Source organism: Henckelia pumila, chromosome 2 (assembly GCF_033568475.1).
Source record: "Henckelia pumila isolate YLH828 chromosome 2, ASM3356847v2, whole genome shotgun sequence".
Lineage (NCBI taxonomy): Eukaryota > Viridiplantae > Streptophyta > Magnoliopsida > Lamiales > Gesneriaceae > Henckelia > Henckelia pumila.
In genome coordinates, this window is record NC_133121.1 from 139408022 (window position 1) to 139552200 (window position 144179).

Here is a 144179-nt window from a genome sequence, read left to right on the forward strand (position 1 = left end):
CACCACATATTTCGTCGTACAACTTGGTTCTAGAATCATATATCTATCAATTCCTCGGTTTAATACATGTCGCCCGCAGGGCACTACCAATTCCTCTTTTTTGCGATTGATATTTTTTATTTTAAATAAATTAGATACATATTTCAACTCTTTTCCTTTTAAAAAAATAAAATTATTGAAATCGAATTTTGTCACTTAAAAGTAGTCAAAACACAACACCCAAGAAACTCAAAATTCATCTTTTCAAATAAAATAAAAAAAACAGGTAACTCGATTTAAATATAGATCTAATGATACATCCTTTGTAAATATCTGTAACGACCAACATCCGACGTGGTCAAATATGACTCATGTTTGACTTGCCAAATGGCATCGTTGGGACTCCCAACACAAAACCAAGTCCAACCGGATAATGAGATCCTATTATATGGGTAACTCTCAAATATTCAAGGGTCAACATCTCAACACATATGTATAATTAATATTATAAGATTGATATCGCATATCATGAGTTGTTAAATCTCTTATTAAAATAATACTCTTAAAATAAGTTGAACTAAACCAACCAACCGATTCTATGGTGTCCAACAAGGAAATGAGAGACCTTAACTACATGTGTTCGGAGCACGAAAATCGAAGGGATTTACACTTGAAAATAATCCCTCCATCTCAAATACATAATCTTATTTTTTTTCACACAAATTAAGAAAAAATTATTGAAAAAATAAATTTTATACAAACTTCATATTTTATTTCTATTTAATATATTAAAAAATGATTGCACAATTTTCAATATGTAGTTAATAGGGGTATATTAGTAAAGGAGTGTAAAAAAATATTACTAAATATGATATATAACTATGTATTTGGAACAAAAAAAAACGTGAACTATATAATTAAGACGGAGTGAGTATTAAAACGTTTTAATGTACGAAACATTTTTATATTTAAACAATTCTATAATTATTTTTCATATTTTACAAAACTTCATTCATTCTAATATTAAAATCTTTGTTTTCTTCTATCGGCAAACAATGTAGCTCATATTTCATCCTTCCATTCTTCTTTTATTTGGGAATGACGAGTTTTTTTTTTGTAGTTGGTTGAATTGTATCTAACAATATTACTCCAAGTTTACCTTCAAAAAAATAAAACTTACTTTCCCAATTTTTGGAAACTTTATTCTTAATTTCTTTTCATAAACTTTTTTGTTCATTTCTTAAAAAACAAAACCTAATAAAAATATTTTTTATATTAAATTTTTTTTATCGATCATCGAATATGAATATTCATATAAATGTTATTAATAAAAAATTAAAAATAAGCAATACAAAAATATTATTATTTTTAATGTCAAATTACATTCCAAATTACTTTCTAAAACTTTGACAAAACACCCAGATGAAATCCCGATTTGATAGATAAAAACAAGTCCAATTCCAAATCCAATTTCAAATCCCAAATTTTTCTGATAATAAGAATTAAAGAAGGGGACGACGAAACACTGATTATTATTATTTTTTAAAGAAATGAATGCTACAGCCAACAACAGATGCACCACTTAAGATCGACAAATTCATGCTCCACCCACACTCATAAAGATCGCATATTTATTATCAGTTTCATGTTCGACTGATAAATCACAACTTTCGTCTATAGAAAGTTGCAGGGGCGAATGGCGATATATCTCAAATCAAGAACCGTGAACTCGGGTTGATAAAAGTAAACAGAAGCATGTGAAGTTAGCCATTTTAAATTCCAAGCATTAGAGCATATGAACCACGATAAACAAGCCAGTCAATGAACTCTTGTCTCAAAGAGCTCCTCTTTTCTTGGCTCATACGCACACAGTTAGCCTAAGCCTCCTATGTCAAGTTTTAAATGAATTCTGTTTTGTCAATTGTCATTGATTTTCAGAGTCTTGTGTAACAAATAATCATGGGAATATTCATAATGAACCTAAGATCATGCATAAGACCGCGGCCAGGGGAAAATAACACAATTTGTAAACTACAGAGAAAATAAAATAGTTTCCAACAAGATCAACGCCTTGGTGAGAAAGAAAAAGATCAGCATAGCATTTAGAGCAGATTCCAATCAATATGATCAAATTCAGTTCGAGCCAAAGATGACCAAGCTACCGTTGAATATGAGTACTTGATAATGAGCTAGATTCAGCATCTTTAACTTATGCCCAAGTTCTCACCGAGCCACTAACAGGAAACTCTTAGAAAAAGTAAATTTTACTAAATCTAAATTTATCCACATTTTTCGTATCATATACATATTTTGACATTTAACTAATAACTAAATAACTAATATCATATGCCGGAAAGAAAATTCCGGCGTTTCATTATCCAACATTAGCATAATTCACAGTGCACTACCAATCTAGTTAGAGCAGAAATTTCATTTTCAAGTGGCACTAGTGTAGGGGTTACAGGTTACTCGACAATCGACTCAGCTAAATTGCATCACAAATTGCACCAAATCAGCCTTCAAGATTAATCAATCGAACATAATCAACTAAACATCGATTGTAGTTTATCCAATCAGTACCATAGACATTTCACAAGTTCAAGATAACCATATATTGTTTTTTATATACCATGGGATGCATAAAATTAACAAAAAGAAAACCAGCATTTCGAGAAAACATTACCATTCTTCAAACTTCATGGTTTATCTAAAGGTACTCCAAATGGTACATGTCCGCACAAAGTTTCCGACCCAAAAAGAAATTTTTTTTTGATATCTTAACCAAAACACAATGACAACCAGAAAAAAACAATACTGGGAACTAATATTCATACTTAACCTCCAATTCAATCTCAGTCCTGTGGAATTTCCACATCTCCATCGGAAATCTCCTGCTGCAAATCCTTAGGATCCTTTCCGTCGACAGTACAACCAACAGAAACGCAAGTGCCGAGAATCTCCTTGACGGTGCCAGCCAAATCCTTAGCCATGGAGCGGGACCTCATCACCTTCGCGATCTCGATAACGTCGTCCAGCGAGATATTCCCGTTGTGTTTGATGTTTTTCGTCTTCTTCCTGTCACGCTCCGGCTCCTTCAATGCCTTGATGACCAAGGCCGCGGCGGACGGGACGACGGTGACTTTAGCCTGTCGGTTTTGTACGGTGAGCTTGACGGTGACGCGGAGACCTTTCCAATCCTTGGCCGTTTCCTTGGCTATGTCTTCACCGATTTTCTTCGGAGAAAGCCCCAGCGGACCGATTTTAGGAGCAAGGGAACTAGCGGCGCCGACTTCTCCGCCGGTGACGCGGACAAATACGTCGACAACCTGCGACGGATCAAACTTCGGAGGCATTGTTCGACGAAATGAAGCGTAGGGTTTGAGTGGAAACGGAGGCACGTCGATGCCACCAAGCTGGTTATATGCTAGGGTTTAGGTAGAGTTTCCCTTCTAAGCAAAATTGGGCTCATTTCAAATGGCCCATTAATATTTTGTTCGTTTGGGTTTTGGAACAATCATCCACTGGACCTCAACTGGGCTGGGTTTACATGATCACTTGAAATTGGTGATGATTCCATCTCTTCGTGGTTCGTATCGTTGGACTCAACTTGTCAAGCTAGTGACTTACCAATTTAATGGTATTGCTTAGCAAACCCCTTACCTTTTTTAGTTATCCCAAAACATATTTTTGGTGACCAAGAGTCCATGTAATAAGGGTCTCGATGAACTAAACTACCCGTTTCTTTGTCGAAATTTGACTCGAGCTAGATTCGAGTTTTGGGATCCGTTTAGATGTTTATATATAAAATATTTTTATAAAAGAGTTTTTTATTAAAAAAATTTATGAAATGTTTTCAAAAATGTTTTAAGAATAAATATGTGTTTGAACAACTATTTTATAAAAATATTTTGAGATTTCAAAAGAAATATTGTTCATATTTGACTTTCATAATCCATTCTAAAGACATCTAAAAATAACTCAAGTGTTTTTTAAAAATTATACTTGGTCCTCGGAGAACACTTTTTAAAAAATATTTTTCAAAAATATTTTGCAAAAATTTTATCCAAACACGTGCTTTAAGTTTTTTTCACAAATAAAACACTAATTTTTTTTTAAAAAGTATATGTCCAAACGGAACATGGGTTTTAATTGTTTTTTCTAAAATATTTATATATGATAATAATATTATTTAGAGGGTATATCATTGAAAGATATTATCGTTTTTTTTAGTACATGCCGCCTGCGGTTGATGTGTAACTCCGCCCACTAATTTTGATCAATCATGAGCTGCCACATCACCGGCAGTGCACTATCCTGCGGGTAGCATCTACTCAACTGTATTTAAAATTCATTTCATTTTTATCTATTCAAATCAATAAGTCAGAGATTTGAAATCCAGCGGTTTAAAACACTGCCTCAAATCAATCAATGGTTCATCCTGGAAGTTGTATAAAAAGCAGTCGTTCATTGAATACAATTTACTTTCGGAATTCAAAAACTGTTTTTGACGGTGGAATTCGTAATGTCACGAAAACTTTTATAACACACGCTTTGATGATGCAAAACAACAGTTTTCTCATGTAGGAAGATTAATTATGAAATTAAATATTTTGACGTTCTCAAAAATAGTTTTTATAATTAGACCATCATTTATATAATAAAATAGATATACTCCAAGTTATATCAAACGGTCTAAATTTCTTCTATAATTTTTTTTTTCAAAAAAAATTTACGACCTTTTGAGCCATTATATTGTTGGAGCACTCCATTGAAGAAGCTTTGGAACCAATACACCAAACGGAATCAGAAGGCGTTGAAATTTGAAATGAGCCTAAAACGTTAAAAACAAAATGTCAATTCTTAAAAAAAAATAATAAAAAAAGGTAATAACGCAATTGAAGAAGCTTTCGCAAAGCCGCGACTTGTTAGCCACGACTCCACTGCATATTTTTGTTATCTGGAGCCAAATAAGTCAAAATTGTCACTAACTTGGAAGTCATTCTCCCGAAAAAGATGAATGAGACTTGAATTTGGACAATACCACCAACAATTAATTCCAACAATGGTCCCAATCCCAATTTTTTTCAATGGCATCTTATGGCAAGAAAATGAAAGCCTTCAAGTAGAAGTAGAGAGAGCCATCCTCCAATCCCACGGTTCAATCAAAATAAAGTGAGAATCATTTGACTATATTTTTTTATCATATTCTAATAGCAAATTTAGCCCTCTAAATTTTTGTGCTTACGTTTTTTGTCTTCTATAACTTGTTAAAATTATGTTTTATTACTGTAATTTTATGTTTTATTGTTTTAGTCATATTTCAATGTACCGTTGATATAATACGGAAAACTATTTATTTCACCTTGAAAATATTGGCATAACCTCGAGAAATTGATTATGTGTCAATAATCATGTCAGCACTCGAACGAAAATAGGATTTGAAACCAACAAAAAGTAAAGTCATAAGATTAAAACACAACTTTAAATCAGAGAACAAAGAAAGAAAACATGAGTCACATGACAACTTATATCAATAAATTGGCTACTTTTCTCAAAAATAGGTTTATTGTGAGACAGTGTCACAAATCTGTGAGACGGATCAAACATATTCATATTTATAATAAATAGTAATACTTTTAACATCAAAATTAGTATTTTATCATGGACGATCAAATTAAAAGACATGTCTCTCAAAATTTACATTTGAAACCGTCTCACCGTAGATTTTGTGTTTTTCGAAATGTTTTTGGCAAAAATATAATCGACTGATTTCATATATTTGAAATTTTAGATTTTTTTGTTGCTTTTTTAAAAAATAAGAGAGATATGATAGCTATAATTTAACCTATGACACTGATTTTTTCATATCTTTCAAATGTGAAATTGCTATTTGATTAATGTGGGGTTTGAGATTTAAGTAATTTGAAAATGTTGTAATTAAAGTTTTGTCTCTATATATTTACCGGAAAAAATAATTTTAAAATATTGACCGTCCATTTAGTATTTCTGTATTCGTGTCACAAATGTCGTTAGGAGCAGTGATATTTTTATTTTCGGAAAAGGAGAAATATGAGAAAGAAAAATAATCGAAATTGGGTTCTAGTGAAAGAAACAAAATTGGTTGCTTAATTAAAGAAGAGGCTTCGAAAATGATAGATTATGAAATGGAAAGATTATAACGTTTGCCCATTTGGGTTCTCGATTTTCTTTTCCTTGAATTTTAAATTGTATATTAAAACAAAAAATTTTACGATGCAAACAATTTGAGATTCTTTTTCAACAAAAAGCCATGATCAGATTATATTGATAATGTAATATGTAAAATAACACAGAAAACGGTGGATATATATATATATATATATATATATATATATATATATATTTCACATTTAGATCGATAACAAAAAATCAGATTTATCTTTGTATACATTTTAAGCAACACATGTATTAACAAGAATAAATTTCTTAAAACACCTCTCTTCCTTTAGTTAATATTAATATTCTTACCGTTTTTACTTTGAGTTTCTCACTTCATTAATATTGTTTTATTGTTTTTCAATTCCGGTCACGTATGGGAATTAAAGTGTTTGTGCTAAACTAGAAAGCTATATAAGTGAATTATTTTTGTGAATGTGGAAGGGGCGGCTCATTTGCTCTCAACATGAGCTTGAAATAATCGTTAAATTTGTGAATTAATGATTATTTTTTGTTCGTTAACTTGAGTTCGTAAATTTGTCCAGTGAAACAGACGAGGAATCTACGTACAAGGTGTAGGCCGACATATATATATATATACCTACACGAAGATCAAGCCATCGAGGGGCATAAGAGTTACGTGAGTTTGTTTAAAACAAATGCTCGTGGGGGGCAAAAAAAAGAATCACTAATTTACTATTATTGTATGTGCATGCACTGCGAATAAGGTACCATTTAAGTGAGTGGTGGTCATTCTCCTTCCTGGATCTTTATTTAATAATAATAATAATAATAATAATAATAATAATAAATTTTATGCAAACTTTTATATAATATATATCTTTTTTTTAAAAATAATATAATATATATCTTATATCTCTATATATATATTACCCCTTCGCCTAAAATCCCGGACTTCTTCATTGATGAAATGCATTCAAGACGTGTCCAAAAGCAAAGCAATGCCAAGTTGTCTGTTCAGATAACAACAGATACATATTATATATATATAATCATAAAATATACTGTAATACATTATAATATATTATATTATATTTATATTTATATATATAATAAATATATATGTTACGATATATTTTATAATATCTATACCTATATATTAAGCGAGAAGGCCTTATAGTCTTTTAGTATGTCAATAAATTGAAAATAAAAAAAATTGTTCCCTCCACTATCTCATTTTTTCCCTTCATTTTGATTCATTTATTTTTTTAATTTAACTATTTTTTTTCTTTTCACTTCAATTTTTATATTTAATATATAATACCATCATTTTAACTGACGAAATTAATTAAAATATAATTTTATTATACAAATAAAATATTTAGCACGCATTAAATTGCTAGAAAATATTTATACCTCTTACATTTAAATAAATTTATTAATGATCACTTGTAGCTATATATATATTAACTTTTATATTATAGTTAAATAGAGCAAAAAAATATTAAATTTTATATTTATTTATTTATTTATTTTCAATTAAAAATAACTAAAATATTAATTTATCTTTGGATATAACATAAATTATTTAAGCGCATGAATTTATGAGTTCATAAATTACTAAATGATATTTTAGAAATATTTGTGAGATATGTTGACCTAGCAAATTGTTACCCACAATGAAAATAATATCTTTAACATAAAAATTTTTTTTTTTCATTATTGTGTTGGATCAAATATACATCTATCTTACAAAATTGGTAAGTGAAATATCTCATAGAAGTGTCTAGAATAAAGCATTTCTTTTAGCTTTATAGTAGGTACTTATATTATGCAGAGAGAGATCAAGTGGAAGCTTTGCTTTTTATACATAAACTTCACCTTTTTCTCCAATTCGTATACAAAAAGAAGAATCATCTTCCCTATTGAGCATTTTAAAAGTTAATAGGACCATATTAATTGATACACACAATTACATCATGTAGATTAATATCCAAATACTATATTAAAGAATCAAGAATGTATCGCTAACATATTATTATGTTAAAAATACCATATTATCATTCGCTAAACACGTTAGAATAAATTATATTTCCTTTCCTTAAAATGCTCGAGCCACTCACTCTATTGTAATACATCGCTTTATTTGCCATTATATCAACCAATCGCGTTTCTCAATTCTTTTTTTCCCCCAAAAATGTTGATATAATTATAAAGTATTTACTAATATTATAACATATTGTTGATACTCATAATTAATATATATATATATATATAGTTTTTTTCAGCAGCCCACCTACCATGTCCATCAATAATGTGGTCGACACTATTCTATTGGATGTGATAAAGATGTGATAAATTATAGGTCCAATAGAATAGTGCCACAACATTGGTGGACAGATGAAAGAAACTATATATATATATATATATATATTCATAATTCGATGCATTATCCATATTATTATGCTATAAAATAGTGATCGAACAGTACTCCAAATAATATTAACAAGACGAGTTTGGATCTTATTTGGTATTTTATTGTAATATTCCATCGTCGCATAAAAAAGCATATCCCATTGTAACCCAATTATGACCCCCAATAAAAAAAAAAATGAATCCTCTGTTAATCGTATTTTATTTGTGGATAAAGATTGCTGTTGATAACGAAGCATGCATTATTAAGTTGCCATAATATAAAATTTACAAGTGGAACATCGTCATTTGTCTACTTAATCTGGTGACAGTCCTTTTAAGTTTTAATTAATAATAATTTTTCAGACTTCACACGCAATGGTTTAATACTTTAATATATAATTTCAAATCCAAAGTGATATTTGAATTACCATTAAGGAAATAAGGACGTGTGGTGGAAAACGCATTTTAATCCCATTTTCCGTGATTGGGGTATCCACGTAAGAATTAACGAGAGGATAATCGTTCATGCAGAATACGTATTACCAGATTCACTAGCTAATTAATACATAATTTTATTTCCCAAACTCAAAATTCGTGCTTTATTTGTCTTAATTACGTACTTATGTGGCCTTGAAAACTTTATTCTTGTAGAATATATTATATAATCTCGTCATGAAGAGTTGACTCTAGTTCCTGTGTTTTGAAATCGTCTGATTTGTTTGTTTTTTTCTTTGGTATTAAAAATAATGTCTCCAAATGCCCAAATCATTAAAAGATTTAGATCGAATTTATTTGTTTTAAAAGGATTTAAAATAATTTTAATTTGTTATTAGAGCTAGGGTCGGATCCAACCCGTACATAGGAAGAAGGAACAAATCATTAATGTCCTCAAAATTTGTATTTGGTGCACACATAATTGTTCAGAAACGGACAAAAAAAGGAGATGATAAGCTGACACGTGACTGACCATTTGTCACCATTGATGGGTACCCAGACCAGCTGGCTCATGCTGCATGCGCCTCCCTACATCAAAATGCCCACTCATTGCAATTCTTGCTCTCCCTTTCTTTAATTTTCACCACCATTTTAATATACGAGTATATATTTACCACCACCAAATTCATCGCTACAGATACTAACCTACACCTATATATTAATCAATATAATAATGTATAATATATTAATATAGCTAGACTACTGTAGAATGTTCGTGACAACCCAAGGTATCCTATTGAAAATTATGGTACGAAAAAATATTATACAAATATTATATTGAACTTGTTTGGTATAACAAAATTTTGATATATATAAATAGCAATTAATTATATCGAAGTTTTATGATATGTCGAAATTTTGGTGGTATATGTATGTATATATCGTTTTATATCGAAAAAAACTGTAAATATTTTTATTTATAAATTTATTGTTTAAAAATATTTTATTAATATTTAGATATTCAAATATATCGAAATTTTCAAATTTCATAACTTTATTTTACCGAAAAATTCGATATCGTTATCGTTTTATACAGAGAATTTTTGATATACCAAAATTTAAATAAAATCGATATTTTATCAATATTGTAATCTCAATATACTAAAAGTTTGATATTTTTTTCTCGCTTTTGATCTTCAGTTGAATGTTATTTGTAGGATAGTGCTAATTGCATGCACACCCTTGTGAAAAGTTTAAAAGACATAAAACCCTTTAAGAAATATTAATATGGTAATGCATCCCTCAGTTTTTTAAAATGTAGCACATTTCACCCCTATGTTATACAAACTCGGGCACATTTATACCCTCTCATAGGGGTTTTCATGCTAATTTTTTTAAAACATAGGGTCTAACATGCTATTAATTTTATACTAGGGGTTTATTCCTTTTAGATTTTTCACAGAGGATGTAGATGCAATTAGACTGGTAGGATATTACGTTGCATATAACGACGACAAATTTGACGTTGCCACAATATGTTGTGTCAATTAATTTTCGGAAAATGTAAAATTCACCGGCACATTTTTTTTTTTTGACGTCCTCTATATATACATACGAAATAAACACAAAAAACAAACGTACGTATATACGCAGTCATGGGGCCCACTTCACGTGCGATCACGCATCCTACAAGCGCTGCGCCACGTGGCTTATTCCAAGAAGGGATGGACACGTGTTGGAATTTCTTGGAAGCCTCAACTTGGAGAGCGGAACCCAGGTGAAGTGCATCTCCCCTAAAGCGACAAATTTCCCAGTCTCTCTTTAAAGAGACATGCGTGTGATTTTACCGGTATGCCCCCTTGTTTTGGACGCACTCGAAATTTTATTTTAAACGGGGACACGTATATCGGAGGGGTAGGAATATTATATTGGGAGCGTTAACTGCGTACAATTATTGTTATCTCCACGATTACAGTTGAACTGTTTTTTTAAAAATATATTGCTTCTATATTGTTCAATACTCACAATAGCATTTAGTACTTTGCGGATGATCTTTCAGTACCTTTTTTTTTTTTTTTTTTTATAAAAAAAATTCCGGAATAGAGAAAACTTTGTTTATTAATTCAATGAGATATTATAATATGGTACCATCGAAAATCATGATTTAAAATTGTACATTATGTGTTTTGATCTACTAAATTTTCCATTTTGAATTTGTCCTGCAAGTTATATTATTTTACGTTTTTGTTTTTAGTTCTTTTGTTCTGTTGAATATAAATACAATGCCAAATACGTCAGCGTCTTCGGACGTTACTTAAAAAAAATATTAAAAACTAAAACATAATCTAACTTACATGATCAAAACACAAAATAAACAACTTTACAATACTATTTTGATCATTTCTCTCAATTTCGAAATATTCTTTTTCATAGGGATAGTTAGCTAACAGATCAATTTGTAATCGTTTTTTGATTAAAATCAGACGTCCATAATAAATTAATTGATTGGCTTGAAATTATATTTGATACCATTTTAATCCAGTCCCGATCCAATAATAAATTAATTTTTTGATAATTTTTTTTGAGAAGATAATTTTTGATAATTTTACTTGCTAATAACTTATTTGTGTACACAATCATTGAAAAAATAATAAAGTATTGATGCAATTCCGTTTCAATTTTGAATTGGGTCCAAAACCAGCCCGCTGAACATCCCTCCCATATCACACACATATATGATATATATAATAATTATAAAAAAAAAGATTATAAAAAGGGAAATGACGTGACCATCTTGAAAGTTTTTGGGGGGCCAAATTCGTAACTTCAACGCCTTGCAGTTGCGATGAAAATAAATTTTACGAAGCCAAAAAATAAAATAAAATTACAGTTTTAGAGAGAGAATGAAGCTTATCCATTTCAAACCCCTTTATAAAAGCACGTCAAAGCCCACACTTCTCACCACGCCCTTCTTCTCCCTACAAATCTCCCAACTTCCCATACGAAAACTCTCGCCGGAGTTTCTTTCTTCTTACATGTCGGCGCCGAAAACCTGCCTCCCGAGAGCCACTAACTACGGATTCCTCCCCACCGATCACTCCCACGCCGCCGATTCCATGATCTTCGAGCTCGACGAGTCCGACATCTGGAACACGGCGACTCGCTCGGCTTCTCCGGAGTACCTCAAGCAGAGCGCCAGAGTTTCCAGGAAGCCTTCGGTCGCCGGTACGAGGAGAGTAGCCGGATCGCCGGCGTCGCTGCCGGTGAACGTCCCGGATTGGTCGAAGATACTCAAGGACGAGTACAGAGAGAATCGAAGCTGCAGAGACAGCGATGATGATTACGACGGGAACGACGGCGGGGAGACGGAGGATTGGGTTCCGCCGCACGAGTTTTTGGCCAGGCAATTGGCGAGGACTAGGATCGGGTCGTTCTCGGTGCACGAAGGGATTGGGAGGACTCTGAAAGGGAGAGATCTCCGTAGGGTTCGGAATGCGATTTGGCAGAAAACAGGGTTCCAGGATTAATTAATTAATTGTCGATTGAGGTTACTAATTACTAATGACTACTTCGTTTGGGGAATTAATGCGATTCTAACATTTTGTTGATCCGTGGAGAAATCTGTATTATTTTTAAATCAGAAATCTGTAAGTTTTTGTTGAAATGGATAAATTAGTTGAATATCAATGCATTTTGGTTTACTTCAAATTAAATGGGTAAATACTCGGAAATGTATGCTTTTTTTTTTGGGGTGTGTAATGATAATTTATCAGTATAATGATATCGTAAAAAAAGTGTGCACAGATATTGTTGCCATTTTAAAGTATTTGAAAGAGATTAAAGGCAATGCACCCCTCGTATTAAAAACAATTTTGTTGAGTGAAAGTTTCTTCAAAGCGTTCCATTATAAAAAGTTACACTAAATCAGGAAGGCATAATGGCAATTTTTTTAAATATTTGAAATCCATCCTTTAATGCAAGTAGCGTATTGGGGACACAACAACACATGCTCTTCTATAATTTCTTATTTGGGCCAAATTATTTATTTTTGAAATATTTTAAATCGATCATTTGAGTGGTATACAGGAGACAAAGGCTCTCTTTCAATCTACAGGTAGTGATTGGGACAAGAAAAGCATAGATCCATTTCTCAATCCAGTTTCTGCTCCTGGGTTATATGGGTAGTTAATTCTTGTTTTTTATGATATTGGATATATATTGGATAAATTGTGATGTACTGTTTCTTCATTTCCTGTTCTTTTTGGAGGAAAATTTTCATCCTACACATGTATGTGATCATGTGCAGGCTGCAGCCGACGCCTACAAGAGTGTTTTTACAACGTAACATAACTTAATCCATCAATTTTGATCACACTTTTATGGTAAATAATGAAATAATAGATTAAATACTAAATCTACATTTTAATTTTGTATAGTATATTATAAAGTAAGCTGAATATTAAATGACTGAGTAACTAATCTTGAAACTCGTTTTGGGTGTTCGAATAAACTTATTAAAAAGAGCTTATAAATTCTTAGATCTTAAAAGATGTTTTACGAGCTTATAAGACATTAGAACTTATTTTAAAAATAAGCTGTTTAAGTGTTTGGATAAATTTATTTTAAATAACTTAAAGATGTTGATGTGTTTGGTATTATAAGATCTTTTTATCGTAGAAATTACCAAAAAATTATAATTATATGAAAATAATGTTTCGAGTTATACATATATAAAAATAGTTTTAGAATAAACATATATTACAAAATAAAATTGTTATAATATTTTATTTTATAAAAATTTATGTGATTTGGATTTTTTTTAAAAAAATAATATTTAATATTTAATGGGTGGAAGATATTATGGAGATTTATTAAAATATTTAAGGATATTTTAGAGAGATATAATGTTAAAATAAGATCTTTTAGAAAAAAGTATATCCCCCTATTTTTTTTAAAACAGCTTATGAGAGCTTTTAAGCTCTAAAACAGCTTAAAAACTGTTTTTAAGAGCCTAAAACTCTTTCAAATACCCTCTAAGAGAGACGATTTAATTCGTTTGAAGTTTATGATTTACTTCTCTAATTAATAAAAAAAATATATTTGAATACATTTGAATTCTATTAGTGCAAAGTACAACCAAAAATAATTAATTCCACAAATCGTCCCCAGTTCATGTGGCCCGTCTGTTTGGTAGCCATGGAACCCTTGCTCCGGAGGCGAGCATGTTGAATATGCACGGGAAGTAATTGGACGCTGGACACACAGCAGATCTGTAGATTGTATGAATGATCTTAATTTGCAGTGTACATCTACAAAATCTGGTCGTATAGATCCATATAATCATATATATTCTCATTCAACATGTATAAGAGTATATCGTATCAGCAAATTGCGTTCAAAAGTTGTCACCAGCATCTAAAAACATAAAATTTAATACATCCACTGGTTTCCTTTTTTTCCTTAATATTTCGAAGTCATCCATTAATTCCGTCTTAAATGGTTTTTTTAACTTTTTTTTGGCTACGATTTTGATCCAAAATATGCTAATCTTCATAAACCTTAAACCAAAGAATATAACGACCTTAAAGCACTTTTATGAAAGTGTAGAAATGGAACTGATATGTTCTGTTTCACTTTCAGTGTTGGGGGGGGGGGGGGGGGGTGTGGCTTGCGAAGGGGACGTTTTAGTTGAAATTTCAATGGAGAATAAAGTTTTTAATCCCTAGCTAATTCATATGGTTCATTTTTTGACCAACTTTAATAATCATGGAACAAATACTTTCAGATTATGACATCTCTAAACTATTCCTTTTTCAAGTATATATATAATATATTACTTATATTTGAACTTAATCTATTCTATATTTTATCATAAAGAGAGAGCACTATAGAGTGATTACTTTGATATGACCACCTCAAATTTGGAATAATAACTCTTATTTTTCGTTTATTTGCGATCATTTTTTTTCCATTCAAATTATTAATTTTTTTTAAAAAATGAAAACTGCTCCGAAAAAATGATTATTTCTTTTTCCAGTTAATCATCCCACAAAGTCAGAAAAAAATTTGGTTTATATATGTGTATATATATATATATATATATTAAAAAAATAACTTTGACATCTTTTTCATATATCTGTTCTAGTGGTATTGTATTATTCATTCCTCAGTGTAGCTTAATTAAATGTATTGGATACTATCTTGAGCCCACTTTAGATCTAAGTAATTTTGCAAAAAATTAAGAGCCTCCGAATAAGCCCAATTAAAATGTTGGTCCATGTTTGCTAATCCATACTCAGCGCTCGCAGCCCAACAGCATTGATGACATACGCCGTCGTTTTGCCCATAGTCCGTCTCGTTCCACCGCCACCGAGGACTGGTAGATACAACCACTAAAGTTCAAATATTTCTGATTTTACTCTAATCGATCGAATCCAATTTTCTTTGCTAAACCCTAAAAATTTCATGAACCCAGAAATCTAGTCCAGTTGAAAAGTTTACTTTTCTGGTGAAATTATTATTAAAAATGGCTTTTGATTCAAATGCTTCATCCCCAAGCTCATCCGCCGAGAGCAATGATCATCAAAACCCTGATTCCAGTTCGGACCAGGATCGGAACCCGGATTCGATTGACCAATCACTCGATGCCTTGGAAAATCAGTTGGCTTCTATCTCAATTTCTTCCAATCCTCCGTCGATGACTCTAGAGGATGATGATGAAGAAGAGGAAGACGAAAAAGTGGAGGAACCCGTTGAGCGCGTCAATGTATGGAATGGGTCGTTGAACGGAGAAATTAGAGGTAACGAGGTGGAAGATGAGATCGAGGAGAAGCAGATTGGAGGTAGGTCGATGGCGGAGACTTCAGGTGCGATTAAAGAAAGCTCTTCGTTAGTGTGGAGGAATATTTCCGAGGGAGAAGAGGCTGAGCTTCCCTTGAGCCCGAGCAGCAGCGGATATGCCGGAGAGAGGGGAAGCACCAGTGGCGGTGATGAAATTAATGATGATGATGACGATGATGGGGATGCGAATGAGAATCATGAGGTTAAAAATGATGGAGTTGTGGGGTCCCAGGGGCAATTTATTTCCGGCAAGCGCCACCCAGATGAGGTCAGTTGGGTACATAGCTCTCAAATTTAAACACCATTTTGGCATTGTATTTCCTGATGGAAAAAGTTTACAATTATTTTCCAAATGTAGCAGTAGGATGAAGTTAGTCTTATTGTGTATTTGCTACTTGCAAAACTGAATTCTATATAGTTAAAGATCGATTGGAATGGTAGCATATGCTTAATTTGTTTATTATTATTTTATAAAGCTAGAATATTGTTTCTTATGATCTTATAAAAAGGAAATATAAAGCAAGGTAGAATTTCTCTATGATCTATGTTATCTTAGATGTCTCATTGTTTAATTGCAGGACGATACTTCAATCTCATGGAGAAAGAGGAAGAAACATTTTTTTATTTTGAGTCACTCGGGCAAACCTATATTTTCAAGGTTTGTGCCCCTGCTCTTTTTGAAGACTCTTGATTATGAAAGTGGCTCATATCTTTTTGTCTGTATTAGTGTGAAGTCGTTATGCTGTTCTGTGACTTCAATTTAGTAATGGACGATTTTTCTCTTTTCTGGTTTTATTACTGTTGACTTCAAAGATATGGGGATGAGCATAAGCTAGCTGGATTCTCAGCTACATTGCAGGCCATAATTTCCTTTGTTGAAAATGGGTATGCACTGTTGCAACAACAGTATTGTTACATATTAATACTTTCAATCGTTTTTAAATTCATAGACTGGATGCCATTTATTTCTTCTTTGATATTCTCAGGGGAGATCGGGTCAAATTGGTGAGAGCTGGAAAACACCAGGTTAGATGTTAGAGTATCAACTGTACTTTCAAATAACATGTTTTACAGGTTTTGTTAACAATCTTCTGCTTGGTCGCAGCTTCTTTATAGAACAATTTTAGGAGCTACGTTATGACATATGAAGTAGGAGCACCAAGACACAGAAATTAATGCCGCTACAACCTTTATTTGCTTGTGTCATTTTCTGTGTTTGTATGACTGAGCAGGACAAATAATTCTGAGCTCATATTTTATTTATCAAAAAAGAAAAAAAATTGCAACGTTAAAATTCAGCTGTTAAAGAATGTTAGCTATGCTGGCTAGGTCTCGATTTACATGAACTTGAGGTTTGCCTCGTTGGTTAGTGAGGAGAGTTTAGAAAATAATTCAGATGGCATAACCATTAATTGAACATTGTAATAATGATTTTTAAAATTTTTTTTTTAAATGAATGAATAATTTTCAGCAATTTATGAGGAAACTATGAAACTTCATCACTATCGGTTACTATTTTCTGAAGGAACCCACAAGTTTTGCTGACTTTAAGAAATTATAAATAAAAATGATTTTTCTGGTAAGGATCATTTCCTATAGTATTTGAACTTATATAATATATTGTTCAATTCATATAATATTATAACCCATTACCCATATAGTATTTGTGTTCATTTCCTTTGCCCCTATTACAATATCAACTGAAGTTCAATCATCCTGTCGACATCACGCTATTATTCTACAACCCTCTGTACACTGTGAATGAGTTCAACCATCACATAAAGTTGTCCATTGGCCTACCGACTGACAATCGTTGGCAACAGGTAAGAAGCCATACAGAAATGAATTTGGTTCAAATATGGAAGGCAATCCTACAAGAAATAGAATCCACCAATTCTTTGATTTAATTTTGTTTGTTATGGGCAAAAATCAAGAGTGCAATCCAATGGTTGAGATAGTCTCGATGGGAAAGTAGCGTTGTTCAATTGAACAAGATCACTTAGCCTGAACTTTGGGATCCTTTTACGATTGCTCTTTTTTCTATTGTTTCTTTTGCTGCTTGTGGAAGAGATACATGAGAAAAAAGCAAAAGCGTTGATCATTTCAATGGTAAAAAAAACATCTATATGTTTCAATAAGGTCGTTAGTCAAACTTCGCACACTCTGCTCTAGCATCATGAAGCATGTATCACCAATTGAGAAAGTTTTAAGAAGGCAAAAATCAAACTGAGCTGTTATTAATAATTGCTCTCTGTTTCTGTCTCATGACTTTTTTACTGTTGGGAAGCGGGAACATCATCTAAACCCTTTTTAATAATGCATCGAATTTGTATATGTATTATTTTAGGATTGTATGATTTAAAAATGGTCGTGTTCAGTAGATATAGAAATATTATCAAAATGTTATGTGCTTGAAGGGCGATTTATAAAGAGCACATGTCAAGGTAAAACTAAAACTCGTCTTGACCAAATGTTGTGAATGATCTATGAAGCAGGGAGTATGACCCTAGGTGTAATTCTAAGTGCAGCATGAATAACTATTTCAAAATTGTGATCGAAAATATAAAATTAGGCAAAAATCTTTTGATTCATCATTGATTTTAACACTTACCTGCTATATTTCCTGTATTTCTGCATGAATCGGAAATGCAAGTTTCTTTGCAATTGTTATTGAGTCATTGTCTTAGTTTAGGTGAAATATGATCTTTTCTAACTTTTTTTTTCCCTTAAAGGTAGTTATGTTGAAAAAGTAACACGCATCATTTCTGGTGTTGTATTTATTGCGTATATCAAAATCTTATAGGAGGTTCATATTTCAGGTAATTTTTCTTGTCAAAGGACCTATTTACTTGGTGTGCATAAGTTGCACAGAAGAGCCTTATGAATCATTGAGGGGACAGCTGGAGCTGCTTTATGGTCAGGTAGCTTTTCTTTTCCTCTAGGTATCAGTTTATATTTATGGCTCTGAACACCCAGCCTGTAGTTTCTGCCTATTCTAGGTTGCTGGATTTTTTTCCCCCGAATTGGATGCCTACCATTGTGTACATTAATTCCTATCTGAATCCAGATTGTACTCATCCTCACAAAATCTGTAAATCGATGTTTCGAGAAGAATCCAAAGTTTGATATGACATCTCTGCTTGGAGGAACTGACGCTGTCTTCTCCTCTCTCATTCATTCTTTCAGTTGGTATGCCTAATGCCCCTTAGCTTGTTGAATTAATTTGGTACAACATCAGCTACCCCATTTCTTTATTTTATTTTATTGATGTCTTGTTTCTCTTCTACAAGATATGTTGTATAAGTGGAAGTACTTTATGTGCGATCTAAAGATGTTTAGAAGCTTAAGCGGTTGCGAATCTATTGGATGGTTGTCCAGGTCGCAGTTCAGCTGTATAATTTATTCCATTCAAAAAGCCAAAGTGTAAGAAGGGAATTAAAGAGCACAAACTTTGATTTCTTCCTTTTACCAACCTCTTGCCCTACGCTTTGACAATATCCTGTTCTTTTTGTCCTCTAGTTTGATATCTTACTGTTCTATGGCATCTCAATGACTTGGTGCTTCAAGTCCCATCCCATGATCACCTTTTTGATTGTCCACCAATATACGATCCACCAGGGTTGACTGTTTTCAACTAAAATGCGTAAATTTATCAATTGAGTCACGAGTCATTATCATAGGATTTCTGGTTACAAGCATTAAGCCTAATATTTAAAGAAAATCCAATTCTGGTTACATGCATTTAAAGAAAAATATTTAAAGAAAATCCAATTCTGCTCCCCTAACATTGTAAACCTAACTCTGGATTCTTCCCAGGCATTTTAAAAATGAGCAGAAATCCATGGGAACAATAATATTTAAAGAAAATTCAGTTCTGCTCCCCAAACATTGTAAAGCCTAACTCTGGATTCCCAGGCACATTAAAAGTGAACAGAAAATGTGTATAAGCAGAGGCTTTTGAAAGTAGTCCGTGTGATACTCCTGTTAACCCCTTGCTATGCCAATTTAATACTAGAAAAAGGAAAGCCCGTCCACTGCTGCTCTATGATGCATGTGTGTGCAACATATTGCTGCCATGTGGTGTCAGATCCTCTTCAGACACAGATGTGCTGCCAAAATATAATTGACACGTGACCAAACGATTGTCAGAAGTGTCTGACTCTGGTCAAATGTGCTGCAAAAAAGAAACATAAAACCGGAAATTTTAACATTAGTTGAATGAAATTAAGAAGTGAACTGCATGATTTCTCATTGGTTCCAATTCAAAGTGTTATTTGGTTAGTCATCTAATCAGGTCAGTTTAGATGATAAATTTTTTTGAAATTTAATTAGTGGTTTATAATTATATTATTCTCGGTTGCAATTGTAGGAATCCTGCCACTTTTCTTCATGCCTACTCTTGTCTTCCACTTTCTTATGCGACACGTCAAGCTGCAGGTGCCATCTTGCAAGACGTAGCTGATTCAGGAGTTCTGTTCGCACTCTTAATGTGTAGACATAAGGTAATTTTCCATTCTTGCCTTTATTTAAAAGTTGCCTGATCACATATTCTTAGTACTATGATGTCAGAGTTATTGATTATTTATTTGTCAAACCATCTTAGAGTGAAACATGATGCAGGTTATCAGTCTTGTTGGCGCACAAAAAGCATCTCTTCATCCCGATGATATACTGTTGCTCTCAAATTTTATTACGTCTTCTGAATCATTTAGGTAAGTCTATATAGCTTCCACATGTTACCATTATCTTTCTCGATTGATCGAATAACAGACAAGCATTCATTCAATTAGCAGTTTTGGGAGTGTTCACACACATGCAAATTTATTTTGGTTGTGGAGTTTGTGCACCACTTTGTTGTTGCTATTAAATGGTTCAAAATACTATACGATTTTTTGCAACAAGGATAAAGTTGTTTATCCTGGGAAATTCTATGAAGAAACATGCTATCTCCTGTTATTTAATGTAAATCAACTAACTATTTAAACCTTTGTAATTGTCCTTCGCCGATCTCCATTTTTGGATGATTATTTTGGATTATCATTATGATCCAGGTGCTTGTTCATGCATAATGGCCGGTTAATGAATTTTTTAGGGATATGATGAAGTTTCTAGATATAGATTTTGTTGCACATAATTATGGCATGTGACAAACTCGTGGAGGACAGTGGAACGTTACTGATTTTTTGTCCTCGCTGTTATGAAGAGGAGGCGGGGTTAGAAAGTAGTGGAGAGCAAACTCCAGCTCCAAACACGAAACGTAGATGCCAAATATTATGAGGTTGAATAGCATCGAAGATGAAAAGTAAATACCTCTTCCAAAAGAATCGTTAATGAAGGGCTCCTAGAGTTCTGTTCTGGTTAATGAATTTCTACTTCTACTATCACGATAACATGTAGAAGGAAGTCAAGATTGGTTATTTTATTTCATCTACTTATGTTCTGCACGACTGCACTTCTGCTCTAAGCTTTCTATGAGTTTCTTCATGGTTCACAGCACACATTCCTAGTATTAAATTGCCTCACTTTTGCCCCAGCCTATTTGATAGATCATCAGTGTCTATGCCGGCGTCGCAGTACAACTTAGTAGCACTGAATGTGTGTCTCTTTTCCCTTCTTCTACAAACACAATACATCTAGTGGGAAACAGATAAAGCATTTGCATTGTCTTTAGCTACTTGTTTATGGTCCTTAAAATTTGTTAATATATGTTCTATGTCAGCTAATGTAGTGACCAGAGGTTAGCTTTTTCTATTAGAAAAGGTAAGGGCACTTATTATTTTACATGACTGTTTTGACACGTGTCTCTTTCATGATTTAATTTCATGCAGGACTTCAGAGTCTTTTTCACCAATTTGCCTGCCTAGATACAATTCCATGGCATTCCTTTATGCTTATGTGCATTATTTTGATGTAAGTCATGCTTATGTTTGGAAAAAAGCAACTCTCACAGGACATTGTTGTAGAATTTGTGTATTTGGTTATTATTTCACCTGTTATTTGTTTAAGTTCATCAATTTTATGTTTGTAAGTTATTGAATTTGGTGACAGATCGATACTTATCTGATATTGCTTACCACAAGTTCAGATGCCTTCTATCATTTAAAAGATTGCAGGTATATTTTTTTATGCTTTCTGCATCAAGAGAACCATAGGTTTTGTGATCTCCAATTTTGTGGGAGATTTTTCGTGGTCTTATAGAGAATCTTGTTGTCAACGAAGTACAGCATAGTTTATGGGCCAGATTGCCCTGGTTTGGTCCAGTCTTTTCTGAAAAGAATATATCTGGCACATCTTGTAGGATTCGAATTGAAAGTGTGCTTTTGAAGTCAAACTTACTAAGTGAAGTTCAAAGATCCCTGGCAGATGGTGGCATGCGTGTTGAGGATTTGTCAATGGAACCCACTTCTCGTGCTGGAGCCACATCTCCTCATTTAGGTCATCCACGATCTGCAACAGATTCCCCGGGTAGAACAACAGAGTCATTAGTTGGCCTTGGTGGTCCAGCTGGATTATGGCATTTCGTATATCGAAGTATTTATCTTGACCAATATGTGTCATCTGAATTTTCATCTCCAATCAACAGTTTGAGGCAGCAAAAAAGGTGACTAGAAAAATCTGATTGACCCTTAAGTATTCTCTATCATAAGCACTTCAATGGAAGCTTCTTGTTTCACAGATTATACAGGGCTTACCAAAGAATTTATGCTTCCATGCATGATAAAGAAGTAGGACCTCACAAAACCCAGTTTAGAAGAGACGAAAATTATGGTATATAATCTTCATTTCTTACCTTTTTGTTCTAGCGGAGATTTGAACTGTTTTTATGTATTGATAGCATGATATCCAGTATGACCAGTTAATTATTCTTTGTTTTGTCCTTCATATATAATTCAAGCGTTTCTTGATGTTAAAGAAATCAGTGGGTTCATAACCAGCCTGTTTTCCTAGATATATTATTAAGATTAAAATAATTTCTTGCACCACATCCAAAATTCTCTGAGTGTTATGCTGCAGAACACAAAGTTATAAGTTTTTTTTTTCCTAGGTCATTTCAAAATGCTATGAAACAACACCAGTAGTTAGAAATGGGGTAAGGAGTCATTTCAAGGTTGCCATCTTTGTAAGGTCCTGCATTGGCATTTGGTTCGCGCTTTCAGTTTAAGTATAGAATAAGTCAATCATGTTCCTACCGAAAAACAGTGGACTAGGTGTAGGTAACAATGATGGTGCAAGTTTTGTTAATTTTGCAGAAATGATCCAATCTGAGCGCCATATAATTGACTGGTTTGAATGTTTAAAGTAAATAAACAATTTGATGCCATGAGCTTTGTTACTATGCTGGTATTTTCGAAATTAATTCTATGGAAGCCATTATTTGTTTAACTTTAATATTATATACCGTGTGAGGGGTTTAGTTTGGAAACAGGAATGATATTGATTTGTGCACATCTTTGTGAATCGAATATCTCCAGCCGCAGTTTTATGAGTGTATTTCTCCATGATTCCGTTCGCTTTTAATTGTGTGCAAACTTTTTTGGATCAGTTGACGACGACATTAATGCTACCATGCAATTTAGGAAATCGATTGTCATTTTTAATGTCCAAGATGTCATATGGGGTTTAACATGTCAAGTACTCATTGACTTCTTGCATTTGGCCATCGTTTGATAACTTCAATTCCTGTTTGATTTGCCTTTTTAACTGGGTTTTTGGTGCTAAAATGCCAGTGTTACTCTGCTGGGTCACATCAGATTTTGAACTGTATGGAGCTTTTGACCCCCTCGCAGACAAGGTTCGTCCATTCAAATCTGTATGTTTAAAAAGAATTGTACTTCTTTCCGAAAAAGCACTGCTGTCATGTTGTGTAAGATAGACTTGACTTGGGCACTTCTATCTGTATTCTGGTTGTTGGAACAAGATTACATGTGTTGAAAAGCAAGCAACCTGCATTTTCTTACGTATGTGAAGTATATTTTGAAAGATTCTAAGTCTTATATGCCTAGAATTACCTCTAGTTTGTGTGGCCTCTGGTCTCAGAGAGAATGGCCATGGAAGACTTAAATCCATGTTGAAAGAAATAATTATTGTTTGTTTTGCAATCTTTACCGAGGATTCCCATTGGATTTTGCAGGCCCTTGCCATAAAAACTTGCAATCGCGTTTGTCAGTGGGTGAAAGATGTAGAGAACGAAGTTTTCTTGCTGGGAGCAAGCCCTTTTTCATGGTGATAATGCTTGCTCCCATGTATCCTAGTCTTCGTTATTTCTTAAGATATTTTGTATTTTCACCCTTTCGTAGGGTTCTCATAGCCTTTTTGTAGCATATTCTTGTACGGTACCATCTTTCTCTAAAGAAATACCAAATGTAATTTTCTACTATACATGACGTTCATAGTTAGCTATGGTGACTGGATTTTCTCCACATGTTCCAACGACAGTCAGTTTAAGTAGTGTCGTGACAAAACTATGAAAATCCAGTCATTATATCGTAAGATATAACGTCAGGTATAGTAGAAATTTTGACATATACTTTATGAATGCTGTATTGTAATCTGGAAAATGAGTAATTGCTGCCGATTTTATTTTTGATACCAAGTATCACGATTTCGTTAATTGTCTTAATTTGAGGATACAAGATTCAAGAGTCCCTACATGTCACAAGGGCTTATCAAGATGAAAGATCGAAAGTTGATGGCCATGGTGACGTTTCTCATCTTCTTTTGCTCATGTCAAACTGAAACTTGCGATCAAGTTCTCAAATAAACACTACAAAAAAAAAAAACTATTTACATCTGAGAAGACCCAACCTTTTCTCGGAGTCCTGAACAGCAGTTTGTGTTAATAAAAAGCAATAACTAAAACCTAGTATTTCGAATAAAGGTTTTAAACCTCCTCCAGCACAAAACATGAGCCAACAAACTTAAGAGGGTTGCATATCCAACACCAGACAAAAATAGTTAGCCCCAATGGAGCACCATGTACACGTAGAAACATAAAATTTGTTACAGCTACAAGTTCCCAGGTTACGAACTTCGCACAGAATCTAGTAGATGTACATATTATGAACACATGGCTGCTTTGATCTATGGAATCAACAAAACTCCAAATAATCTCAATGTGGTTATACTTCATAAAATTGTAAATTTGTTCTTCATCGTGATGCCAATGACCAGAAATTCAACAAAAAAGATGGCAAGGCAGCAAACCAGCTAAGGAAGGCCATGGCCGTGGCAGTTTCAAATTGTGCGCAATGATTCTTTCCACATGCCCCAAGATCATTGCCGATGAGAACAGTGATGCCTGCAGATGCACAGGCTGCAGCAAATGTTAGGGTCGATGTCACCTGCAACAGTCAACGAGAAAAATCAAACTTAACAAAGAAGAACGATTACCGTTCTGCAAAGAGAGATAAGGACCACTATATATTGGTCCTCATTGCATGTCAACAAAATCAACCACATCATTGCACAGACAGATATTCATGGGATTTTTTTGTGCCATGCCAACAAGAATGTTTAAAATGGAACACCATTTATATATGGCTAACTAACTTACCCCATCACCAACAGCAAATAGGCTAACAACTTTAGAATTCTGCAAGCGACGTCCCACAAGAAGTGCATAAGCATCAACAATTGATAGGATAAGGCTCCACATGCACTGCAAACCAGCAGCAGCAACCAGGTAGCTGAAAAGGGAAAAACAACATAAAAGTGAAGTCAATATAAAGCCAAGATACAAAAGACTGATCAAACCAGTGTACTATATCTTCTTACGCCATATATTATTAAAGAGCACTATAGAGATGTTTCCTGTATGACACACAAACATAAAACTCTCGCTCGCAGTAATAATGCATCGAGCACCAAGTATTATATAACATTTTCTGGTGCCCAATATTTGTACTGCAAAAATATCCTACACAACAAGCAGTTGTTGCAAGTTATTTTTACTTTTACATAGTTAAAATTGATCTTATAACAAATAATTAAATGATTCTGTGATTAAAAAAATTGACTTTATAATATATTTGCTGTTCACAATCAAACTAACTTTCTTAATAAATTACAAACTAATTTTACAATCAAGACATATTATTTCTAAAAGTTTAAATTTTTATCACAACCCGCACCCTTTCTTCCCTAGTTATAATTAATGGGAAATGGGCATGGTTTTTTGAACTTTACTTTGGTAACATGCTGACACCTTCTCATTGAAACTAGCCAAATTTGGTCAACAATGTGGTTCAAGAGTGTTTCTGCATTTCCTTTGGAACCACAACTCCAGATAAAGAAGTATAGACAGTGGAACGGGAAACTAATAGAGAACTCTATGCACTTCTTGAATCTTTTTCCAAAGAATTTCGGAAACATCAAATTTGTCCATTGCATTTGGCGTCACAAAATCAGATATAATCTCAAGAAGCACAGAACATCTCAGATACATTGTCACTATGACCATGCAGAAAAACATCCAACCTAATTACCCAATAACAAAGAAAGAACCATCTTTCCCCTAATTCAACACAAAAATTTTCAACAAAAAAGCTGAGACCGATGCAGAGCAACGAGTATAGAGAATTTTAGCTTGCAGATGTTAAAATAAACTCAATTTGTCACTAAATAGAACAATCAATCTCAATTCCGATGTACACAGCTGAATATAAAGAAAAAAGCTTAATCGCACCAGCACATAGAGAGGAGCAGTGACTGTGAAAAAGTAAAACAAAGAGGTTGAATTACCAGAAGGCGGTGACTGAAGGGAAGTCACTCGTGGTCGCCATAACCGTAAGCGCCACAGCTGCGAACAAAAACTGGCAAACTCGCAACACCCAACCGCCCACCGTCCCCGGCATCCCTTGGAGATCCTTCATCCTCACTCGCGGAAGCGGCACATTAGCTGCACCCTCCGTCTGCGGCGGCGGCGCTTCCACTGGATGCACCGCCCCCTGGCTGACATTCATCTCTCCTTGAATCTCAATCTCAATCTAATCTCAATCCCAACCTCAAAGCTCTCTCGTACACACAGAATTACTGGATCATCCACCAACTACAGCCAACACATCCAGCAACTTATGTGTGAGTACATGAATCGGCGGCGGACGATTGTAGGGTCCCGGCGATCGCCTCCGACGGCGCAACTCCGATCCGATACGATTGGAGGATGAGTGGTCGCCTGAAATTGAGAGAGGGGAATCAGAATGGCGGATTTGTGGTTACCGAATTCAGCATTTTTGTAGTTCGATCGATGGGGTCCACCTGAAATTTCCCCCCCACCTTGTTTGGTAGTTATTCATAATTCGTGAAAATAATATTCCCTTTGATCGCTATTTCTTTCTCATTTTCTGCGTCAAACAAACGGAGTGTTAGATAACCTAAGTCGAAAGTTGATAATGGTCCAAATCAATCCGGAACGGAACCACTTCCATATTTGACCAAATTAAAATATATTGAATCTTTCAAAACAAATTTGGAATCATTTTAAAAGTTTGCTGTCCCGTAAATTGAATTTTCACAAAATTGATTTTTCACGAGGTATTGATGCAAGAATTGGTTCAGAGCGCTTTCAAGGAGGTGTTTAAGTTGGTGAAGTAAGTGAATTTTTGGTCATTGGTCATTGGCTATTACGTACCCAGCAAATCATTGCGTACCCAGAGCGTATCGAAAGATAGCAGCTGCAAGTTCCCACGTCACAAAAAAAAAAAAAAAGAATTGGTTCAGAGCTTTAGTAATTTAGAACATCAAGTTTAGAGAATTTATTAGACGCACCATTTTATTTTGATCTTAAAATTTAATAAATTTATAATGTATTTCAATTTTTGGTATTGACATAAAAATAATGGTCGATATGTTTTTATAAATATTATTTTAAATTTATTTATATTATGTATATAATATTTAAATATTAAGATTAATCCATGTCCATCTTATTTTAATTTGAAGAGTGTTAATACATAAATATATTAAGTTCAAATTTGATGAATGATGTTTATTTTAAAATAAAAGACATTTAGAAGACACACCGCTTTTATAAAGATATATTATGATTAATTTCTAAAAATAATTTTTTTAAGTAATAATAATAATTAAAAAATAAGAACACATGGGCTAAATAGGGAAAATTGTCATAAAATCCCCAAAAGTAAATATAAATTTCTTCTCAGTCCCCTTGTCAGTAAACATGCATTTGAGTTCCCTACACATTGTTTCTTTGTTTGAGCTCCCTATATGTGTATATTTACATATTTACCCTCCACAATTATGTTTGTCTTCTTCTCAAAATGGTTTTTAGTTTTTTCTCTCCTATATTATATTGCATGATTGTGCATTTCATCGTAAGATTTTTTTAAGTTTTTTTTGTTACCATTTTAAATATTTTTTTATTACTCCCAAAAATATATATATACATATAATTTCTACTTGTTCTATTTCAATTTTTTTTAAATATTACAATATATTTAAAAAACGATATTTATTTATTCAAAAAATGTGATCATTTTTAGTTTATCTTATTATTTAGTTAATATTGGAAAGTGGAACTCTGAAGAATTATAAATAATTAAAAGTGATAGGCAAATATTTATATTTGGAATTTCTTTTATTTTTGTTGTTTTGGTGGCGTACCCTAGAGAATATGGATGTTTGAACTGATTTCGCACTTCTAAGTTGTTCAAATATCTTTAGAACTTAGAAAATCGGTTGAGTAGATTAACATCCATTCGGTCCTTTGTTTATTTTCAAAAACATTTTAAAAGTGTGTTTTTCCCCCCCCCCCCCCCCCCCTCCTCTACACACACAACAGATCTCCAACAAGTGAACGTGAACAACTCATCATAATCATCATATCACATTTTGATGTGTGTGCAAAAAAAAATAAGACTCTTGCTCCCAATTTCCTATCAGCTTGTGTCGTAAATGTCGGACATTGTTCCACATATGTTTGGTATTATTCCAAATATGAGATAATTCGAACCGAAATTATTTTCACTAGGCAATGGTTATCTTTAGATCCAAACTTCTTTTTTTTTTTTTTTTTTTTTTTTTTATCTTGGTAAGTAAACTAACACATGCTCAATTAAGCCTCATGTGTACTATTGTTGTGGTTGTGTTGTGCCAAACCCAAGTATCACATATGATTTTTTTTAATAATGTAGTTCAGATATATAAATCGTCTTTAAAATTAGTATAATCGATTACTAAATATCATGTTCAAAAATTGTTGCAGTTGTGAGTTAACATTATTTTAGACAGTGAGCAATTAATTATGTCAATACATGTGATCTTATTGGATAATGGGTAATGTGTTCTCTTCTACATTAATCGAAGTAGTGCATATGGTATTACATGACAAACACTAATGTAATTGGTCGACAACTCTTACGACAATGAAAACTGGTCATAATCATCATAATGTGTGTTAAATACCTAAAAATAACATCTCGGTACATGCGCAAAAAATGAGTCTCTCTGTAACACCCGAAAATTTTAATATGTAAATTTGCATGCATAATTAAGGAAAATAATTATTTAAAATTTATATTTGGGTTAAATGACATTTATGTGTTATTATGTGGATTATATGCATGATTTAAATTTATGAGATCATTTAACCCGCAGTTATTGTATTTTTAGATTTTTGAAAATATTTTTGAGTCGATCGCGTAGACGGGACCGTGGACGGACGAGATGCCAAAATATTTAGCCAAAAATATTTTATGAGTTTTATGAGCCTTAAAATAATATTTTAAGATATTTTGTCAAGAAAATTTTAGTATTTAGTTATATATTTATTTAAGGGTTGATTTTCAGCCAAAATAAGTCATTTTAATGACTTTATTTAAAATTTAAAAATTTCTTAATTTATAATTTCGGGATTTATGCTTTTACATCAGATTATTATTATTATAAGAGAGTTTTAATTATATTTTTTTAGGTATATTATCTAGATACATAATATTTTTAATTATTAAACTATTATTAAACTTAAACCTACCCCAAACCCCACCACCATTTTCTTAGCCGACACCATCTCTTCCCACATGTTCATCAGCCTCCTCCACCATTTTTGACAGAAAACTTCAAGCCCCATAGCCGATCAAGCTCTAGTTTTGAAGGTTTTTGGTCCGTTCGTCGTCCCGGAGACCCGTAAACGCATCAACCTTTGTCTATAAATTTAAAAGGCATGTTTAAATCTTTTTTTTGGCAACCATATAAGCTATTATACATGAATAATATTTTTGTTTCAGAATTTATTAGCCATGGTTCGAATTTATTGCAAGTATGAATGAATTGTTGCATGTTTTGGTGCATTCATGATCATAACTCGTTTTTGGCCTTGCATGGTTCAGTCCAGAGGCTAGGGCTCGAATCAGAGGTGGGCTAGGGTCCTAGGAAGCGAGCCATGATCGGATTACAGGGGCTGGAGTCGGCTAGGTTCAGGTCTAGGGTCGAGTTGGTCAAAGAGCTGCAGTTTAGGGTTTATGAGCGGCTTCTTCGCTTGGGCCATGGCTCGGGCTGAGCCATGGTGGGTTAGGACCGCCCAGACGTGGGCTACGTCTGGGCGGCGGCGCTCCGGCCAGGGGCGGCCGGATCTGGCCGGCAGCAGGCCAAGAAGGCCTGCTGCTCGCGGCCAAGAGAGGAAGAGGGGGGGGAATCGGGTTTGGGGTTTGGAGGTTGCTGGGTCGGGTCTGGGTGGTCCGGGTCAGGTCTGTAGGGTAGTGGGTCGGGTCAAGTGAGTCCGGGTTCGGGTTAGGTGGGTCGGGCTCGAGTATTTTAATTTTAAAGTGTTTAATGTTTTAATTGGTTTTTGGACCAATTAATTTGAAATAAAATTATTTAGGCCTCCAAATAATTTTATTTGGGCTTTCAAAATTATTTTTAAGTTAGCCCGATGATTTTTATGGGCTTGTGGGCCCATAGGAATTTTTGGGTCAGTCAGTGATTTTATTGGGCCAGTCCAGGAATTTTTATGAATTAATTAGTTATTGGGCCTAAATATTTTTATTTAAGCCCAATAACATTTAAGTATTTTATTTTAGTAAAAATTATAATTTTTAAAATTATTTATTAATTATGGGCTTTAAGTTAGTTAATGAACTTTAAGTCAGTTAAGGGGTTTAGTAGAGAGACCAGCAGTCTGGACCAACCCATGAAAAATAAATAAGTCCGGAATATATATTTAATTATTTTATGCATAAAGTTTATATTTTAAGTATAAGTATATTTATTATGAAAATAAATTAAATATATATTACGGACATATTTTCAGTGCATGCATTCATGAAATTTCTTATGTATATAATTATGTAAATGATGAGCAATAAAATATTTTGGTGAAAATTGAAGTATGTGTGACATAGGGGTGGTTTTCCACCATATGATTCGGTAGTTTTACTACCATAGGGGTGATTATCCACCATATGATTCGGTAGTTTACTACCATAGGAGGTGATTTATCACCGCCATCGTACGTTGGTTCAGGAGACTGATCAGTCGACACATGAGCGTCACACTTACGGTTAGGACCATCTTCAGGTTTCAAAAGCATTGCTCAATTATGTTATATATGATGAAGAAGTAATATGTTTATGATTATGGTTATGATTCAGTTTATGATTCAGCAGTTTTATTATGTGATGAAAATATTTCCATGCATGCTCATGTACATGTATATGTATTAGTAATTATGTGATGCATTATTTTTAACCTTATTATAAAGGATTAGACATGTTGAGCCCCTAGGCTCACTACGCTTATATGGTGCAGGTGAGCATGATGACGTTTATGTAGCTCCTACCGGTGGTGAGGACTTATGAGCTCACGGAGCAGTGGACCCCGTGACCGTCGCAGCTATTTAGTTTATTATGTTGATAACTCACCATAATAATCGTAATGTGTGTTTAAACACATGAGGATAACATCTCGGTGCATGCATAACGAATGAGTTTTCTATTCTCAATTTTTGTCAAATCGTAAAGAAAATATCCAAGATTGCTCTAAATAAGTTATGGATTATTCCAGATCAAAGAAAATTCGAACCGAAATTATTTTCACTAGGAAAATTTGATCTTCAGTGCTAAAATTTGTATCCTGAAAAATAGAACAACGCATGCCCAATTAGACCGCATGTGTACTGTTATTATGCATGTGTTGTGCCAAATACCGATATAACATATGCTCTTTTAATAGTAGAGTTCAAATATATACGTCGTCTTACAAATTTGTATAATCAATGAATAAATATCATATTCAACAATTGTTACAGTTGAGAGTTAACATTTACTCTATTGTAAACTTTAGGAAATGAATCATATGAACACATGTGATCTCAATGAATAATGAGTAATGTATTCTTATTCTACAATTGTCAAAGTAGTGTATATGACATTACATGACAAACATTAATGTAATTGATTGAAAATTATTACGACAATGAAAACTCACCATAATCATCATAATGTGTGTTAAACACCTGAGGATAACATCTCAGTGCATGCGTAAAGAATGAGTTTCTCGTTCTCAATTTTTCTTAAATCGTGCAAAAAATATCCCAGATTGTTCTAAATAAGTTATGGATTATTCCAAATCAGAGACAATTCGAACCGAAAATTACTTTCACTAGGAAAATTTGATCTTCGGTGCTAAAATTTGTATCCTGGAAAATAGAACAACACATGCCCAATTAGACCACATGTGTACTGTTATTATGCATGTGTTGTGCCAGATACCAGTATCGCATTTGCATTTTTAATAGTGGAGTTCAAATACATTTGTCGTCTTAAAAATTGATATAATCGATGGCTAAATATCTCATTCAAAAATTGTTATAGTTGAGAGTTAACATTAGTTACTCAATTGTAGACATTGAGAAATATATGATATGAACACATGTTATCTCATTGAATAATGCTTAACATTAGTTACTCAATTATAGACATTGAGAAATATATGATATCAACACATGTTATCTCATTGAATAATGCTTAATGTATTCTTCTTCTACATTTTTCACATACATTACAAACACTAATGTAATTGGTCGACAAATCTTATGATAATTAAAACTCATCATAGTTATCACAATGTTCGTTAAACACCTAAGGATAATATCTCGGTGCATATGCAAAGAATGAGTTTCTCGTTCCCGGTTCATGTCAAATTGTGCAAAAAATGTCCAAGATTGTTCTAGATAGGTTATGTATTATTCCAAAGGTTTGATACCTAATTTTTTTTTTTTTCCATAAAAGCCTCAATTGATACTATAATCAAAATGAATTATACCACAAATATTAATCACCCACTTCGGTAATTAGACCAATAATAAAATTGTGTAGTAATAATTATTAAATTATATATATTAAATTTTTATTCTAATTATCCATGGAGCAAATGCGATACGATACGTATACAATGTATTTTTATTTTATTTTAACAAATAAAAGTAAATATATTTTTGGATGTTAATTTAAATTAGGGTTATAAATGTAAATTTTACTTTGTAGTAATTATTTCGAAACAAAATAAGTTTTTTATAAAAAAAACTGAGTCACTGAAGTTTTTTGCAAATCACAAGTATTAATATTGATACGTCAAAATGTATTATATATAGAGTTTGTATTCTTTTTCTTAGTATATTTTTCGTTAACCAAATTAATCATTAAAAAATATTATTCCAAATTTAAAACTTGGAAATATCTTAAATTTTTAAAAATGATTGGTTATCATTTAAAAAATAACAAATAATAGTTGTAATAATTATTTTAAATATTAACAATCAAATTTAGATACTCGATTTTTTTAAAACAAAATTCATAACCAATATATTAATTATTATGTATACTAATGAGCAGAGAAAAAAAAATTAATTCTAAAGCAAGTCTAGAAAAGAAAGAGAAACAATATCATTTAAAACAAAAAAAAATGACATTATTGGGTTTTTATATGTTACAAGGGGTATTATGGTACTTTGGTTAGGTATAGGGAGTTGGAACAAATAAAGATTTGGCAGTAGGGAGTTGTAACACATATAATCTGACATAGGGATTGACAAACAACTTAGGTTTGCTATTAGGGATTTATTGATAATTTTCCGGGCTAAATAATGATAAACAAATTTAATTAAAATTGTTCGAGTAACAATCCTATTTTATGAATTGATACGGCTATTGAACTTACTAAAATTAAAACAATCATTACTGCTTTCATTTTCAATATAAAATTATACAGTATAATATAATTTTTTTGTGTGTCTAAAATCACAATAGTTTTGAAAGAATTTCTAAGAAACATTTCTCGATTTGAATAAACGAACACTTAAAAAGAACAGAAAGCTAAGGATGTCAATATTATAAAAGGAACAATCGATATCACCCATGATCATATTTGTTGCGCCAAATACCAATTGATTTAAACCAGAATCCTTGATTTTCCGGCCAAAAACAATAAAATTACAAACCAAGAATTCATTCACAACGAGCATGCATCTGATAAGAAGAATGAAAGACCCTCAAGCATCTACAAAATTGCTCAACTTCTAATATCTTTAAGACGATATACACGAATTTTCTATCGTATTCCTCAGAGGTCATATCATTAATATGAATAGAAACCCCTTCATAATTTGACTTTCGATGTTCTTCTGGAATTTAGGAAAAGAAAGAGGAGCAGTAACAACAAAAACCCGGAAAGGGCTAATAAAGACGGGAATTTCCAAGAAGGGGGCCCATAAAAATCGGCATATGCACTTGAATTGAAGGTGCTTTCCACCTTCTCCTGCAAATCAATGGCATAAAATGAGGCTTTTGATGAAGAAACCATCTCAAGTCATTCAAAGACTCAGAATAAGTGACAATTGGTAGAAACTAGAAACCACATAATTTATTACACTAAACATCGGATGACTTTGATAGGAATGACTAGTGAGTAACCTCACATAAACTGCAAAAGGAGTTGAGTGCTGAATCAACATTGAATCATCTGCTTCCGCTCAAATATTTGAAGACGTTTCGGCAAATATCTTTCAAATGGCATAGAACTGCAGGATGTGACATGGGTCTCATAGAAGCAACGGTCTGAGACCAGAAGGGGAGGGAAAATTTGACTCAAATGTCACTAGTTCAAATACCACAACCCTTTAAAATCATGGTTAATTCTACAGTTCTGTTTCCAATATTGATTCATATGATAATTAAAAACAAGATAAATTGCACCCTAAACACTTATCCAATATGGTAGGTACACAAAGCAGAGTACAAATGAGAACCCTATTTATCCAACATAAGTGCGTTGAATTTAGACTCAGCAAAAGAGAAGGGAACTCACAGAATAAGCCATGCTTTGCATCATACGTGATTGCTGCTTAGAAAAAATGTCTTGAGCATAGTTGTAGAGTTCTACATCTAAGCTGTTGAGTAATGTAATTTCCTGGATGAGTGCTTCCGGTACCAGAAGACGAGCCTGGAAAATTCAATTATTGGGATACGAGTACAATAATATTGATACTTTAAAGCAGAGTCAATTTATTGTGCGAACAAGATCACAATTTTAAGCCCTTTATACCTCTTTAGTGAGGTTTGCTGGAGCAATCCGCTTCAGAGAATTTACACGTCGCTCTGCTTGGGTGTTTCTTAAGGTTGAAATACAGGATTCATATGATTCCATAAGTTTCCCCACAGTAAGCTGATACAGTGACAGATAAAATTAGCTCTGCATAAAACAAGAAGCAAACCGACAGATTCAATCTCAAACATTAAAAAGCAAGCCAAAAGCCAATTCTATGAGCCCCACATTTTTGTGCCCCACTTCTTCCTGTCTGGTTGAGGAAATATTCTTTAGCATTTGACGAGCATTGTTGCCCTGTTATCAGTAAATTGAAATTGTTGTAACATTTAATTTTCCACATGCTCAGATGAAAAGTAGATTCTTACTTGATTATTAGCATCATGTTGTGCATCGGAAAGTGAGGAGCTCTGTTCTGCATCAAAAAAGAATATGGTTAAAGAAAAGTGATGTGCTTATATACAGAGCGGAAGTGCCTTTATTCTAATACAAAATGATTATAATGCATTGAAACTCATTTCCGCATTCAGAACCACAGGATAGAAGCAAAACACAGGCAATAACGGGAATCAAGCATCAAAATTTGCACCAAAACCAGAGGATGCGTAAATGACGTGAAAATTGTACTTCAAACTTATGTCGCCCAATACCTGAATCCTCATTACTTGCAACATCTGTACTGGAGCCCGACGCTAAGTGTTGAGATATCACTTGTGCACCAACGACATTTGCAAAAATAGTGGCCGATTGTTTATGATTCTCAGTGAGTCCAACATACAGCATATTATCCAACCGCTTCTGCAAGATTTGTAACGATCTACCATGAATAAAACGACTTGAGTAAAGAAATCATATCATCGTGGAAATGGCCAAACTGATATCTTGCACGCTTGTGGAAACCATCTAATTTTTAACACTACCTTTGCCACTTTAAGCACGTAATCGCCCAGGGTCTGATGCTTGAATACACAATGGCGAATATCATGTGCGTCCACAAAATAAGAGTTGTTCGTGAGACCAGCAATCTGGGGATTCAGAAAATAAATCATCCAACCATATGCATTTAAGGTCCAAAGTACACCTTTGCCACATCAAAAATATCGTCAAGACAGCGAATTTGGAACACACTAAAACACCTGGAAAGTGGCCCCATTGTGGATAATCTCCTGAGCAATAGGGTTGTTAATGTACTCATGTAGAGGCATCAAGATGTCTTCCATGTCGTAGGGGTTATTGGTTGCTAAATAAGAATCCCCTTTAAGCTTTCTAGCATCCCTCTGCCATAAGATGTAAAGCACATCGTTAGATAGGATGTTCGATGCGCAAACATAGGGAAGGGTCATACCGATATTTTTCTAGAATGGAAGGGCAAAAGAAGGACAACAATCTGAATTTTTTTTGGTGCAAATAAAGTTTGATTGGTGATGCAGATCGAGCAGAAACGTAGACAAGAATGTTGAAGCAAGTAGAGACACCACTGAAGAAATTTACAAAGGAAAAATCTGCATAGTAAGCTTCACTAAAGAGAAATAGGAAACTTAAAAGCATTACATTGAGAGGTCATACTATGGTGGAATGGTGGTGGTACAAGCTGCAAAAAGCTAGCTGAGGGGCAGGAAATGAAAAACAATCTTCATGTAGGAATATACTATATGTCTTAATTCAGTAGGCTGTGTTCCTTGTCCTTGCTGGAAGGGGGGCAGAAACTATTGAAAGATAATGTTGCTCCAAAATCAAGGGAATCCCATAGCATCATTTATTTTTCAGCCACAAGCTCTTTCCAATTGATCAGGAATGTGAAGAAAAACCTCCCAACCAAAAATTGCCGAAATTTGAATGATAAAAAACATGTCAACACTAGTTTCTGAACTCACCCGAGCAAACAGATCTTCCCTCATCCAAGGAACCAAATATTTCCAAGGCCAGATATCTAGCGTGCTTACTCCAGTTGTCTTGCCACGCACACGTTTAGCCATTCTCGCCACAGATGTTAAGTTAGGATGAATCAAAAACCTAGCAGCCACCTCCACAGAAAATTCATAGGTGCTAAAAATACGGTCAATTGGATTTCTAAGTATTGTCACCACTGAAATTTTCTCCTTGGGAAATTTGGACATCATACTATAGTCATCATGGGTACTTAACAATCCACAGTTAGTTTTCCTGCATAATAAAAGAAACGTGTACATCTTAAACATCTAGAAAAAAATATACATAAATAGGAGAGAGATTTTCACATAAGATAAAGAAATGTTAATATGTTGTGGTACAAATTATATTCTTTTCCCATTTTGTTTGTGTAAAGCAAATTATAGTCACAGAAAACAAACCACCAAGTAATAGTTTCCAGTACAAAGAGGCAACAAGCAAAAATAAAACCATTCAATTAATTGATGGATCAGCTTGCTGGATCTTGAACCAGATAACAAAATGAAGCCATGGCTAGCCCTTCAATAAGTCCTTTTCATTTCCCATTATTCTTTATCAATACTAACAATTTTTGACACGCATGTATATCAAATTCAATATAAAGTATAATTTTTTTTATGAATTTGTCATACCCTGTAATTATATTGGTGTAATTTTCTTTATCTAAATTTTTTGTTTTGAGTTTTTATTTTATTATGCTTTTCTCATAATTATATTATATTATATTATAATATAAATATGTATAATCATTATTTTCTTTTATTACTTTAGAATACTGAAATTAATATGGTATGTTATTGATTAGATGAAGTAACTGGTAAGTATTTTGAAAATTGAGAAATAAATCCAATTATCAAGGGCAATGATCTGTATAGGGGTATTGTACGAAGAATACATGAAAACATACCAAAAGACCAAGGTTGTTATGATGTGGTGTTCTTCCTTTATAATATAGTGATAGATGGTCATAGATAAATTCAATCTAATTTTCCTTTTCATTTCTGGGTTCACAAAGTATATCTTTGGCCATATCATCATCATATAGTCCCACACCATTAAATTAAATAACATAAAAGAAACTAATTCTATCTGAGTAATCAAATTTCAATTCTCTCATGTAACACCTGTTGCAAAAATAGCTTTCAAGCCTGCTCTTCTGCCTCAAAAACACGTATATCAATAATCAAATGTTAATCCACATCACACTATCAAGGTGGGATAAAATCATGATTTGATATTTCAAATTTTGGACAATGACCACTCTTTGTAAGGTCGTGGAGCTTTTCAAGATTGAAAACATCCGGCAAAAACCGAATGTCTGACAGCAGTTCACAAGTATTTGTGGTCTCAGGCCTCATGCCTACCAATGCACCATCTAAAAAGATCTCAAATTGTTTCCAAAGGAGGACATTACGGAAGAACAAATGAGTTGGCTGCTTCATCAGATCAAATACAGCACAACATCATCTCATCGGTATATGACATGCAAATGATTGGATAGACATAAGATGAAAGGAACTGAAATATACCTTGGATTAAACCTCAACTTATCATAAGACCGTGGACATTCCTGGGAGTTGGAGTAAAGCTTCTTCAGGAAACTGTGAACATATATTAGAGAAATGCAGAGAATCAGTACTTTGCAATTCAGAAAATGTTTGATTATTTTTAGTCGGATAATTTGCTGCTTCTCTTATTGTGAGTGGGGTGTCAAGTGTGCCATATTCCAGTATTAATATATAAATAGAAAGTTACCAGTGTAGATAAGTTCGTCCTCCTGTTCGTGGTATATGAAGAAAAAATAGCAGGTCCCGCAATTCATGTTTGTCACCTTTAACATCAGAATCAAGGGAAGATAATGCCCACTTCTTGACAATATGTTCACACTGCTCATAATTATCAGCTATGGCAGATACTGTTTCTTTAATAGAAACTGCAGAAAGGAATTCGAACTTCAATAGTTTGTTACAGAACCTCATTTAATTAAATTACAAATGTTAATAGATCTTCATCTCATTAAACACACACTCAGGCACAAAGTCCCATCATGGTCGTAAATTATCACACCACAATTAAACAAGGATTCTCACGGGGAATCAACCCCCATTATATTAACTTCACTAACAGAAGTATTGCAAAGAATTAAAGTTCAGTCTATGCCCTAAAACAAAAAATCTTCCTCGACCCCCTACAAATGGCTTTAAATAGTTTTACACAACGAGGTTTTCTGGCGCAGAAAGAAGAAACTTCGACACGTTACAACCATTTGCTCACATAGAATATAAAACATCAAATAAACATAAAAAGATGTACTTCGACAAACCAAAATAAACATACCAGATAGAAGAAGCAACATGATTATCCCCAGCTTAATGTAAACCATCACGCACCTTGTTCCCACCTCACAAAAGAACTGCTTAAAAGGGGGGGCAAGGCCTAATCACTGATTTGGGGAAAAAACAAAACGAACAAAAAAAATCCAAGCTTTTTCAATAATGCATCAGCCTGTCAAACAGAAACACAAAGAACAAACCTTTAATACAAAAACGCTACAAAATGACAACTACTACCGCGTTATTCGCGGAAAAATCCCTATATGACAAATATTTTTGAAACTTCGAATATTACACACATCGAAAGACGTAAAAATTCGTGCATACCAACAAGTATAGACTATAGAGTGCCGAAATCTCGTGCTCATAAATTCCAACGCATTGCAGGGTTTCCGGCAGACAAACTTTACGATCAGACCGAGGGGCTCCCACTCTTCGTTGGACCCCCTCCGATTCGTAAAGCTTCTGACTCAAACCCTCGAAACTTTTCCGAATCCGAACAACTCCACCAGAAAATTTCTGAAACCCAAAATTCTCCCTTCGAACGACCGAGCGAGGGACAGACAACGGCTGAGAATGAATAAATAAGCTTGTAACGTGTGTATGTAGTAGCAAAATGGCAAAATCGGATTATAAATTTTTACCCCATTTATATTTCGACAATTGTCACATGGATTGACTTTTTTTTTTTTTTTTAAACCGGATTGACTTTTTAAGTCTATATTATAATTTCTTGTTATATTATAAAAATAAAATATAATTTCACAACATATATACATCTGTTCAATATAATCTATACAATCTATACACATATAATATAATAATGCACTATTAGAATTTTATTAATATTTGTTAATTATGTTTTACCATATCAAGTTATTTGTTTCCAAACATGTATTCAAGTGAAATCACACCAAAACTAGTTAGTTTAGTGGCATAAACTTTTCCCAACCTGGAAGGATTTCGAGTTCAAAACTTAAAACCCTCTCTCCAATGTGTCAAAAAAAACCTTTTTGTTGGAGGAAATCATAAAAGACTAAGAGGGTATATTGTAAGAACACCTTTTATCTGATTTAAACTTGCTTCATATTATATTTCGACAGTTTTTACAGAAAATTTTGCTAAATGGGAGAAAGAGAATAAAAATATTAAAAATATAATTTTTAAAAAAATTTGAACGCCACAATTTCAACGTAAATCCATATAATATGGTTAAAAAGCAAGTGTGCCAAAAAAATATTTCTCAAGGAGATCTTTGCTACTATTAATAATGCGCGAGTCTCATCAAGATTTTTTCAAAAAAAAAATTATGAAGTTGAAGAATGTCAAGGGTTATCTGATAATTGATTTTATGCAAATATATATATATATTTTATTAATTAACAATTCAAAAAGTGGAAAGAAATAGTATTAATTAATATCCGTAGTATTAGTAGGGCTGGGTACGGTACAGTACGGTATACCGTATCAAAATACGATATCGTATACCGTACCATACCGATATGAAAAATTTCATACCGGTACCGTAGGTATACCGAATTTTCGGTATGAAGAATTTTTATACCGAATACCGTACCGGATATAAAAAAAAAATTCGGTATACCGACAAATTTCGATATTACGAAAAAAAACTCAGTATACCGAAACCGAGTTTTTTTTCGGTATACCGTGAAAAATTAAAAAAAAAAATTAATTCGGTATATTCGGTATACCGAAATAAAAAAATTTATATACCGTTACCGATACCGAAAATTTCGGTACGGTCGAAATTTTCGGTATACCGATTTTTCGGTATATTCGGTAAATTTTCGGTAACGGTATTTTTCCACAGCCCTAAGTATTAGTGATTTAGTGATAATAACAAGAAGATTGTTTCCATTTTTGCACTTCCAAAGCAGTTCAATTCCAGTTAGTTACTTTCAAGACAAATTCGATTTTTTTTTAGGTATCAAGTACATATCTTAAAATTCCAAGTATATATTATGTAGTCTCTAGCAAGACATGGAACCTATTATATGTTATTTGCACACGGCATATGGACAACCAGAATATGATAATTCCAGTTGGTGTAATGAAAGAATTATAAGTAGCAAGAACACGGCCATCTGCATTCATTCTTCTGTCAACACTCTTTACAATTTCTTTGCAAATCCACACAGCTTTGGAGCGTACCGGCACTTGCTAATGAATGAACACGAGTTTCAATTGCTTGGGATTATGGTTTCACTAGTACGGATTTAGGGACGTCCAAATGGTTAAGACGACATGTTCCAATGAGATATTCTGGTAGCTCTTCAGGAGTATTAGCCTGTTCCAGAAAATATCATCAGAGTACACTCGTGAACATAGCAAGAGCTCACAGTCACAGATCAAATAATGATTATTTGAAATTTTATTTTGATATGCGACTAATAGCGCACACTATGTGAGAGTTGCAGTTAGTTTACCTGTATTAGAAATGACTTATAGCGCACACTATGTGAGAGTTGCAGTTAATTTACCTGTATTAGAAATGCCATCTCGATTACCAGATTGTTCAGGTAACCGAGAACAAGGCTGACAACACCTCGTGCAACAGTAGACGAGCCAATGTCAATCCCAAGCTGAAATAATTGGACAAAATGATTGCAGTGTTATGTTGTAGACGACATAAACATGTCACGTATAGACACATAGATTGGTGGGGGGGTTGAAAGAGAAGCATAACCATCATTTAAAATATCCTAGTTTTGAATGCAAATATGTCTTGAAATCATCGTACTGGAGACCTAAAAAGCAATGTCTCAACTATTCTTTCTCCAGGACGGCTCACACATTTTCTGTACACCAGTGGGCTTCAGGGTAACAGATGTTGCAGTTGGCAAAAGTTATAGCTCATTCATTAACTACTTTGAAATTGAGAAAAAGGATATTATATATTATGAATTGAGGCATTTACCCAACCAAGATCAATTTATCTGGAGCTCAAAGATGGACTTAGGTAAGATTAAGAGAACTCAATTAGTACGTACACAACCCTTACTTTTGATGTTGAAGAATGGCCATGCAAGAAATGAATCAGGGGAACAAGATGGCAAACAACCCCATGCAATGAAAATGCATAGAAAAATCATCTTATAGTCCCAAACACTATACCTCCAAGTAGTTCTTCCCACGAAAATAATTAATTTCTAATGCTTGACCAATAAGGCATGCCTTTTTTCCGACGCTCTGTTTAACTATCCACGAACCCTGAGAAACAAATATCATGATCAGTGAGATTAGCATCATTCCCAGTCTTTCGTAAATAGGCTACAATCTCTTGTGGTTTCTATATCAAGAATGAAAATAAAAGAACTTGGAGGAGAATTATAAGATGAGAGCACACTAAAACATTCATGAAAAGAGGTCTAAGGAGAAGAACCACTGAACCACTCACTGATAATTGAATTATTTTAACTTTTAAGCATGCTATTGACAATAAATCACAAGTTCCAATGTTCAATAAGTTAGATTGCATCTCTATGAAATCGCCTCCACAATACACAAGTTCTTCAAGATATCACACAACCAACATAACCACCAACCAAAGGGATGAAGTTGCCAGACGGTTAAAAATGGAGTTAAAAAAGCAGTATTTGGAGAACAACGTGCATAGGAAATACAAAAGGAAATCCAAAATAAAGTTAAAAAAACAGTATTTGAAAAATGCATCGTCAGGTCTGAAATACGATGATCTGGAGTCAACTCGTGGAGTTGCTTCAAAGGTAAAGCAGGTAGATCAGAATGCATGAAAAACGAAAAATAAATTACCATTAAGTTAAACGTGAAACACTGTTCCATGCAGCAATAACTCGACTGACCTTGGAGATGTATGGTATGAGCTTGAATCTTGGATTTCTATAAGCATCATCTCCATTGACAAAACTCTCGAGCAAAGGAGCATCTTCTAAAGGAGTGCTCATCATATAGTACAACGCGAGGTTATATGTCGTTGAACCTGGGACCTAGTCCAACCAGATATTTCACAAGTATTACACAAGGATAGCTGGGAACTTGTTTAAATGATAGAAACTTGATTCACCTGTATGTTTATGACTACAAAAAATTCGGGACCCCCCTTACCAGCATATTTCTGCGTGGAAACATAAGGAACCTCTATTTCAGCTTCAGATATTAATATGAAACTTTTATAAGTGAATTATTACAAAATGTTCACTAGAGAATACAAACTGTAGATATATATGGTCTAATAATGTCAGAACCTGAACAATACCCCCAGGACGGCCACCAAGATCATCTTCTCGCTTATCAGATCTCAACCAATCAGCACCTACCATTTCCATCAATGTACCTTTCGCCTTAATCTGGGGTGAGAATCATTATGAAAAATTACCATAAAACCAAGCTCACACATTTTTATTCCTTAATGTATTTCGTTCAGACTACATCAAAGCTAGTACTACATATAACTGATGAAAGCTCTCTTTGAGGATGTCAAACCCAAATACAAAAGAAAATTGAGGAGTTGGTGACAAGTTGAAATATGGCAAATTGTATGCAAATTAGGAATTATGTACATCATTTTCAAAAAATAAGAAACCAAAACGGAACGACTTTGTATTTTAGGTGCATAATGGACCATAAAAATTTCAATTTCAATAGAAAAGGATAACTGCAGTCCATTGTGATCTTGGGGATGCGCATTGATGGTAAAATTAGAACCAAACTCAGAATAAGGCTCCACATGACAAGAAACGTACAGTGATATGTCAATCAATATCAAAATAAAAAAGGGGAATCACCTTCTTTCTGTCATCCAAATATGTCTTTCCACGAATAAGAAATGTTGATGGATCTGTTTCTGCCCAACTACAGAGCAAATTACAGGCCGAATCCTTTGGAAGAGTGGATCCATAGTTGCATGACAGACTGTCTTCCCTTGACATCTCATGCAAATCAGCATAACCCTTCTTTTGAACTATAGCAACAACACCTCAATCTCGTTAAGTCCAGAAACCTAGAGAAAACTATATCGCTCTACTGCGGAGTGGGAAAAGTGATGATTCATATACGCGAGTTTCAAACAAACCTGCAAGATCGTGCAATTTTTTCACAAAGACAGCAGCAGTTGACAGTCTGGGTTGACGTGTATCCTGAAATACTCAACTAGTAAGGAACATATAATTTAAAAGAATAAGAGCAGGCAAGAGGCATAAGGTAGTATTTAGAACAAAGATTGGAAAATCCTTTCTTATATGAACAATAAAGTAGACCAGTGTCTGAAATCTGAATAATTAAGGAAAAAGCCTAGTACTTTTTTCCATTTAGAATTATGTTCCTCATATTCATCCGAGTGAAACAATCCATTCAGGAGTTGTTTCCTTTCACAAATGATATAAAAATTGAACCAAGATTTTTATTTTTAAAAAATTGTGCGATATCCAGCTTCCAGTAATGTCATTTTGTCAATGGGCCGACAGATGTGCACTTGACACAAAACTGGTAGCCTTTGAATTTCACATATTCTGATCCTTAATAAACGCTCCGATAAAACTCCATCCTTTAACAAAACAATATGCAGTAGTGGTAGCAAATCCGTGGTACCTGTGAGTAAGTTTCAGGACCAAAGTCAGAAGGCCAACCATTTTCTGACTGCTCATACTCAAGAGGTTCTGAAACATCAAAAAATTCATCTGCTGCGTCGTGTAATCCCATTAGACTTGAATGTTCAGAAGGTGTCTTAACCATTTCTTCTTCCACATCCTCCTTACTGTACCCATTATCCTGCCTCGTTCGAACTTCAACCTTCAATGCGTTTTTATTCTGCTGTATGATCTTGCTGCTCATTAACTCATCTGATGAGAAATGAGGCGGCGAACAATCTAACTTTGCTCTAAAGAGCTCCCGCAAGGCTAAAAAAGGTAAATTTTTTTATCAATTCCATGAAATGAAAAATAAAAATGCATGAATAGATAACTGGAATGGTCAGTCGCCCACAAATTGACTACATATTCAGATGAAATCTCACTTGAGAACCTGAGACTTTCGGCAAATTTCATTTCAAAAGTTTTATTTTTGTTTTGATTTGATCAGCCTTTTGACTTTTATAATAAGAATGACACCCATATATATATACAGCATCTAAAAAAAACCTAATACTTTAAAGACACGCATGCACATGGAAAAACATGTCTAATCGAACTTCTGAAATTAGAAATTGGAACTGTAGAGACTGAAGAAGAACCATTTACAAACTTTAGACTGCAATACTGTGATGTGCCAATTGAATAAGCAAACAAAGATAAGGAGCACACCAGAAAGTCTCCCCAGCATGCTTATGGTAATAGATCTGGCAGATGATGTCTTTATATATGATTTCCAGTATTTCCAATCAATAGCAAGCATATGCTTCACTACTGAACGTTTTCCTTCATTCACTGGAGATATAACATACCCTCCACCTGTCAGAAATACATAACATCATTCCCAGTCATCAAAGTTTAAACCACAAGCATTTGGATTCAACACAAACTTAAAACAGGAAATCAAAATATAAGGATCACAGATGACAGCGTGACAATACAGTCAGGAAACGATCATAAAGAAAGATGTCAAAATAGTCACGAGGCAGCAGATGTAAACCATCAAATTCCATGGATCATGATATGTCATTCATGCAAATCAGTACCATGGTATGCATTATGTGTTTGAGTGTTTCTGACAAGGAAAAAGAAGAGCAAATATACAGGAAACATTTCTGCACATTCTGAGGCAAACATACCAGTTAATATATCTTGGAATTTAAGTGCTAAAAATCATGATACAAATAACACCAATCCCACATGAAAAGCATACATTACTTTTGAGACAGGCGCGTACATAATCCCTTTGCGATGGACACTTCTGGTGAAAGACTGAATGGTACAGAATGACTGCAGTGAAAAAAAAAACTTATAGAATAATTGAAGTCCAAAGTAATGCTTGTTCCATTTCAGTAAATACTAGCATTACCATAGGTACCATCATCCTCTCTTCGCCAATAACGCCGTAACAAAAGATCTCTTCGTTTCATGCCCCTGCAACAAGCTTGATCACTTTAAACTATTGAAATAAAAAAGAACAGTTTTTGTACAGACAGAGATAAGGATCATGCCATGGAAGCCAATGACGATGTAGAAGCTTGTGAACTATATCGGTGTGACCGTCAACATGTTCAATCACATAACCCTTATCGAAACAGAAATCCCACCTGCACAAAAAAAAAAACATTAACTGTTAAAACAAAGGATATACGTCAACTGGATTCAACTACATGAAATTTATCAAGTTATATATATAACTCAACAAAAGATGACATCATTTCCAACGAGGCTAAGGTTTTTTTTTAAAAAAAAAAACCGTCTGTTGTAACAAGAGCTTTGGCTATCATCCAAAGCAATACTGGTAGGCTTACATCATTACCCTAAAACAAAAGAAATTTTATTCTTAAACGTTTCACTTGGAATGTAACTTGTGTATCTTGGGTACGTGTTTGGTGATCAAACGTTTGGAATTTTTTTAAAAAATTTAGAGAAGGCAATTCCTCAAAAACTCTTTCTCACAGGTTCCCAGTGCTGAATCAACAAGATACCAAATAAATTAATAAAAATGATAGCTCTCTCTCTCTCTCTCTGAGTCTCTATATGTGTGTGTGTGTGTGTGTGTGTGTGTGTGTGTGTGTCTGTGCGTATATAATAAACACACATATACACAGTCACACACACACATGCATGCATGCATGTGTGAGGATGTGGTCCATCAAATATTATCTATACCATGGGCGGACCCAAGGTTCCTTTTAGAGAAGCTACTTTTACATACGAGGATAAAAAATTAATGGGTCAAAATATCATTTATATTATGTTAATATTTTATTCTTTTAATCAATTTTTATATCTTTTAATTTTTATCTTCTATATCAATCTTTCTAATAACGATGCAAAAACATTGAACTTTAATATACCAATATCCTGAATTTATATTAGTAACATTCTCTAAATTCAGTAAAGAATATTAGATTATATTTTAATTGAATTTTGTTTTGAGAAAATAGTTGAGAATTTGACAGGTAAATGAATAATTGCTTTTTTTGGTAAATAGCTTAAAAAGTTTACATTAAATTCCTAATATAGGAATTTAGTATGTATTAATATCACTATAATATAAATTATTAAAAATAAAAGATTGCTCAAATATTTAATTAGAATGTAGCTTATATTTGCCCACTATATCAATTTAAATACCAATCAATCTAGATCTAAGAAAATATTTAATTTACTTGATGACATGGAGTTTCTTAGAAAAATTAAATGGCATTATTCTTATTTACCATAAAACACATAATTGTAAGTTATATGTCCAAATTGATAAATAGATGACCAAATTTATCCACCCCATTTAAAATTTCCATAAATTTAGCAATCCATACTAATCTAAAAAGACCCGAATTGATAAATATATGACCATATACACACTAACCCAAAAAGAATCAACATATATGAGTACGCTCTAAGTGTTGGGACTCGACAGTGCTAAAGCCCAGGGTAGCCCTCACATGGGTCCGCCCATGGTCTATACATTATCTTTAACTTACTCTGATCTTGAAGGACCAAGAGACATAAGGGTTTGGAAAATAGCCTCAGAAGTTGCATCCACTACACCAACAGCCATTATTGCAGGATGATCATCCCACTACAAAAAATTGAAATGGTTGAAAAAAAGACGGTTCTGAAGATTTTAGTGGATTCATAAAACTGACCAACCTGCTCATGAAATTCTTTATCCTTGGCTTCTTTAAATAATCTTAGACCTACATATTTTGGTGTTAGACAAGGCATTTAGCCATATAGCAAGACATCAATGAGCTTAACCCATACCATTCTGGCAACCAAAAATCTTCCAGGGTGAAGGCGCAACCACATCAGATGTCATAGCATCACTGACAGAGGACGAACATATACTCCAGTTTATAGATCGTGAATTCTTATAGGAACAGTTTAGCCTGCACGAGATGGACAATAGATTGAGACTCAATTTTCATGTCAGCAACATCTAAAAAATCTAGAACACCCTGTAAATCTGTTTTCAAAATCATCAGCAACCTAACTTTCTAATAAAGAAAACCAAGCACAATCCTTTATAACCACATTAAGGAGCACATTGAAATGATTCAAGAAAACATATCCTGGTACTTTTCGAAACATGTTTGGGTCCTAGGCATGTCACGTACAGTTTATACCGTGTGGTCTGCACACATTGGTAAAATGTTTGATGGTAGCACCCCTTCTACGGAGGCTTTGTTTAGGAAAATTGAGGTTCTTGTTGGTAAGTTCTTACATTTCTCGTACCCGAATGCTACACATTTTGATATATTAACTTGAGATTGTCATTTGCCCTAGATATTTCCAGTGTACTTGCACTTTACTTTTTATCTATGAAATTTATTTATTCATTAAAAAAAATGACCATAAGCACGAGCAATCAACTCACAGGATCAACATTAAGCATTTTTAACTTAGCTTTATACCTCAATGACTGTGGTTGACTCCCGGAAAATTCAAAATTTCTTTGACTCTGATCAGGCTGCAATAATTGAAATTATCAGTTCAGCATACAAAAATCTTGCAGCTCAATCAAAGGAGCAGATTCGACCTTCAAAGCTGACTCCTGGAAGGATTGGATCCATTTTGCAGCTTCTTCAGGACTGTTTGCCCCTAACTACCAAATTACAAGGTTTTCAAAATATATTGACTTAAAATCAGCAGGACCAAATGGGAAGAGAAATTTGCACACCTTCAGCTGATCGTTGGGATTAGTTGTGTTATAAAGAGTGAAAGCAAATATGACCTGCAAAGAACAAGATAGTAGCAAGAAATTGATAATCAGACAATTAAAAAGGGCATGTCTCTCTTTCTCTTATGGTTGATCCAGAAGGTAAAATAAACTATCAAATGGATCATTTCCATGAGCAATCATGGCTCTGTGAGTCTACCTTTCTTTGAATGTTCTCTCTCCCATTGTCCGTCACCCTTATGCAGGAATCAATAATAGCACTTCTAACAGGATCCTTCAGAAAAGTTACAACATGATTAGTTAGTTAATGCTGTTAGCATAAACAAAAATGATTAAGATGTAACACGCACCAAAAATCTAGCGACTTAATTGACTTGCCTCGGACTTAACTTTAAATGAACCAAACCACACGAACTTCAAGTCTCTCTGTATTATCCTATTCGGCTATTTAGTGTTATTAACTTATTATCACGATTCTTGCTATCCAGCATTCAATAAGATCCTAAACCATCAAACATTGTACCATTCCAGTTCACTCCAACAAACAGAATTTATCAGGCGCAAAACAAACAAACAAAAAATAGCAGGCGATGAGCTCAAATTGCCGCAAGAGCCACAAACAGTTCAAAACTTGAACTCTACTATAATACAGCACTTTAAAAGACGAATCAAGAAACGGAAGTAAACCTTACCTCATCATTAGAAATCGGAACAGATCTGAAGCTCTTGAGCAGGTGATCTTGAAGAACGAAGTAGCGTTTTCTTGGATACTGAAACCCAATCCGATTGGAGCGAATCAAATGCAACCACCCCTCCATTTTGCAACCATCGCTCTGTGATACAGCCATTTCGCTGCTTGTTTCCAACAATTCTCAGAAACTCAACTCCCAATTTCACCAAAAACAAGTTAAAGAAAAGCTCACGCTCATTAACACAGATAAACTGCCCTTTTTTCTTCTTTTTTTTTTGGTTGGAAAATCCCGGTTTGTTAAATAAATGTGGCCATTTTTTTTTAAAATAGCCTCGTTTGAACTGCCGTACGTAATCAAGTCTAGCGTTGATACAAGTTTTGTTTTTATATATGTTAAGGTTTTAAATATGTATTAAAAAAGTTTTAAATATTTTATTTACAAGCAAATTAAATAAACGTTGTTTATTAACACATAACCATATATGCAATGTATATATTATTATATGATTAAAGTAAAAGGACATGCAGTAATGGTTTTCAAATAATTTAGTGAAACTTAAATAAAAATTGTAATTATATCATCATTAATACTATAATTATATATAATAAATGTTCACAACATTATAAAAATAAATTCGATAGAGTTTTATAAAACTATAACAATATAACCGAGCATGATTTTTGGTAAAATTTTATAGAACCGAGCGCTTATCGTTTTACCAAAAGTTATAGCTGAGGTTAACAGTGCAACTCACAATTTTAAATCGCACATACAATTATTGCACCTAACAATATTTTTCAGTAATGACACTCACTTGCGGTTTTACCAAAAATTATAGTTGATAGTAATAATGCAACTCAAATCTTTTAAAATGCAATGTAACTCAAGTGTTATGGTTTGGTCGCTCTATTAATATAGACAATTATTGCATTCCATAAATTTATTTGTTGGAGATGATTTTGAATGTGAAGAAGAGATTGATTGTAATTGAGTTGAAAAATTTATGTAATTTGGCAAGGAAAAAAATGAAAATAAATATTTGCGCAAAAAGTAAAATTACTTGTGAAACAGGGGGAAAAATTGAAGGACAATGTCAAAAATTGAAAAGGTTTTACCTAAAACAGTTATTATTAATTGCTCTCACTAAATATATAATATCAATAATAATAATAATAATAATAATAATAATAATAATAATAATAATAATAATAATAATAATAATAATAATAATAATAATAATAATAATAATAATAATAATAGTAATAATAATAATAATAATAATAATAAGAGTAAGAGGTATAGAGTGACTACTTTATTGATAATTATCATATTTGTTCTATTTTTAAAATTTTTAATTAAAGTACTAAATATTATTTTATATTAGTATAAACTTTTTAATATTATTTTATTATTAAAATCATATAAATAACATAAAAATTAATATAAAAAAATTAGTATATATACACAAATAACGTACAAATAGCGATAGTATTATACTTTTAAAAAAAAAGGAGTGCTAGTATTAAACTAAAACATAACCGACATTTATATTTAATAATAATAATTGTATTCTTAAAAAAAAAATTGTATATTATATTTTCTCAAGAAATAATTTATTAATATTATCATTGCAATTAATTTGAATACCAAATTCTAAAATTGCCTTTTCTTTTAGTCATTAAAGTTCTAAAAATAATTTATTTTTCATAAATTAGCATTGTTCTCATTATATCATAATATTATAACTATAAACTAGCATTATTTAAATTTTGGGCGATAAATTTATTTGTTTCATTTAAATTTATATGTTTTTTTATAATATATTTTTCGAGTACGTCACGTATTAGAGTTCTCATGGATTTATATACGTAATATGTGTCAAATCATATGTACAATGAAATACTTTTAACATAAAAATAATGTTTCATAAGTTGCGTCGAGTTGTTGATCCATCTCACAATCAATTGTCTTGTTAGAATTCTAAAATAACTCAATATTTCGTCATTTTATAAATAAAAAACTATTGATTATATAATGATAATGATATAACATAATAATAACATATAGAAGCTAAGTATAAGTATATACTTGTGATAAATTTTATGTCAAGTGTAGTTCTAAAAAATTAATAAATTAAAAGTACTCTTCAAAGAAAGTTTTAAAATGATGGCTTTTTGTGACATTTATATCAAAGTTGGTATAAAAACAGTTTTCCCTCACCAATATGCCTAAATATTTTGAAAATATACAAACAAAAAATATAACACTCATAAGTTAAAAAAATGAAGAGGAACATGAAAATTATATATTTTAAATAAAATTAAATATTAATAGTAATAGAATTTATCAATTTATTGCCAAGTATAGAAATACAATTCTCCATTGGCCTGATTTTTGTTTGTTCGTTTATTTCTTCTTTTTCTCCTGGCCTGCAAGAAAGTGCTCCAACTTAGGTGCACACAACATTGTAACGTGAATTACAAGATAATTGAGCCAACCCATTTTGGACCATTAACTATTTCTAAGTAAAATTACACGGTCCTACCAAATCTCAAACGAGTTTATGCTACGTTAAGAACTTAAGATACGGAGTAAACGAAAGGTCAATGGTTACACTCGTCACCCTCAACTTAGTCTTATTAATAACATTCTATTCTTCAAATGCACAATAGTAGTTCATTTTTTAAATGATTTATTGACGTCGTCCCACTTTCAATAAAAAATAATTTTCGCACCTTTAATTGAATTTTCCGACTCCATCTATGAGAAAAATTGCTCTTACAAATTTTGTACGAGATGTTTATCATTTCATTTTGTTTGGCGTGTAAAAGTTAAATTCTAGTTTCAATCCGATGAACTATGACGCCAAGCTCATGCACAATAAGGCGGAGTACTACAATATAGACTAGGTGATAGAGTTCCCACAGCCAAAAAATTAAAACCAAATGGAAGTATAACGAAACTGTATATACACGCATCTTTGTAGTTTGTTTTTTGTTCATTTTAATAGAAATCGAGTACTCTTATATACCCAATGGTCGGTCCCTCGTAAAGGATATGCTTACGTATAGACGAAGTTTTTCAGTAATCACTTTTAATTGAACGTCTTTCTCTTGTAGTTTTTGCACGTACATGGCCAATTTTATTAGCATGGATGAATGAGAATGTTGAGTTAGAGGATCCTATATAGTCAACAAAATTGCACGTTATGTAGTTAATTTGTTCTCTTCTAGAAAATAGCCACAAACATGCGTGCATTATCAATAATGGTTGAAGCAATTATCATTTCACAATTACAAGGGCACGAAAACGCACATACATGTCATTAGCAGTCTTGAATCCACGAATACAATAGTACTAATTACACACTGATGTGTTTATCACAAAATGACTACCCAGGGGTGAGAAAACTTCCAAGCAAAAAAGATAGGTGAAAAATTGTACTTGAGAGGTGAGTCCTCTCTTGCTTTTATAATGGCCCCTTTGGGCTTTCAATAATTACTGGGTATGGGCTAACTGACGGCTTTTAGGGTGATGGGACGGCCATCACGTGTGATTTAGACATCCGTAGCTCCAGGAAAAAGCCCACTCCGTTAGAGCATGGTCCATAATGATTTGGTCGGGAATTTGCTCCTGGCACACTCTAAGCAGACATGGCTGTTTTCTAGCCACCCGGACCTCCCGGGGTCTCCCGAGTGCTTATACTCCCCGGGTTATATTACCACACCCTAAAGATAGTCGGGCTAGAACCTGCTCCGCTGTCCCGACCACCCGGCTTGCAGGGTACCACCCGGGGTTTTAGACACCCGGGGTATCCTATTAGGATATCACCACACTCCCTAAAGATAGTCGGGCTAGGACCTGCTCCGCTGTCCCGACCACCCTGCTTGCAGGGTACCACCCGGGGTTTTAGCCACCCGGGGTATCCTATTAGGATATCACCACACACCCTAAAGATATTCGGGCTTGGACCTGCTCCGCTGTCCCGACCACCCGGCTTTCAGGGTACCACCCGGAGTTTTGGCCACCCGTGGTATCCTACTAGGATATAGCACCCGAGCGGTGACCCTATCCTTACGTCAGCCCTAAACGCTTCGTACTGCGTATGTCAGAGATTCTGTCAGAGGTCGTTTCAGCTTCTGGAGCACGCTACTAGCATCCGTGCCGTTGAATTCAAAATAAACGACTCAGATTTCTTTGGCCCTCTCGAGTATTTAATCCGCATGACCCCCCATTATTTTACTCATCGTCTTTCTTTCTGCACGATCGTCTTCCGGATTTCCGCTCCTTTCTTCTGCTTCCATCACCCGTTCCTTTGTCATCTCTTATTTGACTGTAAGTTCCTTCTTCTCTTATGTCTACCGGTACCTCCTCCACCTCTGGGGCGAATGCCAAAGGCTCGCCCAGAGACGAAGTGCCAAGCGGTAGCTCGAGCGATGCTCGCTCCGCCTCTGCTCTTCCTTCCCGGCCGCGTTTTTCTAGAAAACCTCCCGTTCTAAAACTTTCGCGGCTTCATATTCCCACATGAAGGGAAAAGGCAAGAAGAAAGTTAAGAAACCTACGCCCCTTTCCTCTGCCCCTCCAGCCCTAGGTTGGTATACTTATCTTCCCAGCACCCTATCTCAAGGTGCTGCGGAGGAATTACGTGGTTCAGGGGAAATCCCCTTGTCGTATTCGCTATTCCGCCCCTTACCAGGGAGCACCCCCGACACCCATCCGGCAGGCTGTTATACCTTCTTTAGAGACCAAATCCGCAGTGGTCTTCGATTTCCTATTCCTCCTTCTACCTGGAAGTTGCCGATTTCTTCAGAGTTCCTGTCAACCAATTCCACCCCAAATCTTTCCGCATTATGGCCTCTACCTACATTCTTTTTAAAATGCATAATTTAGTTATCACCCCTCTCGTGCTTCATTATTTTTTTACCTGTCGATTTAACGAAGGGGCCTTTTCCCTAGCTGCCCGGCTAAACACCCGTTTTCTTACTGATATTCCCTCTTCTTTGAAGGGATGGAAAGAAAGGTATTTTTTCATCCGTCCCCCGGCGCCTTTTGTTTTTAGGACCGGGTTCCTGTCCAGTCTTCCCCCGCAACCTGAGCTCCCTGACCATTATAAAGTCGAGGAGCCTTATGTTCGCAGCCTGGCATTAGTGGGCAATAAAAACTTTTCTTCTCCTGTCCTTTTAACAAACGAGAACATGATAGCCAACGAGTTGAGTACCCGGGTGGAAGATCCCCTTAACCAGGTGATCGATGCATATGGTGCCCCGGGAGCTCAACCTGGTAATTTGTGCTTTCCTACTTTTATTTTTTTGATCCCTATTTAGATATCTTGAATTGATATGCTTCTTTTGGTGCAGATTCGTCCGATATGATGAGGGAGGAGTTTGCTCGCCGGGCTGCAGAGAGGCAAGCCGCTAAAGCCAAAGCTTAGGCTTTGGCTGAGAAGAGGAAAAAAGCTCGGGAAGAAGAAGAGAGCCGCTCTATCTTACCCGGCCCCCAGCGTTCGCCTGTCTCTGCAACTATTCTCTCGGTCCAGACTATCCTGCCTGGTGCTTTTCCCCTTTTTATGGCCCAGGGGGTCTCCGAAGGCCGAGATATGGGATTGACTGCTCCCCAGTTGGAATCTCAGATGCAGCTGTCTTTGTCCGCCGAGGACTTGGAGGACGTGATACCCTTGTCCCAGCGCAAGAGAAAAGAGACCCGGGAACCAGATATGATCATTCTATCTGACGCGAAGGATGCTGTTAAGAAAGACAGGCCCCTGGTGACGAGCTGGGACATTCAACCGTCCAGTATGGAGCACTTGGGTTGTGTTTGGGAAACCGAGTAGAGCCTTCTACATAGAACTCGCGGTTTCCCCTCTTCCTTACAGGGACTACCTCCTCTAAGGCTGCTGCGGTCCAAAGTTTGTTGTCTTCTGATGAACGGACGTCCCTGTCGGTGAGGGGTGTTACCTCTAAGTTCTCGGAAGGCATCTCTCATGCTTATACGGAGCGTCTAGATCTCGTACTTTATTACCACCATTCTCTTTCTTTGGTTTTAATTCATATTCGTTTTACAGGGTTTATGCATGCTGGCCAACGCCCTAGAGAAGACGAACTCTACCCTTAACCGGGAAAGAGAAAAGAGTCATGCCTTTGAGGAGCACATGACCCAACTCCGGCTACGAGCCGCCAGCATTCAGGAGATGCATGAAGCAGAGATGCGCTCTGCTGTAGAGAGCTCTCGGGCGGAGGCTACTCAAGTGCAGGAGGAGTTGCGGAAAAAAGCTATCAGATGCCCAGGACCAGTACTCAAGGGAAATTGCATTCCTTCGGTCCCAACTAGAGGAGATGTTGGGAGACCTACGCCGAACCCAGGAAGAAAATGGTGTAGCTCAGTGAAGGGCGGAAGGACTCCAACTCTCTGCAGAGAAAATGCAGGTTAAGCTGGCCGTGGCCCGTACCAAGGTAGATATGTATCATTCCGTGGCCTCAGACACTATCCAAGCTTTGGAGGCACGGTCGAGTTCTGAGGCTGATTGGAAACAGTCTTTCCTGTCTTCTCAAGAGTTCAAAAAAATAGTAATAGATAGGTCTTTTGAATTTTGTACCCAAGGTTTTGATCTTTGTTAGGCGCAATATGAAGAGGCCGGGCTAGTTCAGCAGGGGGTTCCTGATCTTAACCAGGACATTGCTTTTCTGCCTTCCGGGCCAACGGGCAAGGGAGAAGAACCTCGGTAGAAAATAGCCTTGCCCTAGATTTTAATCCATAGACTTTGATTTTTCTTTTCCAGTAGGTACTTTTTGTAAGCTGCCTTTTGTAATCTTTCTTTTATTTGAATGACAGATTTTTCTTTATTCTAAAAAGCTTTTTATTCTTGCCTATCCCTTTGTTATGAGCTTGTAATGTTTAAGGAAAGCCGTTTGTTTTCCATTGTCTAGTGGATAATGATTTACAGCGCTCGTGATTTATCACGGGCGTTTGAGTACCAGGGTGGTAGATCACTTGGGTTTACTGTGATGCCAGGGTGGCGGTTCACCTGGACTTACAGTGCTCGTGAATTACCACGGGCGTTTGAGTACCAGGGTGGTAGATCACCTGGACTTACAGTGCTCGTGAATTACCACGGGCGTTTGAGTACCAAGGTGGTAGATCACCTGGGTTTACTGTGGTGCCAGGATGGCGGATCACCTGGACTTATTGTGCTCGTGAATTACCACGGGCGTTTGAGTACCAGGGTGGTAGATCACCCAGGTTTACTGTGGTGCCAGGGTGGCGGATCACCTGGACTTATTGTGTTCGTGCTTACAATAAATACAAACATACTTTTTATATAACCGGCAGAAACATAATTTACAGGTGCGTTTTGCACTTTCAAGAGTAATAAGACTTAAGATGCACCGTGTTCCAGGGCCTTGCCCCGGCTGTCTTCTAAGTACCAGGCGTTACTCCCTACCCTTCGAGTTATTTTGTAAGGTCCTTCCCATTTCGCTTCTAGTTTTTTCACCTCACCTGCCGGGTTAACCCTCTTTAAAACCAAGTCTTCTATCTGGAAATCTCGGGGTTTGATCTTCTGATTGAACGCCTTGATTATTCTACTTCGATAAGCCTCAGTTCGGATAGCGGCCCGCTCTCTTTTCTCCTCAACCAGGTCTAGCTCTTGCGTCCGATCCCCGGATTCTCCCTCCTGGTAGGCTTTTACCCGGGGGGAGATCTGTCCAATTTCTACTGGGATCACGGCCTCGGATCCATATACCAGACTGAAAGGTGTTTCCCCTGTGGCCGTCCGCGGGGTAGTGCGATAAGACCATAGCACACCGGGGACCTCCTCCACCCAACTCTTACCCGCCCCAAAGAGCCGAGTCTGCAGGGATTGGATGATGGTCCTGTTAGTTACTTCCGCTTGTCCATTGCCCTGCGGATATGCTACGGAGGTGAATGCCTGCTTTATCTTCATCTCTGTGCACCAATCCTTCATTTTCTTTCCCTGGAATTGCGTCCCATTGTCCGAGACGAGCTTTTGGGGCAAGCCGAATCGGCAGACAATCCCAACACCGCTTCTTCCGTGATTTTTGCCAAAGGTTCGGCCTCTACCCACTTAGAGAAATAATCCACCGCTACTAGTAAGAACTTCTTCTGCCCGGGGCCCGGAGGGAGCGGTCCCACAATGTCCATGCCCCACTGATCAAAAGGGCACGAGGCCCATACTGTCTGTAACTCTGCTGCTGGTTTTCGAGAGAAGTTCCCAAACCTTTGACACCCTTCACACGTTTTAACTACCTGTCGGACATCATTTTGCAAGGTGGGCCACCAGTATCCTTCTAGCAAAGTACGCCGGGCCAGGCTCAGTACCCCTCCGTGATCGCCACAGCAGCCTTCATGTATTTCCTGAAGCACATAACACACTTCTTCCCTGGCTAGACACCTTAGCAAGGGACCCTGAAAGGACCGCCGATACAATTTTTTGTTAACCAGGGTAAATCGAGTTACCTGCCTCTTGAGCTTCCGGGCGTGTGCCTCATCCCTAAGAAGGACCCCCGTTTGAAGGTACTTGGTGAGGGGAGTCATCCAGGATTCTTCCTCGGTCACCTCTGCTTTTCCCTCTATGGTCATCACCGATCCGGACTGCTGTATCACCTCCCGACTATCAATACTAGTCAGGGATGATGCCATCCGGGCTAGGACGTCCGCCTCAGCATTATGCTCCCTGGGAATTTGTTCAATGATCCAGCTAGAAAATTCCTCTCCTTGTTGTTTGATAAGCCCCACATACTCTTGTAATCTCTTCTCCCTGATGCTAAATGCCCCCTGTACTTGCTGCACTACCAGTTGGGAATCTGAATACACAATCACGTGCCCTGCTCCTGCCTCCCGGACCAACTTCAAACCTGCGACCACCGCCTCATACTCTACTTCGTTATTAGATCTAAAAGAGTATAATCTTATTGCAACCTTAGTTTTCTCCTGAGTGGGAGAAAAGAGGATTACTCCCACCCCGCTCCCTTCCAAACTGCTAGCTCCGTCCACAAAAACTCTCCACACCTCCTCCTGACCAAAGGTGATGACCTCGGTCAGAAAGTTAGACAAAACTTGCGCCTTAATAGCCGCCCGAGGCTTGTATTCTACATCATATTCTCCCAACTCTACTGCCCACTTGACCAATCGACCTGAAGCATCCGGCTGAGTCATCACCCGGCCCAAGGGGCTATTGGTCAGGACAGTGACCGGATGCGATAGGAAGTAAGGTCGGAGCTTCCGGGCAGTCAAAATAAGGGCCAGGACCATATTTTCCATTTCACTGTATCGGGTCTCGGGCCCCTTCAGAGCGTGGCTTATATAATAAACTGGCTTTTGATCTCCTCCCTCTTCCTTTATTAACACCGTGCTCACAGCAAACTCTGTCGTAGAGATATAAACCCACAATCTCTCCCCTGGTTCGGGCTTAACCAGGATGGGCAGATTTGCCAGGTGCTCCTTTAATTCCTGGAAAGCCCGTTCACAATCCTCACTCCATCCAAACCTCTAAGCCTTCCTCAACACCTGAAAGAAAGGATGACTCCGATGGGCAGACCAAGCAATGAAACGAGACAGGGCCATGACTCTTCCAGTCAATCGCTGCACTTCCTTAATGGAGGATGGTGACGGCATCTCCCTCAGGATTTTTACTTTCTTCGGGTTTGCCTCTATTCCTCTCTCGGTCACTACAAATCCCAAGAACTTCCTGCTTTTCACTCTGAACACGCACTTAGCCGGGTTAAGCTTCACCCCGTACCTTCGCAAGGTACCAAAGGTTTCCTCCAAGTCAGGAATAAAATGGTCATGGGTCCTGGATTTCACCAGAATATCATCCACATATACCTCCACATTTTGGCCCAATTGATTTTTAAAAACTCTATCCATCATCCTTTGATAGGTGGCTCCTGCATTTTTTAACCCAAAAGGCATAACCACATAACAAAAAGTTCCTCCTGACGTAACAAAACTGACCTTATCCTGATCCTCCCTAGCCAGGGGAATTTGATGGTATCCCTGGTACGCATTCATAAAGCAAAGCAGCTCATAACCAGAGGTAGAATCTACTAACTGATCAATCCGGGGCAGGGGATAGCAGTCCTTGGGGCAGGCTTTGTTTAAGTCTCGGAAATCCATACACATTCTCCATTTCCCTGTACTTTTGGGTACCAGCACTACGTTAGATAACTAAGTAGGAAACTGTACCTCCTTGACGTGCCCTGCTTCCAGCAGTTCCCGGACTTGCTCAGCAATGACCTTGTCTTTTTCTGCCCCAAAGTGTCTTCTTTTGTCTGACAGGCCGGGATCCTGGGAGGATATTTAGCCTATGCTCTGCCAAATGGGCCGGGACTCCAGTTAGCTCCTTAGGAGACCAGGCAAACACATCCGCGTTTTGGGCCAGGCAGGTCTTTAATTGCTCAGCCAAAGCAGGCTCCATACCCCGAGCCACCCGGGCGATCTTCCCCGGCTGTCCAGGCACTACCTCCACCTCCTCATACTCTTCTTTTACTTCTCCTACCGCGCACACCTCTTCCTGTCTGGAACCATCCCTCCTCTCCGTCCCTCGTGCCCTCTTGTTATCTACCCGGATGGTGTCCGCATAGCACCGTCGAGAGGAGTGTTGATCTCCCTTTACTTCGCCCACCCGATCCCCCATCGGGAATTTGATCTTTTGGTGGTAAGCGGAAGCAACAGCCCTAAAGGCATTTAAGGTCGGCCTTCCTAGGATAATATTGTAGGAAGAGGGGGCCTCCACCACGGTGAAGAGGGTCATGACAGTCTTCTTTGTATCGCCCGATCCTAACGTAATAGGCAACCACACTTCTCCTTTAGGCCGAATGGTATGTCCTGCAAACCTATGCAGGGATGTTTTTACAGGGTTAACCTCACATCCCCGCAAGTCCATTTGTTCGAATGCATCCTGGAAAATGACATTCACAGAACTCCCCGAATCCACGAACACTCTTCTTATGTCATAATTAGCCACATGTGCTCGGATGAGTAAAGTATCGTTGTGGGGTAGACACTCCCTCCAGATCCTCAAGCCCAAATGTAATGACCGGGTAGGGATCTGGTCTCCGGGCCTCGATTCCCAGGAATTCTCTTTTTCTCCAAAATTTCCGCGCCCTATTAGAGTTCCCATCAGTGGATCCTCCCGAAATCATGTTGATCACCCCTTTGGAAGATCCCTCTCGGGGTCCTTTGTCAGGCCCCCATGGCGTTACCTCCCGGGCTTTCGAGGGGTCAGGCCTATTGTCTCGCGAGATGTCAAACCGGGGTACCCAGGGGCGTCCCCTCTGATTTTTCTCCACATGCTTTGTTTCTTCGGGCATAGGTTGTCCTGGCTCCACGATGAGCCTCCGACGCTCGTTAGTGTCGTGTGTGTTAACTCGGTGTATCGAATAGTATTTTTTCGGCCTTTTTGGAGGCAACGGCTGGACATTATCCTCACACAAGTGGATTTCCCGATCCCGGGCTACCCTGTGAGGAGCAAAAGCAGCAAGCCTCCCTGGTTGATCCTGCCTTCTTCTTCCTTGATTACTCTGGTTTCTTTTCTCCTTCTGTTCTTCCCTCCTGTCCTTCTCCCTCTTCTGTCGCTGGGCCTCCTCCATATTGATATATTTCTCGGCTCAAGCCAAGAGGTCCTCAAAGTACCGGGAGGCCCTCTTGACCAAAGACCGGAAGAATTCTCCTTCTTTAAGCCCTTGCGTGAAAGCAGTGATTTTGGTTTCAGGTGCACATGCAGGAACTTCCAGGGCCACTCTATTGAACTTTTTAATATAAGCTCTTAGAGACTCCTCGTTTAGCTGCTTTATCTCGAAGAGACTGAGAGTGGTTTTCTTGTATCGCTTGCTGCTGCTGAAGTGTTGCAAAAAGACTTCCCGGAATTCTTTGAAAGTCTTAATGCTTCCTTCTTCCAGATTTTCGAACCATCTCTGGGCGGAGTCCACCAAGATAGTTAGAAATACCTTGCACTTGATTTGATCACCATAACAATGAAACATTGCCACGTTCTCAAACCGGGTTACATGCTCCTCGGGATCAGCGCTGCCATCATACTCCTTGATTTTCGCGGACTTGAAATAGACTGGCAATGGCTCTCCAATGATTTCCGGAGAGAAGGGACAACCCAAACTTTTGACCCGCGAAGATTTCCGCGGGTCAGTATTCTCCAGTTTTTGTATTTTTTGTTTCAACATTTCCAGCTCCCCTGCCATGGTGACATTTGCCGATCCTGCATGTGAATTTCCCTCCTCCTCCACGTGTATGCCTTTACTCTTCTCTTTCTTGGGCCTCGGTCCTGGTTCTTCTTCCCCTTCTACTTATTTTTCATTATCCTTCCTTTGGCCCTCCTTTTCTCCTTGTTGTATCGCCATGATTCTTTGTACAGCCGCGTCCACCATAGCGTTCATTTGTTCCTGGATTGCGGCCACTGCTCGACGAGAGCTTTCAGGATCATCGATGATGGTCATATCTACGCCTTAGACTCACTTTCCCACAGACGGTGCCAATGATGCGTTTATCACAAAATGACTACCCGGGGGTGAGAAAACTCCCGGGCGGAAAAGATAGGTGAAAAAGTGTACTTGAGAGAGTGATTCCTCTCTTGCTTTTATAATGGCCCCCTTGGGATTTCAATGATTACTGGGTATGGGCTAACTGACGGCTTTTAGGCTGATGGGACGGCCATCACGTGTGATTTAGACATCTGTAGCTTCAGGAAAAAGCCCACTCCGTTAGAGCATGGTCCATAATGATTTGGTCGGGGATTTGCTCCTGGCACACTCTAAGCAGACGTGGCTGTTTCCTAGCCACCCGGACCTCCCGGGGTCTCCCGAGTGCTTATACTCCTCAGGTTATATCACCACACCCTAAAGATAGTCGGGCTAGGACCTGCTCCGCTGTCCCGACCACCCGGCTTGCAGGGTACCACCCGGGGTTTTAGCCACCCGGGGTATCCTATTAGGATATCACACACTATTTTTTTTAAAAAAAAGAAAATAAACTTTATGAAGCGACGATCGAGGGAAAATATGCAGTAACTTTAATCATTTCATCTACCTGATTGCAAAATAATAATAATTATTATTATTATACAAATTGAATACATTATAAGAATGGTTAAACAAATGAATTACTGATGAAATTTGGCAAATCATATTATGGCACATATCAAAATAAAAATAGAGATAATCGAGTCGATAACGGTGACGACCGTACGTAGTATGACATTATGGATGGAAAAAGCATGCACGGTCTTTATTTTAGACTTTTGAGACGTGCATGCGCCATTTTCTTTTTACTATCGTGTTATCGAACAACTCATTGATGATATGAAGAACGCCTATAAATAGACGATGTCTGAGGTCCCTAAGCACACACACATGAAGAACACAAATACACCATCTCCTAAAAAGTTGGAGTGTTTAGAAGGCTTCAAACCAGGAAGAAAGTATAATATTTACAAATCATTCAATGGTTGGAGGTGATGCTCGATTTTTTTCCGCATTTTAATTATGATGTTCATTGACGTACAGAAACATGATTTTGAGAAAACTCTAATGACTTCTTGTGGGCCGTGTTTGTAGAAATCAACTTTGTGGATAAAAATTTTGGATCGATGGGGGAAACGGAAGATGGATGATTTTGTTGACCTGCAGGTGGTGCAATCCATGAATTAAAGTGACACCTCCAGCTTCAACTTCAACTTGCATATCATTCTTCTCTCTTGGCGTCGGGTGATTCATCTGCGGTTCTTTGTATGTTCTTTTTCTGTTTTCATATGGTTTCCGTTGATTCTTGAATGTATATTTTCTTGAAGAAAAATTAGAACGATGGACAGATGATGAAGACGGCCGAGTTGGGTGTGGGGAATTAAGGGTGCAAACGAACCGAACCGAATAATGGTAAAATTTTAAGGTTCGAATTCAGCTCGATAAGAGTATACTCGAGTTCGAACTCGATTCGAAGCTCGATAATTTCAAATATCTAGGCTCGAGCTCGGCTCGAAATGAAATTCGAGTTCGACTCGAAACATTCGAACATATTCGTGAACTATTGCTCGGATATCATGGTTCGAAAAGCTCGAAATGTTCGAATAGGTTCGAAATGTATATATATTTATTATATAATTATATTATATTAATTAAATATTAAGGCTCGCGAACTATTCGCGAACTATCGAACAAAATAATTTTGGCTCGAGCTCGGCTCGAAAAAAAGTTCGAACATGTTCGAATTCGACTCGAGTTCGATAAGTTGAAATACGAATTAAATATTTATCGAGCGGACTCGTAAAGCTCACGAACCGGCTCGGGTTCGTTTGGACCCCTAGTGGGGACAATGGATCAGATTAGGAAATAGGACCCTGGTTGCATTAAGTTTTGGTGTTGTTTAAAGCCCATTAGTCCAATAGATTTTTTTTTGAAAGAGACATGTATATCTTATGTTTTATAATACTTGAGAGACACATAGTAACTGCTACTCTAAAGACATCAATTTTTGTTTTTGGTTTTACCCTCTCATCCCATTTCTATCTACTATCCCACTCGAGTAATGTTATATGTACACGGAGGATTACACGTTGGGTTACATATTGTACTTGAAATTACATCATTATCCTACATGCATTTTTGAAAGATTTTTTTCAAATAAAATGCAGGGATAATCATGTAATTTCAAGTATAATGTGTAACCCAACGTGTAATTATTCGTGTACACATAGCATTATCCATCCCACTAAACCTCCTACTCACTCCACCCACAAAAAATACATATAAAAATAACTTCTATTTTACACACGCATAAACGTATGCATTTTTTACTAATAAATAATTATTATTGAAATTTGAATTCTCTTTCAAATAGGCCAGATAATATATACATAATTATTGATACTAGAGTTTGTCCATTACTGAATACACGGCTTTAACATTTATGAACGGCTTTAACATTTATGATAACTAGTAACCTGGCACACGCCTTGCGTGTGTAACATAAAAAAATAATATTTTTTATGTTTGTTTATTTTGAAGGCGGAAGAAGAAGCATCTTTTTATTGAAAAATTGATGTGTTTGCAGATATAAGAACGTGAAAAGAATTAGAAGGAAGTGGTAGAGGGTATTTCCGTTAAATAGAAAAACAGACAATGATACCAAACCGTTTTTATATGGTGCTTAGCTTTAATAAATAGTAAGAGATAAAAGTAATGAATTTAATCAACACCAAACTTATTATAATTCTGATCATCGGTTTGAATAGGTACAGATCAAGAACCAGGAGAAGAAGTTTGAATTTTATGATACATGGCATTTTTAGACCAATCTTTGCCATTGGATACAAGTGTAATCGATCAATATGATTCGATGCATGAACTAATTTTTGTGGTTTCTTTACACCAAACCAGTGAATGCATCGAATCATATTTGATTGACCGCACTTATATCCAATGGCAAAGATTGGTTTAAAAATGCCATGATTTATAAAATCCAAACTTCTACCTTCTACCGATTCTTGATTTGCATACCTATTCCAACCATTTATTTATTTATTATTATTATTATTATTATTATTATTATTATTATTATTATTATTATTATTATTATTATTATTATTATTATGTATGCATTCGCAATCTGATGTAAATTTCATGCAAATCTTTACAAAATTATCCCATTCGAAATCGCAAGAAACCAAAAAGAAAAAAAAAGAAAATAAAGGAAATATGAAAAGACGTAAAGAAAGTCGCCGCATGCATGCATGGACGGTACTACTCAAAACAGAATCATCAAGTTGAGGCTTTGGCTATGCAATCGATAAACGATGATATAATTCTAATAATCAATATTATATAACATATGAAACAAATTTTATAATAAATCATAGTAATCGAATTACGAGGAGCAAAGTTTCCCCACAGTTCCTTTCAAACGCGTACGAAGATTTATGGTATCCTGAAGAGTCGTTTCAATTTTGAGAGTAATATTACCTCCTCTACGGACAAGTCTCCCTGTAAATATTTATTAGCCACAGAAGAGATAGACATGTTAAAGTACACGCTAGCTAAAATATAAGCACATGTTTTCCAAACAGCATAATCCACTAGTTAGTTCTCCAATTCCCTTTCAAGAAAAATTAATGTTGTGGGTGAAAGGTGCCTCAGTATGTGGTTAAAAGCATCATCTAGCAAGGTGCAAAAAAAAAAAAAAAAAACTACTCAATAAAATTCAGTAATTACCGCATAGTGTTCCTTCAGTGCATCAAGTGAGTTCCTAGAGATTTTGCTCACAAGCTCGTCTGCAATTTCAAAATGCCGACCGAACATCTTCTGCTGCTCTTCGGCGTTACTGCCGATTATCTGTTAAAAAGCATAGCACTTCAATGGAAAGGCAAAATAAAAAGAGTCGTACTGCTTTGGGTACTCGTGTTTTGGCATTCTTTAAAAGAATTGCAGTGCACAACATATTGCAAAGTTTCACATACACCATATAACCAAAAAAAAAGAAAAGAAAAAACACTCAATATAAGGACAGGGAGACAAATTAGACTGCCCCAAGGTTTGGGTTCCCATGATTTCCTGCACTTCTAAAAGTAGCAAATATATCAGTTTTTAAGCTTCAGTCGGGATGCCTAACAATGTCACAGAAAACATAATTAACAACCACCATATACACATAATAATGTGGAAGTATCGATACCCTATCAGTAACGGTAAACAATCTTGTTCTTGTGTAGTTATTCTAGTCACGAACAATTGCTAATGTGTTTTGATGAATAGCTTGAACTTAGCACACGAGGCAGAAAAATCTAAATCAAGTGTTCAACTTATGGTGCATGTCACGTTTCTAGCCTAAGTCTCATGATGCCTAGAGGACTAAAACTCACAGTATACCGTCAAATTTTAAAACAAGATCAACCTTTCCATAAGATGCATGGATGATAAATAAGGTAAGTAATCCAAGCTGATTATGACACAATAAAAACATAGCATATTCGACAAAATCAAATGCGACTCCATACAAAATTCTTTGTGCTCTAACAGGAAGCAAAAAAGAATGGCACACCAAAGTTCACAAAAAAATTGAATACATAAGCACCGAAATTCCCAAACCTTAATGGAAACGTTCTGTCCTTTCTTGGCATATTCAACAGGCTTCTTATTATTCGCAATGGAAGCTATACGACCAATGTCAATGAAATCTTTTCCAGGAACACATAGTGGAGTTCCAACCTACAGAAGTAAATCCAAAATAAACGATTTCAACACAAAGCAAATACTTTTCTCTAAACAAATATTTTCATTTTATTGGCCTATGATTTACCTGGAAAATGGTATTTCTAAGAACTGGAATTCTAGTGGGCTACTACAAATGGAAAACTATTATTAACAGTCTATCTCTGGTCTTTCTCAACCCCTTCAGCTCTCCAGTTCACATCAATTGATTTTGAAAACTATTATGAACAGTATATTCCTAGTCTCTATTCTGCCCTTATAACTCTCCAGTTCACATTCAATGAACTTGGAAAAACCACTCATGAATTATCAATTTAACCTCAACTTTGCAGGCTAACAACATTAAACACTTAATTTATTGGTTAATACTTAAACTGACATCAGTGGAGGGTAAAAACTCAAAAAATAGAGCGCAAACACACACGTTTACAATTTCAAACAGAGCATAATGGACAAAGAGATCCATCATCCATGCACTCAATCCCACTAAAATGGGAGTAAAGAAGTAATACAATGATGACAAGACACATTTTTATTCAGCAGAATGTGAAAAAGGATGTCTAAAAAAAATTTACCTTTGCGGTGCCTTCAAGTATCTCAACGCCCAAGACAATGGGATCCCTCTTATTAAACACATGTTTCGGTATGATTTTGAGAACACATGGAAAAACTGCTTCTTCAGCAGCTTTTTTCTTCTTTTCCTCCTTGAGATTATCCATATAAGCTTTAAATTGATTGGCTAGGTGGTAAATAACATTAGCAACAAATATTTTAACACCAAGTTTATCAGCAAGTTCCCTAGCCTCAGGTGTTACTTTGACATCAAACGCCAATATCGTCCCATACTCCCTCTTCTTCTCAAGCATAATACTTGCCTTCATCACGTCCTTTTTGTGTACTGGGCCTATGCTTGTACCACTGACAGGTACGTTAACTTCAGGAGTCTTCAATAATTCCAATAATGCTTCTAAAGACCCAAGAGAAGATGCTTGAACATAAACTCCCTCATCAATTTTATCAAACCCATTCATAACTGTGTTCTTATCTTCCATGGCTCCTTTAATGTACTCTAGATCATCATCAGGTCCCACAACATAAAGATTCGAGCCGGCAATGGCATGCTCAAGGCCCTACAAACAGAAAATAAAAGAAAAAGACAAAAAGATTAACAACAAGAAGTAGTAAGCAGACAAGAAAAGACAATATTACAAATAGTACAAGTTAAGAGTGCGTGAAATAGAACATAATCTCAAATGATCTCAAAATTTCAGGATTTACAAATCGTTATGTGCTCGGAAAACATTCAGAATATCATAAATTATGAGCACACTTAAATTACAAGTCTGCCCACAAGGCAAACACTTTTAGTATGATGCATGCATGATTAGTAAAGGCTCTAGGAACTACTATATTGCCGGCCCTTATTCAAGTCTAGCCCAGCATTTTAAAGATGTCAGGATTGTGAGTGGCTGCGTCTGGAGCCTCTGCACGCACTCTGTGCACCTTAATAGAGGGCTCACATGTTTCTCAGGAGAAAATTTGATCTAAACTGAATAAAACACCATCTTTAGATTTTTACATTCTCCAGAGCGATAGATATGGTAAACTTTTCGTTGAAAAATAATATAAACGGAGAAAAATATATAATTAGTAAAAAATGAAGGATCATGAAAGCCAACTCGCTCCATGAATCATAGATAGTACATGAAGTCCTAAAGTAAGTTGATAGGCATTTAAATGAAGTCTTCAAATCATTAGTTTGATTGTGCAGACTCTCAGAAGGGACCACCAGAATGAGGTATTCTTCCGTAAGTGACTTCAGATTATGCAAATGCCTTCATTGATCATCCAAACGTTGTTAATTTATAATTGCAGTACCAAAGGGGATATAAAGTTTGAGGCAATGTAACCTGTGCAGTGATCTTTATGCCTTGGGCAGCCTTGATTTCTTTATGATGCAAATAAGTTCCCTATAACAAAGTAATGACAAAACTGTGAGACTTCGGCAAAGAGAATGCACTAAAATCTGTCACTTTCCAATCATTTATATTGATATGTTCTAAACTTCAAAACATAGATTAAGAAAAAAGAACGACTCAAGAGCAATATATTTCAAACTCCAAATAAAAATATGCTCCTTACAAATCAAGTTGGCAATGCGTTAACAGTTTGTTAATAGTGACAATAAAAATTGAGACAACAAATTGTATGAATAAGATACATTTCCATGCAAAGTAGAATGTCAGACTGTTCCGGCAAAAAGAAAATATGGCGTATCTAAGAACTTCAATATAAAAATTAGTACAAACTGAAACTTTTGAACTCTCTCTCACAAACTTAATTTTAGTTGGTGGGGGAGTGAATTAAAGACAATTAAAATGAAAAAGAACAATATGACAACCGATGAAGACCATATTTACAAGTTCCATTTGATGGTTCGGGCTAATTTAAAACACTAACATTTCACAGTAATACATTAACAAGAAATATGTGCAAAGATTGTATTGTCACATAATAAAAAGTTCTCTTACACAAGCAGAATAAGTTGTCACCACAACTAAGTCACTATTCACAAGGTGGAATGACTCCCAGAAAACCTTGTTCTGAGGTACCAAAGAAATTGATGACTAATGAGCTAGACTACACAATTAGGCAGATAATGGGTATCCCAACTTTGGTTTGAAGTGGATATCTTTCAAAACAATAAGAACAATCAGCTTCTGAATGAAATGATCTTCAGTATTTCATTCAAATTTCATGGTAGTTAGTGCTGTGGCTATGCTTTTTAATCTTGGCACGTGACTATTTTATTCCTTTTCCAGTGTTGTAACTTTACGAGGAAAAGATGAAGTGCCGTGTACAATCAATTCACATCTGAACACCCAATGTTCATGCAATCCAACATCAAGCCGGTCACCAGTTACTCTATCCATAATCTAAAAGGATCAACCATACAAAATTAAACCCCGGGTATCAGAAGTTGTATTTGTTTCAAATTCTAAAGTCATGTGTTAGGATAGTATATAAATAGGTTGATCTTGTAGTTGTACAGTTGAATTTGATAATTTTCAATTCAATGGAAAATATTTCCCTCCTTCATGCTGCATTTAATATCATACCCGATAATTAATCATATATCACAATCAATATTTATCTAAAATATGTGGTACCAAAGTCCCAACCTACTTTCCTTTTTGTCTAATTTAAACCAAATACATAGTTATGTGTTGCATTTGAAAATAATTAATTGGAAGGAACAAACTCAGATTAATCTTAAAGGATTTTAAGTAGAAAACAAATACATAATCGGGAAATTATCACCTTAACTCGGAGCTCCTTCATTGGATGGGGAGTTAATAATGCTCTGATTGACGTAACAATGGGTCCCTGAAAGGAATACATCATCCACAAGTGTGAACATACAGATAAAGGAACCAAAACAGGAATAAGTCATGAAATACTTACCTGTAAGCCATAAACAACTATCTGATCCCCTTCATGAAGCACACCATTTGCCAACACCACATCAATTGTCGTCCCATGACCTTCAATCACCTTAACCTCCAAAACAGTGCACTGCCACAGCAATGAGCATAAATAACATTAACTCACTCATCAGACGCTCTCTCTCAAATCCATGGAAAAGAAGAGGTAACAAACCTGCACTTTGTTGCTACATGTTAGCCTTTCAACCATAGTCTTTTGGGTCCATTGAACCAGCAGTAACAATAAATCAGGAATGCCTTCACCACTGTTAGAGACATAATCACAAAAAATATAAAAATTAATATAGAGAAAAACTATGGGTTTTCGTGAATTAATAACTTGAAAGTGCAAAACCAGCTATAAAAACTAATAAATTGCTTAGGCAACCGGAACCTTATGGCACTAGTAGGTACAATGCTGAAAGTTTCTCCCATTTCTTTGTTCTTGTAATACAACTCTGTGTTAAGCCCTTGCTCCTTAAACTGTGTGATAATCTAAACAACAAAAATGGGTAAATCAGACAAGAACACAGCTAAATCCTCGCATATTATGTCACACATAAGAGTTGAAATGACCTGAGTGAGCTTCCTATTAAATTCGATTTGGACATCTTTTGACTGTTGCTTCATCGCCTTCATTATCGGTGCATTTGCACAAGTTTTCCAGTCATACAGTCTGTCCACCTGCAAATTTATGTAATAAAAGGGTTGAGGAAACGAGGCATCACAGATATTTATATGATTTAATACTCGATAGACATGGTTACTATTCCACTCACTTGGTTCAGGGCGACAATAAATTCAGTGTTACTCTTCTTCAAAAGACTGAGTGATTCACTGGTCTGACGTTCTAATCCACGCATTATATTGACAACCAAAATTGCAATATCACATAACTCTGATCCCCGAGAACGCAAATTAGCGAAACATTCATGCCCCGGGGTATCGATGACTAACAGACCTGGAACATTCAGCTTAGCATCAGCCTTTAGTTCCTTAGTTCGTGCACGAATACTCTCAGCAGGGAAATAGGTTGCCCCTATTTGCTGAGTAATTCCACCAGCCTCACCCTCTTGGACATTAGTACCTCTTATGAAATCTAGTAACTTCGTTTTTCCAGCATCAACATGGCCCATGATACAGCAAATTGGAGAGCGGAGATTTTGTCGATTCTGAAGACAATTATCATCTGATCCTGAAGTTTCCCTCATCTGAACCTCAACCTTAGAATCTTTCTTCTTAACTTCCTCATTCTGATCTCTAACTGTAGATGAAGCAACTCTTTCAGCCAATCCATGCTTGCTTGCAACAACAGACAGCTCGGCGCTCTCAGTTGCAATCCTTACACTCCTTATCTCCTCTTTCACAAAAGTTTCTGGCTCTGAGTCAACTTTTTCATCACCGAAAGCACTTTTACCGGACAGCTTTAAACCAGCGTCATCCCAACTTTTTGCATCCCACTCATCATCATCTTTCTCTTCTTCTTCTTGATTTCCATTCTCTTGGACTATTTCAGCAATCTCTGCATTATCCTTTGCGCTCAATGGCTCGACCTGTTCGATATTTTCCACAGAATCCACCTCTGATGCAACTTCTTGATGCACTTCCTTGAACACCTTGGTTCCATTATTTGAAGGGGCAGCACCATTAGATCCAACAACTGACTTTGACTTCTTCTTTTTTTGATACAGAGGTCGGGAAGGTGTTCCAGCAGGGTCTTGGTCCACCAGCAACTCCAACCCGCCAGCATTTGCAAGGATTTGCTTCCTCATTGCCTCCAGCCTGCGAGCCTCTTCCTTCTGCTTTCCCGTTAAAAGCTTCCCTTCTAGTTTTTTCTTTAGAAGCTTCTCCTTTTCTTTTTCCTTCTTCAATCGTTTTTTCTCTTCGGCCAATCGTTCTAATTCTTCCTGCCGTCTCCATTCCTCCTCTTCCTTCCTTAACCTCTCCTCTTCTTCCCGCTTCTTCCGCTCTTCCATTTCCTTTATTTTGGCAAGCTTCTCTTGCATTTCTCGGACTTGCTTTGGAATTTTCTTATCTGTAACTTTAATTTTCATATCATTTTTAGTCACTTCCTGCTTTTCTTCAATAGCGGCCTTTTTCTCCTTCTCTTTTTCCTTCTTCCTTTTTTTCTTTTTTGAAGCTGCTGATTCCCGGGTTCCTTCTCCAGCTTCCTTGTCACCAGCAATCTCCTCTAGTACTGCAGCTGAAGCAAATGAGGTTTGAACAGGTTTCGACACAAGAGGTGCTCCACCAAATTCAGCTAGAATCTTGTCAATGTCTTCTTCATCTTGACCAGCCAGCTTCCCACTCTTCTCTTTCTTCTCTTCCACAACTGCAGCTTCTTCTGATAATTCAGTTCCAATCAAATATTCATCATCGTCAATCACAAATCTCTTATTCTGCGACTTAACTCCAGTGGCACCGCTCTCCAGATCAACAAAAGTATGCTTCATTATCACCATCAGAAATCTTTCGACTAATAAAATATGCTCCAAATCACCAAAATTCCTGGGAATCCAATCATCAGATCAATTACAGCACAACATAATAACAAACACAACTGGTAGTATAAGGCAGTGTTTGCAAGTTAAGAAAAAAATCATAATGCAAACGTTAAGAAAAAATTTATAATCTCTTATTTTTTTAAAGCTTGCAAACATTCCATTAGTACACGAATAATATTGTAGAGGCCAATCGATTTTCCACATAGACGAATAATATTGTAGAGGTCAATCGATTTTCCACGAAGATTACAAATAAATCAAATGACCCATAGTTCTTTAGGGCACAAAAGCCCCAGGGTGCCCTGGAGCGCGAGACGCTAGGCGCAAATTTTAAATTCTGCATATGTAAAGTAATTTTACACAACAAATTACACAAATTAAAGAGTTCAAACCTCAAGAAAAGCTGATGAGAGTGCAAGAACAAAAAATAAAATAAGGGTTTTCCAGAAATCGCGAAACCGCCCTGAAAGAGGAAGGGAGATCAAAATTCTGTAGCTTCATGCACGCAGGGTTAATTTGGGTGGGAGAGGAGCTTCGGTAATTGGGTTGGGGAGGAAGGGACACCGGCTCTGGAAAAAATTAGACGCGGGATGTTTTTTAAGACGTTTGAATTGCGACGTTATTAATCAATTCTCCTGTTTAATTTGTTACCTTATTTATTTATCTTTTAAATATTTATTAATTTATTAATATTTATCAATTAAATCATTAATTAATTATTTATTTTATATAAATCAAATTATTAAATTTAAATTACTATATCATTTTATTAAAATAATAATTATTTAAATTTTATTAATTTTTTAAAAAAACAAAATGATAATTTATAATTTTATTTAAAATTTAATCAATCAAATTAAACAACATATTATTTATCAGTCAAATCAAATATTATATTAATTATAATTATTATTATTTTAAATCATATTGGATTATTTATCTCAATATTATTATCATATATCTTTAAATTCAAACAGTACTAAGTTCGGACGATCAAAATCGAATCAATCGAAAAAATTGAAATTGAATTATTCTAATAATTTTATTTTATTTTATATATTTTATAAAATGATATTTAGTGAAATAAATATAACTTTTTTAGTTTTTAGTTGATTGATATTTATTTAATTATTTTATATTTGTATAAATGTTTATAAAAAATTAAATAAAAAGATATTATCTTATATTTTAAAATATATTTTAATTACTAATTTAAAGAATTATCAAAATTGATTAATTGATTCAAAATAACCAAACGGTTTTAATAGAATCGAATTGAACCGAACCAAAGTATAATAGTTCGTGTTATGAATATTGAGGTATGAAAAATATCAGATTCAAATGTTGTCACTAATAACATGTAGCGAAAATAATTAAGACAAACACTTGTGTGAGATCGTCTGGAACTCTGTAGAGTTCGGATGGAGCAAATCAGTTCAGAAGCTCTGAAGAGTTCGGATGGTCCAAACTATGTTAGGCCATACGCATTAGTGACGTGTCGTCACTGTTTGGACACGCGGAAGTCAGATCATCTGAAAATCAATTCATGAATTATACAAGGAATTTTAAATAATTTTTAAGCTATTTGTATTTTATTATTTATGATTTAAAGTTTATTCTCAATTGAATATTTTTATGTGTTGTATAATGATTTAAAAGCTGATATTGCATGTATTAAATAATTTCAATGGTTTTATGCACTTCAAAGTGTAAATTTATGATTTAAATTATTTTATGTTAGGTATATGTTTAATATATTTTTATGTCTTGCAATATAATTTAATGTTTTCTCGGTGGAATTGGTTTTGAACTGAGAAAACGAGTTTAGTCTACGAACGAGATCAGAAAAAATAATTCGACGAGTATTTTGATTATAATATTGATATGTTTATGATGTACGAGTAGTAGATAATATTTTTATCAGACAAATCTATACATGTGATCGACTGCATTTTATTCTTTTAATCAATTTTTATATCTTTTAATTTTTTATCTTCTATATCAATCTTTCTAATAACGATGCAAAAACATTGAACTTTAATATATTAATATCCTGAATTTATAATAGTAACATTCTCTAAATTCAGTAAAGAATATTAGATTATATTGTAATTGAATTTTGTTTCGAGAAAATAGTTTGAGAATTTGACAGGTAAATGAATAATTGCTTTTTTTGGTAAATAGCTTAAAAAGTTTACATTAAATTCCTAATATAGGAATTTAGTATGTATTAATATCACTATAATATAAATTATTAAAAATAAAAGATTTCTCAAATATTTAATTAGAATGTACCTTATATTTGCCCATTATAACAATTTAAATACCAATCAATCTATATCTAAGAAAATATTTAATTTACTTGATGACATGGAGTTTCTTAGAAAAATTAAATGGCATTATTCTTATTTACCATAAAACACATAATTGTAAGTTATATGTCCAAATTGATGAATAGATGACCAAATTTATCCACCCCATTTAAAATTTCCATAAATTTAGCAATCCATACTAATCTAAAAAGACCCGAATTGATAAATATATGACCATATACACACTAACCCAAAAAGAATCAACATATATGAGTACGCTCTAAGTGTTGGGACTCGACTGTGCTAAAGCCCAGGCTAGTGGTCCACCCATGGTCTATACATTATCTTTAACTTACTCTGATCTTGAAGGACCAAGAGACATAAGGGTTTGGAAAATAGCCTCAGAAGTTGCATCCACTACACCAACAGCCATTATTGCAGGATGATCACCCCCAGGGGCACAGCTGGACTGGCAAAGGCCTTGGTGAAAAAGAAGGTGACGAGTGTTCGAATCCCATAAAAGGTGTATTTGGCCTTGTTTATCGCACTTGCGAGCCTTCCTCTCCTTGGGTACTTACCTGGCCAGGCATAACCCTGATTTACCTCCCTTCACGCCGGGGCTTGGGGCGGCTCTGTGTGGGGCCCTTGGGGGTGGGGCTCACCCTTTTATTGCAGGATGATCATCCCACTACAAAAAATTGAAATGGTTGAAAAAAAAACGGTTCTGAAGACTTTAGTGGATTCATAAAACTGACCAACCGGACCTGCTCATGAAATTCTTTATCCTTGGCTTCTTTAAATGATCGTAGACCTACATATTTTGGTGTTAGACAAGGCATTTAGCCATATAGCAAGACAGTAATGAGCTTAACCCATACCATTCTGGCAACCAAAAATCTTCCAGGGTAAAGGCGCAACCACATCAGATGTCATAGCATCACCGACAGAGGACGAACATATACTCCAGTTTATAGATCGTGAATTCTTATAGGAACAGTTTAGCCTGCACTAGATGGACAATAGATTGAGACTCAATTTTCATGTCAGCAACATCTAAAAAATCTAGAACACCCTGTAAATCTGTCTTCAAAATCATCAGCAACCTAACTTTCTAATAAAGAAAACCAAGCACAATCCTTTATAACCACATTAAGGAGCACATTGAAATGATTCAAGAAAACATATCCTGCCACTTTTCGAAACATGTTTGGGTCCTAGGCATGTCACGTACAGTTTATACCGTGTGGTCTGCACACATTGGTAAAATGTTTGATGGTAGCACCCTTATATGGAGGCTTTGTTTAGGAAAATTGAGGTTCTTGTTGGCAAGTGCTTACATTTCTCGTACACGAATGCTACACATTTTGATATATTAACTTGAGATTGTCATTTGCCCTAGATATTTCCAGTGTACTTGCACTTTACTTTTTATCTATGAAATTTATTTATTCATTAAAAAAATGACCATAATCACGAGCAATCAACTCACAGGATCAACATTAAGGATTTTTAACTTAGCTTTATACCTCAATGACTGTGGTTCACTCCCGGAAAATTCAAAATTTCTTTGACTCTGATCAGGCTGCAATAATTGGAATTATCAGTTCAGCATACAAAAATCTTGCAGCTCAATCAAAGGAGTAGATTCGACCTTCGAAGCTGACTCCTGGAAGGATTGGATCCATTTTGCAGCTTCTTCAGGACCGTTTGCTCCTAACTACAAATTACAAGGTCTTCAAAATATATCGACTTAAAATCAGCAGGACCAAATGGGAGAGAAATTTGCACACCTTCAGCTGATCGTTGGGATTAGTTGTGTTATAAAGAGTGAAAGCAAAAATGACCTGCAAAGAACAAGATAGTAGCAAGAAATTGATAATCAGACAATTAAAAAGGGCATGTCTCTCTTTCTCTTATGGTTGATCCAGATGGTAAAATAAACTATCAAATGGATCATTTCCATGAGCAATCATGGCTCTGTGAGTCTACCTTTCTTTGAATGTTCTCTCTCCCATTGTCCGTCACCCTTATGCAGGAATCAATAATAGCACTTCTAACAGGATCCTTCAGAAAAGTTACAACATGATTAGTTAGTTAATGCTGTTAGCATAAACAAAAATGATTAAGATGTAACACGCACCAAAAATCTAGCGACTTAATTGACTTGCCTCGGACTTAACTTTAAATGAACCAAGCCACACGAACTTCAAGTCTCTCTGTATTATCCTATTCGGCTATTTAGTGTTATTAACTTATTATCACGATTCTTGCTATGCAGCATTCAATAAGATTCTAAATCATCAAACATTGTACCATTCCAGTTGACTCCAACAAACAGAATTTATCAGGCGCAAAACAAACAAACAAAAAATAGCAGCCGATGAGCTCAAATTGCCGCAAGAGCCACAAACAGTTCAAAACTTGAACTCTACTATAATACAGCACTTTAAAAGACGAATCAAGAAACGGAAGTAAACCTTACCTCGTCATTAGAAATCGGAACAGATCTGAAGCTCTTGAGCAGGTGATCTTGAAGAACGAAGTAGCGTTTTCTTGGATACTGAAACCCAATCCGATTGGAGCGAATCAAATGCAACCATCCCTCCATTTTGCAACCATCGCTCAGTGATACAGCCATTTCGCTGCTTGTTTCCAACAATTCTGAGGAACCCAATTCCCAATTTCACCAAAAACAAGTTAAAGAAAAGCCAAATTCTAGTTTCACCAAGCTCACGCTCATTAACACAGATAAACTGCCCTTTTTTTTTTTTTTTTTTTGGTTGGAAAATCCCGGTTTGTTAAATAAATGTGGCCATTTTTTTAAAAAATAGCCTCGTTTGAACTGCCGTACGTAATCAAGTCTAGCATTGATACAAGTTTTGTTTTTATATAGAGTAATATTCATTTTGGTACGTGAATTATTGATAAAATGTCAAATTGGTATATGAATTATTGTAAATATTTTAATTGGTACATAATCAAATTAAAAGGTCAAGTTTACCCTTAATTTAAATTGCTATTAAGTCCAATTAATATTAGAAAAATTTGATTAGTATATAATTTTATTTTCAAAGTTATTTATTGATTAATTTTAAAAATATCATATTTATTTAAAATTATATCATGATAAATGATTCTTAAGTTAAATTATACAAGAACAAATATTATAATATATTAATGAAATATAATAAAATAAATATATATAACCGGAGCTTGTTAATATTGTTTTTAAACTGTTGAAGAAAACATAATCAAAATTTTAATTTTCCAAAATCTAGTATTTTTACGTTGGTAATTCAAAAAAAAAATGTTCAACATTAAAGATTTATGTCATGACAAAACAAATCTAATAGAAAAAAATCATAATTATTGTTTCAATTTACGCTATTCTAATGACCTAAAATTTCTACACCTGATTTAATATTTTTTAAGTTTGTATTTTTTTACTCGTGTTAAAATTTAAAAATAAATAAATAAATATTTATTTTATTATATTTTTATCTGTATTAAATATATTTTAATCGTGTATATGATTTATTTATTGAGTGTGGATTTATTAATATATAATTTTAATTTCAATTTTTTTCAAAAAAATGGATAATTATTTAATATAGATAGAAAAAATATCATTTGATTATATATTTATTAATATTTTAAAATTATATTATATTTGAATAAATAATTTATTAATAAGTAAAATATAAATATATTATAAAAATAGTAAAATACTTATTTCTTATAATATTAAAATTAATATAAATTTGTTTTACAATTTTAATAAATAAAAATTACTTTAAAATAAAATATGCACTTAGTTGAATTTAGTAAAAATAATTGGACTTAAAAGCAATTTTACTAAAGGATAAAATCGACTTTTTAGTTGGATCATGTACCAATTAAGCCATTTTCAATAGTTCATGTATCAATTTGACATTTTATCAATAGTTCGTGTACCAAAATTAATTTTACTCTTTTCATATATGTTAAGGTTTTAAATATGTATTAAAAAAGTTTTAATTATTTTATTTACAAGCAAATTAAATATAAATAAACGTTGCATATTAACACACAACCATATATGCAATGTATATATTATTATATGATTAAAGTAAAAGGACATGCAGTAATGGTTTTCAAATAATTTAGTGAAACTTAAATAAAAATTGTAATTATATCATCATTAATACTATAATTATATATAATAAATGTTCACAAATCACAACATATAAAAATAAATTCGATAGAGTTTTATAAAACTATAACAATATAACCGAGCATGATTTTTGGTAAAATTTTATAGAACCGAGCGCTTATCGTTTTACCAAAAGTTATAGCTAAGGTTAATAATGCAACTCAAAATTTTAAATCGCACATACAATTATTGCACCTAACAATATTTTTCAGTAATGACACTCACTTGCGGCTTTACAAAAAATTATAGTTGATAGTAATAGTGCAATTCAAATTTTTTAATCTGCAGTGTAACTCAAGTGTTATGGTTTGGTCGCTCTATTAATATAGACAACATGCACTCCATAAATTTATTTGTTGGGCATGATTTTGAATGTGAAGAAGAGATTGATGATTGTAATTGAGTTGAAAAATTTATGTAATTTGGCAAGGGAAAAAATGAAAATAAATATTTGCGCAAAAAGTAAAATTACTTGTGATAAAAGAGAGGGGGGGGGGGGGGGGGGGGGGGGGGAAGGACAATTTCAAAAATTGAAAAGGTTTTACCTAAAACAGTTATTATTAATTGCTGTCACTAAATATATAATATCAATAGATAATAATAATAATAATAATAATAATAATAATAATAATAATAATAAGAGGTATAGAGTGACTACTTTATTGATAATTATCATATTTGTTCTATTTTTAAATTTTTTGAAGTACTAAATATTATTTTATATTAATATTAAATTTTTAATATTATTTTATTATTAAAATCCTATAAATAACATAAAAATTAATATCAAAAAAATTGGTATATATACACAGATAACGTACAAATAGCGATAGTATTATACTTAAAAAAAAAAGGAGCGCTAGTATTAAACTAAAACATAACCGACATTTATATTTAATAATAATAATTGTATTCTTCAAAAAAATAATAATTGTATATTATAGTTTCTCAAGAAATAATTTATAAATATTATCATTGCAATTAATTTGAATACCAAATTCTAAAATTGCCTTTTCTTTTAGTCATTAAAGTTCTAAAAATAATTTATTTTTCATAAATTAGCATTGTTCTCATTATATCATAATATAACTATAAACTAGCATTATTTAAATTTTGGGCGATAAATTTATTTGTTTCATTTAAATTTATATGTTTTTTATAATATATTTTAAGAGTACGTCACGCATTAGAGTTCTCATGGATTTATATCCGTAACATGTGGCGAATCATATGTACAGTGAAATACTTTTAACATAAAAATAATATTTCGTAAGTTGCGTCGAGTTGTTGATCCATCTCACAATCAATGTCTTTAGAATTCTAAAATAACTCAATATTTCGTCATTTTATAAATAAAAAACTACTATTGATTATAGAAAGATAATGATATAACATAATAATAACATATGGAAGCTAAGAATAAGTATATACTCCACTTGTGATAAATTTTATGTCAAAGTGTAGTTCTAAAAAATTAATAAATTAAAAGTACTCATCAAAGAAAGTTTTAAAATGATGGCTTTTTGTGACATTTATGGGGCTAGGAAAAAATATCGAATGCCGAAAATACCGTTATACTGTACCGAAAAATTTACTGAATATACCTAAAATTTCGGTACGGTATAATACCGTACCGAAATTTTAGGTATCGGTATATAAAATTTTTTATTTCGGTATACCGAATATACGGAATTTTTTTAAAATTTTTTTTTCGGTATACCAAAATTTTTCGGTATACCGAATTTTTTTTAATTTCCGGCACGGTATCCAGTATAAAATATCTCCATACCGAATTTTCGGTATGGTACCGGTATGAATATACGGTACCGTAGTTCGGTACGGTATACCGTACCATACCCAGCCCTAGACATTTATATCAAAGTTGGTATAAAAACAGTTTTCCCTCACCAATATGCCTAAATATTTTGAAAATATACAAACAAAAAATATAACACTCATAAGTTAAAAAAACGAAGAGGAACATGAAAATTATATATTTTAAATAAAAATATTAATAGTAATAGAATTTAATCAATTTATTACCAATTACAGAAATACAATTCTCCATTGGCCTGATTTTTGTTTGTTCGTTTTTTTTCTTCTTTTTCTCCTGGCTTGCAAGAAAGTGCTCCAACTTAGGTGCACACAACATTGTAACGTTAATTACAATATAATTGAGCCAACCCATTTTGGACCATTAACTTTTTCTAAGTAAAATTACACGGTACTATCAAATCTCAAGCGAGTTTATGCTACGTTAAGATATGGAGCCAACGGAAGGTCAATGGTTACACTCGTCACCCCTCAACTTAGTCTTATTAATAACATTCTATTCTTCAAATGTGCAATAGTAGTTCATTTTTTAAATGATTTATTGACGTCGTCCCACTTCCAATAAAAAAATAATTTTCGCACCTTTAATTGAATTTCTTGACACCATCTCTAGAAAAATTTCTCTTACAATTTTGTACGAGATGTTTATCATTTCATTTTGTTTGACGCCAAAAATGAGTAAAAGTTAAATTCTAGTTTCAATCCGGTGAACTGTGACGCCAAGCTCATGCACAATAAGGCGGAGTACTACAATATAGACTAGGTGATAGAGTTCCCACAGCCAAAAAAATTAAAACCAAATGGAAGTATAACGAAACTGTATATTCACGCATCTTTGTAGTTTGTTTTTTGTTCATTTTAATAGAAATCGAGTACTCTTCTATACCCAATGGTCAGACCCTCGTAAAGGATATGCTTACATATAGACGGAGTTTTCCAGTACTAATCACTTTTAATTGAACGTCTTCATGCGCCATTTTTTTTTTTACTATCGTGTTCTTGAACAACTTATTGATGGTATGAAGAACGCCTATAAATAGATGATGTCTGAGATCCCTAAGCACACGCCCCATGAAGAACACAAATACACTATCTCCTAAAAAATTGGAGTGTTTAGAAGGCTTCAAATTACCAGGAAGAAAGCAGAATATTTACAAATCATTCAATGATTGGAGGTGATGCTCGATTTTTTTCCGCATTTTAATTATGACGTTCATTAACGTACATAAACATGATTTTGAGAAAACTCTAACAATGACTTCTTGTGGGCCGTGTTTGTAGAAATCAACTTCGTGGATAAAAATGTCGGATCGATGGGGAAACGGAAGATGGATGATTTTGTTGACCTGCAGGTGGTGCAATCCATGAATTAAAATGACACCTCCAGCTTCAGCTTCAACTTGCATATCATTCTTCTCTTGATCTTGGCGTCGGGTGATTCATCTGCGGTTCTTTGTATGTTCTTTTTCTGTTTTCAGATGGTTTCCGTTGATTCTTGAATGTATATTTTCTTGAAGAAAAATTAGAACGATGGACAGATGATGAAGACGACCGAGTTGGGTGTGGGGAACTAGGGGTGCAAACGAACCGAACTGAACCGAATAATGATAAAATTTTAAGGTTCGAATTCGGCTCAATAAGAGTATACTCGAGTTCGAGCTCGATTCGAAGCTCGATAATTTCAAATATCTAGGCTCGAGCTCGGCTCGAAATGAAATTCGAGTTCGACTCGAAACATTCGAACCTATTCGTGAACTATTACTCGGATATTATGGTTCGAAAACTTCGAAATGTTCGAATAGGTTCAAAATGTATATATATTTATTATATAATTATATTATATTAATTAAATATTAAGGCTCGCAAACTATTCGCGAATTATCGAACAAAATAATTTTGGCTCGACCTCGGCTCGAAAAAAAGTTCGAACATGTTCGAATTCGGCTCGAGTTCGATAAGTTCAAATACAAATTAAATATTTATCGAGCGGATTCGTAAAGCTCACGAACCGGCTCGGGTTCGTTTGCACCCCTAGTGGGGACAATGGATCAGATTAGGAAATAGGACCCTGATTGCATTAAGTTTTGGTGTTGTTTAAAGCCCATGAGTCCAATAGAAATTTTTTTGAAAGAGACATGTATATCTTCTGTTTTATAATAATTAAGAGACACATAATAACTACTACTCTGAAGACATCAATTTTTGTTTTTGGTTTTACCCTCTCATCCTATTTCTATCTACTATCTCACTCGAGAAATGCTATATGTACACGAAGAGTTACACGTTGAGTTACATATTGTACTTGAAATTACATCATTATCCTACATGCATTTTTGAAAGATTTTTTTCAAATAAAATGCAGGGATATTCATGTAATTTCAAGTATAATGTGTAACCCAACGTGTAATTTTCCGGTACACGTAGCATTATCCATCCCACTAAACCTCCTACTCACTCCACCCACAAAAAATACATATAAAAATAACTTTTATTTTACACACACATAAGCGTATGCATTTTTTACTAATAAATAATTATTATTGGAACTTGAATTCTCTTTCAAATAGGCCAGATAATATATACATAATTATTGATAGTAGAGTTTGTCCATTACTGAATACACGGCTTTAACATGTATGATAACTAGTAACCTAGTACACGTGTTGCGTGTGCAACATAAAAAAAGTAATATTTCTTATGTTTGTTTATTTTGAAGGCGGAAGAAGAAGCATATTTTTATTGAGAAATTTTTGTGTTTGCAGATATAAAAACGTGAAAAGAATTAGAAGGAAGTGGTAGAGGATATTTTCGATAAATAGAAAAACAAACAATGACACCAAACCGTTTTTATATGGTGCTTAGCTTTAATAAATAGTAAGAGATAAAAGTAATGAATTTAATCAACACCAAACTTATTATAATTCTGATCATCAGTTTGAATAGGTACAGATCAAGAACCAGGAGAAGAAGTTTGGATTTTATGATACATGGCATTTTTAGACCAATCTTTGCCATTGGATACAAGTGTAATCGATCAATATGATTCGATGCATGAACTAATTTTTGTGGTTTCTTTACACCAAACCAGTGAATGCATCGAATCATATTTGATTGACCGCACTTATATCCAATGGCAAAGATTGGTTTAAAAATGCCATGATTTATAAAATCCAAACTTCTACCTTCTACTGATTCTTGATTTGCATACCTATTCCAACCATTTATTTATTTTTATTATTATTATTATTATTATTATTATTATTATTATTATTATTATTATTATTATTATTATTATGTATGCATTCGCAATCTGATGTAAATTTCATGCAAATCTTTACAAAATTATCCCATTCGAAATCGCAAGAAACCAAAAAGAAAAAAAAAGAAAAAAAAGGAAATATGAAAAGACGTAAAGAAAGTCGCCGCATGCATGCATGGACGGTACTACTCAAAACAGAATCATCAAGTTGAGGCTTTGGCTATGCAATAGATAAACGATGATATAATTCTAATAATCAATATTATATAACATAAGAAACAAATTTTATAATAAATCATAGTAATCGAATTACGAGGAGCAAAGTTTCCCCACAGTTCCTTTCAAACGCGTACGAAGATTTATGGTATCCTGAAGAGTCGTTTCAATTTTGAGAGTAATATTACCTCCTCTGCGGACAAGTCTTCCTGTATATATTTTATTAGCCACAGAAGAGATAGACATGTTTAAGTACACGCTTGCTAAAATATAAGCACATGTTTTTCAAACAGCATAATCCACTAGTTAGTTCTCCAATTCCCTTTCAAGAAAAATTAATGTTGTGGGTGAAATGTGCCTCAGTATGTGGTTAAAGGCATTATCTAGCAAGGTGCAAAAAAAATAAAAAAACTAATCAATAAAATTCAGTAATTACCGCATAGTGTTCCTCCAGTGCATCAAGTGAGTTTCTAGAGATTTTGCTCACAAGCTCGTCTGCAATTTCAAAATGCCGACCGAACATCTTCTGCTGCTCTTCTGCGTTACTGCCGATTATCTGTTAAAAAGCATAGCACTTCAATGGAAAGGCAAAATAAAAAGAGTCATACTACTTTGGGTACTCGTGTTTTGGCATGCTTTAAAAGAAGTGCAGTGCACAACATCTTGCAAAGTTTCACACACCATACACAAAAAAAAAAAAAAAACACTTGATACAAGGACAGGGTGACAAATTAGACTGCCCCAAGGTTTGGGTTCTCATAAAGGATTGCAGTTTCCAGCACTTTTAAAAGCAGTGCCATGGAAAACATAATTAACAACCACCATATACACACTTAATATGGAAGTGTCGATACCCTATCAGTAACGGTAAACAATCTTGTTCTTGTGTAGTTAGTCTAGTCAAGAACAATCGCTAATGTGTTTTGATGAATAACTTGAAACTGGAACATGAGGCAGAAAAATCTAAATCAAGTGTTCAACTTATGGTGCATGTTAAATGTTTAAAAGTAGGAACATGTTTCTAGCCTAAGTCTCATGATGCCTAGAGGACTAAAAAACTCACAGTACACTGTCAAATTTTAAAACAAAATCAACCTTTCCATAAGGTGCATGGATGATAAATAAGGTAAGTAATCCAAGCTGATTATGACACAATAAAAACATAGCATATTCGACAAAATCAAATGCGACTTCATACAATATTCTTTGAGTTCTAACAGGAAGCAAAAAAGAATGGCACACCAAAGTTCACATAAAAATTGAATATATAAGCACCGAAATTCCCAAACCTTAATGGAAACGTTCTGTCCTTTCTTGGCATATTCAACAGGCTTCTTATTATTCGCAATGGAAGCTATACGACCAATGTCAATGAAATCTTTTCCAGGAACACATAGTGGAGTTCCAACCTGCAGAAGTAAATCCAAAATAAACGATTTCAACACAAAGCAAATACTTTTCTCTAAAACAAATACTTTCATTTTATTGGCCTATGATTTGCCTGGAAAATGGTATTTTTAACTACTGGAATTCTAGTGGGCAACTACAAATGGAAAACTATTATTAACAGTCTATCTCTGGTCTTTCTCAACCCCTTCAACTCTCCAGTTCACATCAATTGACTTGGAAAACTATTATGAACAGTACATTCCTAGTCTTTATTCTGCCCTTTTAACTCTCCAGTTCACATTGAATGAACTTGGAAAACCACTCATGAATTATCAATTTAACCTCAACTTTGCAGGCTAACAACATTAAACGCTTATTTTATTGGTCAATACTTAAACTGACATCAGTGGAGGGTAAAAACTCAAAAACTAGAGCGCAAACACACACATTTATAATTTCAAACAGAGCATAATGGACAAAGAGATCCATGCACTCAATCCCACTAGTAAAGAAGTAGTACAATGATGACAAGACACATTTTTATTCAGCAGAATGTGAAAAAGGCTGCCTAAAAAAATTTACCTTTGCGGTGCCTTCTAGTATCTCAACGCCGAAGACAATGGGATCCTTCTTATTAAACACATGTTTCGGTATGATTTTGAGAACACATGGAAAAACTGCTTCTTCAGCAGCTTCTTTCTTTTTTTCCTCCTTAAGATTACCTATATAAGCCTTAAATTGATTGGCTAGGTGGTAAATAACATTAGCAACAAATATTTTAACTCCGAGTTTATCAGCAAGTTCCCTAGCTTCAGGTGTTACTTTGACATCAAACGCCAATATCGTCCCATAATCCCTTTTCTTCTCAAGCATAATACTTGCTTTCATCACGTCCTTTTTGTGTACTGGGCCTATGCTTGTACCACTGACAGGTACGTTAAATTCTGGAGTCTTCAATAATTCCAGTAATGCTTCTAAAGACCCAAGAGAAGATGCTTGAACATAAACTCCCTCATCAATTTTATCAAACCCACTCATAACTGTTTTCTTATCTTCCATGGCTCCTTTAATGTACTCTAGATCATCATCGGGTCCCACAACATAAAGACTTGTGCCGGCAATGGCATGCTCAAGGCCCTACAAACAGAAAGAAAAGAAAAAGAGAAAAACATTAACAATGACAAGTAATAGTCAGCCAAGAAAAGAAAATATAAACAAAATTGTACAAGTTAAGAGTGCGTGAAATAGTACATAATCTCAAATGATCTCAAAATTTAAGGAATTACAAATCGTTATGTGCTCGGAAAACATTCAGAATATCATAAATAATGTGCATGCTTAAGTTACATGTTGGTCCATTGGATTACAAATTCAGATTTTTATTCCCAAAAAATAAAAACCAATAGCAAAATTACAATACGCTTCAGAAAAATAAGAGGATTACAATTAATTGCAGCACTTAATATATCAAGTCTGTCCACAAAGGCAAAAACTTTTAGTATGATGCATGCCTGATTAGTAAAGGCTTTATAGGCACTACTATATTGCCGGCCCTTATTCAAGGTCTAGCCCAGCATTTTAAAAATGTCAGGCGGCTGCGTCTGGAGCCTTTGCACGCACTCTGTGCACCTTAATACTGGACTCATATGTTTCTCAGGAGGAAAATTGATCTAAACTGAATAAAACACCATCTTTACATTCTCCAGAAGCGATAGATATGGTAAACTTTTCGTTGAACCAAATAATATAAATGGAGAAAAATATATAATTAGTCAAAAATGAAGGATCGTGAAAGCCAGCTCGCTCCGTGAATCATAGATAGTACATGAAGTCCTAAAGTAAGTTGATAGGCATTTAAATGAAGTCTTCAAATCATTAGTTTGATTGTGCAGACTCTCAGAAGGGACCACCAGAATTAGGTATTCTTCCCTAAGTGACTTCATCAGATTATGCAAATGCCTTCATTGACATCCAAACATTTATTTATTTAAAATTTCAGTAGCAAAGGAGATATAAAGTTTGAGGCAATGTTACCTGTGCAGTTATCTTTATGCCTTGGGCAGCCTTGATTTCTTTATGATGCAAATAAGTTCCCTATAACAAAGTAATGACAAAACTGTGAGACCTCTGCAAAGAGAATGAACTTAATCTTTGTGACTTTCCAAGCATTTATATAGATATGTTCTAAACTTCAAAACATAAATCAAGAAAGAAGAATGAATCAAGAGCAATATATTTCAAGCTCCAAATACAAATCAAGTTGGCAATACGTTAACAGTTTGTTAATAGTGACAATAAAAATTGAAAAACAAATTGTATGAATAAGATACATTTCCATGCAAAGTAACATGGCAGACTCTTCAGGCAAATAGAAAATATGATGTTTCTAAGAACATCAATATAAAAATTATGCTAAACTGAAACTTTTGAACTCCCTCTCACAAACTTTATTTTAGTTAGTAGGGGAGTGAATTAAAGACAATTAAAATGAAAAAGAATAATATGACAACTGAATGAAGACCATATTTAAAAGTTCCATTTGATGGTTCGGGATAATTTAAGACAATGACATTTCTGATTTCACAGTAATACATTGACAAGAAATAAGTGCAAAGATTGTATGGTCACATAATAAAAAGTTATCTTAGACAAGCAGAATAAGTTGTCACCACAACTAAGTCACTATTCACTATGTGGAATGACTCCCACAAAACCTTTTTCTGACTTACCAAAGAGATTGCTGACTAATGAGCTAGACTACACAATTAGGCAGATAATGGGCTCCCAACTTTGGTTTCAAGTGGATATCTTCTAAAAGAATAAGAAAAATTAGCTTCTGAACAAAATGATCTTCAGTATTTCATTCAAATTTCATGGTAGTTAGTGCTGTGGCTATGCTTGTTAATCTTGGCAAAAGTGACTTTTTTTAATCCCTTTTCCATTGTTACTTTTCGAGGAAAAGATGACTGCCCTGTACAACCAATTCACATCTGAACACCAAATGTTCATGTAATCCAACACCAGGCTGGTCACCAGTTACTCTATCCATAATCTAAAAGGATCAACCATACAAAATTAAACCTTGAGTATCAGAAGTCGTGTTTCTATGTGTTGCATTTGAAAATAATTAATTGGAAGGAACAAATACAGATCAATCTTAAAGGATTTTAAGTAGAAAACAAATGCATAACCGGGAAATTATCACCTTAACTCGGAGCTCCTTCATTGGATGGGGAGTTAATAATGCTCTGATTGACGTAACAATGGGTCCCTAAAAGGAATACATCATCCACGAGTGTGAACATACAGATAAAGGATCCAAAACAGGAATAAGTCATGAAATACTTACCTGTAAGCCACAAACAACTATATGATCCCCTTCATGAAGCACACCATTTGCCAACACCACATCAATTGTCGTCCCATGACCTTCAATCACCTTAACCTCCAAAACATTGCACTGCCACAGCAATGAGCATAAATAACGTTAACTCACTCATCAGACACTATCTCTCAAATCCATGGAAAAGAAGAGGGTAACAAACCTGCACTTTGTTGCTACATGTTAGCCTTTCAATCATAGTCTTCTGTGTCCATTGAACCAGCAGTAACAATAAATCAGGAATGCCTTCACCACTGTTAGAGCCATGATCACAAAAAGTATAAAAATTGAGATAGAGAAAAACTATGGGTTTTCGTGAACTAATAACTTGAAAGTGCAAAACCAGCTATAAAAAAAATACTAAATTGCTTAGGCAACCGGAACCTTATGGCACTAGTAGGTACAATGCTGAAAGTTTCTCCCATTTCTTTGTTCTTATAATACAACTCTGTGTTAAGCCCTTGCTCCTTAAACTGTGTGATAACCTAAACAACAAAATGGGTAAATCAGACAATAACACAGCTAAATCCTCGCGTATTATGTTACACAAGAGTTGAAATGACCTGAGTGAGCTTCCTATTAAATTGAATTTGGACATCTTTTGACTGTTGCTTCATCGCCTTCATTATCGGTGCATTCGTACAAGTTTTCCAGCCATACAGTCTGTCCACCTGCAAATTTATGTAATAAAAGGGTCGAGGAAACGAGGCATCACAGATATTTATATGAATACTCGATAGACATGGTTACCATTCCACTCACTTGGTTCAGGGCGACAATAAATTCAGTGTTACTCTTCTTCAAAAGACTCAGCGATTCTCTGGTCTGACGTTCTAATCCACACGTTATATTGACAACCAAAATTGCAATATCACATAACTCTGATCCCCGAGATCGCAAATTAGAGAAACATTCATGTCCAGGGGTATCGATGACTAACAGACCTGGAACATTCAGCTTAGCATCAGCCTTTAGTTCCTTAGTTCGTGCACGAATACTCTCAGCAGGGAAATAGGTTGCACCTATTTGCTGAGTAATTCCACCAGCCTCGCCCTCTTGGACATTAGTACCTCTGATGAAATCTAGTAACTTTGTTTTTCCAGCATCAGCATGGCCCATGATACAGCAAATTGGGGAGCGGAGATTTTGTCCATTCTGAACACAATTATCATCTGATCCTGAAGTTTCCCTCATCTGATCCTCAACCTCAGAATCTTTCTTCTTAACTTCCTCATTCTGATCTCTAACTGTAGCTGAAGCAACTCTTTCAGCCAATCCATGCTTGGTTGCAACAACAGGCAGCTCAGCGCTCTCAGTTGCAATCCTTACACTCCTGATCTCCTCTTTTACAAAAGTTTCTGGCTCTGAGTCAACTTTTTCATCACCAAATGCACTTTTACCGGACAGCTTTAAATCAGTGTCATCCCAACTTTTTGCATCCCACTCATCATCATCTTTTTCTTCTTCTTCTTGATTTCCATTCTCTTGGACTATTTCAGCAGTCTTCGCATTATCATTTGCGCTCAATGGCTCGACCTGTTCGATATTTTCATCTTCCACAGAATCCACCTCTGATGCAACTTCTTGATGCACTTCCTTCAACACCTTGCTTCCATTATTTGAAGGGGCAGCACCATTAGATTCAGCAACTGACTTTGACTTCTTCTTTTTTTGATACAGAGGTCGGTTGGAAGGTATTCCAGCAGGGTCCACCAGCAACTCCAACGCATTAGCAAGGATTTGCTTCCTCATTGCCTCCAGCCTGCGAGCCTCTTCCTTCTGCTTTCCCGTTAAAAGCTTCCCTTCTAATTTTTTCTTTAGAAGCTTCTCCTTTTCTTTTTCCTTCTTTAATAGTTTTTTCTCTTCAGCTAATCGTTCTAATTCTTCCTGCCGTCTCCATTCCTCCTCTTCCTTCCTTAACCTCTCCTCTTCTTCCCGCTTCTTCCGCTCTTCCGCTTGCTTTAGTTTGGCAAGCTTCTCTTGCATTTCTCGGACATGCTTTGGAGTTTTCTTATCTGTAACTTTAATTTTCATATCATTTTTAGTCACTTCCTGCTTTTCTTCAACAGCGGCTTTTTTCTCCTTTTCTTTTTCCTTCTTCCTTTTTTTCTTTTTTGAAGCTGCTGACTCCCGGGTTCCTTCCCCAGTTTCCTTGTCACCAGCAATCTCTTCTAGTACAGCTGAAGCCATTTGAACAGGTTTCGACACAAGAGGTGCTCCACCAAGTTCAGCCAGAATCTTGTCAATGTCTTCTTTCTCTTCCACAACTGCAGCTTCTTCTGATAATTCAGTTCCAATCAAAACCTCAATCACAAATCCCTTCTCCTGCGACTTACCTCCAGCGGCACCGCTCTCCTGATCACCAAAAGTATGCTTCTTTCTCACCATCAGAAATCATTCGACTGATAAAATATGCTCCAAATCACCAAATTTAAAATTCCTGGGAATCCAATCACCATATCAATTACAGCACAACATAGTAACAAACACAACTGGTAGTATAAGTAGACGAATAAATTTGTAGAGGCAAATCGAATTTCCATAAAGATTACAAATGAACCATAGTTCTTTAGGGCACAAAAGCCCCAGGGCGCCCCTGAAGCCCTAGGCGCGAATTTTAAAATTCTGCATATGTAAAGTGATTTTACACAATAAATTACATAAATAAAAGCGTTCAAACCTCAAGAAAGGCTGATTAGACTGCGAGAACGAAAAGGAAAACAAGGGTTTGCCAGAAATCCCGAAACGGCTTTGAAAGAGGTGGGGAGATCAAAAATTCTGTAGCTTCATGCATGCAGGGTTTTTTTTTATAATTTTTTTGAAATTATTAGATAAAATAAAATAGGTAAGGGAATTTTTTACTTTTACTTTTACTTTTATTTATTATTATTATTATTTTTTTTTATCAATATAGGTACGGGGATTTTTTTTAAAAATTAATAAAAAATAAAATAAAAAGTAAAATAGGCCTGACTTTAATGTTACTAATTTTATTTTATATTTACATAATTTATATATATATTTAAATTAATTGTAAATTGTTATTTATTTTTATAATTAAAAATAAGTGTATGTAGAGCCATTAAAATATGTATCTGACAATCTCGTTTTTCCATGAAAATAGACGTGTTGGATGATATAGTTCAACCTAGCATATGAATATTACCCTAATTAATAGATTTAATATCTCATGATTTGTCACGTCAACAATATATCCTTAATTACGTATGTGTAAAAATAAGAACTATTGGATGCATATCTTTAATAGTTAATAATTTGAAAGCAAACTTAGATAGATTATCCTTTTTGGACCGATAGGATGGGACAGGTTTGGTCATCCCACAATTTTTTATATTTTTTAAATATAATTAATTATACAACATTTTTATGTATGAATGATAATTTATTTTTTCACAAAAATTTGTAATCTTTATCAATGGATAGAAATGTCATGTATTACAAGTCGGTCCAAATATAAAAGAAATTCTCAAACATTCAAAGACATGTGACGTAACGAGTGTTTGCAATGATTAAAAAAAGTGATTGTTAGATTTTGGCTTAAAAAAACATTTTTATGTGTTTTTTATACCCAAATTATGTGTTAACGTATGCTTAACTTAATTTCATTAATTGTATATATTTATTCATGTATTCATTATAATAAAAAAATATTTATTCGTATAGTTCAATGATGTTACTATAAATAATATAACTGTTTCAAAATTGATTTACTGATAACCATATATAAATTATTATAATAACTATTTTAAAATTCATCAATCATACATAAAAGTTGTAAATAATATAAAATCGTTAAAAATCATCAATTATCAATAATTAGTTTCAAAATTTATCAATCATACGTCACATTTCTTTGAGTGTTTGAGAATTTATTTTGTGTTTGGACCGATTTCTAATACGTAAAATTTCTACTCATCGATAAAGATTACAAAGTTTTGTGAAAAAATAATTATCATTCATACATAAAAATGTTGTATAATATCTTTAAAAAATAGAAAATAAATTGTGGGATGACCAAAAATTTCCCACCTTATCCGTTCAAAAAGAATAATCTATCTAAGTTCGCTTTCAACTTAACTACTAAAGAGATAACCCAACACGTCTATCTTTCATGGCAACACGAGTTTGCCAAACACATATTTTAATGGTTCTACATATATTTATTTTTAATTATAAAAATAAATAACAATTTACAATTAATTTAAAGATATATAAATTATATAAAATAAAATAAATTTTTAACATTGAAATTAGGCCATTGGCTAGCAGAGGCGTGAATTCAAATAAAATAAAATAAAATAAACATTGAAGTCACTCTTATCTAATGGCGTGACTTTAATTTTTTATTTGTTTAAAATGAAGGGGCGTGACTTTAGTTATTTCACGTCCAACAATTAGGCGTGATACATTAGTTTCGAAAACTTTTTCAATTTATCGTAATTTGATAATTAAAAATAATATTTACAATAGACAGTGAAAAAATTCGGACTTGTTTTGTTACGTTTTTTTTCTTTTTTCATTTTTTTTTGGAAAGGATAGGTAGGGGGATTTGGTAATTGAAATTTGAGCTTCAAAATTGGATGGGAGATGTGCTTTCGTAATTGGTAAACGAAATCCGTACTGGTACTGTCCCAGGGAAGATTAAACTAAGGAATTCTAAGTTTGAGTAACTTTTAAGATATTGGAGTAGTCAGATTGTCATTTAACTCATTTGAACCCAGTCAAATGATTAAACCTTGTGATTTGGCCAGCCGTGGTTATAATTATTTGCCGATTGGATTCACTCGTGAGCAGGGGCAGACCCACCATAGGGCGAAGGTGGGCCACGGCCCTTCCAAAAATTTTGAATTTTTTTAGTATATATGTATATATTTTCTAGAACAATATTATAAATATTTGGCCCCCTTGAATTAACAAATTTACCTTGTGGCCTACTGGTAAACCATGTTTTATCCCGCATGAAATTGATGAAATGCTCAAGTTCGAATTCTGCCAAAATTTATTTCACCTTTTAACATTATTTTTTTATTAAAAAATGTAAATTATTGTTTTAAATATATATATATATAATAAAAATTTGCAAACTAATAAAAATAAAATAAAGGGTCTATTTCCCTTTTTATTTTATTTTTATTTTATTAGTTTGAAATTTATTATTTTATATAATTTTAGAGGAAATTTAGAAGAAAAAAATAGAAAAATAGGGGTTTTTCACTTTTTATTTTTATTAATTTGAATGATAGACCCTTTATTTTTATTAGTTTGCAAATTTTTATTATACATATATATTTAAAACAATAATTTACATTTTTTTAATAAAAAATGAAAATACAAATGCTTTCCTCTAAGTTTATATATAAAAATAAAAATTTCAAACTAAAAAAAATAAAAGAAAAAGTGATTTTCATTTTGAAAAGTGAAAACCCATATTCTTCTAATTTCTTTCTTCTTAAGCAAGAGGTTTGGAAAAGTCTCACCCGCTTGCACGAGTTCACCAAGTTTTCTAAATTCCACAAGATTTTTTTGTATGATAATCGTGGGTATTTTCGGTCTTGCGATAGGTCGATATACATGTTTTCTGCTGACTTTGTTTGATTGAGTTATTTTAGATTTTGTTCGATTAATGTTATGGATTGAATTCAATTTTTTTTTTTATCATTATTAGTCATTTAGTTGTGTTCTCATTTCAATGATTTTTTTATATTATATATATATTTTTTAATCAGTCTTATTTGCGTGAGAAAATTTTAATTTCTAATATATTAATATTTCTCACTCTCCAAACCCACTCTCCAAATAAAAAATTGAGTCGCACGATTCTGTAATCAAATTTTAGAAATTAAATATGGTTTTGTATAGATTTTGTTGGGATTCATACAAACTATTAATTAATCAAAATTTTATTGTTGGATTGAAAAAAAAATAGCTAGTGTGATTTTATCTTTTACCTTTTAATATTTTGTATATATTTTATAAGTGGCCCCCCCAAGGGCTGAATCCTAGATCCGCCCCTGCTCGTGAGGAGATAAATTGATATTGTAATTAGTGTTAAAGTAAAATAGTTATCGTCTAACTTCGTAATAGATATAGAATAAGATTTTGATGTCATCCTTGGGATAATAATATATTCCTCTCGTTTTAATTTGGTTATAGTATAGAAACAATAAGGAATCCACTTGGAAAATTAGGAAGCCATATGCAATCAGAGTATTCGGGATAATTCAACCTTGTGATTTCTTGTTGTATCTTGTAAAATGTTTAGATGTGATTTAAGATTGTTCTTTTCAGAAATGAGAAAATACGGTACTTAAAATTTATTTCTAGGACGAAATTTCTTAAGTGAGGGAGAATGTAGTAACCCGATTCAATTTTACAAGATTAATTGATCATGATTAAGGAAATTCCAGTTGGATTATTGGAGTTGAAAATCGGATTCAGAACGTTCGACATAGTGCGAAAGGGGTCCTAGTGTTAGGGTGGATCGGATGATCCGAACCCTAGATTGGACCATCCAAACCAAGGGAGTTCAGAAGAATTGGGTTCGGAAAGGAGTGAGATCGGACACTCCGATCAGGAGATCAGACTATCCGTACTCAGTCAAGACAGGTGTCCAAATCTGTTTAGAAGGATGGTGTCATGGCTGATGTCACATACCAGATCGGACGATCCGAAGTGTAGGATCAGACCATCCGATGTGTCACCGCGACAAGTGTCAAAAGAGTTGTACAAGTGTATCGGACGCAAGAAATCGAACGATCAGAAGTAGAGATAGGACCATCCAAACTTCGTATGATTGCGACGTGGCTCCCATGCAGGATCGGACTGTCCGAACTTGAGATCGGACGATCCAAACTTGGTCTATAAATAGGGGTTTTGAGAATCAGTTTTGTGCACCAACTTGATATTCCTCTCCCTCGTTTCTTAGGCCAATTTAAGGGTTTTTAGCCATACAGACGTGGTCCGGGCCTTCGAGAGGCATCTTCGGGGTCGTAGCGGAGTGGTTCCCAGTTCTGGGGCATTCAACATCAGCGGGATGATGACGGACGAAGGCATAACTTTAACTTCTTATAGAGAATAAGAAACATGCAATAGCTTAGTTAAGACTTTTAGAGCAAGATTTTAATACATGGTTATTCAGCAATTGTAGTGCTATGGTAGGCTTGGAACCTAGATGGATGCTTCTAGAATTGACTTAGTAAGGTACGTAAGTACTGACTGAGATAGCCAGCGGGTTTGCATAATTATGTGTTGCATATTATATGACATGATGCATGTTACTGCTTTGAGATATTATGTTGCATATGCATATCATATTGAGCATGTATCTTCTTCGAGATAAGATAGAGTTATAGGCTGCTCAACTCTTTTTAGGACGTTTTGACACTGAGAGTCATAGTGGCCGACATGTCGAGCGGACTTTAGTGATTTGAGGGACATTTTGGTCCACCTCTGGTTAGAATTGAGTGACTGAGTCCTGTGGTTTGAGTCCCCTAGACAACATCTCATATCCAAGGTACCAGTCCGAGCAGATTCTGATTTGTTTACCCATATATGGATACCTACTCATTACATTGCATGCAACATATATGTATGTTTACCCGTACTGGCGTGATGAGATTTAACGCTCATGTCCAGTTATTTTTTGTTGTCTGGACACCCCCATTCGACGGGACAGTTGCAGGTTGTTTTCTCCTAGAGATTTGGAGATTAGTTGGTGACCGAAACAAGATTGCAGAGTTAGCATTAGGTTTTAATTGTTTTTGTATTAACTTAATTCAATTGGGTTGTATAAATTTGGACACTGCTTTGCTATAACTCTAGTGGCGCCCCTTCGCCCTTTGGCTCAAAGAAAAATGCCTAAAAAGCCTTAGAATCGATCTAAAAGAGGAAGAGAAGAGAATTTGGTGCGATTTCAAATGAGGTCCTCGTGCCTTTATTTATAGGCGGAGATCGGATGGTCCGATCCCTGAGATTGGATCGTCCGATCTCTCCGATCCACCTCCTCCAAACACGTGTCTCTTACATGACTTCACTGCTTATGCTAGAGTTCGGATCGTCCAATCCCAATCTTCAGATCATCCAAACTCCTGCAGCTGACCAATCAAAAATAGATCATTATCTTATCTTATCTAATGGATATCGGATCATCGGATCCTTGCTTCGGATCATCCGATCTTCTCGGAGCTTCCAGTCTTCAACTAAGCTTTCGAAGGATTCGGATGGTCTGATCCTATTGCCTTACCCAGTTCGGATCATTCGAACTCCGAAGCACTAGAAACTCTTCCTGGACAATTTCTGATGTCCTGGCCGATTTTCACTCTTTAAGTCCATTAGATGACTACTTAATCATGTTTTACCTTGATTAATCATCATTAACGACTTAATTATCTTTAATTGGAACTTGGTTACTACGTCACTTTAGAATACTTTGAGTATTACAACCCTTTTGCAATACCTCACCCCAGTTAGGACTTACCCCACTGTCTTCAGCTGAGACTCCGAGACACTCTAGTGGTTTCAGCCCTCGACTACAATCGGGTTACGGAGGTTTGTAGCACCTCAATTGTATAAATATAATGTTTATAAAAATCAAACCTTAGCACAATATGATCCTAACTGATCTTATAGCGACAGGAAAAGGATCATCTTGATTCAAATGTGTTCGTTGAATTGTAGTCGTTTTCTTGCCTTTTATTTCTCTGCAATATGGTACACTTTAACGGCTGCACATGTTCTAATGATTCAAGAAAACATATCCTGGCACTTTTCGAAACATGTTTGGGTCCTAGGCATGTCACGTACAGTTTATACCGTGTGGTCTGCACACATTGGTAAAATGTTTGATGGTAGCACCCCTTCTACGGAGGCTTTGTTTAGGAAAATTGAGGTTCTTGTTGGTAAGTTCTTACATTTCTCGTACCCGAATGCTACACATTTTGATATATTAACTTGAGATTGTCATTTGCCCTAGATATTTCCAGTGTACTTGCACTTTACTTTTTATCTATGAAATTTATTTATTCATTAAAAAAAATGACCATAAGCACGAGCAACCAACTCACAGGATCAACATTAAGGATTTTTAACTTAGCTTTATACCTCAATGACTGTGGTTGACTCCCGGAAAATTCAAAATTTCTTTGACTCTGATCAGGCTGCAATAATTGGAATTATCAGTTCAGCATACAAAAATCTTGCAGCTCAATCAAAGGAGCAGATTCGACCTTGAAAGCTGACTCCTGGAAGGATTGGATCCATTTTGTAGCTTCTTCAGGACTGTTTGCCCCTAACTACCAAATTACAAGGTCTTCAAAATATATTGACTTAAAATCAGCAGGACCAAATGGGAAGAGAAATTTGCACACCTTCAGCTGATCGTTGGGATTAGTTGTGTTATATTGAGTGAAAGCAAAAATGACCTGCAAAGAACAAGATAGTAGCAAGAAATTGATAATCAGACAATTAAAAAGGGCATGTCTCTCTTTCTCTTATGGTTGATCCAGAAGGTAAAATAAACTATCAAATGGATCATTTCCATGAGCAATCATGGCTCTGTGAGTCTACCTTTCTTTGAATGTTCTCTTATGGTTGATCCAGAAAAGTTACAACATGATTAGTTAGTTAATGCTGTTAGCATAAACAAAAATGATTTAAGATGTAACACGCACCAAAAATCTAGTGACTTAATTGACTTGCCTCGGACTTAACTTTAAATGAACCAAACCACACGAACTTCAAGTCTCTCTGTATTATCCTATTCGGCTATTTAGTGTTATTAACTTATTATCACGATTCTTGCTATCCAGCATTCAATAAGATCCTAAACCATCAAACATTGTACCATGCCAGTTCACTCCAACAAACAGAATTTATCAGGCGCAAAACAAACAAACAAAAAAAAGGCAGCCGATGAGCTCAAATTGCCGCAAGAGCCACAAACAGTTCAAAACTTGAAATCTACTATAATACAGCACTTTAAAAGACGAATCAAGAAACGGAAGTAAACCTTACCTCATCATTAGAAATCGGAACAGATCTGAAGCTCTTGAGCAGGTGATCTTGAAGAACGAAGTAGCGTTTTCTTGGATACTGAAACCCAATCCGATTGGAGCGAATCAAATGCAACCATCCCTCCATTTTGCAACCATCGCTCAGTGATACAGCCATTTCGCTGCTTGTTTCCAACAATTCTGAGGAACCCAACTCCCAATTTCACCAAAAACAAGTTAAAGAAAAGCCAAATTCTAGTTTCACCAAGCTCACGCTCATTAACACAGATAAACTGCCCTTTTTTTCTTTTTCTTTTTTTTGGTTGGAAAATCCCGGTTTGTTACATTTTTTAAAAAATAGCCTCGTTTGAACTGCCGTACGTAATCAAGTCTAGCGTTGATATAAGTTTTGTTTTTATAAATGTTAAGGTTTTAAATTAAAATATGTATTAAAAAAGTTTTAAATATTTTATTTACAAGCAAATTAAATAAACGTTGTATATTAACACATAACCATATATGCAATGTATATATTATTATATGATTGAAGTAAAAGGACATGCATTAATGGTTTTCAAATAATTTAGTGAAACTTAAATACAAATGGTAATTATATCATCATTAATACTATAATTATATATAATAAATGTTCACAACATATAAAAATAAATTCGATAGAGTTTTATAAAACTATAAAAATATAACCGAGCATGATTTTTGGTAAAATTTTATAGAACCGAGCGCTTATCGTTTTACCAAAAGTTATAGCTGAGATTAACAGTGCAACTCAAAATTTTAAATCGCACATACAATTATTGCACCTAACAATATTTTTCAGTAATGACATTCACTTGCGGCTTTACCAAAAATTATAGTTGATAGTAATAATGCAATTCAAATCTTTTAAACTGCAATGTAACTCAAGTGTTATGGTTTGGTCGCTCTATTAATATAGACAATTATTGCATTCCATAAATTTATTTGTTGGGGATGATTTTGAATGTGAAGAAGAGATTTGCGCAAATAGTAAAATTACTTGTGAAACAGGGGGAAAAAATGAAGGACAATTTCAAAAATTGAAAAGGTTTTACCACTACAATTTTTTTTTTTTTGAAGGGAAAACAACTAATATATTAGGAAACTAAGTTACACTTTACAATAGAGTTAAGCCACTCCGGGCATTGACCATCAGTCCACATTACATTAGAATGCAAAGACAGAGCTCTTTTAGCCAAGCAATGGGCTGCCTCATTAGCCGTCCTCTGGAGCGATAGGAATGGATTATAGTCGAGCATCGATTTAATTTCTAAGGCCAATATACCATCTGGTTCAAAGTCTTGTACTGGATTAAGCACAGTTTGCACCGCTTCTTTTGAATCCGAAAAAATAAACACATTGGAAAACCCTTGCCTCAAACAAAAATCCATACCGACACGTAAGCTCCTTTGATAGACCCCGTGGTATCGAATGCATCGCGCAAGCGCCCCTTGAACATCCCCTTGAGCATTCCTCACTATTGCCCAGACGCTAAAGATATTCTTGAATTTATCCCAGTACCCCATATCTACATCCAGCCTCAAATTACCAAGAGCAGGAGGGCACCGGTTGGCCTTCTGATGCCCGAACTGCCTCACCACCAAAACAAGTCGTATAATTCCTTCGAAAGTTATCCAAGTATTCATACGCCCAATCTACTTTAACATCCATTCTTTGCCTAACCTCATCGTGAGTTCTTTTGCAAACCTCAGTCCATATATAGCCCCAAGACAATATAACAAATAATTCATATTCCTCTGTTGTCACTCTCTTCCACAGAAAATAAACACACTCAAAGATACAAGAGAATATTGAAATTTCGGGTCTCAAAACGATCCACAAAGGCACTCCCATCAATAAAAAAACAACAAATTAATTAAAGACAAAAATTACCAAAAATAAATAAAAGATACAAGAGACCACGTCACTTATGAGAAAAATAGACACGATATATGAGAAATGAGTTTCCAAAGTTACCAAACAAACCTTCCGAGAAATAATTTTATAAGAAAAAGTCTTCTGATATGATTTTAAATATATATAAATAATTATCAAGATTAATTTTCTGTTAAGATAGATATTTCAATATTATCTATATAAATATTTATATCATGTAATTATAGTCTATAAAAAAAGGGATTCTCATAATATAAGGTTTATTATTTGTGTTTCAATTAAATTTATTATGCTGTATTTATGTTAATTTGATAATTAAAGAAAATTTGGTTTCATGATTTCATCCCCCGAAGTATTTTTCCCTGGCTACATCTGTGTAGATGAGTATATGCCGAACTAACTAAATGATCTATATGCCTGCGTTCTTGGCAATTTGGTAGTCAACTAAATTTTCATTCAAATTCACTAAGGCCCCGTTTGATTTTAGAAGCTAGACTAAAAAAACACTTTTTTTCAATTTGGCAGTCAACTAAATTTTCATTCAAATTCACTAAGGCCCCATTTGGTTTCAGAAGCTAGACTAGAAAAGAATTTTTTTTTTTTTTTTAAAAAAGTGTTTTTTTACTTAATAAGGTGTTTGGATGGCAAAATAAGTGCTTAAAAAAAGCACATTTTTAAGTCAAAATTAGAGCTTTTTCAAAAGCAAAAATTATAACTTAAAAAATCACTTTTTTTTTAAATGTCTAACAAATTCAAACGGGGCCTAAATGATCTATATAACTAGGATGTCAATTTTCTCCGAACTCGATGTAGAATCTGATATCCGATCCAAATGGAAGAGGGTATGGAGGCGTTTTTTGGATCCGATTAAATAAATAGATAAATGGATATGAGGATCTCGTATATGGAGATGGAGAAGGATGTAGTAATATCCTATCCATACCCGAACCGATATCCGATTAAATATATATATATATATATACACACACACACACATATATACATATTAATTTATATTAAATAAATGTTAATTTAAATTTTTTTGTTGAATTATGTTAGTTGGATGAAGCAATGAAAATTATTAGTATAAATCTAATGCGATTTTATAGGATTTTTATTTTTTTATATATAATTCTTAGGTTATAGATTTTCTTCAATGTTTCATTTTTTCTATTGTTCTCTTAAAAATTTTGCTATAAAAATCTAGTAAATAAGTATGGTTTTATCAATATAATTCAAATTTGAAAAAATGTGTTTGTATGAAGTAGATACGATAAATGGGGATATGAGTAGGGTATGAATATCCGATCCTCCGACAGGTATAGGGATGAAGATGAAATTAATACCCGGTGGGTATGAGTATGTGTATGGGTATGAGGATGAATTTCATAAATGGATATGGGGATGGAGACATGATATTCTACCCATACCCGACCCATTGTCATCCCTGTATATACCTGTGTGCTTGGCAATGTAATAAAAAGACGCCTCCTAGGTGCTAGGCGGTTGGCGGTTGCCCACACTCTCGATTTTTATATAGTTGAAGCCTTGAAGGTTTTGAGTGTTATTACATTAATTGGTCGTTTAGGATGCCTAATCTCCGTCCAAGCTGCTCAAAATCCGTTTAGACGGCTGCTTAGATTAATATGTAATTATTTTTTTAAATTTTAATTTTTTTGAAAAAAAAAGATTATTTTACATATTTTTCTATCAATTTGAATCGGATGAAGACGAGAAATATGCCATATATTTTGTGTTTGAATTCAATAAAGAAAAATTATTGAAGAAATATTAAGATGAAAAAATAATTAGATATTTAGATTAAAAAAATACCGTTTAAACATTTGCATTTGATAAAAAGAAATTATTGGAGTAATATTAAGATGAACAATAATAATTAGATATATACGCCAAAAAACCATTTAGGCCCTACCTAGACGCTAGGTGAGCTAAGCGATGGGTGAACGCTTGTTTACCGTCTACCGCCTACCGCCTAGCTAGACGCTAGGCGGTGGGTGAACGGTAAGTAAAATGTTCATCCATATGTTAATGCAATAATGATCCTTATGCTATGTCGTTATAAGTACGCGAGCGCGTTAGTTCTCATTCTTGCTGCTTTTGCATATTTTTTTTTTAGTAATTTCTAGTTTTAGTGTGTACGTATGTTATATATATATATATATATATATATTAATTTTTAGTTGTCCAACCATTTCTGTCCACCTCGTCTCCGATCGGGTTTTAGTTGTTTTTTTTAATTTTCGTATCACTAAAACACGATACCAGATTTTAGTTGTCGGGAACGAGTTGGAGATAAATAATTGAAAAATGAATAAATAATATGACAAAAAAACATGATACTAGATAAGATAATTTATACCTAAATTATTAATATGCCACATCAAACGGACCCAAAATATTCTTACACATGAATTCATGTGTCTGGACACTGGTTATACATTAAATAAGAGACTCGTACGTAAGATCTCTACTACCTGTAATTTCATTAATCATTTTCAATGAAGCTATGCAATAGACTTTACATATTCACATGAATCACATCTTTATCATATATATATATACATCTTTATCATATATATATATATATATATATATATATATATCCCTATATATAAAGAATCTCTCCCTTAGATATTATGGTTGCGTTTACTTAGTGGGATGAGATTACATGTGGATAAATCATATTAGGATTATTAAAATGATTTTGAAGGATTTAAAATAATGATGGATAAACTAACATGTTTATTTTGAGTTATTAATTTTAGGATTGAAATACTGATTGAATGATGAAAAACAGTTTTACCCTCCACTTATGATATACAATCTTATGCTTGATTTTGTATTCATATAATTTGGATTGAGTTATTTTTGAACTAAATTATTATTGATTCACACGGAGGCATTTTCATTTATCAAAATTATTAGGTATAAAAATATGTATTTTTTCAAAAATAATAAAATTGATAAATTGAGTTATAAAAAAGAGAGAGACCGAAAAAAATTGGGAGGGAAACAAAATAATTGAAGGAGGGTAGATTAGGATTTATATATTTTTTTCCACAAATATGGGTTAGGATGTGTTATCCCTTGTGTAATTAAGGATGTCTAATACCATGAATTAGAGTTGAATGACGGGCCTTGAGTTTTGAGATATTTGATTTTTTTTTTCAAGTAAACAATGGATGAAGTTGAATTAATAAGCTTATCCTATTGTTATCAACCCAAGTAAACACACCCTATATTTCATTTGCCGAAATTGTCCATATATAATATAAATATTAAACTTTTATTTTATTTTTTTTTAAAATTTCGATATTTCAAATATCCATGTTTTTCTTAACTAAACATTATAGATAAAATAAAATGATAAATAAATTTTTATAAATGAAAAAAAATTTAAATAATGATAAATAAATTTTTATAAATGAAAAAAAAATTAAATATTATCGAAAAAATAATATTTATACATAACATATAATATTAAATATATTATATAATTTTATACACATGCATTGCGTGTGTGTGAGTATGCTAGTATATATAAAAGATCTATGCTAGTATGCTACCTGTAATTTCATTCATCATTTTCAATGAAGCTATGAAATAGACTTTACAAATTCACAATAGACTTTACATATTCACATGAATCACATCTTTATCATGTATATATATATAGTTTTTTCAAGTGCCCACCTACCATGCCCATCAATGATGTGACACTATTCTATTGGACCTACAGTTTATCACATCTTTATCACATCCAATAGAATAGTGCCACATCATTGGTGGGCATGGTGGTGGACATAGTAGGTGGGCACTTGAAAGAAACTCATATAGATGAATTGAATGGTGACATCTCTTTTTTGTTTCCTGTAGAATATCCAACTTTTAAATTGCATAAATATTAAATAATATGATGTGTGCGTGTGTGTGTGTGTGTGTGTGTTTTTTTTTTTTAATTATGTTAAAATAATGTGATAAATTGGATTTTAATATATGGTTGTCTACGCATTGCTATTAGGTAGACCTGGGCAAGGGCCAGGTTGGGCCCGGACCCGGCCCGAATCCGGTCCATGGTCAACGGGTCGGTTCACCTGGTCAACGGGTCCAACCCGGAACGGGACCGGCCACTAGCGGTTTGGTCCCGGTTTTCCCTTTGGAAAGCCGTCGACCCGGCGGGTTGGCCGGTTCAACCCGGCGGGTCCGACCCTCCGGGTTCGTCGGGTTGACCCAGCGGGTTTACCTTTTTAAAATATTATTTTAAATAATTTAATTTAAATAATATATATTTGATACCCACACATGGGTGAGATTTGAACCCAAAACCAAATGATTTTGGGACCTCATTTTTGCCACTAGGCTAAGTGTTAATTTGCTAATTGATAGTGATTGAATATAATTAAATGTAATAATTTTTTTTTATACAAGATGTTTAAAGTTGAAATGTAATATATTTTTATTGAGATAAATAGAGTTTTTAATATAAGATGTTGAAATATAATATATATTTTTATTGAATAAATATAATAAATTTTTTATTGATATATATATAATTTTTAATATAATATGTGAAAAGTTGAAATGTAATATATTTTTTATTTAATAAATATAATATTTTTTTTATTGATCTAGATAGAGTTTTTAATATACAATGTTGAAATGTCATTTATTTTTTATTGAATAAATGTAATATTAATGTTAAAAGTGGAAATATAATATATTTTTTATTTAATAAATGCAATAGATTTTTTATTGAGATAATGAAATATTTGATAGAGTTTTTAAAGTTCAACTGTACAAATTTTTTTTAATTTTTTTTTAAAAAATAAGGGTCGACCCGAACCGGAACCGGCGGTCGGCCTATTGCCGACCCGGATCGGACCCGGCCGTGGCCAGGTCTACCATTAGGTATATCTTATGAAGTCAATTGCTTACAGTACAAAATGCCCTTCATTTATGAATTAATAATTATGCAATTTATGCTCGATCGATATGATTTAATTACCTAAATTAATAATTTTGACTTACGTTACTTTTTTTTTATTTTTTTTCAAAAAAAATTTAAAATATTATGATACATTAAATCTTAACCACATTATTTCTTAATATCATGTTGCATTTTTATTTGAGTAGATTTCTATGAGACCGTCTCAGGGATATATATATTAGAGGATCGATCCGGTCCAATATCTACGATGAAAGTTATATTTTGACATAAAAAAAAATATTTTCATGATTGGGTTGAATAAAAGATCTGTGTCATAAAATTAATCTACAAAATCGTCTTATAAGAGTTTTTGTATTTTATTTTATATAATAATTTTACTGAAAGAAAAGAAATACATCAGGAATTTTATTATTTAAAAAATACTACACTACATTTTGCATCCAATTATTCTTACGCAATGCATGTGTATTCCACGGGTTATATATTAACTATGATATATATATATATTGGATCTATTAACTTGTTCATGTTTTGGTTTTAGTCTAATAATTTTTCAAATTTTGATTTTGGTACACTAACTTTTAATTTTCAGTGATTTTGGTCATATGCAGTTGGACCAAAATAACTGAAAATTAAAAGCTAGTGTACCAAAACCAAATTCTGAAATGTTAATGGACCAAAACCAAAAAATGGACAAATAATTAATGGACCAAAAAAAATATATATATATATATATATTTGTATTCTAACCATATAAGTTATTTGGGAAAATTGCAATTTTCATGCTATAAGTTTGTATAATTGAATTTTGATCTCCGAATCAGTAAAAAAATTGTTTTAATCCATTAATTTGAATTGGTTTTCAATCATTTTTCATCATACTGTCAACATGTCATAAAAAATGTGGCAATATCAAGGTGTTATGCTATCACCGTTTCAACAATATAATTTTTGGAAAAATTACATTTTCAGTCATGTAATTTGCATATTTTACTTTTGGTTTTATTAAAGGCGAATTTGCATATTTAGTCTTGTAACTTATATCTTGTTTTTATTTTTTGTCCTTTTTTTTAACCAAAGCATAGCCGGTCTGCCGAAAATTTCTTATGTGGTGGTCTCGAATGCTGACATGCATTTTTGGAAGAAAATTTCATGCCACATAATATTCTAAAAAATCATGACTCTCATGCAAGTAATTCATTTAAAAAATCCATATCATGAGCATCCAGGATTCCCACATAAGAAATTTTTGACAGATCTGATGGACTCCGATAAAAATAAACCAAAAATAAAACAATAAAAAAAAAGAAAAAGAAAAAGAAAAAAAAAGTAACTTATAAAATTAAAAATAAAAATTTACCTTTAACATGAACAAAATTGAAAAAAAATACAAATTACCAAAGAAAAATATAATTTTTCACTAAGAACATGTACAAGGGCCAATAAAATTGGGCGATCAAGTTCAACTTCATTGTCCCATCTAATTATTGCCCTCTCCAAGAGGCAATGAAACTGCACCCAGAGATGGTGGGCCCCATGCTGATACTCTCCGCACGGTGAAGCCCATCAATCTTGTTTTTTTTTTCTTTTTTTAAATTTTTTTATTGTTTTTATTGTTTTTATTTTAATTTTTTTTAAAACATGGACGGGATCTCAACTATTATTTAATTTATAAAAATTATTTTAATTAAAAAAATTCAATAAATTGTTAAAAAATTAAAAAAATTAAGAATGATTAATAAAAATATTTTAAAATGTCAACGACTATATTTTTCAAAATCAATTAAATTTTCTATAAATAGTGGAATACATCCACTTTTATTTACTTGTGTCAACTTTAATTCATGTGTCTTTTGTTTTCATGTTTTTTTTTTATTTTTATTTTGAAATATTATGTATGCTTTTAAAATTATTTTTTTATGTTTTAAAATATTATTTTTATTTCTTATATTTATGTGCATTTTTTATAGTAATTTTTAAATTTAATTATGTTTATTTTTAATTTGTTATATTTATGTGTATTTTTATTATGTTTTAAGAGAATTATTTAATTGATTAAAAAATTATTATTTCAACATCATCACTAGAACATCACCACACTACTGTAAGAACATACAATGAAGTTATCAACGCTGACATCATCATGCGATCAAGTTATCAATTTCACCACATCAACTTTCTCACATCCTTCATCCTTGTACATCATTACAAAAAATGCAGGGAGTTTTGTGATAGTTTTTTTTAACAAAACCATCACAAATTTTAGTGGCAGTTTTGATTAAACCATCACAAATTTTAGCGATGATTTATTATGAAAACGTCGTTAATTATTTGTGACAGTTCAATCAAAACTGTCTTTAAGTTTTTGGTACTAAAAAAAAATTGTCTTTAAGTTTTGTGACTGCAATTTGCCATAAAACCGTCATTATATTGGAAGAAAACTGTTGCAGATTGTGACAATTTTGAGTCAACTATTACAAAATGTTTGTGAATTTATTTATTTATTTTTTGGGTAAAATGTTCGTTAATATTTATGATAGTTATGCAAATGGTCGCATATATTGATCGAGCAAATACTACAACTGAAAATCAACTCAAATATATCTATCAATTAAACTCTAATAAATCGCTAGTGCATGTAATAATAATATAGTGTGTTAAGTATGAGTATCGTTCCACAGAAATTGATGTATGAAAAATTTACCTCAGGTATAATTTTTTAGTTAATTAAAACAAAAGAGAGAATACATTAATAAACTGAAATTAAAAGATGAAACAAAAGCAAAATAAATAAATTAAGTTTAGGAAATAAATAAACGGTTGTTAGGATCTCGGTTCACCTATCCCTTAATCTTTCTAATGATTGAATCTAAATTCTCAAGTTATGCTTTTAACAGAATTCCCTAGCATATCAATATACACTGTCGAGTTATATTAATTTAATTTCCAAAATTTCATAACCAAGTGTCCTTGTGTTATTTAACAATTGCAATCGCATTAATGAACCATGTAATTCTCTAGCTTTCGATCTATTGGACTATGACTAACAACATGTACCCAACCTCATATGTCTATGCAAGTTTTAAGTCCATGGATTGTATTACTCTATCATGATATAAAATCTTCTTTCGGTATCAATCATAACATATAAAATTATTTCAAAGTTGATCAACATTCAAAGATTCAATAAACTGGTCAATAATGTAATCAAGAAAGCTTTAAAAACCAATTCAATTTTCAAAAAGAAATCAAAATATAGTTTTGAGGTTAGGATCACCTAAATCCCAACAAATAGAAAAGAAAAATGAGAAAACTAGAGTTTGTGGTTCTTGATTCTTCTTGAGTTCTTCATGTGGTGGCCCTCTTCTCGCGTTCCTTTCTCTTTTTCTTGATGGCCGCCGCTTCTCCCTTCAATCTCTATGTTTTCTCTCTTTTTAGGTTTTTAATCTTTTATATGAACCTCAAAATTTCATCAATCCTTGCTGTTTTGGCCCAAAAATTCTGCGCAGATTTTTTTTCCATATCGCGTCTGCAAGCTTGAGTGCTATGGTTCTGTCTCGACTCTTATTTCCTTATGTAGGCGCGCTCGAGCGCGCCATACTTCTGTCCCAACTCTTAATTTTTGTCTTGGACGCGCTAGGGCACATATAAAGGGCGCTGGGGCGCACCATGTGTTGTCTTCCTCTTCTCTTTCTCTTCCGACTTTCATGCTCCATTCCTAGTGCTGTTTTTTTTTTTTTTTTCCATTTTACCTACAACCAATAAAAAATCATTAGTGTTCCAAATACAACAAATATTCGATAACTAAATACGAATGACCTTAACAACACAAAATCATGCAAAAAAACTACCAAAACGATACAATAATACACGTAAAAATGATACCTATCATATATTTACAACGATTTAATAAAAAAACGATGTTTTCAATGACAGAAAACCGGAAGGTTAACGTAATCTTCACAAAATCGTCGTTAATTTCAAACTAATGACACTACAAGAAAACACGACAATTAGCGACGAAATTTGAAAACGTGTTCCTAAAATTAGCGAGAGTTTGTAACAAACCATCGCTATTAGCGACAAATTTTTAAAACTACGTTGCTAATTCCAATTTTTAAAATTCAGCGACAATTCTTGTATTTTAGTCGCTGAATTTAGCGACTAAAACAAAATATTTGTCCCTAAAAATGAAGGCGACAAATTTAATTATTGATGTTCGTCGCTATTGTCACGCCCCGAGATCGGAACGTAGCATCGGCGTTGTTAACAATTTTAAATCGTAAAACAACAAGCCTTGTAGTGTAAAAATAGCCTTCAACCAGTCTTTTACAAATCCATAAACGTCTTTACAATATCAAAACATAACAGTAGCGGAAACGAAATATAAAAGATAATAAAACTAGTAAGACTGCTAGCATTTTCATCATTCTAGACTTGATCACCAACCCCAGAAAGTGTGTTGCTCATCATCATCCAATTGCTCTTCGGTATCTGGGAAGGGAAGTAAGGGGGATGAGTGTTTTGGGAAACACTCAGCAAGAGGGGGCCAATCGTACATGCAAAAGTTGAATATACATATATATAGGAGTTCAAAGGGAGCATGTTCCAACACATGTCGCAACATAAATCAAGACAAGGCAAAACTTGAAACTGAGCATCAATACATATCATGAATGGAACATAAACTTAGACATAGCACTGTTATTCATCTCGTTAATCATGGCTACTGATCAGTCCCTAATTTTTACTCCTCTAAGGGGGCGAGGCCATAAACGGTTATTATAACCCACCGCATCAGGGCCATATAATATCTTATCATGTTTTCAGAATTCTTTACCACTTCTTAAGTCGATTTCTAACAGTGCATAACAAGGAGTTTCATGGAATAACTTGTACATAATTCAAAGACATATGAAACAAGAGATGTACGATTGAACTTTCACAAACAAGATCATGAACGTTTTTAAAACATATATAGGTATAAGCCCTCTTACAGTATTCGATTTATAACAAATCGTGCAGAAGTTTGAGTTGCTTGGTTCTGGACAGAAAATGCGGTTCCCTGATCAACTTTGGCACTGCTTCTTAGATCAACCTCGGTCAGCTTCTTGGCTTAGCCTTGCTGTAGATGATTGCTTGAAACTGGAACAAGAAGTATGCTCGAATTTGGACAGAGTTTCTGCTCCAACCTTGACAGAAATTCTGCTCAATACTTGGACAGAAGTCTGCAAGAATTATGCTGCTTCGAATGACAGAGCTAAAACCCGAAATGTGGAGTGGTGGTGCTCGAATTTTGTGTGATTTCCTTGGGGTTTCTGCCACTATTTATAGAAAAAAATCAACAGGTGAAGGGTCTCCTCATTCATGACCAATAATGTTCATTAACAGCCATGATTCCTCATTATTTCAGCTGTTACAACCTCTTGGTTTCTAGCTGTTGCAATCCTTGGCTGATACATGCAACATTAATCTGCATACTCAATGTGGCTGTTACAATTCCTGCCTATGACAAAAACGTGGCTTCACAGCTATTTAGTACGAACTTCAAACAAAATAGGCCGTCTCTAAAAGTGTACGTAATCACATTAGCGACTACACCATAAATTTTTTTGCTAATAACGACATACATAAATACTTGTCGTTAAAATTACAGACTAACTAATGATAAAACGTAGCTAATTGCGACTAATTTTTTTTTTGTCACTAATTGCGATGAAATATTTGTTATGCGTCGCTAATAACAAAGTCTTAAATATAGTCTCTAATAGTGTCTAAACCATTATCAACCGTAACTATTATCGACAAAAAAGATTAAATTGTCGCTATTAGCGACAATAAATGTTTATGTGTCGCTAATAGTGACAAATAAATAAAACCTTGCTAGTCGCGATGTTTTATTTATTATAGGGGCTCTTGGCGACCATTTTCATACAAAAATGTCGCTATTAGCGACAAATTAATTAACAACCATCGCTAATAGTGACGGTCTCAAAAAAATCCGTCGCTAATCTTGAGATAATAAACACTTCAAACCCTAGCCTTCACACTATTTCCTTCTTCCATTTTTGAGTTTTCTCCCCACTCCCATCACCCATCCCCAATCGCCGCCCCAAGCCCGCCCTTTGCCGCCCCACACCGCTAACCACCATCGCCTATGTAGAAGGTATATATATATATATGTACGTAAATATTTTGTGTATATATATATATATATATATATATCTACAAATTTATGTGAATATTATTGAAAATTTTGGTTTGAAGTGTGTTTGTAGTGTGAAATTTTGCTTTCTTTCGGCCGCCTGCCCCTCCTTCCACCGTCCTCTGCTCCCACCGCCGTCCTCTGCCTCGTAAGTGATTTTAATTTTGTGTTAATTATTGTAGCATAATTTATATATATATATATATATATATATATATATATATATACATGCAATTGCAAATGAAATTTGTTTATTTTGAAAATTACAAATTAATGTGTTTTTAGTTGATTTGTCGTCGCTGCCATGGTTGCCGCCGCCGCCTTCTTCCAGTAGGTATGTAAATATATAAATATCTATATATAGAGTTTTATTATGCTACCCAACAACTATGCTCAACTCCGTGTCCACCATGTACAAGTCACTATATATATATATATATGAGTTTTGTTATGCTGCCCAACAACTATGTCCAACTTCGTGCCCATCATGTACAAGTCAACTCACTTATTGTAGTGGTCAACTCACTTATTGTATATGGTGGGTACAGAGTTGGGCATGAGGATGATGACGAGGACGAAGAAATGCAACATAACTATAAAATTAATAAAAAATGACGTTTATGAACAAAATGTGTCGCTAATAGCGAAAAAATGTTAATTTGTTTGTCGCTATTAGCGACGTTCAGAAACAAAATTCGTCCCTATTTGCAACGATAATTATTATAAAACGTCGCTATTAGCGACAATAATTATTGTAAAACATCGCTAATAGCGACAAAATTAAAAATTTATTTTGTCGTTATTAGCGAAATTTAGATATTAAAAGTGTCGCAATTAGTGACGTAATTGTATATGAAGATCGTCTCTATTAATGACACAATTGTGTATGAAGATCGTAGCTATTAGCGACGCAATTGCATATGAAGATTGTCGCTAATAGCGACGTGTTTTTCAATTTCGTCGTTAACAACTAACGATGAAGCAAATAAGGACGAATTAAAAATTAGTCGCTAATTCGTCGCTAATTTAAAATTAGCGATGATTTTTTATCCCAAAAAACGTAGAGGACCAAAATCGCAAAGTGACAAACATACCAGACCAAATTTGCAATATAGGAAAAATTACAAATTTGGTCCGGTATGTTTGTCACTTTGCGATTTTGGTCCTCTATGTTTTCATATTTCAGTTTTAGTCTTTTATGTTTCGATTTTTGGCAATTTTGGTCCTTTTTATTCAAAAATGCTTACGTGGCACTGTACACGTCAACTCCACATCAGCACTAAATTGGTGCCACGTCATCGCCACGTCGGAAAAAAGAATAAAATCCCCAAAACAATAAAGATAGCGGACTAAAACTGAAATCTGAAAATATAAAGGACTGAAATCGCAATGTGACAAACATATCGGACCAAAAATGAAATTTTCCCTATAGATATATATTATTACTTTTGATCATACGCGCTTTATTGTGTAGGATTTTTGTGAGCGTCGTTAAGTTTCTAAAAAAAATCTATTAAAACGTCACTCACAAAAATCCTGCATACTAGGGTGCGCGGTGAGATCAAAACAATATTATATAGTATAGATATATATATATTGAAGTAAACTTTTATATATCTAACAGGAGTTATAGCTAGCTAGTTGTTCAACTAGAATTTTTTCTTTTAAATACTCAAATGGATAAATTTGATAGCATTAACGTTGTATTTTTTTTTTATTTTTCATTTTGCAAGGGTTCGTTAATTATATATGTTGTACCGCGCTACGTACAAAATAAAGTTGACTTGAGAATTGGGAAATGAGAAGTAAAATAAACAAGAATCGCGCGCCTTGCTATAAATAGATGCCTCCTTCAAGACACATATGATCATATATGGGATTATCACCATTTGCTTGATTTCGAGTTTTATTTATTTATTTATTTCCTCATACATACATATATATGGCATCCCCTTCCGTCTTCCTGGTCTTCCTCCTGTCCGCAGCATCGGTGCTTCCATCTCTAGCCCGGCCACACACAATATATATCGCCACCGGTGTTCAGGTGTCCAGCCTCCTAGCCTGCTCTGACATCGCCAAGCCTTGCCAGACTTGTGCGCCCCTCGTGGGGACGAACGTCACCCTCGATTGCCCCCGCCTCATAAATTCTAGCATCGTCACTGTATTAACAAATGCTAATGGACTTGTCAACGCAACATTGAATATTCCTAGTGGAATTCCCACATTTGATCTCTCCGTATTGCCTTGTTCCGCCACGCTGAAGCTTCCCGTGGACAACTGCACGCTCCTCCCAAGCACCGGAACCCTCCGAGCTTCGATTGTCACCGATGGAACCGTTGTCACAACCCCCACTGGCGAAGTACTGATCAAAGCCTCCTTAGGTGCATTCATTTCATCATTTAAGCATTACCAAAAATATATATTTCTTCTCCTACATCTGTGTGTTTAATAATATGTACTACTGAATGTATGATGCATGTAGCATCTGCATTTATTACTTGTTTGTAGTTTAATCATCTATCCTTCCTAAAGAAAGGAGAAGTACTGCTTGAATATCCATTAATTAAATATTATTGGTGTTGTACGTCACTTTTGCTTCCTTTCCCTTACAACATGCATCCACTAAATCATTAATTATTGGACAAATTAACCAACAAAACCTCGATCTGTGCCTGAATACGTACCCCCCCATTCAATAAAAATGTTTTATCCAAAACATCTGTTGGTCCACCCATTTCCCATTGCAAATAAATATATGTTCTTAATCTCATGTTATGTTTTTATTTTATAAAATTACTTGTGCTTGATAAAAAAAAATTACATGTACTGAAATAAAAAATATGTACAGTATCCATGATAAATTGGTTATGCTATAAATTAAATAGGATTTGACAAAAATATATTTAGTCTAGCTCGTTTTCTTTTCTTTTACCTTTTTTGACTATGTGTTGCCTCATCTCATTTAGATCAATTCTAGTACAATATATTTTAATTAAGCTCGATCAATCGTGCGAACTTAATTGTTGTTTTTTTTTTTGGTTATAGATGGAAATCGTTAGCTAAATTGGAGCGAATGTATGCAGCTCTACCACAATTAGTTGACAGTTTCATTAACCAATAACTAAAGATTTCCGGGCAAACAAAAATAGGAGAAGTCAGTCGGAAAAATATTTTGCAATGACATTTGATGATATGATAAAAATCATATCATATCTTTATTTATATTTTAGAGATATATCATAATATTGCATAGATATCCATAATTTTAGTTGACTTATGCATTAAAATTTTACATGGACTGAGACTGTCTTCCTATAAATTAATAAGAAATCTCCTATAAATTAATAAGAGATCTCTAACCCTTATTATAAGAGAAGGTGATATTTTTTCATAACATCTAACTATTTTTCTTACACATCTCACATATGTCTTTTATACATTTTTCATTTATTTTCTATACTTACAATTTTCCTTCTATTGAATCCTATACTGACTTGAGCGTCGGAATAGATTCGCTTTCATGCGAGCCATCTCACATGTTTTCTTTGATAGACAGAAATATTTTGGGATCATTCATATTGAAAAAATTGATTCGTGATTACAAGTCAAGGTAATTTATTTGATGAAATTTTTTTAAAAGCATCAATTGGCGTCGTCTATAGGAACATCATTTATTCCCATGTTTAGAGAAGAAGAAAAAAAGAAAAAAAAAAAGAAAGGGGGCTATTCGTTTCTCGAGGTTGAACGAAGATCCTCGGAAAGAGTTGCATATTATCCAAATTAATTATATCACAAAGCCCGTCACCACCCAGAACACCACCTGAAATATCCTCCAGAGTCCTAAATATCCTCCAGCGTCCTTCCTTGCAAGATAAGTTTTTCTGTCTCCAAATCATATCACATGTTATGTGATGAAAATTCATTTGTATGGATAAAAAGACATTAACTAATGTTTTTGGAAAATGTGGATACACCATATCACCTAAAATATATGCTGGTATTACGTGTGGGATATGGAAGAATATTCATCATACTTGAAAATATTTCACCATGTGAAATCCATTTCTGTTGATCTTATGTGTATGTAATCTCATGAATATATAGGAAAAAGTACCAAGTTTGTGGTTCTAAATATGTGTGGATTACTTGGGTTCTGGAAACTAAAGCCTATTAATGAATATTGGTTCAGTGGCTAGTACATAACTAGGATATAAAAATATCTTGATGATGCTTACATAGGTTTGCTTAAAGTTTCTAAGGTTGCGCTTGGATTGAAGGATTTGAAATCAATGGATTTCGATTATAATTTTAGTGTTAACAATGAAACATAGAAAAATCTCAAATTCATAGCTTAATTATTTACACATTACTTAGATGGAGTAAAAAGGATTTTAAATCACCACTTTATTGGATGAACTTGAAATCCATCACAACTACCATGAATTACTATATAAACATAAAAAAGTGGATTTGATGTTTGTGGTGCTACTTCTCTAAACAACAAAAATGCATTTGAAATCCATGGATTTGAAATACTTCAATCCAAGCGGAGCCTAAAAGTTATGCTTGAAATTCGGAATAAAGATCATAATGGTATCTTATGATACTAATTTTGGTGCGCAAGAATGCAGGTCCTCTGGGTTTCGTTCGCATATATAGCACAATCGGGTTTTTGTTTAGTATGCTACGTATTGTGAATATGTCGGCCGCTATTTGCAAGCTTCGCTGATTGCGCCTAGGATTTGTGACACTCTTTGGCTCACTGAGATACATATAAAAGTAATCTTGAGATTGTGGTTTATAAAAATCATGCAAACCGTCGACATATTAGGATATACTCTGACCTAAGGGCATATATAGAGTGGTGTATTTGCACACGTATCCTTTTGGAAAAGGAAAATATGATAGTAAAGAACTGGCCACTTGTCATCCAAAATAAATATGTTATTATCAAGACTGTTGGTTTAATTGATTGGCTGCTACGCCAATTAGTTAATGGGTGATTTCCCTTCTAGCAAGTTTAAACTCACTTATCATATGGTAATTAGAGTTGGAATTTATATAGCTGTGAAATTATTATCTTTGCTGGAATTATAAAGTGAAGGCCCTCAGACTTCGGTATAATACTTTAGGGAGTGTTTGCAATCACTAAAAAAAAGTGATTGTTAGCTTTTGGCTTAAAAAAATCATTTTTGTGTGTTTTTTAAACCTAGATTATGTGTTAGCTTATACTTAACTTAATTAAAATCCAAAAGCTAGCCATGTGATGATTATGATTCTCCAAAAGTGATTCTAATAAGAAGGTCATTGTTAAAATCACTCTAATAACTTATTTATCAAACACTACCAAAATTTGATTTTTAGATTTTCACATTTGTTTTCAAACACTACTAACTTTTGATTTTTCTTAACTTTTTTATAATCTATAAATTAATCACTTCTACAAAAACACAATCTATTGCAAACACTCCCTTACTATCATGTGATATGATTTTTTGTCGGGAAGGAAATAATAATATGAATGTACGAATGGTCTTAAGTAGTCTATTGTTTATCTAGGGAAAATGACATATATCATCCCTGTGAAATCTCGGGTTTGCTGATAACTCCATATGAAAGTTTTTTGAGCTAGTAGTCCCCTGTGATTCTAGATCTGTAGCATACACACCTCTTCTGGCTAAAAAAGATGAAAATTCCCTTTGACTTTTATGAAGTCTTTAATTTATCACCTTTTATTGAAGATTTAAATGAAAACACCAATGCATTAACTTATATTTTCAATTAAGTTTATTTATACAATCACTTTAATTAATTTAAATATTAAATTATATTTAAAAATAATTAAACTTATTACATAATTTAATGTAATAATAAAATTTACTATTAAAATATATTTTGTGTATAACAAATATTAATAAAAAAATAATTATATGTAATTTTCATAGTCGTTTAACTAAAATTTGATTATTTTATTCAATTAAATATATAATTATAAAACAAAATTAATTTAATTATTTATTTAAGTAGGGATATTTTCGTCATTTTTTAGCTGAAAAGGGTATATATGATACAAATCTAGTATCGCAGGTGGTTATTAGCTTAAAAAAATTTCATAGGGGATTATCAGCAATCCCGAAATTTCACAAGGGTGATATATGCAATTTTCCTTTTAACTGGATATGTGCCTATAAGAAGATGACCCAAGATTTGCAAATTTTGCTGTTTCTTTCCCATCTCCTTTTGTTTGGGAGTTCAGAAATCTTCCTCTTTGGTTGAATAGTCTTGTAATGAACTCTTGAACTTCATTAATAATATTACAAGATTCTTTCTCTTAAAAAAAAAAAAGACCCAATATTTGCGATGGTAAGGTATATAGCCCAATTATGTCCAAGTGCGTAGGCTCTTATCTTAATCCCCGACAAATATATTTGTGTTTATTTATTAGGACATAATATTGAGCATATCTCATACTCAAAAGGAAGGCTTCACGTTTGTTTCTACCATACCTAATTTGGATATTTTATTTGTTTTAACACATGGTCAAATAACTTGATAATATTATTTTGGATTCTTTCTGTATTGGTTTCGTGTTTTGGTGCAACACTCAAAACATATAATATTTGGCTATCTGAACCAGCTTGTTGGGCTAATGTCACTTTTACCATCAAGCATCTTAGTTTGGCACCTTGTGATAACCTAGTTGTGATGACCCAATTTTTAATCTCTCAATCTCAAAGTTAATCCATAATACATGAATTAAATCTATCATTAAGCTATAAAGAAAAGGATAAGAAAATAATTTTTTTTAAAATGAGCTGCACTCGCGCGGCTAAAAAGTGCCGCGCGAGCGCACCCTGTTTTACTCAAAACAGAGGTACAGCTCGGGGCTGCGCGCGAGCTACTCTTTTCTGCAGCTCGGGCGCGGTCCTGGGCAGAAAAATTTACAGCAAATCTCACCCTTTTCTCAGCCTAGAAAACATTCTCAATCATCTATACCATGTCTAAGAAATCTCATACAACATCCAACATGTAATAGACAAGGTAGATGAAGTCATTAACAAGAGCATAAACATATCTCAAATTGGAGTTTACACTATAAGTTCAAGGTATAATACAAAGCCAAAGAGTAGAAACTCTAGACAATAACTCAACTCCAAAAGTTCATACATCCACTCTTGTTCTGAACATAAAGTTGACAACAAACTTGACTTCTAATCCGGATCATCACTCTATTCTCCTCATCCCTTGTTCTTCAAGTTCGCTTTTGCCCGGTTCCACTCCCGCCTATTGCCATGACACATACAACACAACAATAGCCGGATAACTCCGGTGAGAAATACATTTCCCAGTAAAAGCAACTAAACATGCATATACAACATATATCAGGCTCATGATATAAATAAAACAATGCATGTTTTCAAAACAAGGTTTATTCAAGAACTCTCTCATTTCGTCGGTTGGGATCCCAAGAAGAAGATATCATAGCTAACCACCAACTCTCTCGATCGAGGTGGGGCTACTTATCCTACTTCTCTATACTTTGAAGCCACTATATATGCACTTCAGACGCTAGGCTACGTCAACCACCCAGGCCATACATATATAATCCTACGTTTTCGTTCATTTCAAAATCAAGGAATAAGTCTTGCAAGATGAATGCAACATATATCATCATAAAAGCATTCGTTAACCTCAAAGACTCATTCACCAAATCATAGAAGAGCATATAAAAGCAATTAAGCAAATAAGTATGTGATTTAGGGAACTCGATACAAACCATCTCGAGTTGTAATCCCCATCGAATAATAGTTCACTTTTACCTTTCAAATGAGATGTTTAAGATGTCTTCTAGCTTGTCAAAATCTTGTTCTTTCTTCTATCGGTTTTGTAGTCGGAATTCTCAAGTTGACTTGCCCTGTTTATGAACTGAAATCATAGCATAACAACCAAGAAAATATCAACTAATACTCAGCTCAATAGCAGCTCGAGCAAAAGATAGCAAAACACTTCAAATCAAAAGTTCGACGGCATATCGGTATCATTCGGCGATCCCAAACTCAACTAAGTCAATTCTAACATTCATATCAGCTGTATAAGCTTCAAAACCAGCAGAATATAATATAGGAACGTTGCAATACTTGCTGAGAATTCATAAGAACATAATCAATATCCATTCTTCAACCCGAATCCGATAGAACAAAGAATACAAGCTCAACAACATCAATTCATAATCACATCCGATCTCTGTCAATTTCGACATCCCAAACCATTATGAAAGACATAAAAACTTACATCAAATCGAAGTCTTCTTGCAAGGATTCCAAAACATCTTTCGGAATCGAAATCGGATAACCGGATCAAAAGATACGGCAATTTGAAAATCAAATTCACAAAGGAAGAAGAAGGAAATCGGTTGCTCTGTTCTCACGGTTCTTATCTCTGAAATTTCTGAGGGAATGGCATAACTCACACGTGCATCATTCTAAAAATAACAAGTATCCAATTAAAATTCAAGATTTTTCACTTTAGCCCCTCAAGACTTCCATAATTGCAATTCAGCCCTCAATTTCTCAATTCATTCAATTTTAATCCTAAATAATTTAAGAATATTAGAATTTAAATCAAAACTCCAAATATTCCCAAATTAAATATTCTCGGATCAAAATTAAATAATTCCGGGCGTTACAATTCTCCCCCACTAAGACACGATTTCGTCCTCGAAATCTCAAGTAGTATCAACAGATCATATAACATATATATCAGATAACAGAAAACTAAAGGAGACTCACATCATTGAAATATCTCTGGAAATCGTTGTCTCATGTCTGATTCCGTTTCCCACGTTGCTTCTTCAATACCATGACGACTCAACTGAACCTTCACAAGTGGAATAGTCTTCGTTCGAAGTTGCTTCTCCTTGCGATCAAGGATCTGAATTGGCTTTTCAAAATAACTCAAAGTTTCATCGAGTTCAGCCTCATCAGATTGAAGCACATGAGATTCATTAGCGAGGTATTTTCGAAGCATCGATACATGAAGACATCATGTATACCAGATAAGGATGGAGGAAGAGCTAATCGATATGCGAGATTTCCTATTTTCTCAAGAACTTCATAAGGACCAATGTATCGTGGAGACAACTTCTCTCTTGCCAAATCGTACAGTTCCTCTGAACGGTGAAATCTTCAGAAACACCATATCCCCCTGTTCAAAAGACAAAGGTCGACGTCGAATATTGGCATACTTCGCTTGTCTGTCCTGAGCTGTCTTCATTCTTTTCTGAATAAGCTTCACTTGTTCCGTCATATCACGAATCATATCAGGTCCAGTGTCAGGTACTTCAGTGATATCATCCCAGTACAGAGGAGATCGACACTTCCTTCCATATAAAGCTTCAAAAGGAGCCATTTCAATACTCGATTGATAGCTGTTGTTGTACGAGAATTCACAAAGTGGTAGTGATTCTTGCCAACTAGTGCCAAAATCAAGCACTACAGCTCTCAACATGTCCTCCAATGTCTGAATGGTACGTTCAGACTGTCCGTCAGTCTGTGGATGATATGTTGTGCTCAAGTGTAGCTGAGTACCCAAAGCACTCTGTAAACTGTGCCAAAAGTGTGATGTAAATCGAGGATCACGATCTGATACAATAAATTTCGGCACTCCATGCAATCTGACCACTTTTCGAACATAAATCTCTGCCATCTGGTCGTGTCTATACGTCATGCGATAAGGAATAAAACACGCTGATTTCGTCAATCTATCGATAATCACCCAGATAGCATCGCAACCTTTAGAAGATCGAGGTAACTTCGTCACGAAGTCCATGGAAATATGATCACATTTCCATTCAGGCACGGACAAACTCTGTAACAAACCAGACGGTTTCTTCCTTTTAGCTTTCACCTGTTGGCAATTAAGACACCGAGACACAAAATTAGTGATATCTGCCTTCATTTGTTTCCACCAATAATGAGCCTTCAGATCATTGTACATCTTCCTACCACCAGGATGAATGCTATAACGGCTACAATGCGCCTCTTTCAAAAGTTGTTGTTGCACATCAGAAATATCAGGCACTACAAGGCGATTGTTAACATGTAAAAGATCATCTCGAACCTGGTATTCAAACACATGTCCGGATCGGACTTTCTCGATCGAATTCTGCACATTCTGATCATGTTTCTGAGCATCTCTAATTCGCAACAATAATGCTGATTCAACTTGAATTTGATAAAGTCAAAGAGGCTGATAATTCGTATCAAATACCAATCCAGATAGACAACAGTTTTCAATCAAATTTGATACACCAATCGTCGATAAGGACAAGGAACATACCTTTCGACTCAATGCATCCGCTGCTGCATTTGATTTCCCCGGATAGTACTTAATCTCACAATCAAAATCTTTGAGCAAATGAAGCCATCTCCGCTGTCTCATGTTCAATTCTGACTGTGAAAACAAATATTTCAGACTCTTGTGATCAGAATAGATTTCAAACTGTTCCCCATAAAGATAATGTCGCCAAATCTTCAAAGAAAATACGATGGCGGCCAATTCAAGATCATGAATCGGGTATCTGGTCTCGTGAGGCTTCAGCTGTCTCGAGGCATAAGCAATCACATGCCCTCGCTGCATCAAAACACATCCTAAACCTCGATGGGATGCATCACAATAAACAGTGAAACCACCAGTACCTGAAGGGATCGTCAAGACTGGTGCGCTGGTCAGTCGTTTCTTCAATTCAAGAAAACTAGATTCACAAGCATCAGACCAGACAAAAGGAGTATTCTTCTGAGTCAACTGAGTAATCGGCTTCGCAATACTGGAAAAATCTTTAATAAACCGACGATAATATCCAGCCAAACCCATGAAACTACGTATCTCAGGAACAGATGTTGGTCTCGACCAATTGATCACTGCCTCGACTTTACTTGGATCAACAGAAATACCATCTCCCGATATAATATGTCCAAGAAAGACAACCTGTTTAAGCCAAAACTCACATTTTGACAGTTTAACATACAGTTTCTCAGCTCTTAAAGTCTTCAACACTGTTCTCAAATGCTCAGAATGATCAATTAAATTCTTCGAATATATCAGAATATCATCAATAAAAATAATCACGAAGTCATCGAGATATTTCTGAAACACACGGTTCATCAAAGCCATAAATACAGTTGGAGCATTCGTCAAACCAAACGGCATTACTATAAACTCATAGTGGCCATACCTGGTTCTGAAAGCGGTCTTCGGAATATCAGAATCCCTAACTCTCAGCTGATGGTATCCAGATCTCAGATCGATCTTGGAATACACATATGAACCCTGCAACTGGTCAAATAAATCATCAATACGAGGCAAAGGGTATTTGTTCTTTACCGTTGCCTTGTTCAGTTGTCGGTAGTCGATGCACAATCTCATTGAACCATCTTTCTTCCTGACAAACAGTACTGGAGCTCCCCAAGGAGAAACACTAGGTCGAATGTATCCCTTGGCCAATAAATCTTCCAGCTGCTCTTTCAACTCTTTCAATTCAACTGGTGCCATTCGATAAGGTGCTTTCGAAATTGGTGCAGTTCCTGGCATCAGTTCTATGTTGAAATCAATTTCACGATACGGAGGGAATCCCGGAATCTCATTAGGAAAAACATCTGCAAATTCACTAACCACTGGCAAATCAGCCAGGTTCGGGCTAGTTTTCAGAATATCAACTGCATATACAATAAATCCCTCTGCTTTTTTCTGCAAAAGTCGGGTCATAGATAATACAGAAATGAGAGGAATCTTAGCACGTGAACCCTTACCATAGAATTTCCATTATCCAGCCATCTCAAGTCTGAATTTCACTATATTCTGAAAACAGTCTACGGTAGCTCTGTACTTGTTTAACATATCAATCCCGATGATGCAGTCAAAATCAGACAAACTAAGTACAAAACAATCCAGTTCTATCTCATTAACATCATACTGTAGCAAACAATTCTTAACTGTCTGAATAGATATAAGACCTTTCCCCAAAGGAGAAGAGACAGATACTACAACAGGTAATGTTTCAACAGGCAAAGAATGCAATGAAGCAAATTGTGCAGAGATAAATGTATGGGATGCACCTGTATCTATCAATACATATGCAGGATAACCAGAAAGAGAACAGTTACCTGCAATCACGTCATCTGGTGCTCCCTGTGCCTGTTCCTCTGTCAATGCAAAGACATGAGCCTGCTGTCTCTGAGGCTGACTGCCTATCTGATTTCCTCTTGGCCTTGTCTGTTGCTGTGGATGTGTTGGTTGAAAGGAATGAACAGAAGAGGCTTGTCTGACAGGTTGAGCCACTGATCGTGATGACTCTACACCTCTTGACTGTCCAGAACCTCTCTGAGGACATACCCTCGCAAAATGGCCAGTCTGATGGCATATATGGCACCTCCCAGATACACCTCGGCACTGATCGGTCGGATGTCCTCCACCACAACTGTTACAAAACACTCCAGGCTTCGGTTTCGGACCACTGGAACTCGAAGAACTGCTCCCTGACTTCTTAAACTGCTTTCCTCGTGCTTGCAAATATCCCTTCTTGCCACTGCTGCTACCACCACCTTCAAATCGAGGAGGTTGTGAACTTGGAGCTGGGGATTGAGGCTGTCTCGGAGGCTGAGCGATATACGAAGCTCCTCGCTGCTGTATCAAACCGGCTTCCGCTCCCTTGGCATTGTTCAATGCTTCCGCAAAAGTATTTGGTCGCCTTGTGTTTACTAATGTAAATACCTCTGGAGTCAGTCCATTAATGAACTGATCAGCCATTGCCTCGTCACTATCAGCTACATGTGGCGCAAAACGTAGTAAGGTAGAGAACTTTGCTGCATACTCTTCAATATGTAAGTTCCCTTGCTTCAAGTTAGCAAATTCTGCACCTTTATCTTTGCGGTAAGACACCGGAAAGAAGCGTTGATAAAACTCTGTTTTGAAGACATTCCAGGTAAGTACAGTCCCTCTACGCTCCAGAGACTTCTTGGTTGTGAACCACCAGCTTTTCGCAACCTCATGCAACTGATGTCCAATGAGTCTGACTCTCCGCTCATCACCGTAGTCAAGTGAATCAAAAAACATCTCCATATCATCAAGCCATCCTTCACATTCGACTGCATTCTTGGTACCTTTTAGGGTTGGCGGATGGTATGATTGAAAACGTTTGAGCAGTGTTTCCATCGGAGTGGAAGTCATATCTATCATGTCTCTCGAAGTACTTCCTTGTTCATTACTCGGAATTGCAGCTTGAGGCACAATCGGTGTTACCACTGTCGGTGGAGTATGAACTGTCTGTTCTGGCACAGGAGTAGGGACCTGTGATCTAAGAGGAGGTCGTCCTGGTCGTCGAGACATATCTGATTATCAAAATGGTTAGGATACCATAATCATCAAATCTATCTCAGTCCTCCTCTGATCATCTTACCTCTGATCAATACTCGGTTATGATTCAATCTTAAAAGAATAATCAAAGTACTCAACAAGACATGCTTCCAATCAATTCAGATTATCAGGTAGCATATCATAATTCATCAGAACACATGCTTCTAATCGGTTCCGATATTCCAATAAGCATGCATTTTTAATCATCATAATCATATTTTCAAATATAATAAATACAACATCTTGTAATAAAATACTTGAAAGTAAATCATGCTAGCATTTACAACATGTAATTCAATCATGTAAATAATCGTAGCATAATAAAATAAATAAGCAAGGAAGATGACTCGATCTATCCCAGTCACTATCTAACTCAATCCAGAATTTTCTCTCTCTGATACCACCTGTTGTGATGACCCGATTCTTAATCTCTCAATCTCAAAGTTAATCCATAATACATGAATTAAATCTATCATTAAGCTATAAAGAAAAGGGAAAGAAAATAATTTTTTTTTAAAAAAATGAGTTGCGCTCGCGCGGCTAAAAAGTGCCGCATGAGCTCACCCTGTTTTACTCAAAACAGAGGTGCAGCTCGGGGCTGCACGCGAGCTGCTCTTTTCTGCAGCTCGGGCGCGGTCCTGGGCAGAAAAATTTGCAGCAAATCTCACCCTTTTCTCAGCCTAGAAAACATTCTCAATCATCTATACCAAGTCTAAGAAATCTCATACAACATCCAACATGTAATAGACAAGGTAGATGAAGTCATTAACAAGAGCATAAACATATCTCAAATTGGAGTTTACACTATTAGTTCAAGGTATAATACAAAGCCAAAGAGTAGAAACTCTAGACAATAACTCAACTCCAAAAGTTCATACATCCACTCTTGTTCTGAACATAAAGCTGACAACAAACTTGACTTCTAATATGGATCATCACTCTATTCTCCTCATCCCTTGTTCTTCAAGTTCGCTTTTGCCCGGTTCCACTCCCGCCTATTGCCATGACACATACAACACTACAATAGCCGGATAACTCCTATGAGAAATACATTTCCCAGTAAAAGCAACTAAACATGCATATACAACATATATCAGGCTCATGATATAAATAAAACAATGCATGTTTTCAAAACAAGGTTTATTCAAGAACTCTCTCATTTCGTCGGTTGGGATCCCGAGAAGAAGATATCATAGCTAACCACCAACTCTTCCGATCGAGGTGGGGCTACTTATCCTACTTCTTTAGACTTTTAAGCCACAATATATGCACTTCAGACGCTAGGCTACGTCAACCACCCAGGCCATACATATATAATCCCTCAAATCGTCTTTTCGAACGTTTCCGTTCATTTCAAAATCAAGGAATAAGTCTTGCAAGATGAATGCAACATATATCATCATAAAAGCATTCGTTAACCTCAAAGACTCATTCACCAAATCATAGAAGAGCATATAAAAGCAATTAAGCAAATAAGTATGTGATTTAGGGAACTCGATACAAACCATCTCGAGTTGTAATCCCCATCGAATAATAGTTCACTTTTACCTTTCAAATGAGATGTTTAAGATGTCTTCTAGCTTGTCAAAATCTTGTTCTTTCTTCTATCGGTTTCGTAGTCGGAATTCTCAAGTTGACTTGCCCTGTTTATGAACTGAAATCATAGCATAACAACCAAGAAAATATCAACTAATACTCAGCTCAATAGCAGCTCGAGCAAAAGATAGCAAAACACTTCAAATCAAAAGTTCGACGGCATATCGGTATCATTCGGCGATCCCGAACTCAACTGAGTCAATTCTAACATTCATATCAGCTGTATAAGCTTCAAAACCAGAAGAATATAATATAGGAACGTTGCAATACTTGCTGAGAATTCATAAGAACATAATCAATATCCATTCTTCAACCCGAATCCGATAGAACAAAGAATACAAGCTCAACAACATCAATTCATAATCAAATCTGATCTCTGTCAATTTCGACATCCCAAACCATTATGAAAGACATAAAAACTTACATCAAATCGAAGTCTTCTTGCAAGGATTTCAGAACATCTTTCGGAAGCGAAATCGGATAACCGGATCAAAAGATACGGCAATTTGAAAATCAAATTCACAAAGGAAGAAGAAGGAAATCGGTTGCTCTGTTCTCACGGTTCTTATCTCTGAAATTTCTGAGGGAATGACATAACTCACACGTGCATCCTTCTAAAAATAACAAGTATCCAATTAAAATTCAAGATTTTGCACTTTAGCCCATCAAGACTTCCATAATTGCAATTCAGCCCTTAATTTCTCAATTCATTCAATTTTAATCCTAAATAATTTAAGAATATTAAAATTTAAATCAAAACTCTAAATATTCCCAAATTAAATATTCTCGGATCAAAATTAAATAATTCCGGGCGTTACACTAGTCAAGCCTACTTGGCAACTCGAGAAAGAAAAGATAAGTTTTCTAATTATTTTTAGCAAACTATTCTGGTTGTGGAAAATTTTGAGCTATCTCATAATAATTTTTTTTTATGTGAAGTTATTAATTTACCCAATATTGTATTGGACTTATATTGCCTTGTAATTTTGTTTGTTTGTTTTTTTTGTTTGGTTTTTTTTTTTGTGCAGAAATCGGAATGCAATCTCGCAATAAAGCCCAATCCATGGCTCAAGCACTTCAAAATTTCTCCTCATTTCATCGTCACTCCTCTCCGTGGGTGTTAAACCAAAATCCTCTCTGGGGGTGGTGTACCAAAATCCTCTCCGGGGATGGTAAACCAAAATCCTCTCCGGGGTGCTAAACCAAAATCCTCGTGGTAAACCAAAATCCTCTCTAGAGATGCTAAACCAAATCATCTCTGGGGGTGCTAAACCCAAATCCACTCCGGTGGTACTCAAAAGTTCGGGCAGGTCCGGCATAAAAAAAATCAAATTTAGTGGTCTCAAAAGTTCGGGCAGGTCCGGCATAAAAAAATCCACATCAGTAGTCTCAAGAGTCCGGGCAGGACCGACATCATAAATTCACGTCATTGGTGCTCATAATCCACATCAATGGTGCTCAAAAGTTCGGGGAGGTTCGACATCATAAATACACGTCACTGGTGTTCTCAAAAGTCTGGGCAGGTTCGACATAAAAAAATTCACGTCAGTGATTCTCAAAAGTTCGGGCAGGTCCGACATAAAAAAATCCACATCAGTGGTCTCAAAAAGTCCGGGAAAGTCCGACATAAAAAATCCACATCAGTGGTGCTCAAAAGTTCGAGCAGGTCCGACATTATAAATCCACGTCATTGGTGTTCTTAAAAGTCCAACTAAGTTCGACACCAGTTATTTTCCACTTACTTTTATTTGGGCTCGATGTTCAACTGATTATTCTCTACATTTCTTTATTTGGGCTTAGTGTTTAGCCAATTGTCTTTTATTACTCTTTATTTGAGTTCTGCTCTAAGCATATCTTAATCTACAAATATTTATTTGAGATATACTTTCAAATGACTCAGATCATCGTTACATCAGACTATATTTCTGTTTGGATGGTTACTTTGGATCGCTACGGACTTCTGGCGGTGATCCGTATTTTCTTGAACTTCGTCTTGTGCTAAGTTTTTTGTTGGTTTCGGTATCTTGACCCGACTTCTTATTTAGTGATATAGTTAATATTGACTTTTTTGACGACTCTATATCTACTCTATATTCTTGAAATAAATATACTTTTGTTAATTTTTAGTTGATTACTATTTATTTAATTTATTTAAAATATATTTTAATTACCAATATAGATAATTGTCAAAACCGATTCATCGATCCAAAATAACCAAACTGTTTTGGTAGAAAATTGAATTGAACCGAACCAAAGTAAAATAGTTCGGATATATGATTATATACTTCTAAAATCAAAAAATCGAAATACAATTGAGTCAGACCATACCAAACTGACCGATATATGAACCAATTCTATGCCTCACACATGCCTTGAGCATCTACATAGGCTGGAGCTCTCGGTGCGCCAGTTTCACGGAATGCATATCCGCATTCGGCAATTACCCGGATGCAATGTCTAGGCACGATCAGGCGCACACTTTTAATTTGCTATTGAAATAAACGGTGTACGTGGTTGTTATGTAAAATAAGACATTGTTGTACTTCGTGTCGTAACACCAAAGACAATACAGTGCAGCGGAAATTTAAAGCGTAAATAAAACTCAAGTAATAACTTTTGCACGAGTATAAAACTCGTGCGGGTGCCTTAGGGCTAAATATCACTAGTAAACGTAAGAGCAGTCTTACAAAACAATCCTAGTGATTTTACGAAAAGTCATTAAATACTAAATTTTTCAACACGTTGAGAAATCAAACTTGCATCCTAAAATACGACAAGGTATAAAAACTATTGGATGCAACTCCTGTGGCCTAAATTGAAGAGACAGTAAAAATCTTCGAACAACACTATTCCCACAGTGTTGTCTCTGATGTCTTCAACACGAACGGCAACACGGGGACATGCAACAACGATGGTTGCAAACCTTGCTTCAGAATTCTTCAAGATCTTTACTCGAATTCTTCAAAGTATGCGCAGAGTAGTTTTCGTCTGAAGCCTCACTATTTCTTGTGCATAGAAATCTCCTTTTATAGATAATCATCCAAGCTTTGAAGATTTCCTTAGATAGAGTCCTACAAGAATATGTAACAACCTTTTAGTAGGAAATAAACTCTATCAATACATGTAAATCAAATCATGATAATATCAAATTATATTTTATCAAATAATCACATTATCACGATATGATTTAAACTTTGGCAAATATATCTTTAACATATACGAGATATACATAGAATATTTACCAAATAATCTATCTTGTCTAGAAAGCAAAATCTTCTAATTTCCAATTAATTGGGGCCAAAATATACAAGGAATAAAATTCCTTTCAATCTCCCCCTTTTTGCTTTCTGGACAACACAATGCACAAGTATGAGATACTTATAAACTCCCCCTGAGTTAAAAACTCTTCTCCCCCTGAATTTTAAAGTCTTCCCCTGAAGTGTTGCCCCTCATGTCGTAACACGGTGGATAACATGAGCAAATACCCATGGGATTCTTTAATTCGAATATCAGAGCATAAGTGGGGTAGAAGATGTTAGTCTAGTTAACACATATATGAGCAATTAAGGCACGTAACTAGAACGAATAAAAACAATTATATTAAAATCAGAATGAAGCAATAAAGAAAGAAAGGATGAGAGAAGAAACAAAATCTAAATTTGATCACTATCAGAGCTATCTTGATCAGAAGCTTCATTCTCATCATCCTTAGTCCCAGATGGACCAGCTTCATCTTCATCTTGTGCACTATCTCCCCCTGTTTGGCCAGAAATGCCAAGTTGTCGCCGACAATCAGCCAAGACCGTACTATAGAAGGCAATGTCTTCCTGAGCTTGAGCAATCTTTTCCTCGGCACGAGTCATCAGCAGCTGAATGGTGGCAGTGGTGAATTCCAGAGAGGTAGGAGTAGGCACTGTTTCTTCAGTGTTGTCTCCCGTGTTGGAAACATCGGGGGCAACACCAGCCATGTCAGCAGCAGGAGTAGGAGTGGCAGTCCAGGGTAAATCCATTACGCGATTCCCCTTTAGAAGCCCAGCTGCTAACTTCAAAGTCTCAGGCAAATCAGTGAGATCTTCTGTAATATTGCGAATGAACGCCTGAGATTCCAAAATGCCATAAATCAGAGATGGGAATGGCAGCTTGGTAGACTTGAGACCTCCATCAGCAAACTGGAGTACCGTCTTGAATACCAACTTTCCAAAATTAAAAGGACTCCCAGTCCCAATGGCATATAGAATGACCGCCTGAGGTCTTGTGATAACGGTGGAGTTGGAGGAGGGCGTCCAATTCCTCACAGCTATCTTGTGCAGCACAGAATAAAATGATGTGAGCTTGGCTGCAGAAAAATGGTCAGAGAACTTTTTGACCATACCTCCAGTGAGAACAGTAATCACTTCGTTGATCTCTGGAGGATTTCCTTCATCAACATCTGGGGTTGAGTAGTGAGAGTTGATCACGGCTGGAGTGAACTCGAACAGCCGACCCCGTAGATACACCAAGCCATACTTTGCAGACTCTGAATCTTCAATGCTTGATGTTAAATTGGCGTAAAATTCCAGAATCACCCTCTTACAGTAGGGTATTACAGCAACAACTGTAGAATATAGCTGTCGAAGCTTCAAAAAGTCAATGAGATTGTACCTATCATAGGAGCGAACATCAATGTTCCTCTCATCCAGTAGACCTCTGTGAGCAAGGAGAGGCCAAGTTGCAGCAGCATCACCAGAGTAAAACATGAGGGAATGAGCAGCATCCATGTCATAGTCCTCATCAACAGTGTTGTTCGTGGTGTTGACGACACCAACAGCAACACTGACATCAGCAGCAGCAGAAACATACTCTTGGTCTAGAGGGTCTTCATCAGCATCCATGCTGGAAACATCCTCAGAGTCTTCTTCTTCTCCAATATCAGTACTCTTATCAGAAGAGTCAGCAACCGAATTGGCAGAGGAGGAAGAGGAGGAAGAGACAGAATTTTGTTGAGCTTTGCCTTGTGCAAACTCCTCCATCATCTCAGCATCAGGCTCATCATCGGAGATATGAGCAGAGGGAGGAACAGAAGAGGAAGCCTTTCCTTGCTTGAGGCTTTCCAAAATTTGTGCCAGAGTGGCATCTTCATCCGAATCAGCACTTGCTTGAGGCACAGTAGCTGCAGGGGTGACTTTAGAAGGAACACCATCAGAAGATTTTGAATCTTCGCTATCAGAAGCGGATTCAACTATGGGAGCGGAGGCGGAGGCAGAGACAGCAGTCGAACCAGAGGGTTTTTTCCTTGCCACAAATTCATAGTTGGCATCATCAGAATCATCACCGGAGCTGCGGTCTTCTTCAGCCATAGATATGCGTGGACCCTTGTAAAAGCGTTTGGATTGAGTAAAATCAGGGTTGTATCCAGCCTGCCTTTTTGATCGGCAAGCCATTGGTGCAGCAGGATTCACATTATTCAAAACGGAGAAATCAGGAAGATTTTCCACATCAATTGCGTTTCCTGGTTCTCCAGGCATGAGAACAGCGAGAGGAACAGGTTCCATGGGTACTGGAACTATCGGCATAGAAGGAGTGGAAGATGAGTTTTCTGGTGTTGTAACACCGGCAGCAACATCAGGCTCTTTGTAGCCCATCTCACTTCGAATATCCTGTGGATCAAATCCTGCCATTGAACGAAAATTTGAGAGTGAGAGAAGGGTAGGGTTCGCAGAGAAAAGCAATCGGGAACAAAGAATTGAGAGAAGATGATAGTGCCCGATGATTAAAAAAAATATTTATAGAATCCTTATCTCAAACGGTAACAAAATCCTAACAAACCCATAATTACCCTGATCCCTGATCTCTCTTCAGTTACAACGGTAACTTTCCTAACGGACGAAAATTAAAAACCAAGATTAAAGAGATAAAATCCCATAATTAAGGCAATAATCTGAGATAAATATTTCAATCCAAATATTCCAAAATTACCTCAACATCAGCCTAACTCCACTGAACCAAAAATCAATCACGAAAATTCAATTTTTTAGTAAATAGGGTAAATCATCAAAATTCGTCTATTTAGAACCTTACCAAAAAACAGAACCCTATTAGCAAAAATGCATATGCATGACCTATTTTATGCCTAAACAGAGTGTAACATAAAATAAAAATGCAATCACAAGCAAAACAATATGTTGACGAGTGTAGTGTTGCCTCTCGTGTTGCTGTTGGAAAACTGGCGAGTTCCCAGACCAATTACGATTGATACCCGGTGCAGCGGAAGTTTAAAAATTTTTCATGGAACGTTTCCATGGTATGGGTATCAACCGTTCATCGATTGAATTACGTGTGTGTAAAATTTAAATAACAATTAAATAAATTTTACCTCAAATCTCGCAACGAGATTAATGGACACCAACAGAACAATTCTGCTCTTGTTGTCTCTCCCTGGAACCGATGAACGCCTTCAATCAGGTCCACGAACAGAGGTTTAATCCCTCTGATAGATTGCACTAGAAAATCTATCAGAAGTTTTCTGCGAAGAGAATACACGAATTTGATTCGTTATTCCTTACTGCGATTCAAAATCACAGACCGGAATTTTCTCGGGCAGAGGGAGGGAGGGGCGGCCGATTATTCTTTGAGAGGCTAGGGTTTTCGATTTTTTTTTTGCTTCTCAAAAATAATGAGCTGTTGTGTTTAATTTCTGTACTGAAATAACTTATTTATAATGCAGGCCACTAACACCTTAGGGCCCATTAATCATAAGCTGGGGCCCGACAAGCAAAGCCCGCTCGTTCAGAAATTAATATAAAATTCATCGTGACTCCGATTGATGAAACGATTTCACCAATGTGTACAGAAACCATTTCTGCACGTTTTAAAGTCAAAATAAATTTTTCCTGAATCCGAATTCAGTGGTTTCCAAAAATGTCCATCCCTATGTCATTTTAGGAAATCCTACTCCCTTACTCTTATTTAAGAAGTCCAACTCCTTAGTTCATTAAATTTAACTCTTTAAATTTAACTATCTCAACGGGGATTAAAACTCCATTACACTGTGTGACCCTCAATGGTTCAGGGATACAGCTAGCCGTGGGCTCACAACTCCTTGTGACTCGGAACAACACTTTCCGACTTGCCCAACGAATCATGGTAAAGCGCCTAGCAACATCGCCCCATGATTCCCTAGGTATCACTGATAGTGCCTACAAGAACCAGTAGATTTTGGTTAGCGTACAGTACGGTCCCTTCATCCATATATCCCGATCGAATCAACAACCATTGGTATATCGAGAGTCGCTCAAGATTCGATAACTATGCAATGCATCTTGAAGATCAAATTAGTGACATCGCATGTGCTACTAAGAAACCATTTCTTAAATCACATCAAGTACTCTGGCCAGAGATTTGTCACACTAATATCTCCTCAGATCGCATAGGATATCCACACTCGCAAGTATGTGGTGAATCCTTGACAACAATGCATTGACTCCTATATGTGTCGTAACTGTACCCAATCTCGACACCTGATGACCCCCTCAGAGTCGGTAAACGAGTCAAAGCACAGTACTAGCATATAGAGTCTCCATGATGTTTCAAGTCGTAAGGACTAATGGTGTACAACCAAAACCGCGGACTTTATCCACTCGATAAGTGATAACCACTTGGAAAGTCCGGATAGGGTAGTTCGACTATTCATCCTATGAATATCCATTTGCATGCTTCGAACATCTCCATGTTCCCTACCAATGAAACGTGGTACTCCGCATCGCAAATGCTAGTCTCAAACTCGAGCGATCCTTATCCTTATTATCGGACGGCTCAATCGACTAGGAACGGTTTTAGAATATACAGTGACTATAAGATGTATTTCATGATAGACATCTCCATGTTCTACCACATCTTACATACACTATAGTATATTCAAGGTCTTTATCAAAACAACAATAGTATATCACAATATAACAATATGAAGTAATATAAAGTCATTGCCATAAAAGTGTAAATAATATTAAACAAAAGATTGTTTATACAAAGAGTCAACAAAGCCCATAGCCACACAGTTGGCTCACTGGGCACCCACTCTTACAATCTCCCACTTGCCCTATAGCCAACTAGTCATACTACGTAGACCCATTGCTTCGCGATGTTTGTCAAACAATGGTCCTGGCAAAGGCTTAGTAAGTGGATCAGCGATATTGTCTGCAGAGGCCACTCGTTCGACATTGATGTCTCCTCTTTCCACAATATCCCGGATTATGTGGTATTTCCTCAGTACGTGTTTGGATCTTTGATGAGACCTTGGTTCCTTTGCTTGAGCAACGGCACCCGTGTTGTCGCAGTACACCGGGACTGGACCAACAAATTCAGGAATGACGCCCAACTCTTGGACGAAATTCCTCATCCAAACGGCCTCTTTAGCAGCAGCTGATGCTGCAATGTATTCAGCCTCAGTGGTGGAATCCGCTGTGGTGTCCTGCTTGGAACTCTTCCAAGAGACAGCACCTCCATTGAGCATGAACACAAATCCAGAGGTTGACTTCGAGTCATCCACATCACTTTGGAAGCTAGAGTCGGTATAGCCTTCCAGTTTGAGTTCTCGTCCTCCATAAACCATGAACATATTCTTAGTCCTTCGCAAGTACTTAAGAATGTCCTTCACGGCTTTCCAATGCATCTGACCAGGATTAGACTGATATCTGCTCGTGACACTCAGAGCAAATGCTACATCCGGTCTGGTAGATATCATCCCATACATGATACTACCTATAGCTGACGCATATGGTACATGTGTCATATTCTCTATCTCTGCATCAGTCTTGGGACACATAGACTTGGATAGAGAAACTCCATGACACATGGGTAGATGTCCTCTCTTGGACCCATCCATTGAAAACCGTTTCAATATGGTATCGATGTAGGTTGATTGAGTGAGTCCTATCATTCTCTTAGATCTATCCCTATAGATCTGTATCCCAAGAATGTAGGATGCCTCACCCAAATCCTTCATCGAAAATCTACCTGATAACCATATCTTTGTTGACTGTAACATCCCTACATCATTCCCAATGAGTAGGATGTCATCAACATAAAGTACTAAGAATGTCACCGCATCCTTAACTACTTTCTTGTACACGCAAGGTTCCTCCGGGTTCTTAATGAAACCAAAATCTTTAATTGTTTCATCAAATTTCTGGTTCCAACTTCTTGATGCTTGTTTTAGACCATAAATTGATCTCTGAAGCTTGCATACCTTATGCTCGCTTCCCATGGATGTGAAACCCTCAGGCTGCTTCATATAGATTTCTTCCTTAATGTCTCCATTAAGAAAAGCAGTCTTCACATCCATCTGCCATATCTCATAGTCATACCATGCAGCTATGGCAATTAGGATTCTTATGGACTTGAACATTGCGACTGGTGAAAAGGTTTCATCATAGTCAACTCCTTGCCTTTGAGTATAACCTTTCGCCACCAATCGCGCCTTGTAGGTCAATACCTTACCATCAGGCCCAAGCTTTCTTTTGTAGATCCATTTACACCCTATTGGAACAATTCCATCGGGAGGATCCACTAAAGACCAGACTTGGTTAGTATGCATCGAATCCAATTCAGACTGCATAGCTTCAAGCCATAAATTCGAATCCGCATCAGAAATTGCTTCCTTGAAGCTTCTTGGATCACATCCAATGTCGGGTTCATCTTGACCCTCTTCAAGAAGAAGACCATATCGAACTGGAGGTCTAGAAGTCCTCTCGGATCTTCTAGGTGCAGGCGTGTCCAGCAATGGTTCCTGAGGTGTAGGATCGTTATTTTGTATTTCGGGTTCTTCTCGAACTTCTTCGAGTTCCATCATCTCGCCTTTCTTATCCAATAAGAACTCCTTCTCCAAGAAGGTGGCATTCCTAGAAACAAACACCTTTGTTTCAGCAGGATAATAGAAATAATATCCGATTGAATTCTTCGGATACCCTACAAAATAACATAAGCTGGATCGACTATCCAACTTATCTCCCACTGTCCGCTTCACGTAAGCAGGACATCCCCAAATCCTCAAGTACGAATACTTAGGAGCTTTGCCATTCCATAACTCGTATGGTGTCTTGTCCACTACTTTAGTGTGGACGTTGTTTAACAACAATACCGCCGTTTCAAGCGCATAGCCCCAAAACGAAGGTGGAAGCTCAGTGAAGCTCATCATAGATCGAACCATGTCCAACAAAGTTCGATTACGACGCTCCGATACACCATTAAGCTGTGGTGTCATAGGAGGAGTCCACTGAGAGAGAATCCCATTCTCTTTTAGATAGTCCAAAAACTCGGTACTCAAGTATTCTCCACCTCGATCCGATCGGAGTGCTTTAATACTTTTACCTAGCTTGTTTTCTACTTCAGCCTTGAATTCTTTGAACTTTTCAAATGCTTCAGACTTATATTTCATTAAATATAAATACCCATACCTAGAATAATCATCAGTAAAGGTAATGAAGTAGGTGTGGCCATGTTGAGTCCCTACTCTAAATGGTCCACTAACATCTGTATGGATCAAATCCAACAGATTTTGACTACGCTCAGGCTTCCCCTTAAAAGGAGATTTAGTCATTTTTCCTTTTAGGCAGGATTCACAAGTAGGTAGAGAGTTAATATCAGACATATCAAACATGCCCTCTCCCACTAGCTTGTTCATCCTCCTTGAGGAAATATGACCTAGTCTAGCGTGCCATAGGTGTGCCGGGTTTTGACTATCAATTTTCCTTTTGTTTGTTGTTGCCGGTTTGTCAATACAATTCACTGGAACGTCTTTTAGTTTTAAATTATATAGATCGTTTTCAAGTTGTCCATTTCCAATTAAACATTCATTCTTGTAAATACTGCAAATCCCATTCACAAAATTACAAGAATAACCATCTCTATCAAGCATAGAAATAGAAATAATGTTTTTAATTAAATCTGGCACAAATAAAACATCTCTCAACAATAATTTAAAACCATTCTGCAAAAATGTCTCCTATAGCTTTGGATTTATCTCTGGAACCATTCCCGAGCCTTGACTGGGTCTCACCCATCCTTAGCCTATTACTTCTTGTCATCATTTGCAACTCATTGCAAATATGAGATCTACATCTGATATCCAATACCCAAGAAGTAGTATTAAGAAAAACATTTTAATGTAAAACATACCCTTTGCAGTTCGCAACTGCTTGAGGTATTCCTTGCAGTTACGTTTCCAATGACCGGGTTTCTTGCAGTGATGGCAAACTTGTTTAGACTTGTCCAATTTTGCATGTAACATTTGGCCTTGAGATCATGGTCCAACCATTTCTCTAATTCGGCCAACCTTTCGGCAGTTACATCAGCCGGGGCTGTTTTCGGAGAAGCCTTTTCTAACACTTAGAAAATCTTTTTCCGAACTTAGGACAATCTTAACTTATGGAATCATTCTGTATTGTTTGCGTCAATAAGTTTGTTTTGTTGGAGAACAGAAACTTGTGGATTACTGAGATAAAACAGACAAATATCAATGATTGTTTAACAATTTACTAAGACATAAAATAGGCGAATTTAATTTTATGAATCTCACTCCCACTATTTTAACGATTTCACCACCCTCTAGTGAAAACGGGAAACTTTTTCCTTAGTGAGAACATGGAGTCCAATTGACAAACTTATGGTCCCGAATAATATCAGCCAACCATAATTCTCAAAAGGTAGAGCCCAATTGCTTCCAAAGCAACCCCCATGTGTTTACCTCATGTCCAATAAGGGCCCAATAATATGACGCCGTTTAAAGTGACATGTCAAGATGACCCATCAATATTAAGTTGTGATGGACGGTCGCCATGTGGATCCCCCAATAATATGAGCCGATCCCATGGGAGTTCCACCCAACTTACAACATTTGTCGATCCAATGTACAGCTTTCCGACGGACGGGCCCCCCCAATAATATGAGCCGGACCGTATCCGCGGGTAGCATCACATACATTGACCGTTGATGGAAGGTAGGAACATTTAAACAATATTTAAATTTCCTTTATTTATCTTGATATAAATTTTAAATCATATTTAAAATGAGGGATTTTATTTATAAAAATATTTGTCTCATCATATTTAATTTATTGCATGCATTGCCGGATTCACGCAATTTATGTCTAAACATGCATACAATCATAATATCACATATTATATAGGATGATCGATTCCATTTCTAATTGACCCGTGGTTGCCAATCACGGGTCTTAGTCCAATCCTAGGTAATATGCAGTATGCAAATGCAATCCTATTACATATGCTTCCAATTTACATTTCTTCAGTCTTCATTGTCTGCTGGGCCCACCATCTTCAAATCTTGATCTCCCACTAAATCTAATGTATTTACAATAAATAACAATGACAAGTAGGGGATACATTTTTAGGGGGTGGGAACGGGCTATAAACCAAGCCCACTTTTATTACATATGACATTCATATCGGGCCATAAACCAGGCCCATTAATAAAACCAACAACAATAAAGACAAAATGTAAATTCCTAACATACACCTACAAAATTGGTCATGGCAATCGATCATCCTTATCCAATAACCTTTAATTCAAAATTAATTTATTGGATAACATGCTGTGGCAATTCAAATTTAAACAAGATAAAATCATATTTTATATATAAAATCACATTTCACATATAAAATCATATTTTATCTCCATATCAAATAAAATCATATTTTATCTATAAAATCCAATTTTACAAATAAAATCATATTTTACTCAATATATCATAAGATCATATCTTATCATCAATTGTACCAAAATAATTGATTTCAAAATTCAATTTACGGATAAAATATTAAAATTTTCCAAAAATTCAAATTTATCCAAAATCAATTTTAAAATTTACGGACTCGAACAATTCGATCCGAAATCTCGTGAACCAATCAAAAACAATTTTTGACCGGACCAAAAATAAAATTTTAACATATTAAAATTAATTTTTAATAAAATATTAATTTTTCCCGCGGGCCACCCGGGACACTCCCAGGTTGGCCCGCACCCGGGGCGCGGGCCGGGGCAGCCCGGCTGCCCCTTTAGGGCAGCAACGCTTGCTGCCCTGGCGGCGCCTGGCGCCGCCGCTGGGTGGCGCCGTGCGTCGCCCTGGGCGGCGCCGAGCGCCGCCCCTGGGCGGCGCTGTGCGCCGCCCTGGGCAGCGCCGAGCGCTGCCCTGCGCAGCGCCCAGCGCTGCGCTGGGCAGCGCCGTGCGCCGCCCTGGGCGGCGACGGTCGCCGCCCTGGGCGGCGCCGTGCGCCCCCTTTGGGCGGCGCCGTGCGCCGCCCCTGGGGGCAGCGACCATCGCTGCCCCCTCCGGGCAGCGATCCAATCGCTGCCCGGGTTTCGCCCCCGGAAAAAAATTTTTTTTTATTAAAATATTTATTTTGTTTCAAAAACCGAGACTCAAAAAATTTTGTACAATTGATTAATTCAATCGATTGATCTGAGCAACCTGGCTCTGATACCACTGTTGGATAACTGGCGAGTTCCCAGACCAATTACGATTGATACCCGGTGCAGCGGAAGTTTAAAAATTTTTCATGGAACGTTTCCATGGTATGGGTATCAACCGTTCATCGATTGAATTACGTGTGTGTAAAATTTAAATAACAATTAAATAAATTTTACCTCAAATCTCGCAACGAGATTAATGGACACCAACAGAACAATTCTGCTCTTGTTGTCTCTCCCTGGAACCGATGAACGCCTTCAATCAGGTCCACGAACAGAGGTTTAATCCCTCTGATAGATTGCACTAGAAAATCTATCAGAAGTTTTCTGCGAAGAGAATACACGAATTTGATTCGTTATTCCTTACTGCGATTCAAAATCACAGACCGGAATTTTCTCGGGCAGAGGGAGGGAGGGGCGGCCGATTATTCTTTGAGAGGCTAGGGTTTTCGATTTTTTTTTGCTTCTCAAAAATAATGAGCTGTTGTGTTTAATTTCTGTACTGAAATAACTTATTTATAATGCAGGCCACTAACACCTTAGGGCCCATTAATCATAAGCTGGGGCCCGACAAGCAAAGCCCGCTCGTTCAGAAATTAATATAAAATTCATCGTGACTCCGATTGATGAAACGATTTCACCAATGTGTACAGAAACCATTTCTGCACGTTTTAAAGTCAAAATAAATTTTTCCTGAATCCGAATTCAGTGGTTTCCAAAAATGTCCATCCCTATGTCATTTTAGGAAATCCTACTCCCTTACTCTTATTTAAGAAGTCCAACTCCTTAGTTCATTAAATTTAACTCTTTAAATTTAACTATCTCAACGGGGATTAAAACTCCATTACACTGTGTGACCCTCAATGGTTCAGGGATACAGCTAGCCGTGGGCTCACAACTCCTTGTGACTCGGAACAACACTTTCCGACTTGCCCAACGAATCATGGTAAAGCGCCTAGCAACATCGCCCCATGATTCCCTAGGTATCACTGATAGTGCCTACAAGAACCAGTAGATTTTGGTTAGCGTACAGTACGGTCCCTTCATCCATATATCCCGATCGAATCAACAACCATTGGTATATCGAGAGTCGCTCAAGATTCGATAACTATGCAATGCATCTTGAAGATCAAATTAGTGACATCGCATGTGCTACTAAGAAACCATTTCTTAAATCACATCAAGTACTCTGGCCAGAGATTTGTCACACTAATATCTCCTCAGATCGCATAGGATATCCACACTCGCAAGTATGTGGTGAATCCTTGACAACAATGCATTGACTCCTATATGTGTCGTAACTGTACCCAATCTCGACACCTGATGACCCCCTCAGAGTCGGTAAACGAGTCAAAGCACAGTACTAGCATATAGAGTCTCCATGATGTTTCAAGTCGTAAGGACTAATGGTGTACAACCAAAACCGCGGACTTTATCCACTCGATAAGTGATAACCACTTGGAAAGTCCGGATAGGGTAGTTCGACTATTCATCCTATGAATATCCATTTGCATGCTTCGAACATCTCCATGTTCCCTACCAATGAAACGTGGTACTCCGCATCGCAAATGCTAGTCTCAAACTCGAGCGATCCTTATCCTTATTATCGGACGGCTCAATCGACTAGGAACGGTTTTAGAATATACAGTGACTATAAGATGTATTTCATGATAGACATCTCCATGTTCTACCACATCTTACATACACTATAGTATATTCAAGGTCTTTATCAAAACAACAATAGTATATCACAATATAACAATATGAAGTAATATAAAGTCATTGCCATAAAAGTGTAAATAATATTAAACAAAAGATTGTTTATACAAAGAGTCAACAAAGCCCATAGCCACACAGTTGGCTCACTGGGCACCCACTCTTACAGTTGCCAACATCAACTCCAACACCATAGTTTTTCAAAAAGCATTTGAGACATACACACTTGATTACCCTTGATAAATAAAATTTCAAAAGTGGTAGCTTTCACACTAATCGAACAGTCTTCATTGGACTCAATTAGGTAGCTTTTTCCATTTTCTTCCAATTTGGATAAAGTTCGTATTTATGACATTGGTCAACAAACTTTATAAAAGATTATGACACTGAATTTGCGAAACCACCTTTCACATGGAACAAGAACATGGAATACACGTACATCCCTCAACTACTTAGTGGTTTAGTCAGAGTCTATTTTGCAAGGGCCAGTGTGTTTCAATAACAGTTTGCAGAAAAACTTGGCATTGAGTGAATCAACGAACCAGAGATTTAAACACCACACAAAACAGAATGAGTGCAGAATGTCTTGAAACCTAAAAATAAAGATGACAAGAAAAACAACAGTGTTGTCGGTAGTGTTGTAACACCGAAGACAACACATGCAAGAGATTATAATGCACACATGCTGAGAGACCTTCGAAGAGTTAAAAATCTCTCATGATCTAATGCTTTAGTAAAGATGTCTGTCAATTGGTTATTGGTTCCAACAAACTCCATTTGAATCATACATTTTTCTACCAAATCTCGAATAAAGTGATGACGAATGTCAATGTGTTTTGTGCATGAGTGTTGAACTGGATTTTTTGATATATCAATAGCACTCGAATTATCACAATAAACAATGGGGGATTCACTCTTAAAACCATAGTCTTCA

At 35.1% G+C, this 144179-nt stretch overlaps 11 protein-coding genes across 17 annotated transcripts; 2 read left to right on the forward strand and 9 right to left on the reverse strand.

Annotated features, from left to right (window-relative positions):
• Positions 1–2645: 2645 nt before the first annotated feature.
• On the reverse strand, positions 2646–3394 carry LOC140883801 (large ribosomal subunit protein uL11-like). The gene has a single exon (XM_073290389.1). It carries the CDS (start codon positions 3330–3332, stop codon positions 2832–2834), a length of 501 nt encoding a protein of 166 aa, XP_073146490.1. The 5' UTR covers positions 3333–3394; the 3' UTR covers positions 2646–2831.
• An 8538-nt stretch (positions 3395–11932) lies between these two features.
• Positions 11933–12672, forward strand: LOC140884459 (protein S40-4-like). The gene has a single exon (XM_073291229.1). The coding sequence runs from the start codon at positions 12021–12023 to the stop codon at positions 12510–12512; it is 492 nt and encodes a 163-aa protein (XP_073147330.1). The 5' UTR covers positions 11933–12020; the 3' UTR covers positions 12513–12672.
• A 2689-nt stretch (positions 12673–15361) lies between these two features.
• On the forward strand, positions 15362–24425 carry LOC140877752 (vacuolar fusion protein MON1 homolog). Its single transcript, XM_073281328.1, has 14 exons — positions 15362–16093; positions 16404–16483; positions 16639–16710; positions 16812–16851; positions 18645–18746; positions 18893–19014; positions 20195–20327; positions 20446–20537; positions 21654–21735; positions 21874–21938; positions 22124–22426; positions 22502–22593; positions 23553–23617; positions 23957–24425. The coding sequence occupies exons 1-14, from the start codon at positions 15512–15514 to the stop codon at positions 24050–24052; spliced, it is 1926 nt and encodes a 641-aa protein (XP_073137429.1). The 5' UTR covers positions 15362–15511; the 3' UTR covers positions 24053–24425.
• A 313-nt stretch (positions 24426–24738) lies between these two features.
• Positions 24739–27095, reverse strand: LOC140877753 (CASP-like protein 5A2). The gene is made up of 3 exons (XM_073281329.1): positions 26566–27095; positions 25379–25511; positions 24739–25166 (listed from the first exon to the last, which is right to left on the reverse strand). Exons 1-3 carry the CDS (start codon positions 26784–26786, stop codon positions 24975–24977), a joined length of 546 nt encoding a protein of 181 aa, XP_073137430.1. The 5' UTR covers positions 26787–27095; the 3' UTR covers positions 24739–24974.
• Positions 27096–34194: 7099 nt separating this feature from the next.
• On the reverse strand, positions 34195–40243 carry LOC140883531 (protein-tyrosine sulfotransferase). 5 transcript variants are annotated; one of them, XR_012150419.1, is made up of 14 exons: positions 39969–40243; positions 39646–39813; positions 39064–39241; positions 38838–38909; positions 37254–37542; positions 36516–36656; positions 36300–36404; positions 36030–36177; positions 35748–35794; positions 35608–35676; positions 35380–35499; positions 35143–35277; positions 34749–34855; positions 34459–34593 (listed from the first exon to the last, which is right to left on the reverse strand). XR_012150419.1 is itself a non-coding variant. In XM_073290040.1 (14 exons), the coding sequence occupies exons 2-13, from the start codon at positions 39689–39691 to the stop codon at positions 34794–34796; spliced, it is 1449 nt and encodes a 482-aa protein (XP_073146141.1). In that variant the 5' UTR covers positions 39692–39813; positions 39969–40243; the 3' UTR covers positions 34459–34593; positions 34749–34793. The 5 variants fall into 5 exon arrangements, 4 of the variants coding, with proteins under 4 accessions (XP_073146139.1, XP_073146140.1, XP_073146142.1 ...); XM_073290040.1 differs by having other exon boundaries at positions 34749–34892; XM_073290038.1 differs by lacking the exon at positions 34749–34855 and having other exon boundaries at positions 34195–34593.
• Positions 40244–41690: 1447 nt separating this feature from the next.
• Positions 41691–50401, reverse strand: LOC140883530 (protein ENHANCED DISEASE RESISTANCE 2-like). The gene is made up of 21 exons (XM_073290037.1): positions 50147–50401; positions 49654–49728; positions 49455–49508; positions 49314–49379; positions 49189–49244; positions 48539–48663; positions 48425–48471; positions 48256–48353; positions 46777–46872; positions 46635–46699; positions 46484–46555; positions 45938–46084; positions 45228–45535; positions 44713–44776; positions 44426–44601; positions 43886–43987; positions 43705–43755; positions 43484–43627; positions 42777–42872; positions 42143–42244; positions 41691–41949 (listed from the first exon to the last, which is right to left on the reverse strand). The coding sequence occupies exons 1-21, from the start codon at positions 50300–50302 to the stop codon at positions 41857–41859; spliced, it is 2193 nt and encodes a 730-aa protein (XP_073146138.1). The 5' UTR covers positions 50303–50401; the 3' UTR covers positions 41691–41856.
• Positions 50402–58102: 7701 nt separating this feature from the next.
• On the reverse strand, positions 58103–61046 carry LOC140878532 (uncharacterized). The gene is made up of 3 exons (XM_073282132.1): positions 60398–61046; positions 59669–60294; positions 58103–59611 (listed from the first exon to the last, which is right to left on the reverse strand). Exons 1-3 carry the CDS (start codon positions 61044–61046, stop codon positions 58103–58105), a joined length of 2784 nt encoding a protein of 927 aa, XP_073138233.1.
• A 724-nt stretch (positions 61047–61770) lies between these two features.
• Positions 61771–62358, reverse strand: LOC140878533 (uncharacterized). Its single transcript, XM_073282133.1, has one exon. The coding sequence runs from the start codon at positions 62356–62358 to the stop codon at positions 61771–61773; it is 588 nt and encodes a 195-aa protein (XP_073138234.1).
• A 3537-nt stretch (positions 62359–65895) lies between these two features.
• LOC140883528 (eukaryotic translation initiation factor 5B-like) lies at positions 65896–73937 on the reverse strand. Its single transcript, XM_073290034.1, has 12 exons — positions 73756–73937; positions 71639–73367; positions 71436–71543; positions 71254–71354; positions 71035–71125; positions 70840–70950; positions 70696–70761; positions 69285–69344; positions 67950–68504; positions 67252–67371; positions 66379–66498; positions 65896–66150 (listed from the first exon to the last, which is right to left on the reverse strand). Exons 2-12 carry the CDS (start codon positions 73319–73321, stop codon positions 66085–66087), a joined length of 3081 nt encoding a protein of 1026 aa, XP_073146135.1. The 5' UTR covers positions 73322–73367; positions 73756–73937; the 3' UTR covers positions 65896–66084.
• Positions 73938–75834: 1897 nt separating this feature from the next.
• Positions 75835–78447, reverse strand: LOC140883532 (protein ENHANCED DISEASE RESISTANCE 2-like). Of its 2 annotated transcripts, XM_073290043.1 has the most exons (8): positions 78158–78447; positions 77665–77739; positions 77466–77519; positions 77327–77392; positions 77202–77257; positions 76554–76678; positions 76440–76486; positions 75835–76363 (listed from the first exon to the last, which is right to left on the reverse strand). In XM_073290043.1, the coding sequence occupies exons 1-8, from the start codon at positions 78311–78313 to the stop codon at positions 76334–76336; spliced, it is 609 nt and encodes a 202-aa protein (XP_073146144.1). In that variant the 5' UTR covers positions 78314–78447; the 3' UTR covers positions 75835–76333. The 2 variants fall into 2 exon arrangements, with proteins under 2 accessions (XP_073146144.1, XP_073146143.1); XM_073290042.1 differs by having other exon boundaries at positions 75835–76486.
• Positions 78448–85110: 6663 nt separating this feature from the next.
• LOC140883529 (eukaryotic translation initiation factor 5B-like) lies at positions 85111–99262 on the reverse strand. 2 transcript variants are annotated; one of them, XM_073290036.1, is made up of 13 exons: positions 99192–99262; positions 99067–99122; positions 90709–92386; positions 90510–90617; positions 90331–90431; positions 90110–90200; positions 89914–90024; positions 89770–89835; positions 88599–88658; positions 87147–87701; positions 86465–86584; positions 85612–85731; positions 85111–85384 (listed from the first exon to the last, which is right to left on the reverse strand). In XM_073290036.1, the coding sequence occupies exons 3-13, from the start codon at positions 92332–92334 to the stop codon at positions 85319–85321; spliced, it is 3024 nt and encodes a 1007-aa protein (XP_073146137.1). In that variant the 5' UTR covers positions 92335–92386; positions 99067–99122; positions 99192–99262; the 3' UTR covers positions 85111–85318. The 2 variants fall into 2 exon arrangements, with proteins under 2 accessions (XP_073146137.1, XP_073146136.1); XM_073290035.1 differs by lacking the exons at positions 99067–99122; positions 99192–99262 and adding an exon at positions 92627–92734.
• Positions 99263–144179: the final 44917 nt, after the last annotated feature.

Bases quoted from the DNA above. Each gene is read 5' to 3' on its own strand.
- LOC140883801 (XM_073290389.1), bottom strand. From the start codon at position 3,332: ATGCCTCCGAAGTTTGATCCGTCGCAGGTTGTCGACGTATTTGTCCGC.
- LOC140884459 (XM_073291229.1), top strand. From the start codon at position 12,021: ATGTCGGCGCCGAAAACCTGCCTCCCGAGAGCCACTAACTACGGATTC.
- LOC140877752 (XM_073281328.1), top strand. From the start codon at position 15,512: ATGGCTTTTGATTCAAATGCTTCATCCCCAAGCTCATCCGCCGAGAGC. The intron at 16,484-16,638 runs GTTTGTGCCCCT...TTGACTTCAAAG, and splicing joins GGCAAACCTATATTTTCAAG to ATATGGGGATGAGCATAAGC. The intron at 21,939-22,123 runs GTATATTTTTTT...CACATCTTGTAG, and splicing joins TATCATTTAAAAGATTGCAG to GATTCGAATTGAAAGTGTGC.
- LOC140877753 (XM_073281329.1), bottom strand. From the start codon at position 26,786: ATGAATGTCAGCCAGGGGGCGGTGCATCCAGTGGAAGCGCCGCCGCCG. The intron at 25,512-26,565 runs GTAATTCAACCT...TTCCCTTTTCAG, and splicing joins CCTTCAGTCACCGCCTTCTG to CTACCTGGTTGCTGCTGCTG. The intron at 25,167-25,378 runs GTAAGTTAGTTA...TGACTGTTGCAG, and splicing joins TATTTGCTGTTGGTGATGGG to GTGACATCGACCCTAACATT.
- LOC140883531 (XM_073290038.1), bottom strand. From the start codon at position 39,691: ATGGTTTACATTAAGCTGGGGATAATCATGTTGCTTCTTCTATCTG. The intron at 35,278-35,379 runs GTATAAAGGGCT...TGAATTTTCCAG, and splicing joins CAGCAAACCTCACTAAAGAG to GCTCGTCTTCTGGTACCGGA. The intron at 34,594-35,142 runs GTGAGTTCCCTT...ATTGATTTGCAG, and splicing joins TGCAAAGCATGGCTTATTCT to GAGAAGGTGGAAAGCACCTT.
- LOC140883530 (XM_073290037.1), bottom strand. From the start codon at position 50,302: ATGGCTGTATCACAGAGCGATGGTTGCAAAATGGAGGGGTGGTTGCAT. The intron at 44,602-44,712 runs GTTTGTTTGAAA...TTGTTGCTATAG, and splicing joins AAAATTGCACGATCTTGCAG to TTCAAAAGAAGGGTTATGCT. The intron at 42,245-42,776 runs GTATAGTGTTTG...CAATTATTTCAG, and splicing joins GTGGGAAGAACTACTTGGAG to CTTGGGATTGACATTGGCTC.
- LOC140878532 (XM_073282132.1), bottom strand. From the start codon at position 61,046: ATGGACTTGCGGGGATGTGAGGTTAACCCTGTAAAAACATCCCTGCAT. The intron at 60,295-60,397 runs GTCATTGCTGAG...CCAAAAGTACAG, and splicing joins TTGGGGCAGAAAAAGACAAG to GGAAATGGAGAATGTGTATG. The intron at 59,612-59,668 runs GTGTTGAGGAAG...CGGGCTTTCCAG, and splicing joins GGAGTCATCCTTTCTTTCAG to GAATTAAAGGAGCACCTGGC.
- LOC140878533 (XM_073282133.1), bottom strand. From the start codon at position 62,358: ATGGCAGGGGAGCTGGAAATGTTGAAACAAAAAATACAAAAACTGGAG.
- LOC140883528 (XM_073290034.1), bottom strand. From the start codon at position 73,321: ATGGTGATAATGAAGCATACTTTTGTTGATCTGGAGAGCGGTGCCACT. The intron at 69,345-70,695 runs GTGATAATTTCC...ACTTTGTTATAG, and splicing joins TGAAGGAGCTCCGAGTTAAG to GGAACTTATTTGCATCATAA. The intron at 66,499-67,251 runs GTTTGGGAATTT...GCTTTTTAACAG, and splicing joins GACAGAACGTTTCCATTAAG to ATAATCGGCAGTAACGCCGA.
- LOC140883532 (XM_073290042.1), bottom strand. From the start codon at position 78,313: ATGGCTGTATCACTGAGCGATGGTTGCAAAATGGAGGGATGGTTGCAT. The intron at 77,393-77,465 runs GTGTGCAAATTT...TGTAATTTGTAG, and splicing joins ATCCCAACGATCAGCTGAAG to TTAGGAGCAAACGGTCCTGA. The intron at 76,487-76,553 runs GTATGGGTTAAG...CAAAATATGTAG, and splicing joins GATTTTTGGTTGCCAGAATG to GTCTACGATCATTTAAAGAA.
- LOC140883529 (XM_073290036.1), bottom strand. From the start codon at position 92,334: ATGGTGAGAAAGAAGCATACTTTTGGTGATCAGGAGAGCGGTGCCGCT. The intron at 90,618-90,708 runs GTGAGTGGAATG...ATAAATTTGCAG, and splicing joins TTATTGTCGCCCTGAACCAA to GTGGACAGACTGTATGGCTG. The intron at 90,201-90,330 runs GTTCCGGTTGCC...TGGCTCTAACAG, and splicing joins GTACCTACTAGTGCCATAAG to TGGTGAAGGCATTCCTGATT.